Source organism: Ylistrum balloti, unplaced genomic scaffold (genome assembly GCF_031769215.1).
Source record: "Ylistrum balloti isolate Yb309-2 unplaced genomic scaffold, AGI_CSIRO_Ybal_v1 Utg370918, whole genome shotgun sequence".
Classification (NCBI taxonomy): domain Eukaryota; kingdom Metazoa; phylum Mollusca; class Bivalvia; order Pectinida; family Pectinidae; genus Ylistrum; species Ylistrum balloti.
Window position 1 is genome coordinate 98,169 of NW_026782520.1, and position 138,759 is coordinate 236,927.

The window sequence follows — 138,759 nt, forward strand, 5'->3', positions numbered from 1 at the left end:
TAGAAAGAAAAAGCCCGTGCTTACACATAAAAAAATCCGTGCATAGAGTATGTCGGACAAAATTACAAAACAAAGGCTGAAAATAAATATCTAATATTTTTGATAAATAAAAAACTAGGCCTAGTGCATTGCATTCCGGAACTTTATACACGGCATACTATTCTACTTCTTACTATCATTTCAACGTTTCCTATTTTAATGTTAATGTGCACATTTTCAAAATGGAGAAGGCTTCTGGATTACAGACGTCGATCGACAAGTTTTTCAAACAAAATAACGTCTCTTAAGGAAACGAAACGAATTCCCAACCCACAGTCCATATTAGTATACATTTGCTTGACTCTAATTGTGATTAATGTGTTGAGACGGTCCTCCCGTATGATGTTCACATGTTATGATGAATTTAATTTTAATTTTTCAAATTAAAAGGGCTCTTCTTAACACGTATTTTATGGCAGTAAGTAAACGATAGAAAGAAAACAAAGGAAAGATGGATAATGCAGATATATAAGTCTGCAGGAAGTAAAATAAATTATATTGTCAGTAAAATTTCTCACGGGTAATATTTATTGGTGTATTTGTTTATTTATTTAATGCTTATAAATGTTGTCCTCGGTTCAGTTATTTTAAGTGATTTTAAGCACTTTATTACGGTAAGCCTTTACAGGTGTGGTGACGGACGTCCAGAGAATTTTAGAGGTGTTGCGTGCCGGATGTACCCCTCAGGATCCGCATATGGGTCTGAGTAGTAACCACCAGCTGCAACAAGGAGACCCCGCCCCAAATAACACTAGCTGTTAACAGGACGATAAAACGAGGAAAGTATGAAATTACGCTTGTTCTATACAAGCACCCAATATGGATGCGTATATCGCTGATCAGAAGAGATAACGTAATAGAGCCACAGACCCTATTTATAAACGTATTTGGGCCATACGAAATGGTTTCCAATTTGATCCAGATGTCCGGCGTGAGAATCCAGTGCTTTAACAACTGAACCAAAGAAGCGCGCTCTATCACCCGAGTGATGAATACCTTATTTCATACTAGGTTTACTTATGTGCATATGCCAGGAATCTGGAAAAAAGGTAAAGGTAGGATTATATACGGTTAATTTTACTGATATAAAAGTTTTTTACCAGAGACTTTCGTGTACTATCAATGATTATCATATTCGTTATCAACCAAGTTCAGGTATACAACATTCGTCCGTCTCCATATGCACTCGGGTGCGGGGTACACGACCTTTCTGTACTGAATGGATGTTCGCGTTGTTCTCATTAAACGACCTTATTCGATGATTTTCCACTAGACATACATTTTTAATAAGATACAGTACATCCAATAAATAAATTCAACTGCATCATACAGCTGTTTCGTCCATATAGGACTCGTCAGCGATACTACATCATACAGCTGTTTCGTCTATATATGACTCGCCAGCGATGCTACATAATACAGATGTTTCGTCCATATTGGACTCGTCAGCGATGCTACATCATACAGGTGTTTCGTCCATCTAGGACTCGACATCGATGCTACATCATACAGGTGTTTCGTCCATATAGGACTCGTCAGCGATGATACATCATACAGATGTTTCGTCCATATAGGACTGGTCAGTGATGCTACATCATACAGCTGTTTCGTCTATATATGACTCGCCAGCGATGCTACATAATACAGATGTTTCGTCCATATTGGACTCGTCAGCGATGCTACATCATACAGAGGTTTTGTCCATAAAGGACTCGTCAGCGATGCTACATCATACAGATGTTTCGTTCATATAGGACTCGTCAGTGATGCTACATTATACAGATGTTTCGTCCATATAGGACTCGTCAGCGATGCTACATCATACAGCTGTTTCGTCCATATAGGACTCGTCAGTGATGCTACATCATACAGATGTTTCGTCCATATAGGACTCGTCAGTGATGCTACATCATACAGATGTTTCGTCCATATAGGACTCGTCAGTGATGCTACATCATACAGATGTTTCGTCCATATAGGACTCGTCAGTGATGCTACATCATACAAATGTTTCGTCCATATAGGACTCGTCAGTGATGCTACATTATACAGCTGTTTCGTCATTCTAGGACACGTCAGTGATGCTACACCATACAGATGTTTCCTCCATATAGGACTCGTCAGTGATGCTACATCATACAGATGTTTCGTCCATATAGGACTCGTCAGTGATGCTACATCATACAGATGTTTCGTCTATATATGACTCGTCAGTGATACTACACCAAACAGCTGTTTCGTCCTTCTAGGACTAGTCAGTGATGCTACACTATAGAGCTGTTTCGTTCTTCTAGGACTCGTCAGCGATACTACACCATACAGATGTTTCGTCCATATAGGACCCGTCAGCGATGCTACGAGTTTGAATGGTTGAAACCTAGGAGGCGACTGAGAACAATCGAAATCAGTCGACATGTATGTAAAAAACCAGACGTGGATAGCAACTTACCTCTAAACCCAATAAACTTCTCGTGAATTAATATTGAAAAAATACCAAAAGAACGTTAACAATTATTCTGAACTGAACGAAATAAAACCTGTATGTTTACGATTTAATTTTGATTTACCTCCGAAACACAGACAACTTTAATTATGCCATACGATAAGATGAATGTTTTAATAATCTTTTGAAAAGTATCTGAATATACATGAATTTGCTATCTTCCATATATAAGAGTTGTCTTTATCTAACACCTGCATTTCTAAAAAATAAAACAACTCTTCCCGGGAATCCGGAATAGGGTTATAAATAATTATAGAGATTTTATCTAAATGTTTGAAGTCTTGCTTTCTTGCGTTTTTTCCCCTTGTATACGATACACCTCCATTTTAATTACACAATTAAATATATACAAAACATCACCAGACCGAGTTATTGCCAAATTAATGTTACGAGAAATAAAAAAACAACTCAGGTGTTTAACTTGTCTATCGTTTACAATCCATAGCTTCCCATCACAAGACTCAAAAAGTTTAATTTAGAAAAAAACTCACACACATATATAAACATAAAGATGTAAATTTATCACCGTGGAAACATAAAATTTGTGTGCTTAAGCTTACTTTTAATAAATTGTGTTGTAAATTCATTATCAAACATCGTGGATGCTTACTGCCATCTTATACTGATAATCTTCGTCATCGAACCAAAATGAACAAAAAAAAACCCATTAAACTTTGTCGTATTTACCATGTGATAAAATAGCCCCTACTGCATTTTTATAAATATTGATTATATCTTGTTTTTAATAAATAGAAATGTATTGACCATATCCATCTGTTGTCCCCACCTGAATTCGAAATCAAATCCTTTGGACACTCCAAGACCTTTTAGAAACCTGACATATACCTCAAACAGCAAAACCAGTGGGTAAAGTTTTCTATCAAATTAGATGCTAATCAAGATGATTTCTAGTTCCTTATTGTTAAATTTCCATTTCTAGATAACAACAACCTACTTTCCCATCAAACGGTTTTGCATGTCAATGAAGATTCGATATAAAGAGTCTGTTCCGAGTAACTTACAACACAGGAACTATCAAATTTACAAAGAACTTCTATTACTTTTTTCTTTGACCTAGAATTTGCTAAAATTATTCGCACGCTAACACAATCCCATAGTGATAATGTGATAATGTGAGGACACGATTCAAAAAACAAAGGTCGACATACTGAACAGGTACAACGGTGGATTTAATAACCAATATAATCTTGATGTTGACGTAAATCCTTGGAATGCTTTAGTATGTATTGTATTGTATTGCTTCAATGAATAATAGATAAATACTTCGAATTCATAAAACGCTTACCACATCGATAAAAGTTAGCTCTAAAAGACATGTTGGTCATCTTACGTGTTCTGAAATGAAGGGCAGGTAAAACATAATGTGTGTGCATGATTGTCTATTTAAATACTAGCCTGTCTCCATGTTTGCAACACGCAGTTATTATTAGTAACAAACCTACAGTAAGGACATTTCACAAAAGGTCAAGGACAATTAAAACAGTTCGTATCAGTGTAGAAGGGTGACATATTAATGTATTTTTTAAAACTACATGCAAAAACATTTGAGACGGCTGTAATGTATTGTTAATGTGACTAGATATATAATAATGACCGCCGATATGATTGTTTCTTTCTACAGATGTAAAAAAATAAAATACTTACCACAGTGCTTCAATTTGGATGTTTACAATGCGAACTGGCAATAAAATGTTTCTGAAAATTGAAGAACCAAACGTGAAATAAATAAATAAATAAATGAATTAATAAATTAATTAATAAATAAATAAATTAATTAAATTAATAAATCCTTTTGTTTACAGAATAATCAATCCTTACAGCAAAGTGTCATTTATATATATATATATATATATTAGTGTCATTTATATATATATATATATATTAGTGTCATTTATATATATATATATTAGTGTCATTTATATATATATATATATTAGTGTCATTTATATATATATATATTAGTGTCATTTATATATATATATATTAGTGTCATTTATATATATATATATATTAGTGCAAATAGTGCAAAATGTAACGTCTTTCTTCTTTTGTCAAAAATCATTTTTATTTATAATTTACTCGCATCTCGTCAAATCAAGTTTTTTCTATATATATATATATATATTAGCTTATTCATTAACAATGTTAACTTGTTTACAATAAGTTAAAAAAGTAAACACAGATTCACAAAATAGAATTATAACAATTGGAAGAAGATGTTTTAATCGGGATTAATATCTCTAGAATAATATAACCTGATTTAGCCGAACTTCTTTATCTCGAGCTCATTTCACTCGAAAAAAACCCATTGAATTTGAAGTATTTTGTCGGTGCCGTGCAAACTTCACGCCAAACATTCGAACTCACTTAAGTCAAATACTTGGATAACTCGAAGTTCCTCCACGCTCCAGTCGATATCGAGATAACGAGGTTCGACAGTATATGTACTGTGTTACTATCAAAAACATATATAAATATACTTATCCGAATACATTATTCAATTTTCAACATTAACTGATGTGGTTTTAATACTAGTAAAATCATAACAAGACTATCTGTGAAACAATTTATACAAAGGGCAATAACTCTGTAATTAAGAGGTTGCGGGCCCTGAATGTGTTACATTTTACTACTACAACTGCATTTGCCTAACTGTGGTCAAAGTTATGTCCAGGACACGAAAGGACGGACGGAGAGTCGGACGGACGACCAAGGCGGCGACAAAATGCTTCCCTGAAAATTTTCAGGGGGCGAAACATTCTACACTGAACACAACGGTATGAAACATTCTACACTTAACACAACGTATGTATGAAACACGGTATGAAACACTCTACACTGAACACAACGGTATGCGGTAGGAAACATTCTACAATGAACACAACGGTAGGAAACATTCTACACTGAACACAACGGAAGGAAACAATCAACACTGAACACAACGCAACGGAAGGAATTCTCTACACTGAACACAACGGTAGGAAACATTCTACACTGAACACATCGGTAGGAAACAGTCTACACTGAACACAGCGGTAGGAAACATTCTACACTGAACACAACGGTAGGTAACATTCTACACTGAACACAACGGCAGGAAACATTCTAGGAAACATTCTACACTGAACACAACGGTATGAAACATTCTACACTGAACACAACGGTAGGAAACATTCTACACTGAACACAACGGTAGGAAACACTCTACACTGAACACAACGCAACGGTATGAAACATTCTACACTGAACACAACGGTATGAAACATTCTACACTGAACACAACGGTAGGAAACACTCTACACTGGACACAGCGGTATGAAACACTCTACACTGAACACAACGGTAGGAAACATTCTACACTGAACACAACGGTAGGAAACATTCTACACTGGACACAACGGTATGAAACACTCTACACTGAACACAACGGTAGGAAACATTCTACACTGAACACAACGGTAGGAAACATTCTACACTTAACACAACGGTATGAAACACTCTACACTGGACACAGCGGTAGGAAACATTCTACACTGAACACAACGGTATAAATGTACATCTCTCTCTTTCACACTGAACACAACGGTTGAAACAGTGTTTTAAATCTACAACTGAAAACACGACAACGGTAGGAAACATTCTACACTGAACACAACGGTTTGAAACATTCTACACTAACACAACTATTAAAATTACACTGAACACAGCGGTAGGAAACATTTATGAACACATACATTCTACGTAACACAACGGTTTGAAACACTCTACACTGAACACCTGAACACATGAACACAATGTTCTATGAAACATTCTACACTGAACACACAATGGTATGATGTCTACACTGAACACAACGGTAGGAAACATTCTACACTGAACACAACGGTAGGAAACATTCTACACTGAAACACTCTAACACAACTGAACACAAGTGTTTGAACACAACGAAACTTATTGAACACAACACACTATACTGAACACAACGGAAACATTCTACACTAGGAAACATTCTACACTGAACACAACGGTAGGAAACATTCTACACTGAAAAACACAACGGTATGAAACATTCTACACTGAACAAACATTCTACACTGAACACAACGGTAGGAAACATTCTACACGGTGAACACAACTGAACACAACGGTAGGAAACATTCTACACTGAACACAACGGTAGGAAACATTCTACACTGAACACAACGGTAGGAAACATTCTACACTGAACACAACGGTAGGAAACATTCTACACTGAACACAACGGTAGGAAACATTCTACACTGGACACAGCGGTAGGAAACATTCTACACTGGACACAACGGTAGGAAACATTCTACACTGAACACAACGGTAGGAAACATTCTACACTGAACACAACGGTAGGAAACATTCTACACTGAACACAACGGTAGGAAACATTCTACACTGAACACAACGGTAGGAAACATTCTACACTGAACACAACGGTATGAAACATTCTACACTGAACACAACGGTAGGAAACATTCTACACTGAACAAAACGGTAGGAAACATTCTACACCGAACACAACGGTAGGAAACATTCTACACTGATCACAGCGGTGTAGGAAGACAACATTCAATGTTAAGTATGGATATTGTCTTAGCATGTAGTCTGGCTGTAAATTAAACTCCAACTACCAAACAGGTTGATTGTGAACCTTGCTACAAGTTCTATTAAAATAAAAAAAAAACATGTTGATATTTTATTCTGAGATAGAAATGAACTTATGACTCACTTACAGTGTTTCACTTCTTACATAGTTGACGCATCGATAATTGGCGAGGAGGGCGGATCATCGAGAACTGAAAAAAAATATTACTTATTGTTGTGACAACCAATGAAATAAGAGAAAATATCTACATTTTACATACATATAGTATACCGATAAGATATACCTCCGCCAGTAAACGACTCCTATACACATCAGTGATATACGTCCGCCGGTGAACGACTCTCCTGCACGACCTCAGAAATATACGTCACAAGGTGCATAAATTCTTAATAAGGTATGAAATTATATAAAGGTTATAAGTTTATATGTAATCATGTATAAATGGTAGATAGTCATTGACGCAGGTCAGAAACTGATCTCGTATGCTGTGTTATGTCGAATGTACTGTTTATGTTGTATGGACGCAGGTCAGAAACTGATATCGCATGATGTACTGTTTATGTTGTATGGACGCAGGTCAGAAACTGATATCGTATGATGTGTTATGTGTTGTTTATGTTGTATACGTGTTTTTTATTGATAATGTTTGATCTTATCTGTATATTCCTTTAACTTTACAATCATTTTGTCATGTTTTTGTTCTAATGAAAATTAATGCGTTCCTCCAACATTATAATCATACGTTAGAATTTCCCGGACATAACAATGTGTTCTTTTTCTGTAGTGGGATAGCAGTAGTTTTTGAGATAATTCACATACAGGTTCTCTTCATATGATGACTTATATGTTTGAATTTCTGAAATATACACGAAGATTGGTCAAACTAAATACCATATTGAAAAGTAGCTTTCAATCCTATTTTTTTTTATTTTACATTTGCGCTGCACTGCCAATATATTAAAACTAATTAAATTTTGATCACCATTATAAGACTTCGAAGTGAAGCCGGAATGTACATGTCATGTCTCCGCGGCGTCACATGATAAGACAGCAATTAATCATCATTGTTACAGTATTTTTGTATTCCTTTTTTACCCTGTTTTGTTGATTTTCAAAATACGACGCTACTCTTTAAATTTGCTTCCAGTGTGTTTTTCCCCCCCCCCCCCCCCGTTAAATTCTACAATGCAGTATCTTATTTCAAAGAGGAACAATTATGACTTTTCTTGGTCTGTTTTGAAATGAATTTTTCAGACCGATAGTGAATCTGTTTTAAATTTGTTCTAGTATTTTTTAATTATTGAAACTGTAAATATAGACATTAAAGAGGTATCTGTTCTAATTTATACGATTGCAAACTAATGATCATAACAAGCTCATTATCTGATTTAAAAAGTAAAAACGTGTCTGAAAAAATACACGGAAAATAAGACCAAACGTTCCGGAAGGGTAGCCGTCTTCTGCTTCATGGACAAAACTTTGGTTAATCCAAGTTAGCGATACCAAGTTGCCAAAACTAGAACAAGATAAACAACAGACCCACCAGGCATACCAAAAATCGTAAAACGAGTCCAACTTCATATTGTTAAAAAAACCATATCGGAAAAAAATTGATATAAAAGTTTTAAGACACATACCATTTACACACTGATACGAATGTCGAATCAAACTATTACAAATGAACGATTGGTATGTTTTAGTCACAAGGTTTATTTTAGACCAATCAGAAACAAGAACACAGAACTGAGGTGTATAGATATGTTTTCTTTGTGTTGAAGAGATACTCGGTTTTATGTCGTTCTTCTTTTGAAAATCAATGGCCTCCCCCGCAGTTACTTCATATAAGCGGAAAAAATGACAAAAAACCCCTATTAATTAAGGATGTATGAAAGCGAGAGACAGACAGAGAGAGAGAGAGAGAGAGAGAGAGAGAGAGAGAGAGAGAGAGAGAGAGAGAGAGAGAGAGAGAGAGAGAGAGAGAGAGAGAGAGAGAGAGAGAGAGAGAGAGAGAGAGAGAGAGAGAGAGAGAGAGAGAGAGAGAGAGAGAGAGAGAGAGAGAGAGAGAGAGAGAGGGGGGGAGGGGGAGCAACAACGAATTGATATTTTTCTTAACAAAAATGAATATCATTTAATGAAAATGAAAACCACAATTGCTTGGTATAACGTTTTACTGCACAGAACAAATCAAAGTGTACCCCGCTTGTAAATAGAAATGAATAAATTGTAAGTATTTATGATCCAATGAACAACATATTTGTGTTTTGTCTCAATTTATTTCTTAACACTTACCTTTCGAAAAACCACCATAAGTCCAAAGATGCACATCCTCCTCAACTATGTTTTACCATCCTTTGAAGCATTAACGTACACATTTGTCGTACTATTTTCAGCATGGCTGCAGACAAGGAGAAAAACTCAATTCCAAACCTCGACCCCGGCGTTCATGTGAGTGAAATTAACAATGGCGCACACAGACCTGGTATTAGTATGGCTGAGGTCGCAGATTACTACTCAAAGTGGGCTGAACAATACGACAGTGTATGTACCTATGATTTCTAGTCAACATTCCACTAGATGGCATTTATTACCATTATAAACGCAATTTAGATAAATGATAAACAGAATGATGTTCTTGGATGTCAGTATTTACGTTATATGTTTGGCCTGTTGATCTTTAGATTTAACATCTTATTTCAAAATAATTCAGTCTAATCAGGTTAACGTAAAGCTGTGAAATGAACTTCTGTGTAGCTACCTAAACATGCTGTGCAACTCTTTATTAAAAAAATAAAGAACCACCATAAAACCCCCCCAAAAAAACCAAAAAAAAAAAACAAACCCCCCCCCCCCCCCCCCCAAAAAAAAAAAAAAAAAAACCAAAGATAGCTATGGAAACCAATCCGTTGACTATATATTTCTTAGGAGCGAGCGATTTTAAGTTCTTGGAACTTGTGCCCAATCCTCTTGCAATATTTTGGCAATAAAATATGTTTAAACTAATATTTCACGCTTTTGGGTAAAGCCGTGAGATTATTCCGACTGTCGTCGAAAACATTTCACTGTACCCTAATACCGATGAAGAAAGTTTTGATAAAGAAATGGTTATGTAATAAAACCAGGGATCTGATGCTTACATTATCCTCCTTGAGGAAGAATTCATGCCGACAGATTTTTTTTATTCCAGGACATCAAAATGAGGTATCTTGGTCCGTCTTACGCATACAAGGCCTTGGCGGAGGAATTCCCGCTCTCAACAACGGACCGAAAAAACATCAGTATTTTAGACGTCGCGTGTGGAACTGGACTTTTAGGAGAAAAGGTATTTTTTATTGATAAGCCTGATATACGTAACTAGAATATATTTCCATGATCAAATTATTTCCACCAAAATTCAGTCTATAGTCATATCAAACTATTGTTATTTATAGTAGCGAAAAATTCCATACCTGTAAACAGAAAAAAAGTAAAAACATACATTATAACGAAATGATTATCAGAATTACCGTATGTTTAATATGTACATGTATATCGAGAAAAAAATATCGCAATCTCGCTTCCCATTAAACGAAGCGATATTACGATGTCCCGAATCAGCCACCATAATAACGAAATGATTATCAGAATTTCCGTATGTTTAATATGTACATGTATATCGAGAAAAAATACCAAACAGAAAGAAATGCGGGAGGTGCGCCGCTATATCATCCACTCAATTCTACAGTTTTATGAGGACACATTTGCTACAACAGACGAAAGAAAAAAAAAGCATTAAACAACGTGAGGAAAAAATGTTAATAGTTCCAATGAGCAGAGCTAATGCCTTTATAGTTTCTATAAGAAATCGTCAGCTGATAAAAATATGAATCTAATTGTTAAATGACACAAGATATCGCAGCGTTGATTTATAAACATATACTTCTAATTTTTTAGCTTTATGAAGAGGGATTTACCAATTTAGACGGCCTTGACCCTTCTGAGAAGATGTTGGATGTGGCAAGGGCCAAAAATATATATAACACATTATACTGCGAGTTTATGTCTGACGCCAAACTGCCGATAGATAATGGTAAGTGTCGTCCACCACTGGATATTAAAAAGTTTTCTGGCTGAAATAAATTCTATATACACACGTTTACTGCTGTCCTTTCTGGGGTTTGTAAAAAGGAACTCTGTCCGGAGATTTAAGGTGTAACGTTTTGATATCATTCTAATGCAGTTGTTTGTTTATTGTTTGTATTTACTCTACCTAGATCTAAATATGTATTAAAAACGTTATTTACTTGTATGTCTTCTGTAAAGTCTTTGACATCAGAAAAAGAATTTAACCAGCTGTGTGTTCATATTTGATTTCGGTTTTGAGAGATGAAGATTGACGGGGAAGTTTGAGTAAAATCAAGAATGATTCTTATTGAAATCCATTTTTGTAAACTATACTGATTTACCAAAAGCAGACTGATATTTTGGAACATTTAAACTCAGTCTGTACTTAAGAGTTAACGAAAATATTTCTGTACTGACTAACGAAATCACGTTTTACCTATCTTTTCTGTTTGTTTTTCTACTTTTTTGTCTCAAAGTGTATGCAGATACGGCAGCACATAGCCTTGTCCTAATTAGTCGTCCCTGGTCACATCAGACAAATATCAACGATACCACGAGGCGGTGAAAATTATCCGCCATTTTCGAGCTTTTGACTGTTCTCCTAATATCGGTTACACGTCACGTGATCCCATCCCCACCTCTTGCCCCTTTCTTGCATATGGAAACGTGACATTTAGCGGATGTCGCCGAGGAAGCAGAAGACACTTATTCTTCCGGAACACCTGGTCTTAATCTCCCTGTACTTTTCAATGAGATCCTTGTAAATCTTTTCTTTTCTTCATATTCTACCCTGGTTTAAACGAATGGTATATAGGTATTTTTTTTTCTTGATAATTTGTTCTGCCAATGAATTCTTTTTATTTACAGGATTTTTAAATATTCTTTAATCAACTAAACCGATAATTTTTACTCGGTGACATATATCTATTTCTCCTGTTTTTAAACTTTATAGACAGGTACTCCTGCGTCATGGTGTCAGGAGGGATGGGAGAGGGTCACATTCCTTGTGCTGCAGCAGCGGAAATGATTAGGATAGTCAAACCGGGTAATTATCAACAGGCACCAGTATTTGTGTGTACATATGTAATCAACTCTCTATCATCACAATTTTGTAGCATATCTGTTGAAATATTAATAAAAAAAAATCGACGAAACATTTTTGGAGAAAAAGTTATGTGCGGGAAAACTATTAGTCTGCTTCATAAGTTAATTGGTAGGCCGTCTGTAATTTTAAGTCCAAATTTTGTAATGGCTATTTAGGAAAGATTGGATGGGTCATTATCAAATTCCATATGCATGTTCCAATTGGTCCCTAGTTGTGCACTGCCCATATTTCAGTTCGGAAAATCGAAAACCAAGCAGCCATCAGTTAGAGCATGTCATTACTTAAGAAAATCCTTGATGGATAATTTTTAAATTGCTTATGGCGGTTCCACTTGGTCCTTAGTTGTACATTTCCATTTTGTATCCTGATCGGAGACATTCTTAAATTTAGTTGGTCAGTTTTTCGTATGTATTTCTGACATATTATCAATTTATAATAAAGACAACACGATTGTAGACACCAAGACCCTGAACTTGAAATATCTTGTTTTGTTTCCAGGCGGATTCGTCATCATTGCGATGCGGGAAGCGTATTTATCAAATGTCAAGGATTATGATGGAAAACTTGATAACCACTTTCTTAAACTGCAAGATGAAGGGAGATGGAAAATGTGTTCACGAACTGTCGTACCGAAGTACTCGTTTGACAATAATGGAGTGATATATAAATTTCAGGTGTGTTCGAAGTAGAAAAATGCACTTTTCTAAAGCATAGTAGTTATAATCAGATAAGATAATATATATATATATGTATAAGGCTTTCGTATTTACTGTTTTTCCATAAATTGTTTTGCAGATTATTGGCAGACAAATTGCAACTATTTGTGTAATATTTCATTTTCGTTATATAAATAGTGTAAAAACGATTGTTATGTCTTAATTTCAAATTCTCAAAACTATGAAAACAACAAATCATTTCTGCCAACTTCAGAATCTTTCCCGTCGGATTGTGACTCGTCAGCCTCACGAGAGTTGTTTCATTCAAAATCTCTATCAGTCATATTATACAGAATTTACCTGTGTGTCTATCACCACAAAAGTCAAAAGTCCAATACCTTCACAATAATAAAAAAAAAACCTACAAATTTTTCACCTACAGTTTGAAGCAAATTAAAGTTTGTTGTCTAGTGCCCTGGCGTGCATATCGAGAGTGAACTCCGAGTGCGCTAGTGTGCATACTGGAGTGCACTAGCTTGTGCACTGAAGTTAACATCATAGTGCACCAAAGTTCACAAGTTTTTATACGACAAGCAGAATTCGGAATATATCTTGTTCAAAGCAGTATAATGTATATTATTACAGTACATGCATTTCATGTCAGGGACTGTAAGTCTACGGATAAAATGTATTTTCCTGAGCTTGCTTTATTGAAATATACTTTTCTTATAATTCATATTGAACAAATCTGGGTTACAAAAAGGAAAAAACAACCAAAAGAAAGAAAGAAAGAATGGTTGTATAGCTGTTTGCTTACTGCTACATTTAATTACCCCATCCAGAAACGGAAGTGCAATTTTTAAACAAGGTTTTATAAATACATTCAATAGCAGGCCATCCCTTTATGCTACAGTCATAATTTCATCATCGTGTCTCTCTTGGTTATTGCGAAAATAATATTTGAAGATTTTGACATAATTGAATACTGTGGCCTTGGAAATGGGTCAAGGTCATTTATATTACCAAACTTGAAAGCCAATGACCAGAGCTTCTTTATATAAGTTATCATATCAAGGCTCTATACCATGTTGAACTTTAGAAGAAGTTTTTCAAAGTTTTTACCCAAATTCACAATTTCTAACTTTGACTCCTACCCAGAACCGGAAGTTCAGAAAAAGTTGGGTTAATTCATTCATTAGAAATTTGTCACAGCATGCTACCTACAAAATTGCATTACCTTGCGCCTCAAGATTATTGCGAAAATAGTTTTTTTTAAAGATTTTGACATAATTGAAATCTGTGACCTTGAAAGTTGGCCAAGGTCATTTATATTATCAAACTTAATAGCCAATAACCAGAGCCTCCTAAGACTCATCACGTGTCTCTTGAAAATTGAGAAAATGCTATTTGAAGATTTTAACATAATTGACCTCTGTTACCTAAAATTTTGGTCAAGGTCATTTATAGTAACAAACTTGCACTAGACAATGTCCTCAACATCTCAAATATAAAATATCTTGCCTCTAGGCCTTGTAGAATTTGAGAAGAAGTTTGTAATAGTCTATCTCAGAAAATTTCTAATTTAAACTTTGATCCCTACCGAAAACTGGAAGTTGACATTTTATATACCTACATCTTCAGATATGTATCTACAAAGAAGTAATTAGACAATAGACCTATATCTCACTGATTAAGAGATTTGGACTCCACAAATTTTGGAAGAAAAATAAAAAGAATAATAACACAACAAAAGGGATAGGACTTTTCATCAGATGGTGAAAAGACTTAATTATACTTAAGTGTTGTGATAAATTCATTTTTTGAAAATGATTTTCACTGTGTTATTCCTATAAGGCATGAAGTTTTCATCCTGTACATAAAGACATACAACATTTATATAAACATTTAATTAAGTATTAGATGTTCCTGATTATTATTAAAATATTGATTTAGTTAAGTTTTAGTTTTTAAATTGGATATTTGACTTTGTCATCAATTAATTTTAATCAATATTGGAAACAACAAACAGTAGTATCTCCTGTAATTCTAGAACTAGTAAAAGTATTGAGAGTAGTCGACCAGGCTTAATTACAAAATAAAAAGAGAACACAATTTTCAATATCATTCGTAAAAAAGTTTATTTTCTCTCTGATATGAAACATGAAAATGAACCAAGTTTGCAACTTCTCAAAACAACATTCAAACAAACACTTGAAATATCTAGAAATCATCAGAGTTTTTTTTGATCAATCTGTCACTCAATGGCTGGCAAGACACCACATTTCCACGGTAACATAAATATATATATTTATCTATAGCAAAGTATCTTACAAATCAACATGGCAACATAAAATGAATTGCATTCAAACCAAGATGAATCACATCCAGCGTTGGACACCAATTTTTCTACAAACTATCAATTAACAGAGGCAGTGTTCGCGGGTAGTTATTTTCCTAGATCTATCAGGCCGGTAAATTCCACACAAGGCTACTGATACACGAGTCATTCTTCAATACTAAGTAAATACCAGATCATACTTGAAATCATTGAAAAGTGGTCGTCCACTCAAACAGATTCAATCGACCGGAACGTTTCAAATAAAACAATTCAATGGTAGATTAGTAGAGATTTGAAATGTTTGAAACAAGAGGGGTCTTTGTACATTACCATAATACTGCTTGGAATAAAACTCTATATCACTACAGGTCAGTATACAATTACCTTCCTCTATCTGGCAGCCTACATGTTAAACAGCATTTTGATTAAAATGATCTATTTCAAAAAACTTGCATTAAACACTGAAATCTTTAAAACTATCATGTATTCCGATCGGGGAACCTGAAATGATCAAATAAGTCCAGTAAACTCTACAAGCTAAGCAATGTTATGATTTTCAAGTAAGCACTAAGCAAATGCAGTCACAACCAGAATTTAACACAGATAATTGTCCTGTGTAGTCACATCCACACTCACCTAAGTGTCACTCGTCTGGTGTTCCAATCACATGAAATAGATGGTCATCACAAACAAGGTGGATTTCTAATCATGGCCTGAGATAACATGGACATTTCAAATAAACTCTAATTCAAATATGTTCTAGATGATGACACTGAACTGATACAGACAGGTTTTTTTAATGTTAAAGCTGGGTTTTCAGAAAACCTTTAAATGTTGTAAAGTAATCGATGATTTAGATAAGATAAATCCACAAATTAACATTCAAAAAACAAACATGATCAAAACAGAATTATCACTTTTCTGATGATATTATATTTCAAATAATTCACAGAGAAAATGAGCTATTAAACTTTTGCCCTTATTATATTACATTTTCCAACAGTTTGATGACAATCCTACAATTTTAAGAATTTCTGTTTAGTGTAATGGTTACCCAAACATAGCTTTGCTTCAAAGTTGAGAGACTTGATTAAGGGGAGATAATCCAAGGAAGAAGCTACCCTGTGAATGGCTGAGGATAAATTCTCACAAAAAATTTACAGATAAAAAATGTCTTCTTTACAAAACAAACAAAGATTTCTTTTATGCTGTGAAATCGTTTATGAAATTCTTCAAAACTCTTAACACAAAAAATGGAATTAAAATGACACGGTGATAAAACTTACGTATAAAACGAAATGCATGCTTACACATATTAATATTCACAGTCAGTGAAAGGTTATAAATGAGAGTTAAGATATGTGGTTTTATGAAAATGTTTTCATCTGTAACATGTGTAAGTACAAAAAGAAATTAATTTGGCACCAAAGGCATAGCAAAATGGTCATCCTAACAAAATATACATCGGACTCTTTTACAAGTATTCCATGGCAGTTCCCTGCATATTCAGTCAAAATGCGATATCTCTGTTTCGACAATTTATTACAGATGGAAATAATAATTGTACAATACTTTTATTTTTTTCAGATGAAGAGGCGCAAAAAATGTTAATATGATAGGTTGGGACCCTAAAATTTTACGAGATCACACTATTTCAGGTTTTCTATTTTGGTTAATAAGTAATAACACTTGATAGTCTTTATTTCCATTTCTAAAATCTTTCACATCACATTAAGATTTGTTGATCAACTGCTGATAATTATCTTGTTAAATAGCAATGCATACACACTTCAGGACCTGATGATATTCCCAAGAAAAAACTTTTTTTTTTTTTTAATCTCTAGATTAAAATCAAAATCTTATTTCATACTACTGTTCATTCACTCACAATGTTTTGATAAATGAAAATCTGGAGAATGCATTTAATTTTTTTAAATATGATTTTTCACTGATTTCATCTACACTCCTCTGTGTTAGTGGCAAGATCTTCAATTGTATTTCAAGGAAGGAAAAAAGAGAAGAAAACAAAAATAAAATATAAAAAGTAAAACCATGGCCTTGTAATTTGTACAGAATTGTATGATAATAACAACCAGTTTAAAGCATGGTATAGGTATGGCGACAAGCAATAAAAACTGATGTTTTATTTGCATTCAGTAACACTATTTCTCCATTGATCAGCTCAAAGAATTTTCACTTACATAAAACTGGGTTCATTGACCAATGAATGCTCATTAATGAATGCATAGTCAAACTAATACTTTACTCTTAAGATACTCAGTCCAACTCTGACTTTCATCCCAGAACTTATCATTTTTGCTATCCCTTAATATATATACACATATATACAAAATCATAAATATCTTGGTTTATATATATTTGTCTTGTTTGTCTCTCACACACAAAAGGATATATATAACTCACAATCGACTTTCATGACACATACACTCTCCTCATTAACATGCATACATGTTTAACTTCCCAAATCAACCTAAACAAGATTTAATTGCAAATTAGTCTCTTTGCAAAACAAAAACATCATTACAACGACAAATATATTGGAAGGGAGATAACTCTCATTCGCAAGGGAGATAAATCTCACAGAAAAGGCATACAGATTTACTGTATTTGGCAACTGAAAGTGACAAGGATTTCGTTGAGAGTGATATTAGCATTGGACAGTTTTATGTGTTTAAGTGATTGTCCCTGTTGGTACAAACTCTACTCTGTGCTGGTAAGCTCTCACAGCATATTTTTTTTCTTTAATATAGAACTTACTTTTTAAGAAAATTTTGTGTAAAAACATCAGCAAAATGCTGAATTAACAAAAAAATCCCAATCGGTAAATATATTCATAGCAAGACTTAAAGACTGCAGTTTGTCTCGATTTGAGATATTGCCAAACTCCAATCAGGAGAGAAACTTGAAAGAAGTATTCGTCTATTTTGTTTCTCTTTCTGTAAAACATGTCTATCATTTCACAACAAGCACCACCTTCATCGTCGCTAGTTTTTGTAGCCTTAACTCAGGGTCTCGTAGTTGAGATTTGAAAATGTTCAAACGTCAATTTCTACATATCATATTTGTGACCTCTGTTAATCTCAAAAAGGTACATTGAACATAATTAAATAAACATGGCTCCTCTCGAGGACGACAGATTAAGATTCGGTATCAGTAATTATCCAGTTTCCTGTCACCACATGGGGCTCCAAAAGGATAATTATCACACGAAATACCAAATTACCCGATGCAGTCAATCACATGATACAAAATGGACACCGATGTATTTTCAACAATGGCTCTATAAAAAGTACCCTTGCATAGCCTCTCACATTACTTCCAAAAGGGGCTCCAATGGGAGATGTGCTACTGGTCATACCAGGTATCCCTTCAATTCAGCTTACATATTTTTAACAAGGGCTGTGCTTGAAGTCATTGGTCAATCCCTTGATGGCCTCTTTCATATCTATCACAAGGAATAACAAACATATCTATAGATCTTTTTTCTTGATTTCACACAAACTATCCCTCAGATGCTGAAAACCAGTCTCTCACAAGGGACGCCAAAGGGAAAATTATCACTGCTATACCAGGTCTCCTCTCATATCGTCTACTGGTATGTGATTGCGTTGGGCCATGCTGCCCCCTTCACTGGGCCCCTCATATGTGGGGTTGCTTATCACATTTGGATTCACGTATCTCCCCCCTGTTGAACCTGTAATAAAAAAAAGACAGAAATCAATGCCATTTTATAATATTTCTCTACATTTTCAACAGCTGATTACAACCAGTTGTCCATCACTTGATCTGCTGTATCTATTATAGTAATATTGTTGAGGGACTTAATTTTAGTAAAATTAAATCCGCATTTCACATTTCTTCAACGAATAAAAAATCTCAAAAATATTGGTAATACCTTTGTACACAGACACCAGTTCATATAGATAAGTGCTTACTGTAATACCCATGGACTTGCCCAGCCCTTGACAAATGCGGAAAAATATTAGCGAATTAAACAGATTTAGAGTATAACGGAAACTTTAGTGTGGCGCATCACTTACAGGGCGACATAACTGCTGTTACAGAAGTCCATAATGTACAGGCAGTTATACACAGTAAACAGAATTATATTCCTGACTTCTTCAGAATCACTAATTTCCCTGTTATGTCCCACATGTACAGTCAAGAGTCACAACAACACCAAGGGACAAGCCATGCAGCAGGCACATTACTGATAAACCACAGCAAAAATGTGCTGTTTCACAAGTACCTCACATATCTTTCAATGCACATAAAAATGAATTGCCACAAAAACTGACAACGCTTTATTGTGTGGTCACGACGAGAACAATTTGTATCACAAGGGGCCCAGTTCTTGTCTATTCCTACCTGGGGCTGGAGCATATCTAGGTTGTGGTGTATCATCATATAGAGGAGGGGGAAGGTCGTCCACATCATAATTCCTGGCAGGAAGGGGTGGAATTGGGGAGTGACCGTAGTTATTGGCCACGCCCTTACTCGACGATCGGACGGGTGGGGGAGGGGGAGGGGTCGTCCCCAGCCCATTACGACTTGATGATCGACTTGAACGTTGGTCGGAGAAGTCTGTCACACTCTGTAAAGCGGAAAAGCAAAGAGGGGTCAGAAAAGCAGAGGATGATAGTCACACATATCAACAGCAAACATCTAACAGTCTCAAATTCTACACAGATGTTAAATTTAATTTCAACTAAGGCCAAGGACACAGATTTATGCTTTGCTCAAACCTGAGGTAGAAAATGAAACGTTTTAAAAAAGTGTTGACAGGGTTTTCCATAAGAGCCTGTCGCCGGCCAATTTGACGGCTACTTTGATCATTTGGCCGCCTACACCAATCCAGTTCCGTAATAATGTTCCGTACACGACTACACGTACACGGCAGGCCAGCCTCCTACTTTCACTACACAGCCTACTACTAACAAAATTATGGAAAACCCTGTGTTGAGGAGACACTTTGAGATGAATTGTAGCAGTACATTGTGTGTATTTGGTCTTCTGAAATCTTTCAGAAAATATAGCAATGATTAATTTAATACTTCTTCATAATAAATATTGTGTCATCTGAAATACGGATAATAAATTTTTTTTTTTGGTAATTATTTTGAGATAAATAAGAATGTGAACATGGTATTTTCACATTTAAAGAAACAAACTACCAGCCATGATAGATACCATAGTTGTCCTATTCAGCCTTGAAAAAGAATTACAACAGAAGCGAGATGAAGGCAGCAAAACTCAAACCACACAAAAGGCAGAGATTCACTCGGTACATGTAACAGGAAAGCTGGGTTCTTGTATAAAAACAGGGTAGGTACTTTTGGTTGAAAATGACCGACTTATTTGGACGAGGTACTAAATTACCTGTGTCCTGATCAGATATAACAGTATATCTGGGCACTAAGGATTGTAGTTGTAGTACCGTTTCTGGAACACATCGCACACTAGCTATATTTTTTGAACACATCTTTTTGTACATAATTCATACAGATTGTTCCTTTTCTAGGTCAGAATTGCGCACTTCAAGTTAGAGAATGTTTAATATGTATTTTTTGTGTTATTTTTCAAAAATTTACTTTAAAGGATAATTTCAATGTATCTGTTGGAAAGTGTTCCTAGCCTTTGATAATGACAATTAAATCCTGTGGCTTTTAATTACACAACTTTTCGTCAACATCACAATTAGACAAATCATACTGTTAATTAAAACACTGCAACGTTATACAAAAATCATATTCAAACACACAAGTTCTTGCACACAGCTGTCTGAGCACTCTTGAACAAAAAAAAAAAAAACAAAAAAAATTTCTCTCAAGTATAGATAAATTTTCTCACACACTGTCCACGGTAAGGACAATGGGTGAATCATGACATACCTTGGGTCTCGTTTCTGGCCTGCCGTTGTAATCGTGGAAATGAGTCGGAGAATTGCCGTTTTGCAGTGGATTCATATATTCACTGTCAAATGTGCCCTTGCTTCTACTCCGATATGGATCTACAAGTAAATATGACATCAAATATCAGTGACCTTTAAATTTGTACATAACATGGATGTAACTACTAAACTTGATAATTGTGACCTCAAGTTAAACTTTACAAAATAAGCATTCAGTTACACAGACAAGTGTTCTGTAAATAGTTTCATGGACTTAAATGAATGCTAAGGATTAGCTAATTTGGTGTCATTTTGTGACAGCTCAAAGATAAGGTTAATTTTCTAAAAGAAGACACTTAAAGGTCAACAGCATAAAGAAAGCTACATACAACATCAGATTTAGGGTAGGCTCATAGAGAATGTTGTGAAAATTGTTTTTATTGTTTTTACATAGTTATACCTCAGTAAAGCTTGTATTAGTTTTTGTGTTTCCTGCATGTACATGACTTTGGACTGTATAACCTATATATAACCCTATATAAGCTGGTCTTGTCATCCCAAATAGGTTACTTAACGTATAATTGTCGACCCCTACACAACCCTGAAAGGTCTGGTCTCGTCATCCCAAATAGGTCACATAAAGTATAATTGTCGACCCCTACACAACCCTGAAAGGTCTGGTCTTGGCATCCCAAATAGGTCACCTAGAGTATAACTGTCGACCCTACACAACCCTGAAAGGTCTGGTCTCGTTATCCCAAATAGGTTTCAAAGCACATTTTCGTGTGATGGAATGATATGAAATCTTTTGTACCTGTCTGAAACTTTTACCCGTCTGAAACTTCTACCTGTCTGAGACTTCTACCTGTCTGAGACGTCTACCTGTCTGAAACTTCTACCTGTCTGAAACTCCTACCTGCCTGAAACTTTTACCTGTCTGAGACTTCTATCTGTCTGAAACTCCTTATCTATAATCTTACCTTCATACTGCCACTGAGCAGCCTGTCGCTCATCGTCTAAATATGGTCGTGTGTCGGTCAGGAAGGATTTATGAGTATTTCCTAGATTCGGGGAGTCCATTTTGTTTGGAGTGTAAGATCTACTGCTGTATCCAGGAGGAGGTAGGAAAACTCGCTTAATGTCTTCATCCTGTCAATACAAAGACAAATTTCTTACCCAGATGTACAACGCTTTCAAATGATATATATTAAACAAGTTATCATCTAATTGTGACATACATGTAATAATTCCACTTTTAATCTGGTGAATTATCTCCCTTTATCAGATAGCTTTCTCTTTCAGAATGAATCACTTTCTTCTGATACAATAATCTTGCTGTCTCATACAGGTTTACCTTTCCATTATTTTACAACATTTAAGGACTAGTCAAACGGTTTTTACTCCGATTTCATAGATCAACTTCTTTTAGTTCTAATTACTTAAGATATACACAGTAAGGTGTAGTACAAACAGTTACACTGTGTAACACTGACAACAGCGTTTATTTAACTGACAACACAATTATTGGACAATATGTGTATTTGTATGTATATATCTCATAGTGCAAGCATTCCTAACACCGAGGACATTCATTTCATAAAGTTTAGAGTGTAGTTCTGCACCATTGTCAGGGGGACACAGACAACAGTATTGTCATAGCTTTACTACAACAAATTGATAACTATTGGTATAAACCCTGTAAAATCCCATTTCCAAACTTCTTTTTTTTAAATTCTTAACCTGTGCAAAGACAAATAATTCTCAGTCGGACAGATTGATTAATGAAATAGCAAGGATCATTCTAAATGAATTCCACTGCAGTCTCAAGGTAAAAATCTCTTCACGTACAGTGTAAGGAATTATCAAATTTTCGTTTTTGTTTTCAGACAATCTGGTTTTTGAGTTTCTTCAACTGGGAAATATCTTTTAAGCAGAATGTATTGTTCTTTTAGAAATGGCCAGACCAGAGATAGGTGCAATATGCATGTATATCAAGTGCCTAGGTTAAATACCACCGGTCTCGCATCAAACAATTCAATCTGCTGTAACGATATCACAGGGAAAGTTCATCTTAAAATGTTTTAATGTTCAAAACAAGGTTCATTTCAAAATTCAACTAAAAAAGTTCCCCTAAACCAGATAAACTCAAAATTGCTATTACAAAGCTGGTTTCAAATTAAATTTATCAGAAAGACACCCTCAAAGATCATGAGAAATCTATAAGACATCAAATTTAAGTTGAAGATTTATGTAAAGCTATGGAGGTAGTGAATAGTTGCTGTTCACAGTGGGACCTTGTTAGTCTGGACTCCGTCTCATCCAAATCTCGTTTCCTAAACACTGCTGTTCTGGAATTGAGTCAAGTTTTTGTCAGGAATTTCTATTTCTCAAATCAGAATAAATACAATGTATGAATTTTTCAAGGAACCATGTTGTCCTGATAAACAAAGTCCCACTGTTGTGTTCCCTTGCGACCATGCTGGTGAGAAACATGCCAGGAAGTATTACCCCTGAGGAATCCATGGACAGACAACTACATTTGCCGCGGGAAACGGTCCTGACCTTCACCTGTACACAGTTACAGGTGCACTGACTACTGTGCATGCTTTTCCTGTCATGCTGTTAGGGAAAGAAACAAAGTTCACAGAGGTCAACATGCAAAACAATTCAACAAGGACATGCAAATTAAAATGTTTGTCATGCATAGCAGAATCAGACATATTAAGGGATGGTGTTGATAATGGGACAGGGTCAGTCCATGGAAACTTAAAATATAATTTCCAACATTGCACATGGTTAGTCATTTTTTTCTAAATGTAATGTCTTTCAAATTTTTTTTATTTTATTTAAATGAATGTTTTCAATATTTTCTCAAAAATTATTTTCAAAATAATGAGGACCTTGCTATACAAAAGCATAACTAGATTCAATGCCAGGGTAAAATCTATTGAATTGTGCACATTCCGTACAGCAGGTCTCATATTTGATCGAAACAGCCATGTTATTGCGTAATTTTCTTAGACATTTGGGAAACCTTGGTAATGTCAAAACGAGGCAAAGGAATTTCCCAAATCGATAAAAGTTTATTTTTAAAACATTTGTTTAAACTTTACTGATAGGAGCATTTTTACATCTGTTTATCAGTACAATGACAAATCTTTTTGTACACCGCATGCACAGTCCAGGTAAAATTATTCAACACCAAAAAAGATAACCTTGGCAACATTGATAATGCCTTAGCTGAAAAAATAATTCTACTTTTTGATATTCCATTAACATATTAAGTCTTTCTCGCCACCGAGATGCATGCCGATCATACATTAAATACTGAATTAAATCAATGTTAAACCAGAACTTATTGATAGAAAATGTATCCTTTTAGTACAAGAGATCATATCAGAATGATGGACCCTGGTTCTGCTAGACATGACCAAGCTTAACAAACAAAAGAATCAAATAATGAAAATGTAAACAAATTTCAATAAAAAACAACAGTAAAAATATCAAAATGTGACACCTCTAAATTTAAAAAGTTGAACTTTAAGCTTTTTATGTCGAAAGCATGTCAGTGTATGTGAGAATTAGGAAAATTTGGTGTGATACCTAGAAAATGAAATTAAAAATTTAACACATATCTGACATATATACGATACATGTATGTGCACATGGTGATTAACTACACAAAAAAAACCTTCCTGAATAGTATAAGGACATCGCACTGATACCTATATCCCCTTGATGGTAGATCTTATACAGGGTAAAATACAATGAAATAATATCGAGGAAACATCAGTTTATTCAAAGTTTGCTACCCAGATTTAAAGTTATACTTGTTGTAAAACTTAATGGATACCAATTCAAACCTAATGAGTTTGATGCTAATCAAGGGCTCAACTTAATGTTATTTCAGAAGAGTTTCACATTACAACAACACAACCCTGGTAAGCTTTGAGTGCTTCAAAATTAAAGAAACAAAACTGAACACTTTTTAAAATAAATAACATTGAAACTCATAAACATCTGATTAAGCATGGGAAATACAACTGCTGGTGAGATTTATGTACCGTGTCGTCTTGATTACTTGGTCCTGGCATTTCTACGAGTGGTTGTAGCCAAACTGGCTTTGGTCTCACTACCCCTCTACCCTGTTGCCATGGAAACAGGCAGTTTAGAAAAATTTCATACAATTGAACCAATACTTAAACCAATCACCAAAATCCTTCAGATCATTTAACACTGACGAGTGGACGTACCATGTTGACGACTGGACGTACTATGTTGACAAGTGGACGTACTATGTTGACGAGTAGACGTACTACGTCAACAAGTGGATGTATCATGTTGACGAGATGACGTACTACGTCAACAAGTGGACATATCATGTTGACAAATGGATGTACTATGTCAACAAGTGGATGTATCATGTTGACGAGTGGACGTACTACGTCAACAAGTGGACATATCATGTTGACGAATGGACGTACTACGTCAACAAGTGGACGTACCATGTTGACGAGTGGACGTACCATGTTGACGACTGGACGCACCATGTTACTTGATAGAATTTCATTTTTGGGTTTTTATATTATCAGACTTTCTTTCATTTTTCTGTTGATTTCTCAAGATATTTAATAGAATTTATAAACTACCAGAGTTTTTCACAAGACCAGGTCTTCAGTTTTCTAACACAATACAGTCGCTTATTATTCAAGATAACGAACGCGTTTTGCTCAAATATTATACCACTAGAGTACAGCAGAGAACAGGTCAGGTGGGGACAGTTCAGGTTTGTTTACAAATAACTGCCCTGAAAAGCACAAGACTTGAGGAATGATTTTATCTCAATCAGCAATATAGAATACAAGCTAATCCATGAAAACAGAGCAGTGACTTTGAGAAACAAATCCCACCATGAGGAATTAACTGTTACCTTGAATAATGAACGCTGTGCTGTGAAAGGAACACTTAGCCTCTTTGAAATACTCTGTTTATTCACAAATTCTCAGTAAACTTTCTTAAAGTAAAATATTAACAGAAAAACGACCAATCACGGAAATATTGAAAAATGTAAATAAATAGCAGCTAATTCGTTATATTAAACCGACAAATGTAATATCATAATCATTTTACTTATATTCTAAAGACCGTGGGACTGATACCAAATGAGTTCAGTATTGGAGATTTGACTTTGAACCATGAAACGTAATTAGTTGGACAGGGGATCAGGCTTGGTGTCAACATGCATCATAAATGTCTCTACCGTTCTTATCAACAGCATGCATTACCATTACACAGTGCGAGATTCCGAAAAACTAACATCTTTGGTGCCTATTAACTTACTCAGAGTAAATTTACAATGATCGACTTTCACAGTCAAAGTATATCACATTATCACTTTTTGACAAACAGACATGATGATGAATTTGTATATCAACCATTTCTGCTATATAAACAAATAACAATAAAAAAAGACTGAAATTTGTGCAATAATATTTTAGCACAATTATTTAAAAGTGAAAATTAAGATAACCACTAAAAATATCATGTTTACAGTATGTTTCTGTTATAAATTGTTATTTAAATTTCATAACTGTTCTTCAATCGAAAAGTTTGCTAAATAAAAAAATTCTTGATTTCAAATATCTTGATACGTAGCAAACATTTATGTACAGTGTATCATGACATATTCCTTTCAAATAGTATCTAAAAATAGCAATGTGATTTTTTTATTTCTTTATTTTCAGATTTTGATAAAGAATAATTTGAAAGGTAGAAAGGTTAAATAGGGAGTGCAATTTTACAACCAAGGAAAGGGTGTTAATATACCAGGATAAATACGCAGATAGTTCGTGCAAATTTCAACATGATTGAAAGATTTCATAGCATACATATACAAAGAGTTGCTATGGTAACCAGCAATGGTTGCTATGGTAACCAGGGATACCTTCCTTTAGATTAAACATCTTCATAGAACAATAACGAAAATCATAACACAAGATTATCAAAACAGTTACTGTAACTATCGTGGTGTTTCCTTTTTTTCAAAATACAAGACCAATGCGTGCACTTATGGAGGAGATGAGAGTTTACCCATGCATGTTTAAATTTAAACGTCTAATACTATGAATTGGTCACATACCTCAAAATTTTTATAGTCATCAGAGAAATCATCCATATTTTTTTCGTAGGTGCCGTAGCTACGACTATCGTCCGAGGGAGTCATAGGATAGAGGGCAGTTTCCTTGGTAGGGCCATACAACTCTATCGTGTTAGTGTGACTGGTGGTGTCACTGTTATCTACAACAGAAACAAGACACATATATACACATTGAAAACTACAGTATCATCTTTTTTATTAAGCAATAATTCCCATAACTTCAGAATACATATTCAGTTGTAACACCTTTAACAAAGAGTTTCAGATAATCCTACCCACAGTTCCAAACATTATGTACAAACTCTTGTAGACATAGCATTCACTTCTCTTAATGGTCAGTCAGCTGTTGGATAATTTTTGCGAATTTTTGTCTTGTAATTTATTCACTTCAAAGGAGTGAGAGTTGTCCCCCTTGTCTAGCTTCTGACCTTTGTTTCTGCAGTTTAAGGGTTTGGATGTACTGTCTCTGAATTGGGATGGAATAAATACCAAAGCTTTTCATCTGTTAAATCTTGTGGCGGTTGCTGCAGAAGTTATGTTTCCCTTTCTGACAGCTCCTATGTGGCAAGGCAGTCTTGGTTTCCAGATTAACTTTCTTTTCTGGAAAATCTCCCAGTTTTTCCGAGAAAAAATGCTTTTTGACAACTTTAGTTCACGGCAATGTATGTCCAACCGGAGACGTCCCACCTTTTCGTGTAGAAGTTATCAGGAGAAGTCTCTCCCACAGGTTTTTGTGATTGTGCCTGCTTGCTTACGGAAATACATCATCTTCCTGTGTAGACATCTACCACCCCAAACTGAAGAATTATCAGTGGTTTCGATGATTGATGTTTAATTTGATCAAGGTATGTGTTCAGGTGGTTTCCTGTAGCAGTCATTCAACAATCCCAATCTTGCTCAAGCATTTTTTTGAGTTATCACTCAACCTCAGTCAATGCCTTTGTTCATCATGACCCGCTACATGAGATCTTGACTCTTTTTGCCTGTGAAGCAGAGTAAGCAGCTTATTTCTCTCTTTCTGGAAGAATTCTGATGACGAGGCTCAAATTCAACATAGGATCAAACTTCTGTAGTTAGGACTCTGACTATGTCCCAAGCTTCCGTAGTTAGGACCCTGACTATGTCCCAAGCTTCCGTAGTTAGGACTCTGACTATGTCCCAAACTTCCGTAGTTAGGACTCTGACTATGTCCCAAACTTCCGTAGTTAGGACTCTGACTATGTCCCAAGCTTCTGTAGTTAGGCCTCTGACTATGTCCCAAACTTCTGTAGTTAGGACTCTGACTATGTCCCAAGCTTCTGTAGTTAGGACTCTGACTATGTCCCAAACTTCCGTAGTTAGGACTCTGACTATGTCCCAAGCTTCTGTAGTTAGGACTCTGACTATGTCCCAAACTTCTGTAGTTAGGACTCTGACTATGTCCCAAACTTCTGTAGTTAGGACTCTGACTATGTCCCAAACTTCCGTAGTTAGGACTCTTACTAAGTCCCAAGCTTCTGTAGTTAGGACTCTGACTATGTCCCAAGCTTCTGTAGTTAGGACTCTGACTATGTCCCAAACTTCTGTAGTTAGGACTCTAAGTCCTTTGACCCTTCTCAGTAGCCGCTGTTTTCCGGTGGTGATGTCTGCTGCTTTTTGACAGACTAAGCCACATTCCTTTCTTCCTTTGCATTTGTTACACAGCTTTTCCAATTGTTGTATTCAGAGAAATAATTTTATACGAGACTTTGTACAGGAGTATTGAGGAGAGGTAGGCAGGATAGTTTAAAATTCTTTGTTAAGATGATGAGTATATGGTTATGATATTACATAATAAAAATCAGATCTACACGAAAAACAGAAATTTTTGCCTAAATCGAATAGCCTTCTAATATGTTTAATTTCCGTGAGGAGATTGTGACCCCCCCCCCCCAAATCAACAAAATAGACTGTTTTATGACATTGAAAAAATTCATTTTCTTTTGCTTAATGATTTAGTAAAATTGAAAATTTGAATATTTCTTCTGTACAGTAATATCATTTTCAGTCTTTCTCAAGAGACAAACACACATGTGTTAAGTAATATTGTTGTAATAATGAATATCATTTTCTCGTAGAAACAGTGATGACTTACTCTCAAGCCTCTTTTTCCTCCTTCTGACAAAGAAAAGGATGAGTCCAATGTTGAGTGCCAGCAGAAATATGCCAACGACACAGACGACGAGGATGATAATGACGGGTGTGTCATCACTTGTCTGTATGGTTGAAGCTGCCTCTCCACTTAAAGCTGATGCTGTAATACAAAAGATTCCCTGTTAAACAAGTAACCAAACCAACAGCAAGGTTGTTCATTCAATTTGTAAATGTTTGAAAAAAAATATACGGGTTATGAAATCAAGCAAAACATCGCAAGATTAAAATTTAATTAATTTTTTTTTTGCTCTGAAAAGAAATATTCTGGTTTTATGAAATTTAAGAGTTCAAGAATGATTTCAAGTTTCTCTGTTTTTAATCAAACTCGAAGGGAAATGATGAAATAGTGAAACAAAAATGAAATGTGACAAAATGAAATTAATTCCCTTACCAGTGACCATGGAGAATTTTATAACTTTTAAGTATTACAGGCTTTTTAATTCCTACTGGAGTTAGCCAAGGTTATCCAATGCTGGTCTTACTCTGTGCGCTTCAGAATGAATAAACACAGGGTGACAACCAACAGTTTTAAGCAAGGGTGAAACAAACCCAGGGTGAATGTTTTCTTAAGTCTAGTATAATGTATAATGTTAACAGCTTGAAATAAACATCACATCATCTGTAAAGTTATTCCAACATACTATACCATACGGTAAGTTATAACAGGTAGTCCAACTATCTATATTTTACAGGTTTAGTAAAAGTTAGTCATTTGAATAAAGAGCAGAGATATTGTAGAGATATCTATATCTTACAGGCTTAGTAAAAGTTAGTCATTTGAATAAAGAGCAGAGATATTGTAGAGATATCTATATTTTACAGGTTTAGTAAAAGTCATTTGAATAAAGAGCAGAGATATTGTACAAGTGCTTGCACCTTAGAATGATCCAGAAATAAATAGAAGTTCTGAGAAGTGACACAGTAATCAAATAAGAGACATTTCAACAAGGCTGAACTCCATCAGTTTTTCTTAAGTTTTATTTTTCATATGAAGTTCTGGTAATTTTAACATTTACAACAAAGCAAACAGCTTCTTACCTGATGTCTTGACCTCTATCTCCGGAGGTGACCCTTCAGCTGGTCCAAGGTCATTTGAGGTCAACACTGCCACAAGGTAAGATGTGTCTCGCCTTAGACCTGTTAATATTCACAACATCTGACCTATATATTTATAGTGCAAACAGTTCAAAATCAAATTCACTGTTACAGTGACAACCTATATTCATTGTAAAAGTACATTAAATATTATCATTGCTCTGATGATGGTATTTTTTTTTTCACATGGTAACAGTGGCGATGATGTATATTTACATGGTAACAACACACTTAAATATTACTGGTTGCTATGGTGATCACCTTTGATGACGAAAACTGTGGTTACGCGGTTGTCTATGGGAGTTATGTCAATGTGTGTGTATCCCGGCCGATTCTTCTCCTTGTATCTGACCTTGAACCTTTGAGGAAGGCCGCCATTAAAGCCGGGGTTCCAGGAAATGGTCAGCATGTCATGTGTGGCATTTATGAAAGTCAAATCACCAGGCTGATCTGGTCGACCTAAACACAAACCAAAATAGTCATTCCTATCTTATCGGGAATAGAATTCAACCTTCAACCCTTCACACTTTACCTGAATGAAAACTATACTGATTAATCATATGCAGTGGACGTGACAGATTTAGAAAGGATTTTTTTTGAGTCAGTAACATCTCCTGTCTCTGACATCACAAAAAAATCAAACTATCTGTGTTTCCTCAATAAGACTTTAAATTTAATGACGCTCTTGTTTGACTTCACTCACTAAAACAACGCTGTGAATTTATTATCAGTAGAGACCTACAGAGGTGATACTTACTGGTGCCATCCACAGATATATCAAATGTGTCCTGACCCTTCTCATTGGTGGCTGAACACACATATGTGCCATATTCCATTTCCGAGATGTCAGAAATTGTGACGACACTGCGGTACTTGATAGTGTCCACTTTATCCGACTCTATGTGGTATTTACCACTCGACATGTCTCCATCCCTCTGTAACCAATCATAACAGCTATAAAGTATCCATGGAAACTGTACAACCAATCAAAACACAGCTCTCATCTGAACATGGAGTCAGCATACTCAATAATGATAATTATAACCAGGAAAACACTTTACATTGGTGATCAGAATCAGAGACTTAATGGTTTTAAAATCAGCAAATTCCTTGTTCGAATTATTTTGTACAGCCAATTTCAGAGAAAAAGTTTGGAGGATAGAACTAAAAAAACCCAAAAAACCAGTACAGTTTACATTATCTAAATTATACACAAGATCTGTCAATCATGACAGCATGCTACCTTGACCCAGTTGAAGGTGACCTCTGGAGCACCCTCTGCCAGACAGATCAGCTGGACAGTTGACCCGTGGTCGCCTGCGGCCTTTGAGTACTGGGCAGAATCATCAATGATTGGCTGGACTGTGGGATCAAAGGTCAACACACAAGTAAAAAAATTGTACATATAGTGTGATCAGTATTTACCTCCAAAGCCTAGAGAGCCTGTGATGACTAAATTTGGTACCAGATTGGTATACATGTTGTATAAAACCATCACCATCTTACTAACTAGCTCGATCAAGGTTCAAAAACATCACTGCAGATATTTTCTTTGAATCTAAACAATGTTTCAGAGAAATCCCTGAACAAGTGACTTAGAGGGAATATAAAATAATACTTACTTTTTAACTTCCTTTTACTAATTTTCATATTTATTTCACAAATAGGCCCCAGTTAATTTTCCTTGGTAAAATTTTTCTTTATAGATGAATATCTATTAAGACAATTGCTTATTGGCTCTAAAATCAAAGTGTCCTCTGAAAGTCACACAAAGTGCTGATTATCCAGTTCTCTGAATATCAACAGAGAACGGACGAGTTCAGGAACTTCCCCGGGGAGTACGCATGTGAGCTTGATGGTGAGGTGAAATATGATGGTTATAGGTATATGAGTAAACAGCAGTGTAAGCTAGTGTATAAATATAGTACAGAGTTAGTAAGTCTATATCTGGATATGAAACACTACGACTCAGAAATCGCAGGTCCAGAAAATATGCAAGTGAAAATCATATTCTTAGTCAAAGCAGGTGTATGATTGAATAAAATTTAGCTTCAAAGCATCTGTGACCTTTATTTGACCTTCGTAATATTGCATTATTAAAAAATTCAAAGGTCAAGACAATCTTGATACTGTATAACAATAAGCATGAATTTTGATTTATTTTAAAATTTTCTCCTGAAACATAAAATGCCACATACATTTAACAACAAGAATGGCCTCCATCACAGAGGGTTGTCCGATCTGGTTATCAGCCGTGCATGTGAATGTCCCAGTGTCCGTCTTCTCCAACTCATAAACAGTCAGGTGACCTTTGTTGTTCTCAAAAGCTTGTTTTGTTTTGGACATATCAAAATCACTTCGTGACCACGTAATCATGTTGTTGGTGATGGGGTTGGCGTCAGCAATGCATTCGAAGAAGGCTGCTCCACCTATCTCCTCCTCCACAGGGCTGGTGATCGTGGTGATCGAGGCAGCATCTGTGGTAACCATGGTGACATAGGTCACTGACAACGCGGCTCATGATAGCAATATCGTAACTAGATTCCCTACATTACCATTATCATTTGAACCCAGAGTTATTTTTGATGCATATCTAGCTTAATATATCAATAATGAATACATAATGAGATAGAAAATTAGTAAATAAAGAAGCGTTGAAGAAATCTAGCTGACACTACATCTAGGTAATAAGTACCATCACCAAGGAAAATGGATAAAATCTGAAAATATTTATTAAAACTACAAAAATTTTTTTTTAATTTACTGATGAATTATGTGGTGATAATTTTGTTGTCATATTGTTCAGTTATTGTTTAGAAAATGCGAATATGCTGGACAAGACAGAAAGGCAAAAATTTTTTCAAAACAATTTGTATTTTGTTTTCAAAGTGAAATGGTAGTTTTGTTATTCCACTAAAAAAAACAGAGATAAGAAAGGTAGAATTTGTTTATAGAGAGAAAGATCATTTCCCACTTGTTTTTTTTTTTTTTTTTTTTAAATAAAGATATCTGACATTGAAAAAAAAACAAAACAAAAAATTCATAATTGATTAATTATATTACATTTTAAAAAGCGTAAAGTTAAAATTTCGCTGGGCACTGGATAAATATCGAATGTGTTAAAATCTCTAAGATATTAAAAAACTTTAAAATTCGAAATTGAAACACAACAAATACTGTATTCATCATTTTAATTTAGATTAAATTAAGTTTTTGAAATTTTCTGAAATACAAGTGATCACAAGCCATATCTTATAAAGGACACCTGGGTATCAGTCACTTAGTATATCTATTAATAGTAACACACAAAGCCAAACTACTCCAACCATGTTAATATCTTTAGCTTCAAGGTGAAGGTCACACTTCAAAATCACACAAGGTCATGGTTGTTACTATAAATATCTAAGAAAAAAGATCAGTACATTAGGACCAATAACTAAGACATTCCAAAGAAAAAAATCAGTGTCTTAACTGTAATAATACATTTCTTTATCTATTGTTTAAATATTGTTTACCTAAGCTTAATATTATAACATCCACTGCAGTGACTCAAAAAGAAAAAAAAAGGTTTCCTTGGTAACCGTTCGACATATCTAACACATGATAGGTAATCTTCAACTAAATCCTATATAGAGCTTTTTACACACATATGTTTAAAGATTATTTTTTTACCGATATTTAAAAGGATTCTAAGACGTAGCTATTGTATAATATATAATTCATCTCAATGTATTTATTTATGATTAAAAAAAAAATTTCTTGTAAATGTACAGCTGAAATTACAAAGCAAAAAACATTTTCTGATTTGATGTCAGTATACTGTGATATATGTAGTTTTTGCGTGATTTATAAATTTACAAGTAAAATGTGACGTGACAGCACATGCATATAAGATATCAAAGTGCATGTAAACTTAACCTGTATTTCCATGGGAGTTATCTCCCCTCCCACACATTTAAAGCAAAACATGAGTCGGAGTGAGCGGGTTTATAATTGTCAAACAATTGTTCAGGCACTGGGTACTAAGACAGAGCAAATTATTAGATTGGATAAAATACTTAACTAAGGACCCAAAATTCAATAGCGACAAAAATATCTTCAAATTACCAGCACTTAAAGAACTTTTCTTTATACACATTTTTAATATTTAAAAAAAAGTGCTGTAATGCAAACTTCACTATGGCAACTGTAGCTAAATGAAGAACATACAGGTGACCCAGTTCTATAAGATGCTTTATTTAAAATCTGATTACCTATAAATTTTAAGTGATGTATAAAAACACATTCTGTTTTCTAGCTAATATACTTCAAATAATCCCGGTGAAGTGTGACTGGGTATTTCAGTTAATTTTAACCCTAAAAATCATTATGGTACATTCCAAAACACATTCGGAGCAGTCCATTTTTTTTTTTTTGTCTAGTTAGTTTATTCGACACTAGTTATACCTGCTATTACGATATCTCAGGAGATGACACCGTATTTTCATCAGTCAAATTATTCAATAATGGACACTGCCTCCGATAAATGATAAATATATTAAAACAATTAACATAATGATAAAGATAAAACTATTGAAACGAGAGAAAAGTACAACAACAAAGAAATAAATCTGAAGCCACATCACAGGAACTGAGGTATAAAAAAACAATAAGTAGAAATACAAATCTATCTGCTCTAGCTGAAATTTTACAGAAATTTAATGTTTCACAACTGAACCTATGATGAACAGTACAGGTGTACTTACACAGCACGTTTAGCGTGAAGTTGAAATTTGACGCGCCCTCAGCATTGCGAGCTTCAAGACTGTATTGCCCCATATCCCCTCGCTCGACGTTTGTGATCTGGAGCGCCCCATTGTCGAAGGTAAAACTGTTGACATCTCCTGGTACAATAACCTTGATCCCGTCCCTGTAGAACTTGTAGCTGAGGATAGGTGGGTTGGCTGTGGCCGTAAGATTCACTGACCGACTGTCCCCTTCCGTGATCTCAATGGTGGCCGGAGACATTGACAGGTCAAACACTGGGGCAACTGGTGGACAGAAGGAGACAGGTCAATACTGTCTATACCTGGTTGATAATATCCTACACATCCCTCACTCAGGGTTAATACTGTCTATACCTGGTTAATAATATCCTACACACCCCTCACTCAGGGTCAATACTATCTATACCTGGTTAATAATATCCTACACACCCCTCACTCAGGGTTAATACGGTCTATACCTGGTTAATAATATCCTACACACCCCTCACTCAGGGTTAATGCTGTCTAAACCTGGTTAATAATATCCTTTACACCCCTCACTCAGGGTCAATACTGTCTATACCTGGTTAATGATATCCTACACACCCCCCACTCAGGGTCAATACTGTCTATACCTGGTTAATGATATCCTACACACCCCCCACTCAGGGTCAATACTGTCTATACCTGGTTGTTACACAATCAGGGTCAATATCCTCCTACACACCCCTCACTCAGGGTCAATACTGTCTATACCTGGTTGATAATATCCTACACACCCCCCACTCAGGGTCAATACTGTCTATACCTGGTTAATGATATCCTACACACCCCCCACTCAGGGTCAATACTGTCTATACCTGGTTGATAATATCCTACACACCCCCCACTCAGGGTCAATACTGTCTATACACACCTCAGGGTCAATACTGTTGGTTAATATCCTATACACCCCTCAGGGTCAATACTGTCTATACCTGGTTGATAATATCCTACACACCCCCCACTCAGGGTCAATACTGTCTATACCTGGTTAATGATATCCTACACACCCCTCACTCAGGGTCAATACTGTCTATACCTGGTTGATAATATCCTACACACCCCCCACTCAGGGTCAATACTGTCTATACCTTGTTAATAATATCCTACACACCCCTCACTCAGGGTCAATACTGTCTATACCTGGTTAATGATATCCTACACACCCCTCACTCAGGGTCAATACTGTCTATACCTGGTTAATGATATCCTACACACCCCCCACTCAGGGTCAATACTGTCTATACCTGGTTAATGATATCCTACACACCCCTCACTCAGGGTTAATACTGTCTATACCTGGTTAATAATATCCTATACACCCCTCACTCAGGGTCAATATTGTCTATACCTGGTTAATGATATCCTACACACCCCTCACTCAGGGTCAAAACTGTCTATACCTGGTTAATACCCAGCACCATCTGTAGTCTGACGTTTGTAACACCCAACACCATCTATAGTCGGACGTAACAGTGAACACCCAGCACCATCTGTAGTCTGACGTAACAGTGAACACCCAACACCATCTGTAGTCTGATGTAACAGTGTACACCCAACAGCATCTTTAGTCTGACGTAACAGTGAACACCCAACACCATCTGTAGTCTGACGTAACAGTGAACACCCAACACCATCTGTAGTCTGACGTAACAGTGAACACCCAACACCATCTGTAGTCTGACGTAACAGTGAACATCCAACACCATCTGTAGTCTGACGTAACAGTGAACACCCAACACCATCTATAGTCTGACGTAACAGTGAACACCCAACACCATCTATAGTCTGACGTAACAGTGAACACCCAACACCATCTGTAGTCTGACGTAACAGTGAACACCCAACACCATTTGTAGTCTGACGTAACAGTGAACACCCAACACCATCTATAGTCTGACGTAACAGTGAACACCAAACACCATCTATATTATTGTTGACGAGGAATATTTACATGGATGATTTCAACTTTATTTAACTATTGTGTTTGTTTATAACAAGACAGATGCTTGTATCCTTATGTTATCGATTGTTTAGGTAAAAACAAACAAGCCTTTCATTTCTACCAATTATTTTGTATAAATGAGTTTCTGTATCAACAAAACCATATTGTGTCTTTTCTGATGTATGTAAGAGAAGTCTTGTAAAACACTGACCTACATTATCCATTTGTTTAAATTATCTATAATACAACTGTTTAAATTGCATTATCAGTGAAATGTTTTTGAATGGAATGTATTCTTTATCTATCTAAACTGATCCCAATAATTTTATTTCCAAATCCATCATTTCAATCTTCCATTAGACACATAACTGTCTCCTCTCTAGCTATTAACTTCTGATAAGACATATATAGTTTTAGTCTATTGTTCCACACTTATGTATGTTTTTAGTGAAAATAAACACTCTACACTTACACAGTACACTAAGTGTTATTGCATCGTTAACTTTGTCTCCGATCACCAGGTTGGTGGCCTGACAGTGATATTCAGCGCGGTGGTCAGCCGCCGTTGGAGTGATGTCCAGAACATTTGTGGTGGTCATCCCCCCATTGCTGGAGGGAGATTTATTGATGGTCACACCCTGTCGTAAAACATTGTCTCGGACCCACATGATGGCTGCCGGAGGGTTACTGGAGGCGGAGAGACATGTAAGGCGGAGACGTTGACCGGCCTTTGGTTCCGATGGATCAGCTGTCAGTGTCACTTGGGCAGGGGCAACTGTGTGAGGAGGAACAATGATTGTAACAAAAAAAAAAAAAAAATTCCTGATCCGAATTAACTACATGGACAGCTGTCCTTAACCATATCATACATTACTTTCTAGGATAGTGAATGGATCAGAAAAGTCACATGTCATTTTCAAGGACAGTAATTGGAGGAAAGAGAATGTTTGGATGATTCAAGATGAAACCATGTCACAATCATTTTCAATGTTACAAGTCATTTTCTAGACATTGATTGGATGAGAGCAAGTCACATGTCATTTTCTTTCGCAGTGATTGGAGGAAATTAAATCATGTGTCATTTTCTAGGAAAGGGATTGGATGATATATTTTCTATGATAAATATCTTTATGATCTCTCCTATAAGAGTAATAAATATAAAAAGAAATGAATCTGACAGTAAAACAGTATAAAAACTAAAGTGAGATGAAAACATATTGTGTACAAGTACACTCATTCCCATGGTATACAACAAAAACACAAATCTCACACTGTCACTGCTTGCCATTCTATATCATAATTATCAACATACAAGCATCAATTTCAGAACCCTTTGGACTGGTAACTAAGCAACACTTGTCCATATGTCCAGACTCTGATATCTTGTATTTCTAAATTTTTTCCAGCAGTTTTTTTTTATTCTGATTTGAAAGCAAGAAATTAAATAAAAATTTTCCCAAAAAATTAAGTGTTATTTTGTTCTGACAAATAATTTGAAATGAAGAGCATTATAGCATTTTGTTGTTAATAGCACTTTCAATGAGTTCACAGAAGGTCTACATCAGGAAAAACACGCCATGGAATAAACTGCCGATATTTTTGATGAAATTCACTTGACAATGTTCTGATCTTTAGGGACAAACAATAAATGAAGACTTGGTGATATAACAAATTTACTCTATGGCTACAGTTTTTACACATTTATCTCCCATGATGACCTCATTTCTTGAAAGAATTAATATTTTTTTATTTTCATTTTATTTGCAAGAGAGAGAGAGAAAAAGCCAACTTCAATATCGGATTAACAAATTAAAAGAATCGAAGGAAAAAAAAAAAAAAAAGAAAAAGAAAAAAAAATCTTTTTCATTAAGCCAAATTCAATAATGAGTTCAGGACAAATTTCAATAAAAAATGCTTCAAGTTATTAAATTTCATCTCCCCCTCCCCACCTCCTGAAATAATGACGTTTTTGTGGTCCATCAGATTCTTCTCTACTGGTTGAGTACAGAAAACACAGTTAATGTCGAAGGGTTCTGAGTGATGCCACGGCACAATACACAATGTGCTTGTTTGGGGCCTCATGCAGTGTGGAATTATAGAAATATACTTACAATAGACGATCAACTTCTTCAGAACCTGAAGGGGCGTTGGTGTCGCCTCGTTGGATGCAGTACATTTATAGATGGCGTTGTTGTCACCAGGTGCTGCGACTAAAGTAAGTTCTGAACTAACGATACTGCCACGTGTCTTTTCAGTGGAGTCTAACAATTCGTTACCTGTTTAAAAGAAAACTTATTTTTTATTTAAATATTATTATCATCCAAAATCTGACACACAGAATGTTATCAATGTTTTACTAGTCACAAAAGTAAACTGGTTTGACTGTACAAATAAAACCACAAGTAAATTCTATATTAAATTGTTCGAAAAAGAACCAAAAAATCACTTCAAAGTGTCTGTGACATCATCTCTTATTTCAATATACTAAAACAAGAGATCATATGTTAAAACGGATACGCTTCTATTTAGAAGATAATTGAGCTAAATGTGAAGACGAAAATAACAAAGTTAAAAAAGATAAGAAATCTTATTTCAAGTTCTTGTTCCTCCTATGTTTCTTTACAGAGCGTGATACCAAACCGTTAATTGATGGGGTTATCATCCTTGTTCCAGTTACAATCGAGTCAGAGATATCCGTTACTAATGCCTTTAAAAGTACAAATACAACTAACAAGGGAGATAACCAAAATTTGTCCACTGACCTTTGAACCATTTGATTGTAGCCATTGGGTTGCCCCCTGCTGAGCTGCAAGTTAGCCTCTTGACATCACCAGCTTTCACAAAGTCACCTTCTTCATATCCTGAAATCACTGGTGCTCCTGGTGGGTCTGTAGGAACACATCATATGTAACCATGGTGATAATTTTTATCATAATGTATAATATTTTAGGCTGTTATCATGGACAATCACAATTCTAATGTTTAACAGAATATTTACTAACATTGTTCCGAACATCAGTGTATACTTTACAGATCATGACGAGAAACAAATGTTACTGATTATGAAAAATCAACTCTCCTTCATGAAAATTTTGTGATATAAACAAATTTGCTTAAATATCTCAAATAACTAAAGGGATGATTAAGTATTTGTTTACAAAGTTAATCAACGCTTATCTTATGCCATGCAGATTTTGTGAAAACAAGAAGAAAAAGATCATCAGGTTTCAGTATAACTGGTACCTGATGTGACCAATGATTTTTCATGTCAATATGTATCTATTAAAATTGTTAGAAGGTGAAAATTCATGGTTAAGTTACCTAACAAATTTCCCTATAACCTAACAGAGATTTAAATAATTTTGTTTGTTTAAATAACAATAAAGAAGATGAGGTTTTGTCTGGTAATTAATTCAGAGCTTAAACAGAACCATGATAACAATAATTCTGCAGCACATTTCCATCACTATGATCGTTAATCAAAAGCCTATTATTTTTCTAGTTTTTCTCGTATTTTATTGGAGTTTCTATTAAAAAAGATGTTGCTCAATCCTTGCAGACACGTTATGTTCCGTTAAATGGGTATCGTTTTCAAACCGATTTGTACCACGAGACTATGGTATCTGTACAACGATAAGACTTAATTATAGAACCCCATATCTGTCATGTCGAACCATATCCTATTTTACGTTGCTGATAAATCTGATATTCGATCTTTTCATAGCAAATGTTCACAGTTTCCGCACATTATGATTTTGTCAAGATAACTTATGGCTAAAACTATATCAATAATTGTGGAACTGCGAGGACTTAAAAACAAATGATTTCAAACAAAGATTCAACTTGAATGCATGTCGAGTATCAATGCTGACTCAAATGACATAACATGATATAACCAAGACACTGATCAGACAATAAATTATTGAACTTGGTACTTCATGTAAACCAACACACAACCCAGCTGGAAAAACACAATGCCATATACCATGGTTAATATTTCTTTCTAAAGCTTCTCAAGTCCAACTTTGGAGGTAATATGATCACAGATGTGTTTACGACGAGAATAAATCACCAGGATGGGAATGGCTGTATTGCCTATGACTGCAGTCTCTGTGAATTATTACAGAGAATTGTCTCCCTTGGGATCCAATATTTGTAGCATATGTCTTCTAAGGCATAGACTTGTGTGATTTACTAAAATAAATTGATTGTAATTACAGAGCCATTCCTGTGATGTTTCTGAGTACCAAGGAGCTACATCTCCTTCACCATCCCCATCCCCACCCTCATCCCCACCCCCACCCCCACCCACCACCTGCTAAACCATTGCCTTTCAACAGCTAAAATTTCATGGAGCTTTTCTCAAAAACTATCCATTCCCTGGATATTTACTGCTTGAATAGGACATATAAAGTCAACTGATAGTAAAATAAGCTATATTAATTAAATTAGTGGACATTTGAGTTCATGGCAAAAATTCTAACAATAATTCATAATTTTACAAAACTTTTCAACATTTCTCAACCTAAGAATAGGTCAGTGGATTTATCCTGGAACTCATTATCAAACCAGCAGTCCGGGAGAAGAGGTAGTATTGAGACAAAACACAGGGATATTATACCTATAAAGATTTTATTAAAAGTTCCCAACAAATGTTTTAAAACCTAAAATTATCCTAAAAAATTGATGACCAAAAGGGTCCTTCCTGCAGAGTTTCCGCCAAGATGGATAAAACGATGATCCCTGCCCACTTACACAACACACTGAGAGTGACAGTATCGGTAACTGGCTGCGAAGATCCATCATTCATGGCTTGACAGGTGTATACGATTTGGTCCTCCCGATCTGTCAGCGTAACTCTGATTATTGACCTAGTGATGTATCCCCCATCTTCCGATTCCTCTACATGATTTTGTGTCCCTGCTATCTGTCGACCTCTTACCAACCATGTGACAGCAGATGCCGGATTACTATTAGCCGTTTCACAGGTGAGCTCCACTTCTTCACCAGCTGTTGCTAGGCGATTTCCAGATATTGTAACTTTTTGTGGGGGAACTAAAAGAAACAAGCAAATCTATTCAATTAATATCCTCATCCTAAAACTATTTAGACAATATCCTCTTTATATCATCACAAAAATGTTTAAGCAACCAAATCGCTGACTTAGTAATCCTGCTCAAATTTCTTAATTTTATCATGAACAAAATTCTTCAATTGTGTCTGTTGAACAGAATTGTTCATCTAGATCTGCTCACCATAACTGTTGAATTACTGTCTCCTAATTGAAAATTGATGCCCCTTTAATAAAATTGTTTTATTTAATGTCTTTGTAACGAAAAATTGAGGAGAAATATAAATTCTGTGCTGAACAGGAGTGTGACATATTAGCCCTGAAAAGACACGTGTCTGAACCATACTTACAGTATACTACGATTTGAACTTGTGCTGTAAGTGGGTACTCTGTAGCAGCATTTGTCGCCTCACATCTATACACAGCGTTGTTATCTGACGCCCCAACTGTAAATGACAGCTCATTGGTGGAACGATCGTTGGAACTAGAGTAGGAGAAATCAATCTTGACATCATTTTTAAACCAGACGACCTGAGCCAGAGGGTTCCCTCCCCTTGACACACATTCTAGATTCAAAGTATCTCCTCGTTGCACTGTCTGCCCTCGCCTGTACCCCGTGATCTCAGGAATAGATGGCGGGACTGTAAACACATAACCAAACAATTTGTAAAAAGTAGATATATCAAATAACTAAAAATAAAGTATCAGTTTTTAACTTCAAATTGAACATATAATGTAAGTTTTTGACAAAGAGTGAAAATCTCCACAGCGACTTAACTTCATATTCTGGTTGTGACACAATAACACTTAACATGAAGACTCTTGTCCACCTGTCATGCCTTTTAAAATTGGAATCAGAGTTATGAATTTTACACAAATAGTTCCTGTATTTATCATTGATTGAATATTTCTGCTGTAACAAATTCCGATGTATTGATGCTTGCAACAGTGCATTAATTCAAGTTGTGTGGGTAATAAAGTCAGATTTCTTTCGAAACAGGCATACGTCACATTTGTTTGTTCTCATTTCCATTGACTTACACTGGACGTTGACAGTGACACTTGTCTCCAGGAACTGGCCTCGGATGGCCTCATTTGTGCCTTTACACGTGTAGACAGCTCCGTGTTCCTTGACACGAAAGTCAGGGGTTAGTGTCAGAGTGTTGTGGGCATTCTCACGCTTATCATCTGGAATCTGTTCCACGTTGTAATCTACATTCTCTGTCACCACCACCCCGTTCTTGTACCAGGTGATACTTGCTGCGGGACGAGCATTTCGCACCTCGCATGTCAACTGTACAATTGGGTCTGTATGTCGAATGTTAATCATTGAGCCATTGGGATGGCCAATTATTTGTGGCATTTCTGGAGGCACTGCAAAAGCGAAAAAAAATTGTGTTTACAACACTGATTTAACATTAATAGTCAATTTTATTATCCTACACAAACATTTACAGTTAAGTTTGCTCCATATTCTTTCAGCCCCATCCAAACTGATAATAAAGTATTTTGGAATATTTGTTGGGTTATTCTAACTCACAATTCAAAATTGAATTTTTTTACCGACCACTGCATGTATTACATCTTACCTAATATGGTTAAGTGGGCGGAAGCTTGAAGAGCGGGATTCCCCTGTGACGGCAGCACCTGACATTCAAAAGTGGCATCATCCCAAAGTGTAGTGTTGACAATATAAAGGTTGTATCTCTCAGGGGACGTCTGCACGATGGAATAGCGGGGGTAACCTGGTATACTTAGATCAAACCCTACAACATATGAACAAAGGTTAACATGAGTACATTTTACGTAGTGTAAGTGGTGTGAGAACATGTGTGACTGGTGTGAGAACATGTGTGACTGGTGTGAGAACATGTGTGACTGGTGTGAGAACATGTGTGACTGGTGTGAGAACATGTGTAACTGGTGTGAGAACAGGTGTGACTGGTGTGAGAACATGTGTGACTGGTGTGAGAACATGTGTGACTGGTGTGAGAACACGTGTGACTGGTGTGAGAACACGTGTGACTGGTGTGAGAACCTGTGTGACTGGTTTGAGAACATGTGTGACTGGTGTGAGAACCTGTGTGACTGGTGTGAGAACACTGGTGTGAGAACATGTGTGACTGGTGTGAGAACATGTGTGACTGGTGTGAGAACACGTGTGACTGGTGTGAGAACACGTGTGACTGGTGTGAGAACACGTGTGACTGGTGTGAGAACACGTGTGACTGGTGTGAGAACACGTGTAACTGGTGTGAGAACACGTGTGACTGGTGTGAGAACATGTGTGACTGGTGTGAGAACACGTGTGACTGGTGTGAGAACACGTGTGACTGGTGTGAGAACAGGTGTGACTGGTGTGAGAACACATGTGACTGGTGTAAGAACACGTGTGACTGGTGTGAGAACACGTGTGACTGGTGTGAGAATACGTGTGACTGGTGTGAGAACATGTGTGACTGGTGTGAGAACATGTGTGACTGGTGTGAGAACATGTGTGACTGGTGTGAGAACATGTGTGACTGGTGTGAGAACATGTGTGACTGATGTGAGAACATGTGTGACTGGTGTAAGAACTGGTACAATAGGGCTAATAGAATTCCACCAAAAGGAGGAAACCAATGTGGCAGAATTTGAAAGACATAATTGACGTATCATGTACCAGACACAGTGACTCCTTATAAACTGTTTCTATAAAGTATCACAAACAGTTTCTATAAAGTATTACAAACTGTTTCTATAAAGTTTCTATAAAGTATTACAAACTGTTTCTATTACAAACTGTTTCTATAAAGTATTACAAACACTTTTTCTATAAAGTATATTACAAACTAAGTATTATGAAATGTTTCTATAAAGTATTACAAACTGTTTCTATAAAGTATTACAAACTGTTTCTATAAAGTATTACAAACAGTTTCTATAAAGTATTACAAACTAAGTATTATGAAATGTTTCTATAAAGTATTACAAACTGTTTCTATAAAGTATTACAAACTGTTTCTATAAAGTATTGCAAACTGTTTCTATAAAGTATTACAAACTAAGTATTATGAAATGTTTCTATAAAGTATTACAAACTGTTTCTATAAAGTATTACAAACTGTTTCTATAAAGTATTACAAACTGTTTCTATAAAGTATTACAAACAGTTTCTATAAAGTATTACAAACTAAGTATTACAAATGTTTCTATAAAGTATTACAAACTGTTTCTATAAAGTATTACAAACTGTTTCTATAAAGTATTACAAACAGTTTCTATAAAGTATTACAAACTGTTTCTACAAAGTATTATGAAATGTTTCTATAAAGTATTACAAACTGTTTCTATAAAGTATTACAAACTAAGTATTATGAAATGTTTCTATAAAGTATTACAAACTGTTTCTATAAAGTATTACAAACTGTTTCTATAAAGTATTACAAACAGTTTCTATAAAGTATTACAAACTGTTTCTATAAAGTATTACAAACTAAGTATTATGAAATGTTTCTATAAAGTATTACAAACTGTTTCTATAAAGTATTACAAACTAAGTATTATACAAATGTTTCTATAAAGTATTACAAACTGTTTCTATAAAGTATTGCAAACTGTTTCTATAAAGTATTACAAACAGTTTCTATAAAGTATTACAAACAGTTTCTATAAAGTATTACAAACTAAGTATTATGAAATGTTTCTATAAAGTATTACAAACTGTTTCTATAAAGTATTACAAACTGTTTCTATAAAGTATTACAAACAGTTTCTATAAAGTATTACAAACTAAGTATTATGAAATGTTTCTATAAAGTATTACAAACTGTTTCTATAAAGTATTACAAACTGTTTCTATAAAGTATTGCAAACTGTTTCTATAAAGTATTACAAACAGTTTCTATAAAGTATTACAAACAGTTTCTATAAAGTATTACAAACTAAGTATTATGAAATGTTTCTATAAAGTATTACAAACTGTTTCTATAAAGTATTACAAACTGTTTCTATAAAGTATTACAAACAGTTTCTATAAAGTATTACAAACTGTTTCTATAAAGTTTTACAAACTAAGTATTATGAAATGTTTCTATAAAGTATTACAAACAGTTTCTATAAAGTATTACAAACTGTTTCTATAAAGTATTACAAACTGTTTCTATAAAGTATTGAAAACTGTTTCTATAAAGTATTACAAACAGTTTCTATAAAGTATTACAAACAGTTTCTATAAAGTATTACAAACTAAGTATTATGAAATGTTTCTATAAAGTATTACAAACTGTTTCTATAAAGTTTTACAAACTAAGTATTATGAAATGTTTCTATAAAGTATTACAAACAGTTTCTATAAAGTATTACAAACTGTTTCTATAAAGTATTACAAACCATTTCTATAAAGTATCAAAAACTGTTTCTATGAAGTATTATGATATGTAAACTTTCTGTTAATGTGCCAGTTATCCAGGATATTGAAGATGATAAATTCAAACATGTTTCGATCTGTAAACCATGACCATGTATACCAGGGTTATTCTGAATCAGGTGGAAACTTAAACTCTTAAACTCCATAACCCCACGTTACGTTAAACAAACCAAACTAAGACTTAATTTGAAATTGACTCTAAGTATGAAAAGACAGAGAACAGTGGATACATTTTAGGATCAAAACAGAAGAAATCAATGAACCATAATTTTTAAACCAAAATAAAAATCTTGTATCCCACAATGTTATTTTGTACCCTACTGTCCTGCATCACTTGTCTCTCAAATCATATTCTTGGAAAATTTGCTGAAAGTAAGATTTAATGTACCATCAGTGACAATGGTGAAATTTAATCACTGTCAGAAGTATTTTCAGGCAAAAAGTTAAACACATTTGTTTCCCTGTTTTATTATTTTTTATTGATTTGGTCTTAAAAGGACTGCTGTATCATAATTGGTAAAAGCATTATTTTTAAACTAACATCAATCAAAGTGTTTGAAAACAAAGAGAAACATTTTACAAACATAAGATAGGGCGTATTATTTCCTTTCAATCAGGTATTGTTTGAGTATAAAAATCTAGAAATGGATTTCCCTGGACAATTCCATAGCATTATAACATCTATCAGCTTGTCAGATCTGACTTTATCAATGGAGATGGTTGAAACATTGAACAGTTAGTGTGTACATCAAGCCTAAATAAGAAAAAAATAAATCACAACAGTTCACTTTTGGAAATATTGTAACATTAAAAATAGAAAATGACAGATTGACAAGATTTCTAACGAGTACAGAACAGAATCTTTTCCTTTATGTAGTAATTCTGGTTATATAAACAAGCACAGCAGTGTTAGGGACAGAATACCTCAGACAACATCACAAGGTATCTCTCTGATATCTTCGGGAAAAAAATTACGTGTGAGCTAAAAAGAGTTTTACACCATGGTTCCTTGGTATGTTTATAGTGTAAACCAATACAGACCAGTAATTTTACAAAAGGGACCCTGCTTTCTATTATACTGATGGAACTAATGAACCAGTATCTATTTTTCTTATAACCATGTAGTAATCTTCCTATCTTAATCTAGCCCCTCCTTTTCCTTTCTCTATCTATCCCCTGTTTCTGTGACCACCTCTTCTGCTTTCTTTATCTGCCCCCTCTTCTGCCTTCTTTATCTTTCCCTCTTCTGCTTTCTTTATCTGCCCCCTCTTCTGCCTTCTTTATCTGCCCTCCCCCCTTCTGCTTTCTTTATCTGCCCCTCTTCTGCTTTCTTTATCTTCCCCTCTTTTGCTTTCTTTTTCCTCCCCTCTTCTGCTTTCTTTATCTGCCCCCTCTTTTGCTTTCTTTATCTAGTCCCCTCTTCTGCTTTCTTTATCTGCCCCTCATCTGCTTTCTTTATCTGCCCCCTATTTTTCTTTATCTGCCCCCTCTTTTGCTTTCTTTATTTGCCCCCTATTTTTCTTTATCTGCCCCTCTTCTGCTTTATCTGCCCTTCTTCTGTTTTCTTTATCTGCCCCCTCTTCTGCTTTCTTTATCTGCCACTCTTCTGCTTTATCTGCCCTTCTGTTTTCTTTATCTGCCCCTCTTCTGCTTTCTTTATCTGCCCCTCTTCTGCTTTATCTGCCCCTCTTCTGCTTTCTTTATCTGCCCTTCTTCTGTTTTCTTTATCTGCCCCCTCTTCTGCTTTCTTTATCTGCCACTCTTCTGCTTTATCTGCCCTTCTGTTTTCTTTATCTGCCCCCTCTTCTGCTTTCTTTATCTGCTTTCTTTATCTGCCCCTCTTCTGCTTTATCTGCCCCTCTTCTGCTTTCTTTATCTGCCCTTCTTCTGTTTTCTTTATCTGCCCCTCTTCTGCTTTCTTTATCTGCCCCTCTTCTGCTTTCTTTATCTTTCCCTCTTCTTCTTTCCTTATATGCCCCTTCTTCTCCTCCTTTATCTGGCCCCTGTTTTTCCTTAGTTATCTGCCCTTGTTTACCCTTCCTTATCTTATCCTGTCTTCTTCCTTCTCTATACACAACTCTCTGCTTCACTTTTTCTGACCCCCACCTTCTCCCTTATTCAACTACCCCCAATTTTTCCCTACTTTAAACACAGACCAGAAGTTGAAATCTATTCCTTTATTTTCACTTACAGAGAAGAAGTTCTGTACCACGCATGCTGTTTCTATCACTGACCAGACCTGGTCATTATAATGATTACGTAAAGCTTGTAAAACACAGCCAATTTTGTATACATTGATATTTTCAAGGACTTGACTAGCATATACCTTATTGCTGAGAAACTGTCAGCGTATGATCAGAAGTCGTCAATAAGTGCCAAAGCCGTACAAAATTACAGGCAAACGATATAAAAATTGATTTTCTAGTATTACACAGTGTGGCATTCCTAAACGGTGCTAGGATTAACACTCACTCATGTCAGCAAACACAACTTTATGATTCCATGATACGTTGAGCAGATCGTCGTGAGTAATGTCAGAAAATTGTAACACCATGACACCCCTTATCTAAAGAGGAGGCTGCTGGTGGTTACTTTTATTTCCGTTTCTTTGTAATTCTTACCAAATTTAAAATAAGGAGAGAACAGACAAAAATTTTGTGACATACATGAAGGATGCATTCTACACATTTGTTTTCAACCCAACTGATTGAATGAAGTAGTGAATGGAAAAACAGCAGATCCAGTTATATACCATATAAGGACAAAGGTCAGGCATGACCTCTGACCTCTTTGGAGTTCATGAACTCAATGTACCATAACTACTAAGTGTGAATTCAATATCAATTGCAATTCATGCCCTCATGAATCTCTGGAATTCATGACCTCTAGGGTATCACAACACCTGGATGTGAACTCAAGGTCAGCTGCAACTCAATAACTCATACATTTTTTGGAACTCATGACCTCTAAGTACAACAACTTCTCATGACCCATGACCTTATGAACCCTAATCAATATTGGCTCCAGGACTATTTTTAATACATCTATGACTTGCCGTGCTCACAAATGATAGATAGCACTTGAATGTTAATGTATATTATCAGGGTCTTAGCCCAGATTGACCGAAGCTCTGTAATAACTGGAGACAATCGTGACACCATTTAAAGGGCTTTATCTACTAAGTCTTATCACAGTAATTAAACGACACTAATACCATATCTTTACATGAGAAATTGTGACAACGCCCCAGATACTTAAGGGCTCAGTAATCAGACATGTCAGGCATCCACAGAATTCTCAGCCACTAATATATCTTAAAAGATTTTTACTGAAAAAAAAAGTTGGACAAAAAAATTGTAAGGGTTGAAAGTTTCAAGCTTAAAGCATTTCATGAAACTTAATCTTTAAAATTTCAGATAGTATTAATGTAACTACTAGTGTTTTATGTTTTATAATAATTATCATGACCTGAGAAAGCTAATAAACAATAAATTGAATTTCCATAAAAAATACTACAGAAATGAGTGGGCTTATTATCTGGGAGGGAGGTTATGTCCAGATTACTACAGTAAAGCTGACAGTATATAGATGATAGAAATGGCTATGACAGTATCACAACAATAGACACTTCAAACACATAGACAAAATACTCCAAGAAGCCAGCACTAACAACCAGAAGTATCTTCTGGGGGACTCTCCTCACAGTAGACACATTGGGTAAGTGGACTCATCTCACAGAATGATATTACCGTTAAACAGTTTGTAATTAGCCAATATGAAACCCTATAAAACCTGTATGTTGTAGATGTCATTTATTCCTAACGGGAGGTTTTCTTAAGCAGCATTGGATGCGGACTACAAATTACTGAGAGTTGAGCAATACTGAACGAAACTAACACTCTGCAAGGTATTAACAACATCAGGAATATTGAATAGTTCAGATATTAGAAAAATTCCTCCAGCAACACGCTTCTTGTTAGGGTTTATGTAGGGGATAGGGAAACTATACAAAATACTGACAAAATTCCTTCGTTTAGTAAAGGTATACTTAATGACCCTCTTTCTCAGTGTCACTGCCGTAAAAATGGTAGAAAACAAAAACTGAAATAACAAGTCTTGAATACAACGTTTTTTTATTTCTTTATGACAATCATCAAAAATTAATTTCTAAATGGTAATCTTCATGACTTTATCGTTCCAAGGTTATCTTATTTAATTCATTTCCCCAAGGATACTGCTGATGTTTATAAATTGATTTCTACAAGTCAGTGTTTAATGGTCCTGCAAATGTCACATTTTGAAAAAAAAAACTTTTAGAACACACAGTTGTTGCACAATTTAAAATATCCTCTTCAAAGAATACATGAATTTTACTGACAGCCAACCTGTCTTGATCCCCTCATCCTTAATTCCACCCTTTCCTCCCTCTCCTTCCTGTCACCGTGCACTCCCACTCAAATGTGGAGGAATGACTGAAGTTATTGAAAATTATTAATTAAATTTGGCAAGAAGGGTAGTCAGAGATTTGGCAGTATGGAATCATGGTGATTTATAGCACTAGATTCGTGAGTCAAACCACCACACTATAACTGCCATTTCAATATATCTAAAATCCTTATGATATGTAAATTAATTCAAGGTGACTCAACATGACATCACAAGTCCCTAAATGTCGCTGTATTGGCTCAAGTTACATAAGAACTGATGTTGCTGCAGCCAAATTCTACATCAACGGAGAGAATCAGACATTACCACAAGGCCTATGTCTGTTGCTTAATTAGGTCACATTCCTTAGAGTGACTCAAATTCATTAAAAACAGAATAAAGTTTTTTTTTTCTTTCTCAAATTCCATTTTTTTTTTCAATTATACAAAAGGTGAATAAATTGTAATGATATGAATATTCATTAAGATGTTATATTACTCTAAATAACAAAATTCTTGATTAAATCAAGATATTAAATCAAAATATATTAACGCTAATTAAGTTAAAGAGAATTACAATCTAAAATTTGACGAAGTAAGAAATGTACTGACAGAACTATACTACGATGGGCTGAGTGATGAACCATGATAATGAAATTACGGAAAATATCTTGAAAATTGTCTTAGATATCTCCAGCTAAAATCTTTCGCTTCCAAATGATTTTTTTATTAAATCAAAGGTGCTATTTGATGGTATCTAGCGTAGGCGAGTGTGAAGCTGTCCCTCACACAATGAAGAATGTCCCATCGTGCCAGCGCGACTGTCTCCACGTGACATGTGCTGCACGATTTAAATGGAGAAATTCTAGCCGGTTTCTTTGGCAGTCACTGATCTTTCTGATTAACACTTCTAGCTCGGATTCAGTAACAATTCCACCATGTATCGTCATGGCTCGGACCTATCATGATCCCGTACGATTCCAGTGGCCATTTTTCAATCTCACAACAAATTGAATACAAGCTGAAAACAAATGCTACATAGGGACAGGATCCAATAAGAAAGCTCACAGTGACTGTTACACTTGTTGGTTTTCACACTTGAGTGACTCAAGCCATTTTGGGTAACACCAATTTGACAAATGCATGGAATCATTTGATACATTAGTCTGGTGAAGGGAGAGTCATGTGATGGTTTGTGATGCTGTCAGATATTTTGTTGGGTCAATGCGGGGATGCGTATGCCCACGCTATGAACCCTGGACACGATACAGAAGTCATCAGTTTGTTTAGACCTAGAACAACTTAGCGAACATGAAAAATTTAAAAGCATTTGTCTCGTAATGACATTTGGCTTGTATCTGTTTCTATGTGTTCGCTTTGTATAGAGATAGTTTTCACTCAAGGGGCTGTAAGTACAACAGCTATTATGGGGAAAATAAAACACAATAGTTTCCATGACAACAACAACACCAACTGAAGCCATAAAATTACAAACAAAAAAGACTTCAAATTAACAGAAAAAATACACATATCCTAGTTTTTAAAATTAACGTCTTTACATGCAGCTCATGAAATGTAAACTATAACTGACCAATACTTCCAAATCCTTGTAAATTAAAATTATAATTTTCCATAAAAAGAAAAAAAAAAAAAAAAACAGAAGTGACACAACAAGAGCTTGTTAGTTTGTGCCAATCTAACACTACTGAGGTTTGGTAACCTACTGAATTCTAATCAGAATTTAAATACATAGCTGACTGTAATTGAAGAAGAAGACATTTCAGTATCTCTAAACTTGATCTGTAGGAAACAAAAGAAAGTATTCTTAATCCTAAAGATGACTGACAAAAAAAAACTTAGTCATATGTGACCTCTGACCTTTTAACCTTGACTGTTGATTATTGTTTGATATTTAAACCAGTAACACATTACACGTTTGACATTTACACAGCTGATGAGATGTTTATTACGTTTCTTGAGATTTTTCATTTGTGTTAAATGTCATTTTCCTTGACATTTCTCATTTGAAAATATTTTTTTTTGTCATCTTTCTGAATAAACTTCTAAATATTAGGATGTTTAATAGAAAACTCAACACAATTTCAAATCTATGTGTCTATAACGACATTTCTGCCAATACAAAACCACGAAGATTCCGCGTTATTATGACGGCACAAAGTTAATGAGGATTTGATAATACTGAAATTTTAAAGATGAAAACATGATGCTACAAAGGCAATTAGCCAAAATAACAAATTGTAATTATGGGTTCATTATGTCGTTGCGCTGATTGTCTTGTGATGACAACTCGTTATCGAGTATCATCAATATCTCCGTGAAAACTGTTCTGCCATCCACACCAACAGTCTATAAATGTGTACATTAGTAAGTACATTATACGAGAATGCGTTCGTTTGTTGATCTGCTGGATGTCCTGGACGTCATAAGACATATAAAACCTATCTGGTATAGACATACAATCATAAACAGGATCAATGCTCATTTTGTTGTTTATCTACAAAAACATCTGTATCGGATCATTATTATGAAAATAAAAAAAAAAAAAATAAAAAAAAACAATATCAAATTAATAGTACCTATTGTAAGTATCACACCTAAAAATTGTGTCAAGAGTTATTTCCCTTTAAAGTAATATATTACAGATACACTTTTGAGTTAAGGGTATATGCTACCTTACACATTATACCTGTAATTTGTGTTAGACTTAAGGATATAAGCTATCAAACCTATTATACATGCAGTTGTGGTACAGTTATCTCCCTTAAAGTTGTCAAATGTTTATTCTTTTAAAATTTTCTAATGTACCATTAATTATGACCATTTCCCTTTTTGGACATTTTAAATATTTTCGACATACACGATTGAATGATATTGTGGAAACCTGGACATTTTGGAGGTGCCAGGAAAATACTGAATAAAAGAAAAAGGAGAACAGAAAAGGCGATGAGGCACCACTCATCAAAAACATTCTCTCTAATTTCAGCTGATAAGAATTCATTCATAAAATTTTGTTATCTTCCCTCCACAAGGTCTCTCTTTGCTTGATCATCTACCAACCCATATTCTCACATGAGAGGATAGCAAGAGTGGGCTATCATTTTGCCCATTATCTCCTGATGTATGTAGACCCACAAAACAAAAACTTGTTCAAATAAATCACCCCAAATTAGTTTTAATCACTCCCAAAGTACCATCAGAGCTAAGGTTGTCTTCATAAAAATTTTTGTCATAATAAAATCACACAATGTCTTTTAATTTCTTTTCTCTGCTTTGCATCAAACCCTGTAGGAATGCCTGTGTGTTTCTTTTTGTTGTTTTTGGCTCTGTACCAGACATTCAGGGAAATAAAGACAATTAGCACAATCTGTATGCTCAGGAAAGTTCTGTATCTTGGAAAAAAACACCAGCTTTGTAAATGAACATAATGCAACAGGATTTTGTAGATGGAAGAAAAAAGCCGAACCACAGGATCCAAGGGTATTATGGGATGTTACATGGGCCTAACATGAAATCACGCTCTGCAGTAAAAATAGATATAAATAAACAGTAAATATCTGATACTTGAAATGAATACAGTGAGAAAACAGACAATTAAGCCAAGAGGCCGTAGTATATAATGATAGGTATGATATATACAAACTCCCAGGTGTTTTTACGGTAGGATAATATGGAGAAGATGTAATGTACCCTATGTTGAGCGTTGAGTGTACTTAACTCTTGTCTGTAGCCCCAACTCATAAGTGATTACCCTGTACCGCCCTTCAAAAGGAACGACGAAAAAGGTCAGCCAAAAGGGTTTTATTTATTATCATTTCTCCTCGTCAACCAATCAGAGCGTTAATCCATAGACGAGACGACTGAAGCGTGCCAACAACCAACGATAATACATAGTAACTTGACCACACCTTCATATAAAAATCAATACAGTATTCATTAAATGACCATAAAGCACTTATATAATGTTTATATGGCGTTTACATTATTTTCGTGTCTTTTTTAATATTCTATCTCAGAGAATAAAGGAAATTCCATCGTAAGACAAAGTTCTTTAAAACATTCTGGACTACTGAAATGACAGTCAGTGGGAGGAGAACGGAAACTTGTGTCATAAGTTGATATATAGATTATGGAGTACAGCTAAAATACCACTAGATTGTCTATGTATACAGACTGGAGTACAGCTAACATACCATTAGATTGTCTATGTATACAGACTGTGGAGTACAGCTAAAATACCATTAGATTGTCTATGTGATGGTATACAGACTGTGGAGTACAGCTAAAATACCATTAGATTGTCTATGTATACAGACTGTGGAGTACATAGATTGTCTATGTGATGGTATACCACTAGATTGTCTATGTACAGATGAGTATACAGCTAAAATACCACTAGATTGTCTATGTGATGGTATACAGACTGTGGAGTACAGCTAAAATACCACTAGATTGTCTATGTATACAGACTGTGGAGTACAGCTAAAATACCACTAGATTGTCTATGTGATGGTATACAGACTGTGGAGTACAGCTAAAATACCACTAGATTGTCTATGTATACAGACTGTGGAGTACAGCTAAAATACCACTAGATTGTCTATGTGATGGTATATAGACTGTGGAGTACAGCTAAAATACCATTAGATTGTCTATGTATACAGACTGTGGAGTACAGCTAAAATACCACTAGATTGTCTATGTATACAGACTGTGGAGTACAGCTAAAATACCACTAGATTGTCTATGTATACAGACTGTGGAGTACAGCTAAAATACCACTAGATTGTCTATCTGAACACGAAAAAGTTCCAGACATTGAAATACAAGTCCAACCCAGCATCCACAATACACTGTGACCTTGACCTTTGGCAGGGCGTGACATCATATCACATGGGTCTGGCATTACACCCCAGCCAGTGTTATGTCATGACATGTAGGTGCTGATACATCAAATCTCCTAAACTTTGCCAAAATTCCACACATTCACTCTGAACCTCACATGCACATAGTACCATGTTACTGACAGTTCCCACAAACTCTCTTCTTCAAGGTCACATCAAGGTTAATAAAATGGTTTCTTAGATAGTAAGTAACCCTAAACATGTAACTAAAATTAGCTTGTAGCCACTGTGATAAAGAAAATGCTTAAAAAAAAATACACCAGCTACACAGCCAAAATATACCCAAGTTTTACAGCTGTCATTGACATCTATGTTTTTATAAAATAACCAGTTTTCTATAAATCCGGGTTGATGTCTATCTATTTGAGTATAGAAACACACTTTTATTTCTAGACATCACCAGATTGGTAGAGGATAGAGCCAGACTTGGGGACCCAAAACACTAACATTGCCTGTATTCATACAAACAGATTGATTATCTGTCATATGAGGGCAATCTAAGCCTTTTTAACCTAGAAGCTTCTTGAAAAAAAAACTGACATTTTGCTCAATTACGGGTGAATTTTGTCTGCATATAACCTCCATTTAGCTTCTGTTGCTTTCACAATTCTGTCACTTTTACATCGTTAATGGCGGCAAACGTCTGGCTACTGAGTGGACGTGGGTCTTAAGTTAGTATTTGCCTTGTGCACCTGCACTGAGAGGAGAACCTGACAAAATCTCCACAGCATTGAGAGCCTGATGATGAAATCTCCACAGTGAGAGATATCTGACAAAATCTCTACAACACTGATCGCCAGATGATGAAATCTCCACAGTGAGAGATACCTGACAAAATCTCCACAGCACAGAGAGCCAGATGATGAAATCTCCACAGTGAGAGATATCTGACAAAATCTCCACAGCATTGAGAGCCAGATGATGAAATCTCCACTGTGGGAGATATCTGACAAAATCTCCACAGCACAGAGAGCCAGATGATGAAATCTCCACAGTGAGAGATATCTGACAAAATCTCCACAGCACAGAGAGCCAGATGATGAAATCTCCACTGTGGGAGATATCTGACAAAATCTCCACAGCATTGAGAGCCAGATGATGAAATCTACACAGTGACAAAATACCTGACAAAATCTCTGAAGGTAAAAATACCTGACAAAATCTCTATAGAGTGTACCTTGGCCTTTGCCATATAATAAACTTTCATCTCATATGGCGACCTTGAACTTGAAATTGAACATGTCACCAGAAAATGACCCAGTCAGGTAGAATACCATGACCTGAATTGTATGAAGTGACTTACCTAATAAAATGTCGTCCATTGCCCATTGGACCCTTCCCACACGATCAGCAACAGAACAGTTTAGCATGGTGCTACGGCCCTTGACGACACGCGTGTCTGCTGGAGTCTCTAGGAAAGACTGCACTGCAACGACTGTAACAGAAACGTTATAATTTTACAGTAAGATTTGTTTTATAGAAAAGTCCTTGTCCAAACCATTTTCTTATTATAAGCACATATAACTCAACATGTGTTGATGACTGTCTACCAAATTCATCCCAATAAACTGAGCGTCACCAACCCATTTCACCTAACATCTGGCAGTAGCCTTTCAAAATCAAGGTTGACAGGATGCTTTAAGGGGGTCAAAAGACCTTGTCATCAATTCTATCGTTTAGTTATCATAATTGTATGGATTCAGATGATATTCTAGGTGTATATGTTTACACCTGAAGACTACATCAGATCCAACAAGAGGCCCCAGGGGCCTGAATGGTCACAAACAGGAAAAACTGGCATCAATGTATAGTATAGAGAAGAGTAAATGTGAAATGCTATTTGTACAGAGAAAGAAGAGATTTACTGAAGTTGTAACTCATTATTGTAAAACTTTTATGACACAATGGTAACCAAAGTACACTACTGTAAACTTTATCCCCTCCCCAGGGGAAATGTGAGACCCTGGAGCCATGGAATTTACAATTTTGGTAAAGTATCTTAAGACACTTCTATTTATGATAAATATTTGATCCTACCATATTTGGGTATTGAAAAGCTTTTTGAATTTTCAACAATTTGAGTGCCTTTTGGCCCTGCCCCTCAGAGCGCCCCCTGGGGACAACGGGGAATTGCAATAGGTCACCATGAGACTTTGTCTCAGGTGACTGAAAAACTGAATTTGAAATTTACAAATATTGATCAAATGTAAACAATTATATAAGGTGATTCTAACTTTTTCACACTACAAACGAGTTCTGATCTCGCCAATTTCACATTGACCTGACGCAATCAGGTGAGATTGAATGGTAAAATCATTTATAAACAACAGACATAAATGATCTCAAACACATCTACTAATGTACCAGGATACCAACACCAGGGTTCAGACAAGCGCAAGAAGTTGAAGACACTGTTTCTCTTCTCCATTCTTGACATCAACGTCTTTATTTTACAATTAAATTTTTTGAAGTTAACAAAACTTATTCATCATGAAATTAATTGAAACAACTCCTAGTAACTTCTAATGCTCATCATATTCAAAACACATCTAACTTTTTGATCAATAACAAAGTTGACGTCTGAACAAAATCGGATCATCACACAAGTGTTTTTAGATACAGATGTCAAATGGCAAGATTTTACGACGTGACAATCACAAGTTTCCTCAAGTTAGACAACTCTCCATCAAAGAAAAAATACCAAACAAGAAAATCCGAACATTTTTGTAAAATAATTCTGCACAACTTGCAAAATTTCAAAAAGATGTGGTTGGCAGAAAATCCTGAAAATTTTAGAGAGTGACATTTCAGTTGATATGTTACACGACAACTTTACGTCTCACAGCTGCGGTACATCCGACTTGTGTGTCACTGCTCCTATTTTCAAACTTAATTCTCAGTAATGATCATCGAACATTAATGAGAGAACAATTTCCTGGCTATGATCAATGAGATTGCTACACCATCTCACACTAGCCAGTCAGTTGTACTGCTACAATTATCAACCGACAAAATAAACGATGAAATTTGCAAATGCTTTAATATCCTGTGAAATTTTCTTGCTGAGAAAACCACTACTTTTGTGTGAAGAAGTGAACAATTAAAAACACCTGCAGTGTCTATAGGAAGACAGGAACCAAAAAAACCCCCAAAAACCCAAAACAAAACTTGCAATGTTTATTGGAAAAAAATGAACAAGTCCAATACAAGTATTGTCTATGAGGAGTGATATACAGACCTATATATAATATGGTATAGTCTTTAGTTATGCATTATTTTCACAGAAATTGTACGTCTAAACATCTGGAATGACCTGTATTACTAGACCTAGGAACAGGTTATCTCCCTTGGTTACTCCGCACAGAAATGACTACCAATGTAAATCCAATATACTCCTAAATCCATTCTACAAATATTCAACTTATGACCTTCTAGCTTCACCAGGAGGAGGATATGACAAGATGTTTTTGCAAGACAGGTAACTTTCCTCGGGAGGAAAGTATGCATGGTACAGATGCCCTGTTAATAGTCTTCAAAAATAAAATTTCATCTTCAATATCACTAGTTTAAAACTATTCTAAATTCTAAATGCACTTGCTCCCTAAAATAAAATATTGCTGTTTGTAAAAAAAAAAAAAAAAATCTAAAAATAGAACTATGGCCTTGACATAGACCTATGAAGACGGAGAAAAAAAAAATGGTTGTATTTGACATTTGATTAAATTTGCATCAAATCTATAAGGAAACAAGTTTCCTTACAAAGATTTAGAATGTTTCCATCCCCTCCTCCCCTAATATGATGCTGTGAGCTTTATAATAGTACTATAACACTATTTATTTTATGTAAGCAATTACACAAACTGATTTACATCAGGTATACGTCTTTCTGAGTAATTGGTGTTCTTTTGACGATTCCGGAAAATTGTAACTAAATATTTTCAGACATGCAATGAACCTCGAAATAATGTGCAATATTTGTATTAGAAATGTGATTTATATTCAACAGAATATGTGTTTTGAAATGTGGGAAGAATATTTCAATTTTCTGGGTTGTCAGGTCTCGGTGAATACAAGGCCGGACAAGATCAACAAAGCTTGCCAGATTGTACAGTAACAAAACACCAATTTCTTTTTTTTATATCACTTATTTTACATGAAGTGTTGATCTTGTTGCCACTCTGAGCCTACACACACCTGACAGATGTGGCATCTTGCCACTGATACAAATAGCTTTCGTTGTGGCTCTGTGCTTGTTGTAGATACACAATACATTGGTACTACAGTCAGATATAGGTCTGGTTTTACAGAAATGGATTCTGATCTCCTTGTCTATTGTTACAGGAAGGGAACATGCAACAGAGCTGATCTGGAATCAAACCACGGGCCTCTGAACACTTCACCAGCTCCTACTAGAGAGATCTGTGTACACTTCATCACCAGCTCCTACTAGAGAGATCTGTGTACACTTCATCACCAGCTCCTACTAGAGAGATCTGTGTACACTTCATCGCCAGCTCCTACTAACTGAGATACCTGGGTCTAGCTATTCATCCTGTAAAGTCCCTAACCTTACTATCCTGTTATCAGTATAACACACACTGTGTGACTACCCTGTTATCAGTATAACACACACTGTGTGACAACCCTGTTATCAGTATAACACACACTGTGTGACTACCCTGTTATCAGTATAACAAACACTGTGTGACTACCCTGTTATCAGTATAACAAACACTGTGTGACTACCCTGTTATCAGTATAACACACACTGTGTGACTACCCTTTTATCAGTATAACACACACTGTGTGACTATTCTGCTATCAGTATAACAACTTACATAACTACCCTATTATCAATTTAACAAATTCCACTTTGAAAGAAAACAATTTAACAAGATTTTTTCAGCATTTTTTTTTCAAAATAAGTCACAAATGGAGATATAACAAAAGTAGTTAATCTAGCTCAGCAATATTCTCCTAAAGTGAATAGTTTTAGTCTTCTCTATAAAGCTTATCCATAAAAACCTTAAGTAAGATTGTCTATTTGTGTATACAGATAATACCTGTGACTTGTAACACAGCCTTTTAACATTTACTTATATGATTAGCAACAGTCAGAGAAATGTTTGTCATCAATGATGCCCTCAATGATCACTCTCTGGAGTTAGCTTGACTCCATTTTTACATCAACCAAACAGTGAAGAATTGAATTTGGTTTTGCTTATGCCATGAAAATGTCAATTTTACTGCGAAATCTTGCTCTGATTTACATCCTAGTATCACGCGATGTTACCAGACGTCAAAACCTGTAGACGTGATCACATCTTTAAATGGGGGCTTCAATTAATTTTCATTGCCAACCAGCTATACTGGAGCAAACCTCATCTCCCTCAATTTGTCAGGATGAGTATTGAGATTGATTTCCATCACTTCCTGTGTGTAAAAACTACTCTGGATTTTCGGGACTATAACATTATCGTCAATCATTACCCTGAGTAGGTATTACAAATGGTGACTGTAGTCAGAAAAGGAATCTCATACCATCTTCTTTGACCAACCAGAAGTGGAACCTGGTGCTAACTTTTGTGACTAGCTAGAAGTGGGACCTGGTGCTAACTTCTGTGACTAGCTAGAAGTGGAACCTGGTGCTAACTTCAGTGACTAGCTAGAAATGGAATCTGGTGCTAACTTTTGTGACAAGCTAGAGGTGGAATCTGGTGCTAGATTCTGTGACTAGCTAGAAATGGAATCTGGTGCTAACTTCAGTGACTAGCTAGAGGTGGAATCTGGTGCTAGATTCTGTGGCTAGCTGGCAGTGGAACCTGGTGCTAACTTCAATGACTAACTAGAGGTGGAATCTGGTGCTAGCTTTTGTGACTTGCTAGAAATTCAGGTTGGCGCTAGTTTCGGTGATTAGCTAAAAACTGAGAAAACATTCAGCTTCCTGAGCTGTGACAAACTTGAAATGAGAAAAGATTGAACTTTCTGTAAGTAGCACTTATTGGCTAATTTAACTCCAAACCATCCAGAGATCGGAATAATTTTATAAAGGGTGATAAGGTTTCCTGTAATTTTTACCTATATTTCCAACAAGCTGGACAAATACTTTAAGTACAATGTTGTCTAATGCTTTGTTATCTATGTAAATAGCATTAATCAGAATTTATCTCCTTAAGTAGTGCAGATTATAACCTCAAGTTTTTTTTTCTGTGATATTTTCAAAATAGTTTGCAACTAATCACAAACATTGCAAAGACCCTGACCAGTACAGATTTTCAAAGACTAAAATTTAAACATCAATTGCTATCAGTTACCCATGTTAGAGTGCATAAAGTCAAATGACTATGACAAAAAAGATGAACACCTCTGATATATCGTTTTCAAGCCTCTGCAATACCTTGACTTGCTGACATCACTGCTATGTTTGATATAGGAGTGTTTCAGAGCTGGTATTCTACAAAACAAACACCCGCATGTTTTTCATTAAAACTTTACAGAATCCATGTATCAGTTGTTGATTTTTTCCCTATCAACCATTTGCCATCATTCAACTGGCACTTCAGATGACGCAGTTAGAAAGACAAAGACCATTTGTTAAGTTGCACCGAGATCATTTCACTTCTATATTACTGTAATATGAAGTCTTCCTGGGACTTGATTAAATTCTGTTTTCCATTTTTCTCAAAGCGCAGATTTAATTGTGAATTGTACAGCTAGGCATGTCATCAACAATCATATTTCAACTTGTTAAACACGTAAAAAAATCGGTACACTCATAATTTTCTTCAATCAAACCAACCTAACAATCTTAGGAGAGAAGCATGATAGAATTTAAAAGTACAATGTTCACGTCCATTAAACAGAGATGGGCATATTTTACTTTAGATTTGGAACATCAATCTAAAATATTTAAATATCTTACTTGCCCTATGAGCTGCATCTTTTTTAACAGGGTTCAAATTTTACATGGGATCTTATATAAGTGTTGAACAATTTAATAGCTAGGGCACACACTGACCTCCCTAACAGGATACATATAACACAGATTGATGTACCTGTACATTTCTAATAAACACAAACTGACCTCTCTAACAGGACACAGACTGACCTCTCTAATGACACAAACTGACCTCTCAAATATGACACTGACTGCTTCAAAAGACACAGACTGACCTCTCTAATAGGACACAGACTGACCTCTCTAATAGGACATAAACTGACCTCTCTAACAGGACACAGACTGCTTCAAAAGACACAGACTGACCTCTCTAATAGGACACAGACTGACCTCTCTAATAAACACAAACTGACCCCTCTAATATAACACTGACTGCTTCAAAAGACACGGACTGACCTCTCTAACAGGACACAGACTGACCTCTCTAATAAACACAAACTGACCCCTCTAATATAACACTGACTGACCTCTCTAACAGGACACAGACTGACCTCTCTAATAAACACAAACTGACCCCTCTAATATAACACTGACTGCTTCAAAAGACACGGACTGACCTCTCTAACAGGACACAGACTGACCTCTCTAATAGGACACAGACTGACCTCTCTAATAGGACATAAACTGACATCTCTAATAGGACATAAACTGACATCTCTAATATGACACAGACTGACCTCTCAAATATGACACTGACTGCTCCAAAAGACACGGACTGACCTCTCTAACAGGACACAGACTGACCTCTCTAATAAACACAAACTGACCCCTCTAATATAACACTGACTGCTTCAAAAGACTGCTTCAAAGGACACAGACTGACCTCTCTAATAGGACACAGACTGACCTCTCTAATAGGACACAGACTGACCTCTCTAATTGGACACAGACTGACCATTCTAAAAGGACATAGGCTGACCGCTCTAATTGCACATAGGCTGACCTCCCTAATAGACTGACCTCTCTAATTGGACACAGACTGACCATTCTAAAAGGACATAGGCTGACCGCTCTTATTGCACATAGGCTGACCTCCCTAATAGGACATAAACTGACCCCTCTAAAAGGATAGACTAACCTCTCTTATAAAACACAGATTGACCTCTCTAAAAGGATAGAATGACCTCTCTTATACAACACAGATTGACCTCTCTAAAGGGATAGACTGACCTCTCTTATAAAACACAGACTGACCTCTACAATTTGACCCTGTGACGAGTGAAACCATCACACTGGAGGTTCTATAAAGTTCTCATAACCTTGATATGAGTACATGTACATATATATATGCAAATAGAAATGGTGTCTTAGAAAAGAGAAATTAATGGAAGCACTGACGTCTATTTGGATGAAGGCCTGAACTCTGATTAACGATGGAACTACCATCATTATGGAAATCCCAATCCTATCAACCAGTCCAGACGGCAACAAATTCACATCGGAAGTTTTGGCAGATCTGAGCCATATTCTAGTACATTGTGTTAGATGATGGTTCCAAATTTGGCACTACTGAATATTCTGCAGAAGTGAAGACAATTCTTTCTTAACTTTATTCTTCAATGTTTGTTGTCCATTCTAACTACTGAACATACCTCGGAAATATCGCTTCATTAAGGAATTCAATCCGAGAGATCTGAGAGGGATCTTGGCAACTACAATTGCTTAATCTTTATTGTTCTTATTCCTTCTTTCCTCCTCTGTTTTAGCTCTTAATGATCGAAACTTTGCCCATATTTAATCCAAGATGGTCATCTCTCAGCCATTTTGTTTTTCTGATCAGTCTCAAAATAAAACGGGCACAACTAGGAGCCAAGGGGAACCTACATATGAATTATGATAAAGCTTCAAAATTGCTGCCTATCGAACATATTGTTTATCTGATTAGACCCTAAATCAAACGAGCACAACTACGGACCATGGGGGCCCTACCTATAAATTTTGAGAAAGATCCATCGAATACAAACAGCAATAAATTTTTTTTTTTACACACAGACCACGCAGACGAAGGACAATTTAAATTGCCTTCCGTCTGATGATGGTAGGCTAAAAATAGAATAACCATACAGCAAATTTCTGAATAATTCTGATATGAACTTCAATGTAAAAGCAATCTCCATTTTTTTATGTGCTATGACCTCTGACCTTGTGACCTCTACAACCTTGCATATGTTTTAAATCTACAGCAAACATATGATTCATTTGTATTGGTTTCTCATGTGTAAGAAATTTTTACCTTGAGGTTTATTGTATGTTTCTCCTGGTATTTATCACCTTTGACCTTGTACATGTCATGACCTCTACCAACTGTGATGTAACAATCTCTGCTCTTATTGTAATATGTTTGACCTTATGGCCTCTGACCTTGCGACCTTTCTGATTTTAAATGACCTCTGATCTTGAAGTGTGGTGACCTCTACATGAACTTCATCTTTATTTTGATCATGCCGCAAAAGTGATGACTAGTATAACGTCAATATTAACCTACTGTCGGCAGATATTTCAGTAATTTTAACACGAGAGATTCTGTCACTAATCATATTCCAGTTTTCGTAACCCCTATTATACCAACATGACGAGAATCATAATTTATTTACACGGATGTTCTATCACGTTTACATGGAAATTAGAACACAGTTGTGAAGCATCACCATTAAAGTCACCATATTCCAAGGTCAGATCACTCCCAAAGTTGTAAATTGAACCATTTTGTTCTTTAGAGTTTTCATCACGTCTCTAAAAACATCATTCTCAAATCATCTCAGCACATTATAATGACAAAGATGAGTATCTTATAAATTAGGAATTTAATTCGGAGGCTTTGCTGCGTTTGATATTTGGCATGCTTCATAAACTGGGTTACGTTTATGAGTTTGACAAAACCTTTTGTAATTAAAGCTATAAAAATCTTTGTACATGGTAGTAAAGTTTGCCATCAAAATTCTCTAGCTAATACCTAATTGAAATACAAGCCTGCTCACAGCTTACAACAGATTCAGTTTCCAAGGGAAAACACATTTATTAGACTTTGCGATAAAAAAGAATCACAGCTCTTTAAGAAAGAATCTTTAGAAAGACTGAAATAAGAAGCAGTCCACTTTTAAACGATTCAATCTCATTTTTTCTTTTTTTTTTCCCTTTTTAAACATTTCTACTTTTTCAACCTCTTTAAATTCTTTTAAAGCTGCCACTCAGATTTGAATTATAAATGAAACAAGAAATAGGAGATTGATGAAAATTTCAAAATTCAGAAAAAAGCAGATTTATGAATTGATATCTACCCAGCCAATGCCTTAAATCATCACAATTTAAAGAGCATCTTTAAGTGAGTGAATTGCTTTTTTGAAATTATAACTGATAACAGAGAATCTGTTTAATACCACATCAACCAGCATTAAGATCAGGGGAGGGGAACCAAATTTATTCAAAGTCATATAGGGCCGGGGCAATGAACATTCAGCATTTAGATGGACGGGTTTATTGCTCAATAAGTATGGTAACATGCCCTCCTGAAGAGGAAGTTAATATTTCTACAGGTAGAAAATATAGGGTAACTATGGTAGTCTGCACAATATTATATACTTGGAGGTTTTCCAGGTCTGATGAAATGATCTTAGGAGATTTTAGAAAGAAGAGTCCCTTAAGAGTTCAAAGGACTAAGATCTCCACTGATATCGGCTGTGAATTACTGTATAAGCGTTGAAACATCATGCTGATTCTTTGTCTACCTCTGAACTCAAGTTCACAGACTTTTTTTAATTTCATGTCATTTTGATGCTTGTAACAAGTAACCGGGAATAGAAACCAACTCCAAGTCATTTGCAAGTTTGACAGACACAAGCAATTACAAGCTTGTTAAAGACCCACAAACAAAATACACTTTAAGTTTGTAAATACCATATCACAGAACCTATCAATTAAGTGTCTGCTTTGCTATCTTTCCTTTGTTTAAGTATATCACCTTCTGTCAGATGTTCGGGGGTGATAAATTTAGAGTTACCTCCCCTTGCTTTCTGACTGACAGTGTAAGATAAAACAGTTGCCAGAATCCAAAGTTTTTGTTCTGTTTTGGGTTGTACATCAAAGACAGCAATGTCAGATACCAGGCTGTCAGATTGATTGACAGGTGTCATAAAGAAATAAATGTAGACAAATGTAATATAAATAAACAGACCCTGTTACTTCACAAACCAGTGATTGCAAAGACATTCATGTATATCTGATCTTAAACGAGTTTTCATTTCAAATGAGATTTCATGAAATGAGTTGTGGAAGTTTTTATTTGGCGAGTGAAAAATCCAAATTTGAGTTTTGCAAAATTTATCAAAAAAAAAAACAACAAAAAAACCAAACAAACAAATTTATCACACAACAGTCCATGTGTGGTGTGCAAAATCAAACAGAGGCAGCCATTTTGTTTCACCATTATCGTCATTGTCCATTTTCCATCACAAATGATTTCTGACTGGCATAGCCAATGAAAAATGTTTCAGGATATATCATACTAGTGACATACGGGCAGAAATGTTTGAAGGGCAAACTCACTTGACATCTGGCAGATTATAAGATAAATTTTAAATTTGTGACCTTAAATTTTTGGACATGAAATATCAGTAAATGTTTTACATTATTCCTACTTATATAAAAACAATAGTTTTTAATTACTGTATTTTCCGGGTTATTAGCTGAAGAGATATGTAAGTCGTAGACCAGATTTTTTCCCCCCTATTTGATGCACAGATTAGCCATACCGGAATATTCATTGCACCCTTTCTTATGAAGTGGTAACTGCTACATTGACCAAAATTCGTCTATATAACAGACAACATAGGGTAATTTATCAAAGATCGTCAGTGAAACACATTTAATAAAGTTTACAAGTGAATTGTACACAGATAATCCTTTATTCTATTGATGTATTAATAAAATCGTAAAATAGCAAATATCGCACTCATTTGGCTTGGGTGCCTTCAAAGATTGTCTACACACAGATATAGGGCCTGACATTACATACAGCTTACTAAACAATCTCTCCATCGGTGTCTGTACTGTTAAATATTAATGAAGGCCCTTGCATGCTGACAAAATTCTTGTAGTCCCATGTTATTTCTTCTTGTAAGTCAGATGAAGCCATTCATACTGTAAACATGCATGGAGGTTGTTCTAGAATTTGACCTATAACCTGATGACCTATCTATCCCAGGATGCAAAAGCTATTGTGAACTTATGTTATGGCTTCGAGGTAACCAAGTAACCGCAAAAGTCCAGAAGATATAATTGTGATTCATAGTTGAAGTATAATTAATTAAATCCATGAGAATGTTATTTTTATTTCAATTTTCAAATCAGCCCGTATATTAATGCAAATGACAGTTCTAGACGATCTGTTTCAGTCAGAAACACGTGACGGGCAGGTACTCGTAAAAATAAATTCAGTAACGTCTCATACAGATATACTTCCTGCGATTTTTTTCCCCTCCACATTAAGCCCCACCAGTAAATAAGCCCAACTCGCTTGGAAGAAAGTGTGGCTTAAAATCATGGTATTCCTTATTACAGATAGGCCAAATAAGATCTGTAATGACTGGTCTCTACGAGGCTCAGCGTTTAAATTCAATGCTCATGATCCCCTTCAATTCCGAAAAGTTGGCAAGTTTGAGGTTACCAAATTAACTCATACTGAGAGGACTTTCAAATCTATCTAGTCTTGTCAGTATTATAGCTTTGTCCCTGTGGCTTTGGCAGGAACAACAAACTTCTGTGAAGTTATCCTTGGAGACTGAATGTCTGATTACTGAGTAAACTGTAACAGCTTGAAACGGGAGGATAGGGACTAAATGTAAGATATACCAGGCGTACTTTGATCACGCTGGAGTACTGTCTTATGACAAAAACCACTTAAGGTTCCTATACAAACAAATTTGTCTGACTAATTGCCATGGATTTTGATATTGATGTCTCTGAAAATTCAAAAACACACATTTATCAATATTTTACATTCCAATATGACAGTGAAATTGAATTTGAAAAAGAGTTCCTTGAGAATTTTATGATCTGAATGTGACACAGGGCACCAGAATGATACAATATTATGTAAAGTATCGAGATACCGATCTATCACAGTTATACACCGTACGTAATTAACAAAACTGATTTCAAAAGCAGGAGGCCGCCACTTCAATTTTTTTTGTACACAAGACCGGGAAACATCCCAAAGTCTCAGTAAAACAGACAAGTATCTTAACATTTCAATTTTTGTGTATTGTTTTTACATTAAATTTTTATGGCAAAATTCTTGGTTGTATTTAACACTTTTCCTGCAGCATAATATAATTACCACCCATATACCAGGCCAATAAATCATATCATACTGCTGAATTTTACACTTTTATTTCAAATTTACAATATATTTTTCGTGTTACTATGGTTTCATGTCAGGGAATGCTAGATTATATATTTCAAATTGAGAAAAGTTGTATATATACATATAGAATTTCAGAGTGAAAGAGAACTACGTTGTAGCCACAAATAGCAGCAGAGTCACAAGCTAAACTGATCAGCATGTGTAATAAAAAGTGAAATTTCAGACCTGCACACAGAAAGTACACCTCCCCTCCTTTTCAAATGTTTTTTAATCAATCAAGAGTTATCTGCCCTTTGATCCTTTTAAATCAATCAAGAGTTATCTGCTCTTTGATCCTATAAAATCAATCAAGAGTTATCTGCTCTTTGATTCTTATCTAACTGTACAATCAGTCATGATGAATGTGTTTTTGGCAGCAGCCTCAAATCAAATAAATTTCCACAACCTCTTATTCATTATTCCTGCAACTATAAAGAAGCAGAGTCTAGGTTTCCATAGTAACAAATAACTGTAGATAAGGTTGCCTTGTTTCATGTCAGAAATACCAGTTTTTCTGATCTAATGTCTTATCTGACCTAATATTCCTGTCGTCCTTGATGTCAGTAAAGTCAGGTTTATCCTGTATTATCTGACCTAATATTCCTGTCTCCCTTGATGTCAGTAAAGTCAGGTTTATCCTGCCTTATCTGACCTAATATTCCTGTCTCCCTTGATGTCAGTAAAGTCAGGTTTATCCTGTCTTAACTGACATAATATTACAGTATCCCATGAAGACAGTAAAGTCAGGTTTATCCTGCCTTATCTGACCTAATATTCCTGTCTTCCTTGATGTCAGTAAAGTCAGGTTTATCCTGTGTTATCTGACCTAATATTCCTGTCTTCCTTGATGTCAGTAAAGTCAGGTTTATCCTGTCTTATCTGACCTTATATTATTGTCTCCTTAATGTCAGTAAAGTCAGGTTTATCCTGTCTTATCTGACCTAATATTTCTAGTCTCCCTTGATGTCAGTAAAGTCAGGTTTATCCTGTGTTATCTGACCTAATATTCCTGTCTTCCTTGATGTCAGTAAAGTCAGGTTTATCCTGTGTTATCTGACCTAATATTCCTGTCTTCCTTGATGTCAGTAAAGTCAGGTTTATCCTGTGTTATCTGACCTAATATTCCTGTCTTCCTTGATGTCAGTAAAGTCAGGTTTATCCTGTGTTATCTGACCTAATATTCCTGTCTTCCTTGATGTCAGTAAAGTCAGGTTTATCCTGTGTTATCTGACCTAATATTCCTGTCTTCCTTGATGTCAGTAAAGTCAGGTTTATCCTGTCTTATCTGACCTAATATTTCTGTCTCCTTGATGTCAGTAAAGTCAGGTTTATCCTGTCTTATCTGACCTGATATTTCTGTCTCCTTGATGTCAGTAAAGTCAGGTTTATCCTGTCTTATCTGACCTGATATTTCTGTCTCCCTTGATGTCAGTAAAGTCAGGTTTATCCTGTCTATCTGACCTAATATTTCTGTCTCCTTGATGTCAGTAAAGTCAGGTTTATCCTGCCTTATCTGACCTAATATTCCTGTCTCCCTTGATGTCAGTAAAGTCAGGTTTATCCTGTCTTATCTGACCTGATATTCCTGTCTCCCTTGATGTCAGTAAAGTCAGGTTTATCCTGTCTTATCTGACATAATATTCCTGTCTTCCTTGATGTCAGTAAAGTCAGGTTTATCCTGTCTTATCTGACCTGATATTCCTGTCTCCCTTGATGTCAGTAAAGTCAGGTTTATCCTGCCTTATCTGACATAATATTTCTAGTCTCCCTTGATGTCAGTAAAGTCAGGTTTATCCTGTCTTATCTGACCTAAAATTTCTAGTCTCCCTTGATGTCAGTAAAGTCAGGTTTATCCTGTCTTAACTGACATAATATTTCTAGTCTCCCTTGATGTCAGTAAAGTCAGGTTTATCCTGTCTTATCTGACCTGATATTCCTGTCTCCCTTGATGTCAGTAAAGTCAGGTTTATCCTGTCTTATCTGACCTGATATTTCTGTCTCCTTGATGTCAGTAAAGTCAGGTTTATCCTGTCTTAACTGACATAATATTTCTAGTCTCCCTTGATGTCAGTAAAGTCAGGTTTATGCTGTCTTATCTGACATAATATTTCTAGTCTCCCTTGATGTCAGTAAAGTCAGGTTTATCCTGTCTTAACTGACATAATATTCCTGTCGTCCTTGATGTCAGTAAAGTCAGGTTTATCCTGTATTATCTGACATAATATTCCTGTCTCCCTTGATGTCAGTAAAGTCAGGTTTATCCTGTCTTAACTGACATAATATTTCTAGTCTCCCTTGATGTCAGTAAAGTCAGGTTTATCCTGCCTTAACTGACATAATATTTCTAGTCTCCCTTGATGTCAGTAAAGTCAGGTTTATCCTGCCTTATCTGACATAATATTTCTAGTCTCCCTTGATGTCAGTAAAGTCAGGTTTATCCTGCCTTATCTGACCTAATTCCTTCTTCCTTGATGTCAGTAAAGTCAGGTTTATCCTGTCTTAACTGACCTAGTCTCCCTTGATGTCAGTAAAGTCAGGTTTATCCTGTCTTATCTGACCTGATATTCCTGTCTCCCTTGATGTCAGTAAAGTCAGGTTTATCCTGTCTTAACTGACATAATATTTCTAGTCTCCCTTGATGTCAGTAAAGTCAGGTTTATCCTGTCTTAACTGACATAATATTTCTAGTCTCCCTTGATGTCAGTAAAGTCAGGTTTATCCCTTCTTATCTGACATAATATTCCTGTCTTCCTTGATGTCAGTAAAGTCAGGTTTATCCTGTCTTATCTGACCTGATATTCCTGTCGTCCTTGATGTCAGTAAAGTCAGGTTTATCCTGCCTTATCTGACCTAATATTCCTGTCTTCCTTGATGTCAGTAAAGTCAGGTTTATCCTGCCTTATCTGACATAATATTTCTAGTCTCCCTTGATGTCAGTAAAGTCAGGTTTATCCTGCCTTATCTGACCTAATATTTCTAGTCTCCCTTGATGTCAGTAAAGTCAGGTTTATCCTGTCTTAACTGACATAATATTCCTGTCTCCCTTGATGTCAGTAAAGTCAGGTTTATCCTGCCTTATCTGACCTAATATTCCTGTCTCCCTTGATGTCAGTAAAGTCAGGTTTATCCTGCCTTATCTGACCTAATATTCCTGTCTCCCTTGATGTCAGTAAAGTCAGGTTTATCCTGTCTTAACTGACATAATATTTCTAGTCTCCCTTGATGTCAGTAAAGTCAGGTTTATCCTGTCTTAACTGACATAATATTTCTAGTCTCCCTTGATGTCAGTAAAGTCAGGTTTATCCTGTCTTAACTGACATAATATTTCTAGTCTCCCTTGATGTCAGTAAAGTCAGGTTTATCCTGCCTTATCTGACCTAATATTCCTGTCTCCCTTGATGTCAGTAAAGTCAGGTTTATCCTGTCTTAACTGACATAATATTTCTAGTCTCCCTTGATGTCAGTAAAGTCAGGTTTATCCTGTCTTAACTGACATAATATTCCTGTCTCCCTTGATGTCAGTAAAGTCAGGTTTATCCTGTCTTATCTGACATAATATTCCTGTCTTCCTTGATGTCAGTAAAGTCAGGTTTATCCTGTCTTATCTGACCTGATATTTCTGTCTCCTTGATGTCAGTAGTCAGGTTTATCCTGTCTTATCTGACATAATATTTCTAGTCTCCCTTGATGTCAGTAAAGTCAGGTTTATCCTGTGTTATCTGACCTAATATTCCTGTCTTCCTTGATGTCAGTAAAGTCAGGTTTATCCTGTATTATCTGACATAATATTCCTGTCTCCCTTGATGTCAGTAAAGTCATGTTTATCCTGTCTTATCTGACATAATATTTCTAGTCTCCCTTGATGTCAGTAAAGTCAGGTTTATCCTGTCTTAACTGACATAATATTTCTAGTCTCCCTTGATGTCAGTAAAGTCAGGTTTATCCTGTCTTAACTGACATAATATTTCTAGTCTCCCTTGATGTCAGTAAAGTCAGGTTTATCCTGCCTTATCTGACCTAATATTTCTAGTCTCCCTTGATGTCAGTAAAGTCAGGTTTATCCTGCCTTATCTGACCTAATATTCCTGTCTTCCTTGATGTCAGTAAAGTCAGGTTTATCCTGTCTTAACTGACATAATATTCCTGTCTCCCTTGATGTCAGTAAAGTCAGGTTTATCATGTCATATCTGACATAATATTTCTAGTCTCCCTTGATGTCAGTAAAGTCAGGTTGATCCTGTGTTATCTGTTCTAATATTCCTGTCTTCCTTGATGTCAGTAAAGCCAGGTTTATAAAGACGCTGTATTAGACAACCTAATACCCCTTACGTTTATAAAGACGTTGTCTCATCACGCCTGATCAGATTACAAGTAAGAATATTCATTAACATAACATTGAAAATGGTAACGCAGACATTGACCAATTGATGTATGAGAATGTCCATATTGTGGTTATAGAAACATGATGGAGATGAAAAGAATGGAGATTGAAGCCATGTAGCGTTTGATGAGATATATGTGTTTGTACATTAAAAGTGTAACCCACCCTAATAATACTGAAACACTGACATAGACATAAAACTCTAAGGGACACAATGCACTGTTAACCTAGCAAGAAAAAACGACTAGTAAACTGAAATTACTTACACGTATCAACATTGCCTTCGACTTGGCAGCAAATCACTTACAATAAATACCTAGCTACTACTTATCTCAGTACACATGTACTCATAACATTTACAGGCTTCTTAAAAAAAAAAAAATTCAAACTTCATTTTCTTACAATTATTTTCCGTCTAGCTGTATTGAACTTTTCGCTATCTTTTATCGGATAATACAAGTACTTTAAAACATGTTTAGTTATCACATATTGGTTTTAATTTAAGAAGAAAATTTCTTCGGAAATCCTGCATAAAATAAAAGTCAGTGTAACTAGGCTTTCAATGTGTATCACAACAGGGTAATTCTGTTATTTTCCTTTGTCTCTATCACAGTAGTACACTTCAGGGGGATATAAGTCATTTTGGCGAGTTTAAACAGGAACATTTTAGACCCCAAAGTACAAGAAAATTTAAACAAGCAGTATTGATTTAACTTGAATTGAAAGTTACTGAAAAAGTCGTGAAGCGATACAGTGAAGGATATAGCTGGAAAAACACCTCAGCTGCACTTCTGTGTTTATTATTTGCCTCAAAGATGAACCCGGATATCCCTTCCTACATTCAGCATATCACCAACAAGATTTGTACTCATGCCTTCGTCTTACACCATCAGGGAGTGCATAGTATTTGTAATTCAAACTTCTGACATTCAAATCAATGAACATTTAAAGAAGATACTTTTTCCCCCAAAATTGCTGCTTAACATTCTTAACAGCCATAGATTTGTAGACACAGGTCAGGTTGATAATCTTCAAGTGTCAATTTTTTGTATGAAAGTGCTTGTTTATTCTGTTGCAACAATGGAAATTTTTCAAAGACCACTGATTAAGTCTAACAAAGCTTTGAGTAGCTACACAAATATGCCATCATATGGAGGAAAGCATCTGGAAAAGAAACAGGATGGACAGAAGGACGAGCATCACACATGACTTGTCCGCAAATACTGTTCAGAGTCTTTGAAAAGCTTTACTTTTCATTGTAGGCTTAATTTTTTACAAGGAAATAAAAAAAAATTGAAGACTAAACAGAAACTTTTGACTAGCAAAGTGTTTTTTGGGGGGTTGGGGTTGGGAGGGGGTGGGGGGTGGGGGGCAAAATATTGACAAACTCACAAAAACATTATTTGTTGATATAATAAAACACTCTACATAAAGCTGTTATCCTCCAGGATACTTACAGTTGTCTCTCCCTTGTAACCTAAAGTATACATTACCACTGACAAAATACGTATTCTACAGGTTTTATGTGTGGAGCTCTCTAGTAAAGGAGAATATGTCACAATATGTTACATGTCTCTTATATCCTTAAGTATTTATAAAAACCTTTCTTTGTTCCCAATACGTGTAAAAACACTATAGTAAATAAGTGTAATTTAACTTACAGGTGTCGTCTTTACACTGAAGTCACACATCCCTAGTATATCTGTATCAAATTGTAAAACCATTTCCCTAAATTCGTATAAAGAGTCTAATTCAAATACTACTATACATTCCTCAAAGGAATATATTCTCTCTTACATTAAAATGTGAATTTGATTTAAGACTGCTTAAGTCTATTATGTGGGGGGAAGTCCACGGCATCACGTTGCAAATGTCTCGATTCATCTGACGCATACTTCCATAAATTGTTGATAAATTCTCATACAAATCCATAACTTTCTTCCACAATATTTGAAATGTATTCAAACCTTGCGCTATAAATTGCCCATTCGTATTTAGACATTTGTGGAGATATAACTGCTTTGAGAATTAGTATTGTATGAAACATGTTTATATCCTTGTAAGAGTGACTTGACGTAGCTGATGGGTCGAGGAGATTGTCGTTTTAAGAGTCTATTGTAAGGCACGCTCCAACGCTATGGTTGTTACCAAGGATACAAACGCTTATCTCCATTTCCTTATCAATATTCATAAATCTGCTATTTGAAGTAAGTGAAATGAAATAGAATTTAAATGTTTTACCATTAAAATTTTGAAAAGAATTTTAGATGCATCCACTAAATTTTAGATTCCCCCGTTACATGTGAAATGAAAGCAAATTTGTTCTATCAATAAGTTTTGTAAAACATTCAGCCACAAGCAGAACTAGACACCATTAATTTCCCTGCTCGAGAGCTCACCAATTCACCATAAAGCATTAACAATATCGACAGAAAAATTTTTATTCACGAAACAAAACCTGCGGATGGAGTTGTACAATTCAGTGCAGCAAGATACCATTTTAAAACATGTTAATATTGAATCAGTGATAAAATGGAAACACTCAATTCCATATTTCGAAAATATCATATTAACACAGGGTTATATCCTAACAAGTAAGGATATCATATTATCTGATCTATCACAGTAAGTGGGTTCCATTGTAGCTTTCACTAATAGTGTTCTCAATAGCATAATGGTTTTATATTGTCAAATTATTTCTACAAAGGGGGGATAACTCTTGGTTAGAGTGGTAGTCTAGTGTAATTGTTTCAGGGTCAAATTTTGATACATTTTTATACTTTCCTCTAACAGCCAGCGTAGTAACTGATAAGATAACTTGAGTTCTTTGAATTTCCTCAGGGAGTGACAAACGCAGCAGATATGGAATAAACCAGTTAATGGCAGAATGACCCAGCAGCTTAGTTGGTAGAACATCCATTATAATCACATGACAATCACCGAGATATTCTCAGATAGCTTATTGTTTATACAGTGGAACCCGCTTAATATCATGTTCTCTATCGAAGGGGGAAATGTGCTAATAAATGGAATGTGACATTAACAGTTGACATATTTTTTCTGGATGTCTTAACCAGAGGTTCATATTCTGATGCCCCAGACTGATTTATTTTAAACAGAAATTGTTTGAAGACAATAAATTTGTAATTTGATTTGTTTCTCTGAGAAGAACAGTGATTTTCCTTAACTTTTTTCTTGATTACTTCTTTGAAATATCTAAATTGCTGTCATAAATGATCGTAAACGATCATGACATAATTCATGTGTATATCTGCAACTTCAATTAAAAATGTGTTCTGATTATCACAACTCGAGCATAGCCAAAAGAGTGTGAACTGTTCACCTTTGAAACGCCGTTTCATTGGCTGTTAAATTATTAGTTATTTTTAATGGCCAATCAGATGTTGTGAAAGACGGCATAGGGAAAACCCCATTCCAGAACATTTTACTGTCTTCTTACCAGTGCTCACCGTAATTTAAGTAATAAATGGTTTGAAGAAATATTAAAATGTCGAAATGCTGATATCGTGACCAACTGTGTTCCAAATCTTCATTTTATACATACACATTCACCCTGAACGAATCCTCTGAGGAAAATGATTATGATATCATCAAAGACTGTCGGGGCACATGTTATAATTTTCTATGCTCAATTAGGCCTAATCCAACTTCAATTTGTGAAACCTGAATTTCAAATTGGTTATTTTAGCATTTCAAGCTTTGTATCGGAAATGTGTTCTCATTATGGTGACATCTGTAATGACAACATTCACATGCCGCAGGTTGCTGTCCCATAGGTCATTGTAAAAAGAAACAAAACAAACAATTTATCGTAAATTATGGTTCATGGTTGATTATTTTCTTAAATGTCTTTTGCAAAATCAACTTATTTGTTTTGAAATTGATCCTGGTATGAATACTAAAGACTTGTTTTCAAGAAATTTTGGCAGCACGTCGGACAAGTCAGCAAACGTAGCAGCATGGCACGGATTCCAACATTGGTTTCATCCTAACAAGTTCCAAGTGATACAGGTTTAAAAGGCATTTCAACACTAGTTGGATCTTACAGGTAAGCGGGTCAATTTATTGTTTGGGATTCACAAGGCTGACCAGTAGGGAAGTGACCATCACTGTCAATATTTACATTACATGTCCAGGCGTGACGTATGACCCTTCAGTCATTAATCCATAGATCCTGTCCTCACTTACCTGTGATTTCCCTGTGTCTTTTTTTGTGATAGTCGGCAAAATGAAGTGATATTAAGGGTTACCCACATGAAAATAAGTGACATTATCAGATATTGGATTATACAGAATATATAAGAAAAAAAATCAGTGTTTCAAGAAAACATGATATTAACTGGAATGTGATATTAACAGACATGACATTAAGAGGGTTTCACTGTATTCTTCTTTACAGTAGATAATACAACCAGTTATTAATGTGTGCTGCTTCAATGACTATCAGAAATCTGTCACCTTCATTAGACAATGACCACTGTGAAAGGAATTAACACTAACAGTTTACATCATGGAGTCAACAAATATTTTCTGCAGTTCTATAATCCTACATACACTAAGGTGGAAAATTGTGTGAAGAAATGGCAACAAGAATGAAGACTTGTTAAATTTGCAATCTTCCAATGTACATAATGTAATAACAATGAACTATCCGAAGAAAGTTGGTATGCCTACCCTTTGTCAAATAAAAAAAAAAAAAAATGGATTACATAATGTGGGCTAGACTATGGACCCCCTCATCCCTGTTTAGAACAGAGTGACTGGGCATCCTGTCAAGGTTTTCTTTAGTCAGTAGTGGCACTATTACTACCTGACCTATTGATAATCTCTATAACAAAAACCATTAACCCTACCAGAATAGTCATTTTAGATACTTTTTTGTCTTTTCTGTGTCATTCATATGATACAGACGTCAAAACAACTTTCAATGTTCTTCTTTGTGTTTGAATTCAGTGCAGATGTAACTGTGTTTGAAACACAAGCATTGACTTGACTTGGACTGTTACTGCCAGGCGGTTACAATTTTGTGTCTTGACAGGTAAAATCTTGCCAAGCTCAGACTGTAACATTTCCTGTTCTGTTACTTATTTATGGCGAGTTGGAATGATAGCACCATCAGTGTGTTATTTCTTGGTTAACTACTGCCAAAATAGAGCAGTACTAAACAAATATCTTGATCTGCAGGGGTACTGCACTTTAAACTGCAAGTCCCCATGGGAGGCAAACACTGTGAGGATCCTACATTTCTGGGCATCCCAGATACCATTGGTTTGTAACCAGTAATGTGAAGACACAAGTAACACAATTTTACATGAAATATTTACTTCCGAACATTTTGTTCGTGAGTTAATCACATTTGAATTTAGATACATTTTTATTTTCTCAAAATTGAAATTTCATTTCAACAGACACAATAAGATTATATGGCATGGTGACAAATTACAAAAAAAAAAATTTCTATTATTAAATTACTGTGGCAACCAAAAGAAAGATAAAACAGAGAGAGTTTAATGGGTTTTAGGATAAAAATGGTAACGTTTGGAAGACATTGATACATTTAGCTGTGTGACATCTGTTCCTAGATATCTATAATAGTGTTATAACAGTATAATTACTGGAAGCCTTCCGAATTCTGATTAATCACATAAAACTATTATACCTGATAAAACATAACAATGTTTATCAATATCCATTAATGTCGATATTTCCTAGATAATATGTATCTATTAAAACCAAAAGAAAGTATTTTTCACAATTCACACTAATCAGTCCGCAGGGTAATTTTTATTTAGAATTTGAGAATGAGTTATTAAATGTTATTTATTTTACAAAAATTATGGAGCAAGCATAACTCAACTCAATCACTCGTTAACCTGGATGGACACCTTGGGGAGTCTAACTGTGGGAGGAAACTGGAATACCTGGAGGACACCTGTGTGGCCAGGCAGGTGACACTTTTTCCTGTCAAATCATGGACTCCCGATCGACTGGGCGAAAGGCAAATGTGTTGTCACACATTTTGTTTACAATGGACAGAGGACTGATTACACAGGTTCTACTGGAAGATATTATATTCTTCTTCACAATAATGTACAGCTTTTTAAATGTTTAAAGTAACTTGTCTACAACGATTTTTATTGAATATAGTTTATCAATATTGAATGTTTTAGGTAAGTAATGTACATATAGGCAGTTTAAGGTCAAATATGTATATCTACAATACAAGGCTTTGCATCACAATGCTTTGGTACTTCAAGGAGATTCCCTACAACAACATGTGTACAGGTAATCCTTCTCTACAACAACATGTGTACGGGTAATCCTTCTCTACAACAACATGTGTACAGGTAATCCTTCTCTACAACAACATGTGTACAGGTAATCCTTCTCTACAACAACATGTGCACAGGTAATCCTTCTCTACAACAACATGTGTACAGGTAATCCTTCTCTACAACAACATGTGTACAGGTAATCCTTTTCTACAACAACATGTGTACAGGTAATCCTTCTCTACAACAACATGTGTACAGGTAATCCTTCTCTACAACACCTGTGTACAGGTAATCCTTCTCTACAACATGTGTACAGGTAATCCTTCTCTACAACAACATGTGTACAGGTAATCCTTCTCTACAACAACATGTGTACAGGTAATCCTTCTCTACAACAACATGTGTACAGGTAATCCTTCTCTACAACATGTGTACAGGTAATCCTTCTCTACAACATGTGTACAGGTAATCCTTCTCTACAACAACACGTGTACAGGTAATCCTTCTCTACAACAACACCTGTACAGGTAATCCTTCTCTACAACAACATGTGCACAGGTAATCCTTCTCTACAACATGTGTACAGGTAATCCTTCTCTACAACAACATGTGTACAGGTAATCTTTCTCTACAACAACATGTGTACAGGTAATCCTTCTCTACAACAACACGTGTACAGGTAATCCTTCTCTACAACAACACGTGTACAGGTAATCCTTCTCTACAACAACACGTGTACAGGTAATCCTTCTCTACAACAACACGTGTACAGGTAATCCTTCTCTACAACAACATGTGTACAGGTAATCCTTCTCTACAACATGTGTACAGGTAATCCTTCTCTACAACAACATGTGTACAGGTAACCCTTCTCTACAACACCTGTACAGGTAATCCTTCTCTACAACAACATGTGTACAGGTAATCCTTCTCTACAACATGTGCACAGGTAATCCTTCTCTACAACAACATGTGTACAGGTAATCTTTCTCTACAACAACATGTGTACAGGTAATCCTTCTCTACAACAACATGTGTAAAGGTAATCCTTCTCTACAACATGTGTACAGGTAATCCTTCTCTACAACATGTGTACAGGTAATCCTTCTCTACAACAACATGTGTACAGGTAATCCTTCTCTACAACAACATGTGTACAGGTAATCCTTCTCTACAACAACATGTGTACAGGTAATCCTTCTCTACAACATGTGTACAGGTAATCCTTCTCTACAACAACATGTGTACAGGTAATCCTTCTCTACAACAACATGTGTACAGGTAATCCTTCTCTACAACATGTGTACAGGTAATCCTTCTCTACAACAACATGTGTACAGGTACTCCTTCTCTCCATCAACATGTGTTCTTGTAATGCTTATCTTCTAGATCATGTGTACAGGTAATCCTTCTCTACAACAACATGTGTACAGGTAATCCTTCTCTACAACAACATGTGTACAGGTAATCCTTCTCTACAACAACATGTGTACAGGTAATCCTTCTCTACAACATGTGTACAGGTAATCCTTCTCTACAACAACATGTGTACAGGTAATCCTTTCTCTACAACATGTGTACAGGTAATCCTTCTCTACAACATGTGTACAGGTAATCCTTCTCTACAACAACATGTGTACAGGTAATCCTTCTCTACAACAACATGTGTACAGGTAATCCTTCTCTACAACAACATGTGTACAGGCAATCCTTCTCTACAACATGTGTACAGGTAATCCTTCTCTACAACAACATGTGTACAGGTAATCCTTCTCTACAACAACATGTGTACAGGTAATCCTTCTCTACAACATGTGTACAGGTAATCCTTCTCTACAACAACATGTGTACAGGTAATCCTTCTCTACAACATGTGTACAGGTAATCCTTCTCTACAACATGTGTACAGGTAATCCTTCTCTACAACATGTGTACAGGTAATCCTTCTCTACAACAACATGTGTACAGGTAATCCTTCTCTACAACAACACCTGTACAGGTAATCCTTCTCTACAACAACATGTGTACAGGTAATCCTTCTCTACAACAACATGTGTACAGGTAATCCTTCTCTACAACAACATGTGTACAAGTAATCCTTCTCTACAACAACATGTGTACAGGTAATCCTTCTCTACAACATCATGTGTACAGGTAATCCTTCTCTACAACAAGATGTGTACAGGTAATCCTTCTCTACAACAACACGTGTACAGGTAATCCTTCTCTACAACAACATGTGTACAGGTAATCCTTCTCTACAACAACATGTGTACAGGTAATCCTTCTCTACAACATGTGTACAGGTAATCCTTCTCTACAACACCTGTGTACAGGTAATCCTTTTCTACAACAACACCTGTACAGGTAATCCTTCTCTACAACAACATGTGTACAGGTAATCCTTCTCTACAACAACATGTGTACAGGTAATCCTTCTCTACAACAATCTATTTACAGGTTATCCTTCTAAACATCAATATCTGTTCAGGTTTTCTATGGTTGCCTGAATGTGCAGTGTTGATCCTCCCTGACACAGAACTCCTGGTCTATAAATGTTTTAGAGCAGTTTTATATTCTCTAACTGCCAATAAACCTTACCATAATGTACACCAGGAGGAAGAATCTTTATCACAAAATCCTCACATTTTTCTATGCATTGATCTGATTCATCAACACTGCCATCTGATCTCTACTTCACTTTCCCAGAAAACTCCAAATCCCTCCCCCCCCCCCCAAAGCATCCTAAAAATCTGCTTAATCTCCACACACGAGGGGTATACTTCACAAACTCCAAAACCTCCACATACAACCTTAAACACTCCAAAATATTCTCAAAAACTCCTTAATCTCGACAACTGACCTTAAAAAACTCCAAAATCTCCTCACAACAACAATAAAACACCCTTAAACCTTCAAACAACAACCTTTGAAATTCAGAAAACAGATATAGGTGACCTCAAAAACTTTAAAACTTTATATGACTACCTGAAAACCTTCAGATAAGCTATAAAACTCACACAAAGTCCTAAAACCTAAACACATGGCCTCAGAAACTCCAAAACTTCCATACAACATTTTCAAAAACCCTGAAACCTCTACATAATTACTACAGTTATTCCAAAACTTCCATAAAATCTTGCCATAACTCTGATCCATCTTCTTATATTTCTAAAACCCTGACTTCTGTAATGATGAGAAGATTTTCACCCCCGATAATCAGAAACCAACTTCTCCAGCCTTCCTCTCATTAACGGAAACATCTTCCTCTTCTCCAATACATTCAAGCATTTTACTGACCTGGATCTCCAGAGGTCATATACAATTACCCTGGCACGGCATCCTAGATATATCGAGATATATAGATAGCAATTCCTTCATCATTTTCAACAGGTGAGTTGAAAGCATTCACTGCTTAATACGTCAAAATCAGTCGGAATCCTACTTTGAAGAAATGGTGTACTGACACCTTTAAAGTGAGTGGAAATATTTGTATATTAGAAATCTAATCATTATATTAGGGTTGAAGACCATTATTACAGTGATATCCAGCTAGGGATCATTTTATCATTTAAGATCATCACTTTGAGGTTTCAAAAGTGCATATGGTCAGGTGGTGCAGTGGTATCACACTTGTCTTTTGACTAAGTGTTCGGGGTTTGATTCCTTGATCAAATTTGAAAATTTTTTTTTAAAATCATCTGCCCAACATGGTGGGCTTTCTCTCTGTACTGTGATTTCTCCCAACAGTAAGACCCTCCTCCACTTCAAACCAGACTTACAACAGTGATCAACATTAGCCATAAGCCTGTTTCTCAATTGTTGTAAAATAAATCAGCTTTACATAAATATTTTCCTCTAGGTTTCTGACCGTTATACTAACAGAAGGAGTACTATATTGAGGTTTGCGGGTCGATGACCATTACACTAAGAGACTATTAGACAGTCCTGGTGTCCCTTTCACAGTCCATCATTTATCTAAATAAGCAGCATAAGGATTGTACCACAGAGTAAAAACCTCCAACATAAACTACAATCAAGAGAAGCCAATGTTGTTTCATTAAAGCATTGTAGACACCATACAGATCACCAACTCTCACAGCACGGCTAACTCAATCAATTATTCTACAACAAGCACCAGTATCTAACGTTGTGTCCACTTTACACCTCTTGTCTACTAATCTCCCCAGGTTTTAGTCCAATAAGAAAAAGACTTAACAAAGAGTACATGCACCTCCGTTTACAGAGCCAGATCATTAAACTAACTTCCATTAGCAGACAAGATAAAACTTCAAAGCATTTTTGTGTTAAGAGGAAGTCATTTGTAAATAATCTTAAATGAATGAATGCTATGTACGACACAAAGTACATATAGATATAACACACGAGGTTATCTCCCTTGATGTAGATTAACTTCAGACATTTAGCCTAACTCTCCTTTCAGGAAATCAGCATTTTAACGAATACAAAAAATGAACAGCTTAAAACAAGACAGGTTTTATCCTAGATAAGGACAACATGAAATAATTACTAAGAATTAGTACTGATAGCGTTGAAGTTCCTTGATGTGACAAGATGTAGTCAAAGAAAGAGTCGGAGAAACAAAACCCTGGCAACCTGCCAACCAACTTAACCAACTGACCGACTAACCAACTGACCAACCAACAAACCAACTGACCAACCAACCAACCAACTAACCATCCAACCAACCAACTGACCGATCAAGCAACCAACTGACCAACCAACCAACTGACTGACTAACCAACCAACCAACTGACCATCCAACCAACCAACTGACTGACTGACCAACCAACCAACTGACCAACCAACCAACCAACTAACCATCCAACCAACCAACTGACCGATCAAGCAACCAACTGACCAACCAACCAACTGATTGACTGACCAACCCACCAACTGACCATCCAACCAACCAACTGACTGACTGACCAACCAACCAACTGACCAACTGACCATCCAATCAACCAACTGGCCGACCAAGCAACCAACTGACAGACTGACCAACCAACCAACTGTCCAACCAGCCAAAAACCAACTGACAGACTGACCAACTGACCAACCAACTTAACCAACTGATCGACCAACCAACCGACAACCAACTTAACCAACTGACTGACCAACCAACCAACTGACAGACTGACCAACTGACAGACTGACCAACCAACCAACCAACCAACCAACCAACCTACCAACCAACTGACTGACAGACTGACCAACCAACCAACCAACCAAACCAACCAACTTTTTGAATACTTTATAATAAATCAGTGAATTTCAAACCTAAGTTGAAGGTCGTATTAAAACAACAACCTTTGGATATGACCTTGAGTAAAGTTCAACATAAGTTATATTATTACCGAACAGAAATGTCCTACTCAGTGTGGATGTTGACATGGCTAACATTAGTTATTACACAGTCTACAGAAAAGGATGGTAGAAATGATCAAAGACAGCTGATTTATCAGGACTACACTGAAAACGGCAGGGATGATCTTGCCTTCTGTTACAAACCGTTTCAAATTAATAAAAGTAGAATTTCACAAGTTAAGCTAATCTAAAACATCTGAAAATTTGTTTTACACACAAAAATTTGAACTGCTACCTCGACCAAAGAACAAGTGCCAAGAACAACACAATAATGATCAGAATCAGTTTCATCAACTCATTACCAATCAATTATCCATTACAATCATCTGCATGATAGTTGAATGTTCTGTTTCTTTGCATTGAAAATATTGCAGATCTTTTAATTAATGTTTATTAGAAACTTTGAATCTGATTATAGTGGTATTTGTATTCTATACTTAATGAATATCAATGATCAGTGATAAATATGCATGCTAGTCCTGTACTCTTACAGTTTGATGGGGTTTGTAGAATTTCTGAAACCATTTGAATTTTACATTGTGAGACTCATTTTTCCAGCAATAAAATTGAAAAGGAATTACTGAAATAAATTGATCCCAAAATGATAAATTTATTTTTCAGGCTACAACTTCAGTTCTCAATGACCTCTAAATGAACAACATTTTACAAGAATCATACTTGATCTCTGCATATCTGACTGAGATCTCAAAGTAAAACCTGAATTGTTGCTATGATTTGTCTCAGTAATATTGGCATTCAATAATTGGCTTGATTTCCTTAATTGATTAATTTCTGACTACTTTTGATTGTCAGCTCAACACCACAACAAACACACCCAATACTGGAACATTAATTATAAGAAGTCTTAACCAGGTATCTGTAGCGATGAAGACAGCCTGATATTGAATTTTACTAAAAGCTGTGATCTCAAACAGGAATGTGAAGGATGAAAACAAACATTCCATCGGACTGCATCAAGCAAAACTGTCTAATTAAATTGAGAACAAATAATTTCATGTCTTTAGAGCAAAGTCCAACAAACTTGTACAAAAAGAACTGAAAACTGAGGTAGAAGATCTGCAAACAAGACCAAAAAAGCTGATACTAACACGGGCAATAAATCTCCTTAAACCTGGACAGATAAAAAAAATAAGTTGAAGGGAAGCAGAGAGGGAAAGAGAGAAAGGAATGAGAGAAAAAAAGAAGAATGATACTAGACAAGAATGTATGATGGATAATGAACTGACGGTGGTGAAAGTGACCTGGTTATCTTTGTATGTTTGTTGTGTTAGCTAACTGTACAGAATGTGGAGGGGATAACTGACATACCTAAAGGCACAAGAATATGTAAGTGTAAAGTATCTCTGCAGGGAATGTGTAGACAATATATCTTGTATGTGTAGAGATATTACACCAAGTCACATCAAACAGCGCAAAGACACATACAGATAGTCGTTTCCATCAGGAAATCACAAGATAAAATTTTCTGAACATCATCAGTAAGAAGGTTTACCTGACAAAGACAGATGTGTCACGATTATCAAACAGAGTTCACCATGTGGATCTTCCCCTTCTTCAGACACACACCTGACATCACCATGGTGATCCCTTACCTATATATTACCTGTCCCCTCCCCAGATACACACCTGACATCACCATGACGATCCCTTATCTATATATTACCTGTCCCCTCCCCAGACACACACCTGACATCACCATGACGATACCTTATCTATATATTACCTGTCCCCTCCCTAGACACACACCTGATATCACCATGACGATCCCTTACCTATATATTACCTGTCCCGTCCCCAGTCACACACCTGAGATCACCATGGTGATCCTTTACCTATATAGTACCTGTCCCCTCCCCAGACACACACCTGATATCACCATGACGATCCCTTACCTATATATTACCTGTCCCCTCCCCAGACACACACCTGACATCACCATGACGATCTTTACCTATGAGTTACCAGTTCTTTGCAATGACAATACACACACCAAACTTTTAAACATCAAAGTGAAAATCTAAACCTTCAGTGAATAGCAAAATCTCCCATTAAATTTTTATAGTTGTTTGTCAATATTTCCGCCTGAATTTACCTGTAACACTATGTATAGGTTGTGACAGTGACGGATTGAAAATAACTCATACCTTTGTAAATTTTACAGCGAATAATTTTGAGGAAAACACATCAATCACTTAAACCTAAACTACAAAAATCTATCATCAATAACAATTAGCACCTGTTTATTCACCTGTAGTGAGCAGCTAATTGTATGCTTTATCAGCAGGTTTTACCTAGGATTCCTCAGGTAATTATAAGTATGATAAACCTTAACAGTAATTATCTAGTCCAGTTTCTTTTAAACTGTTAGGTTTTCAGTTTTAACAAATCCCGATACTATCAAAAGCTGTACAGATATTTATATCATTTCTATCAGCCTTACAGGTGAATAGAATTCTGTTATACAAATTAATCTATTCAAAGGTAACTCCCAACCTGAACAGGTGAGCAAAGGTAAAATGTCTGATCAATTGAGACTCCTCTCAAAGTTTTACGACGGACAAATTGATAAATAAAATAATCCTATAGAAATTTATTATAGATATACTTATCCATCATGTACGCTTGAATGATTTGTATGTCGTCTGATTTGTATAGCCTTGAGAGTACCATAGAATACCAATACTTGTATTACTGAATAGTCAGTGTACCTAAACTCACCTGTACTCGTTAAGGTCACACGCTTATGTAGAGTACAGGTACAAATTCTAATACCTATCCACTAAAAACGGGTCCAGGGAAGAAATCTTTCACCCTAAAACTTTCGTTTCTAAATAAAAGAATTATTATGCAAATTCCAAAACACTATCGATATTGTGTTTTCAATTTCAAAATTGTATGCATATCTGAAATAGGTATTATGTTTTCATTTCAAAATGTCCCGTTGGTATCGTTTTCAGATTTATTATGGAAATTACATCGATAAGAATTTGAAGACTATTTACCAACGTAATTTCCGCCTAACAGTTAGGCACTCAAGTGTGAAATCAACTACATGCATCAGTGAGTTACAGAACATAGCTGTGGATACATACCTTCCCTGATGCTCCCGGTTAAGAAGATTAGTGGTGCAAGCCACGTTAATCCAATCATGATGAACAATTTTCTTTAGAAGATGGCTAGATTTAATTCCCAAACTTGCTTGTAAACCTTTCCGAAAAGAGCACTAATTCATTGTGTTTCCTTCTGCTCCTGTCGAACACAATTGAGATAGGTATCACTCTTCCATTGTATAAATCTTAAAACAAATTAGATATTTAGAAAAAAAATACACAAAGCCCGACAAAAGATTAAGTCCTCCTTGGAATGAAAACACAAAATTGAAAACGAAAACTGATGAAAATTAAATATCACTAGAGATGAATTGTAATAGGTTTTCTGGCACTGCTACCTTCCACTCAGGAAATGATGACAATTTGTATTGTTTTATAAACATTTATACAGCACAAATAATCTGTTAGCACGAAACAAGAATATTAGAAATCCACACACGTGTTTCATGGAATCCTGTCAGAACGTGATCCATTCCTCCATAATCTAGACCTTAATTTCCTGTCTCACAACAAACTCTACAGAATCCCACTTCTTGTAAAAAAAAAAAAAAAAACCACAACACGAGCACGATAAGAAAAGTATTCTGCAGCCAAAAACTACACACCCTTCCCTTTCACTTGTGATAATGATAGCAGGGGAGAGCTTTCACTGCCCGAGGTACTCCCCGGCATGATTGCAGCGGATCTATTCAAAACAAAAATCCTTCTATTCCGTTCACGATTGCTTCACTTTTCGCTACAATACACAGTGAAAAGCTACCCTAGAAATCAATTGTGTGCCAGTCAATGGTAAAAAGGGGTTATGGACAAACCTCTGTACTGTTTGCCTTCAACCCACATTGGTACGATTAAATCTCTTCACATCTTTTAACAGTGTAACGGTGTCAGTTTTTTTTCTCTCTCTCTTCTATTCCGAGCAAATTAATACAGTCCACGGTCCTAAAGAGTTTTCTAAAGCATCCAAGTTCTATTTAATACACCTCCTGGCTAAGAAATCTGTCCAATGTTTTATGTCCCTCACTGAACCGCCGTTGAACAGACTGGCCTTCCTCTGCTGAAATGTAGCAATACAACACCTACTACATTAGTATTGTTACCATCCAGTCAGGTATTCTACCCTCTCGTATGTGTATATGTCTTCTATCAGGAGAAAGTATTACCAGAAGGCCAGAAATACTTGCGAAGTAATATCAACAGTCTGGATCGTAGGTACTAGGGTACGTACTTCGTACACTCCGCACGCACACACGTGTGTTGCTCCAGCTCACCGATTCCCCTCACTGGCTGTACTTATCTTTTACCTCTGTACCTTTCTACACACAACGTAGCCAACTCCAGTAACAACTCTCCCAGATAAAACAGATTAGTCAGCGTGCCTATCCTATTATAACTAGATAGCCGATTATAACCACTTCCTAAAGTCACTTGAGGTTTATAAATAACAGAAAATTCCAGGTACGAGTTTGACAGAAGTCTTGAGGAATCCCTAGGTTACGACTGACAGCAACACACTGGCTAATGTTTGTCTGAAGGTTCAGCTATATGGCAGTCTAATTGGTTTTATCAATGTATTCCTTCACAAGTTTCTGATGTTCACACAAGTTTGATGCTCTACCACAGGAGTGTACCTCCCTTTATCAATAATGTTCCTCCAGTTTTTTTGGCTGGCGGTGCACAACCACTCAACTGTATCCTTCCAGTATTAATGATTTTGTACAGAAACCCTGGCAGACGGCCTCAACACATTCACCAAACAAGTCACACAAATTAGAGTTTGGCAGTCTACTGGAGTATCACAGAGGACACAGCGACATGTTTTCCCCTGTCAGTGTTCTACAGTGGTGGAGCTTTCTGCGGAGGTACCTCTGTCTTTAGACTCTTGGCTTACTCGCCCCACACTACCGGCCTGAAACAGAAGAAACGAGAACTACATAACAGCCATGTACTAAATATAGCAACAGGACAAGATAAGACAAAAAAATCCACATAACATATGAAATTCAACGAAAAACTGAAAATTATGAATATTTCTAACTTTTTCATCCTTTCCTTATCCTCCAGATTACATATAAATATACATGGGATCTGACAAGCCAAGGAAATACTCTTGCCTGAATTGTTTGTAGGCCAGCTTCCGTACCATCTGTAGGGGGTACACATGAATTACAACATAGCTATTTTTATATATCTGGCATGCTGCGGAGAAGGAGAGCTTATTTGAGTTGTAATTACATTAAAATTCCAACATTGAAAATGTGAAGTGAAGCTCCAAGCCAGGCTCTGACTGAAGACTGAATCAGAAGCATGGATCGTTTGACATGCACTGGTACTTAGTCGGCCAGTTTATGACTCTCTGGTTTGTGTAATGACGAGAAGGTGTATATCAGGACTCATTTAATGAAAGTCTCCCCAGCTTTACAAAACACATTAATAACAATTCTCTATCTGTCATAAGAACAGAAACTTTTCAGTTCAGAAATTCCTGATCATGCACAGAGACAGGAAAAAATAATTGAACACATTTATATGTATTAAACATGTTTAATTTTAAACATTCAGACTTCTGAAAACGTCAAACTAACATTATTTTAATCATTGTGTTACCTTGGTGTTTTTTGTCTGTCAGGTTGGACTGTTTTTTCTATTGATGTTTATAGATAACTTGAGCTGTAAACTTACTAACCATCAGCCCCACTTTGTTTTAACACTGCTGATATTATTGTGTTTACTTTTTTTACATCTCCTTCCGTTATACTTCACATAAAAAAACTCCATTAACTTGCTGACTTTATTGTTTCACAGAAAAGCAATAAATCTTTAAGCCACTTCAATCATCAAAGTGAACCAGCATTATCATATCACACATCTTATATACGTCCTTATCCACATATATCCGTACCATCCTTTTTTTTATTTCTCTAGTCCTTCATGCTAACCTGCTAAGTATAAGCTGATATAGACAATATTTAAGTCATAAATTTTAATATTGAAGGTCAAAATCAGCAACCAGGGCTCTCGATCTGCCAGATTTGGGGCCGATAATTGGACCCATTCCCAATGCAAAATAGTATCTTTTTTTCCCAATTTAGACCCCAAGTTTTCCCAATCCTAAGGAAAACGCCACTATTTTTCCCAATTCGAAGGGACCCGGGCCCCAGTCCCAAAATGGGGTGTGAGAGCCCTGGCATCAGAGACAAATCTTTAAATAGTGGTAACATGTTAAGGATAAGTCAACACTGGCGATATTAAATATATAAATTTTGATACTGAAGGTTAAATTCAGTGTCATCTATATATTTTGACCATTTATATATATATATATATGTATATCATCCCATTAAATGTTATACTTAACAATCTTTACGTTGGAGGTATTTTTTTGATAGTTTGTATGGAATAAGAAACAACGACTATTAAATATGGTATTCTCTTTCATAAGATAAATAATAATAATAATGCTGACTAATATGACCTCTGATTCTCTAAGTATGACCTTGAACTATTCAACTTTATCTACAAACAGGATAATGAAACTTCATTCTTATCATCCTTTATTTATTTTTGGAATGACAGCAAAAGATGATTTGTTTACAAAAACACATGTCCATTACACCCACGACAACATCCTATTTTCAAATCAATCAGGAGATTTCACATCCTATCAGTATCAGCACAAGTTTGATTCCAAACAAGAAAGCTTATTTATAGGGAATCGCGTATCCGTCACCAGGATATTTCCTGTGCATGGTTCTGACACTCATTTCTGTCTGAAGATTCCAACAAAAGAGGTTTCTCTGTGTGCAAGCCGGTTTCTGACGCAGTAGGTTTTGTCAGCAGATTCCAACACGGTAGGTTTTTTTTCTGCCGTTTTTGAGATCGGCATTTGTACATCACAAACTGTCTTTATTGGTATGAATTTATATGTGAACAAGATAGTGTTAAACTCTTGTAGGAGACAAAAACTTGGGTCTTGTTCCTTGTGGAAGCATCACAACAGTCTGTCACTTTCACACTCCTGTAGACATCTATAGACATTTTACATTCTAATTACAATACAAAAAATTATTTGTATTTAGAATTACAAAAATGTAGTTTTACAAAAGTCAAACATTTCCTTAAAACATTATCTTTATTGAAAAATGAAACCCATGATGATTATTTCCTTTGTGACAATTCTTGTAACATTTTCATGTGAGTTATCTCCCCTTAAAGTCATATTAAAAACATTCACAACAAACATGATAATTTCCTTTGCAACCATTCTTGTAACATTTTCCTGTGAGTTATCTCCCTTTAAAGTCATATTAAAAGCATTTACAACAAACATGATTATTTCCTTTGCAACCATTCTTGTAACATTTTCCTGTGAGTTATCTCCCCTTAAAGTTATATTAAAAGCATTTACAACAAACATGATTATTTCCTTTGCAACCATTCTTGTAACATTTTCCTGTGAGTTATCTCCCCTTAAAGTCATATTAAAAGCATTTACAATAAACAAGTTATTTCCTTTGATTTTGCCTTTGAAATATAGACTAGTTTCTAAATGTTTTATGATTTGTCTAAAAACAAATACAGATTCAAAATATATACAACAGATGAAGGTTAGAGTAAAAATGTCATGAAATTGCTTACATGATGCGTGTGGTTATAATAAAGGGTTTTCCAGCAGTGCAGCATCTCTTAAATTTGTTTGGAACATGCCACAGTTTTGTTCAATACTGATGTGTCTTGGACGACAACCTGTGATTTATATGGAAGTTTGTAAGCAATATTTCAGAAATATTTTACATAATTTCAGAATACCCTTCTCCCCAAAACACAAACAACCTGCTATTTTTCTCCCTGAAGAATATATATACCTAAATGTTACAAATTGCTGGGGTATTGATCTACCATCAATTTTGTTAGGTCTAGTGATGTCGGATTTTTAATCCATTGATTTTGATCAATTCTGCAGTAGAGCCCCTTCTAGTGAAACAGGGACAAACTGCAGCCCCCTCTGGTGGCCATTTTACTAGGAGACAAAGAAACACACCAACGACTCTAACTTGCATCATATGTACATCATGTTCCCGAAGTTGCTAATTAGTACAGAGGGAGACAGGCTATAAGAAGACAGACGTGCAGTCAGCTTTTCAATCTAACCCATTATTCAGCCATAAAACAATCACATGGTCACCCTTTTGGTGTGTAATCTTGAATAATTAGTGTTAGCAGCAGGAAGAAGATGGAAAGACTGTAAAAATACAGGCACTCCTAATTCACTCATAGAGGGCGCTCCATCACAATAATCCTTAAAAGGTGAACCACATGTTCACAACTTCTACACATCATCTGAATCGCTGATATCTGCGTGATTCTGCAATATGAATCAACCTCGATACTGACAAACCTCTGTTTCTCTCTGATGTACAGAATGAACATGAACTGTTTTAATGGTGGTTTAATGGTGTTACTCTGGTAATCAAGGACAGGTGAAAACATCCTACATTTCTATAATGAAGGGATTCGATGTTTCCAAACAGTGATTATTCCTTACAGGAGGGCAGGTTTGACATCTGGGGAGAATCCGTTCAATCTCCTGACTATGGCCCTCAGAATCAGAACTACTCTTTCTCTACAAGGACTGGCCTTATACAGAAATGCCTTGTTAGTTTGAATAAAATAACCAACTTAACCAGCATATCAATCCATTCATGAAAGAATGGAAAAAGTTGGATTTTTTTTTCTAACACATTCAATTTGTGTTCAGAATATCCCATTGTTGAAACTTTCATCTTAATTTGATTCAAACTTTATTTTAGCTCCGTTTCTTCATAGATTAAAACACAACTGTAACCCAGATTTACAAACTTTCCTTTCACCCAGATTGAAGCTGACAACCATCTTTACACACCAGTTGCTGCAGACCTCCAGGAGAGTTGCTACCAAGCATGACATAAACAGTGAAATCACTGGAGCGTGACCTGATCAGCTAATCGCTAAACCAGACCTTCCTGACTCATTCTTGACTTTTCTTGAGCACTATTGTTTACAAGCATACATGTTGTACAGTTTGGAATACCAACACCAATCAAAATATTGATTTTTTTTCTTCTAAAGTTTTCAATTTATATCATTCACTTCATTTACATTATTCAGGTCTCAAAATATTATACCTTATAAAACACAATCAGTTCTGACTCAAGATTCTGAAAGGAAATCAATTCTATTCAGCTCCAAGTATCAAGCTATTGAAATACACACCACTCTCTCAGACATTTCATTTTCTTTAATGTTGGCCTTCACGTTTCAAGGTTCTGTGACAATTCAATAGAAGTTTAAAATTCTCAAGAAAAGAAATGATAACTTTGACAGTAGAAATAATTAAATAAATTGATAATTCATAGAAATGACTTAAGAATTCATACCTTCTAAATCTACCACACACTTTTTAGCATAATAATGATATATATATGTAACATATCAGTTGATGAGAAACTCTGTTGTTATAGCCATATGGTACACATCTAATGGAAAGTTCTTTTGTCGTAGCAACATGGTCACATCTGATGATTGGAAAGCTCTGTTGTCATAGCAACATGGTACACATTTGGTAATGGGAAACTCTGTTGTCATAGCAACATGGTCACATCTGATGATAGGAAGCTCTGTTGTCATAGCAACATTGTCACATCTGATGATGGAAAGCTCTGTTGTTGTCATAGCAACATGGTACACATTTGGTAATAGGAAACTCTGTTGTCAAAGCAACATGGTCACATCTGATGATAGAAAGCTCTGTTGTCATAGCAACATTGTCACATCTGGTAATGGGAAACTCTGTTGTCATAGCAACATGGTCAGAGCTGATGATGGGAAGCTCTGTTGTCATAGCAACATGGTCAGAACTGATGATGGGAAGCTCTGTTGTCATAGCAACATGGTACACATTTGGTGATTAGGAGCTCTGTTGTCATAGCTACATTGTGTCTTGTCCTGGGAAAGTTATCTTTTCAGCAAGGTAGCATCATGACAGTAATAAGTGATGAATGTCATCAGAATTAACTGCAGTGACCACTGGAGACTACCATCTCGGGGAACAATGTCAAGTGATTAATGACTATTCAGGCCAAAGTGACTGAAATAACCAGGCTGTCAATGGCACTGAAATTTGAATTACAATTTCCTATTTTGAAGAAATTGAATCCACAAGACTTGATTGAAAAAAATAACATCTGGAAACCTGTGTATTATCACAGTGGGTTGATGATCAATGCCTGTCAACCATACTGAGCACAAATTTCAATGTTTTGGACATCACCGACCTTACTCAAAGTAGGCAGGTAGGCTGATCACAGGACAATTACAGGTGAGGGTTAGAGATGGTGGTAGGGAAAGTGGGGGCTGTCAGCTTGATCGGTTTTCACATGTAGAAAAGAAGCCGAGAACAAGGTGTCCTGAACATTGAGACCCTGCAAGAAGGTTATCAGTGTGACAGGTATATAGATGTAGATGAGGACAAAGTGTCCTGGCTGATCACTGTCACAAACATTCCTAGATCCAGTCATGTTCTAGCCTGCAATACATTGTTACTGTAACCCCTTCAGGTACAACAACGCCAGATCTCCTGTTTATCAGGGATTAAGATGCACCACAAAACCCAGACTGTGATAATAAAACTGCGATAATTTCTCTCACAATATCTCTTAATGTCCCTAAATCTGTCTTCATTTGATGTTGCAAATTATCCTGTAATAGAACCTGACTAAATCTGTGAGATCATGAAGATCAAAATTTTTGAAAAGAAAATCCTGTCAAAACAGACTTTTGAAAAAAGCATTTAAATCAATATAGTTTAGTAATGTGTGGGCTGGAACTTTAAAGTTTGCCCTCACAGAGATAAAAACATAAAGAAGAGTTCAAAGAGGCTAGAAGATGACTGTAAAAATTTAACACAGACATTCTACTCCATAAATTTCCCCTCATTGCCCCTCAAATACAAAATCAACTATGGTTCCCTGCCACCAAAAGAAGAAGCATAGACACCCATTACAAAAGGTAGTGTTATTGTCATCCCACAGAAATCAAACCCATGACCTCCACCTTCCCAGGAAAACGTTACTGTTGAAGAAGACAAAATTAGAACAAGAATAGAAATGAAACATCACGGAACTAAAGCCTATGAGACAAGAATGTCCGCTCTTCCTCTTCTGCATAAACCAGAATCTGACCAGGTATGGAACCTTTATGCTATGATACTATGGGCTAAATTAAAGAACCAAACCTACTGAGAGGTTATAACATATAACAATGATTCCAAATGGTACACGACGTAACATAATACAACAGAGCAGGCAGACCAAGTTAACAATATATGCTCCCTGTTGGGACATTGACAGACAGAGCTTACCAATTTTCCTGGAAAAAAAACTGAAAAAAAACGAAAAAAACTCTGAACAGATCACTACCAGTAAAACTATCAAGAAAGATTTACAACCAATAACGGTGCACAAGAATAGAGTAATATAATGAAACGCTAAAGATAGAACTAGGGTACGAAATGTTTGGCCCCAATAAAGTGGGTACTGACCAGGAAAAGAGAAATGATGTAGACAACAGTAACAATCAAAGGCAAAACATGTGATTAAGAGAATCCCTGAGAGGATTACAAGGTCAGCTCAGGTCGGTAAAGGTTGGATGTGTCTGTGATGGAGCCTGTAGAGAGAGCCATGGGAATGATGTCATAATATAATGGGTAGATTGTAGTCTAGCCCCGCCCTCATCATTCTAAGTGACCCCAACCCCGCCCTAATCAGTCTGTCTGCACAGACATGCTGTTATTACGTGATCATTAACTGGCCAGCGGTCAAGGGAGTGTTGTGGCCAGACTACCATGCTGACCGTTTATTATGGAGTCTACCCACACTTCCTTGTCAGGTTTTACATCTGTCATTGCCTCAATCAGTCAGTCCAGAATCCATATAAGGTACTAAATACATTGGTGGTTTTTAACAGCCGTATAGACCAAATCTATTTATAGTAACATGTACCCCTATACTGTCCTTGTAACTTAATAAGGAGATGATATTTCAGAATCAGATATTTCTATCAGATCAGATTCTTTGATAGAGACTTTTGTCATTTTCTCTCCTGTGACTTCTTTCTTCACCAAACTGTTCATTAGATTGAGGTTTATTATCTTTAATCATTAATGAAAAATTTCAAATGGCTGAATTTTGAAGAACAGGATTTGGTATTTTTTAATGAAACTTTTTATACACGAATGCAAAATTCTCTTGTGTAACCTGCCAGTACAACACTTAAACATGTACAACGTTTGTATAATATCGGTGATTTGGCAAGGTAGCATCTTTCGTGTGATTTATCATTACACGGCATTGTATTGAGCTGTTAAGTTCCAGTTGACCACAAGACCGGAGAATTCAAGTTTATTAGATTTAATTCACTGACCAGTATAAATTTTCATTTGTGTTCGTGATTTCACTGGAGACCCTATAAATGGACAGATAGTAAATCACTCAGGGTAACAATTTCTATCATCTTATAGATCAACCACACACCAACTGCTATTTTCTCAATATCAATTTTATGGCAGCCAAAAAAAAAATTTGTCTGACCAAACAACCCAATGTATAGTGGTAATGTAAGACTAGTATATGTCTATCCTGGCTACCAAGGTGTTACAAGTTGGAGGAAATCTTCTGGATATGTTTGAACCCAGTAATGAACATAACACCACCATGTCTAGGCGAGGTGCTAATTCAATTGTTCTCCCACTTGTACGACAATACTGTCTGTCCAAAATTCCTACAATGACCAGTAGTGAAATCTAAACAAGGCTAGCATCAGGGATCATACATTGTTCAGTGTAAACCAATTACTAACTGCTCCCCTGTCACAAATAAAACACTCATTACCACCAGGGGGCTCTCCAATCAGACTGACTGCTTATACCAACAGTGTATATCTACATTGGACTTGTGTGTGGCTCCTTCAGGGCTCTTCCTTTTGCTAAAGGAGCCACATGTCTCACTGGACCACAGTGATAGTGTGTGAAAGCCCTGCTAATTACCCTAGATACGTATTTAGTGTCACTGTCACACTGCAGGGGATTCCCATCTACATCATTATATACACATTTTCACCTCAACACCTACTTCCTTTTAGATTAGAGGTTTTCCTAAATTATCTCCCTTCTCACTCAATAATCTGTCTGGAACTACTGCTAATTTTGATACATTTCAGCACATCATCCCACGCAGGCTATAAACTGAATATTTCCTTTCGGGGGAAAAAAACATAATGGTCAAATTAACCTGTGTAATCTCACATCCTGTAGAACATAACATATCAGTCACGTTAACCTGTCTAATAAGACACCCTGTAGAACATAACATATCAGTCACATAAACCTGTCTAATAAGACAGAACATAACATATCAGTCACGTTAACCTGTCTAATAAGACACCCTGTGGAACATTACATATCAGTCACGTTAACCTGTCTAATAAGACACCCTGTGGAACATTACATATCAGTCACATAAACCTGTCTAATAAGACACCCTGTGATGAACAACATATTGGTCACGTTAACCTGTCTTAATTGACACCCTGTGATGAACAACATATCGGTCACGTTAACCTCTATAAACTGACACGAGGGACACAACATACTGGTCAGGCTGACATCTATAAACTGACATGAGGGACACAACATACTGGTCAGGCTAACCTCTATAAACTGACATGAGGGACACAACATACTGGTCAGGCTAACCTCTATAAACTGACATGAGGGACACAACATACTGGTCAGGCTAACCTCTATAAACTGACATGAGGGACACAACATACTGGTCAGGCTAACCTCTATAAACTGACATAGAGGACACAACATACTGGTCAGGCTAACCTCTATAAACTGACACGAGGGACACAACATACTGGTCAGGCACCTGTTTAAACCGACATGGGGGACACAACAAAATCTAAGAAACTTGTTAAGTATTTTCCATACTTAGTGAGAAGCTGTGTAAAAATTAAACGTTATTATACATGCTTCAAATATCTCATATATAAATGTAACAAACTAAGATCCAATGTTTGTACCACTTTGTGTTTGCCATTTCCTAGTTTCCAATGCTTTTTCCTGTAAAACACTGACATAAAAACTGAAAGGATCCCTTTCAGAAGATGAAGACTAACATCAGTGAAAGTTAGAGTAAGACATTTGAGATCTTGTTCTTGTCAAAAAAAAAAAAAAAAAACCATATTCCTCTTTCAAGTATTTCAAATATTCCTAACATATACAGAACATTGAATTTTTGGCACTAAAAATTAAAATTCTTGTTAGTCAGAATCAATCCGATTTTATGTTAAACACAGCTTGCTGATGGCCTCCAGAAGAGTATACCAACAGATGTAAAAAGCGTAACATGGTAGAAACATTAGTATATACTTATAACAGCCTGGGAATGTATTACAAGCATTGAATCTGCTACATCATATTATAACTGACTTTTTACAATAATACAATGACATTAACTAAATACCCTTATAAAAATATGCATCTCCTATTAAAGTTGTACCCTTAAGTGTGATGGAGATTTTATAGGTTCCTGAAGATTTAAACTTCCCATCCATCTTTACAAAAGAAGATGAGACTGTGGTGAAAACCACACAGCTCTTGCCACAGAGAAAGTCTTTATCATAAATTCTATGGTAACAGTCCTGTGGGCCGATGTCTGAGAGTGTTAGTACTATAGCTACCTGGGTTACAGGTAGGAATAGTACATATTGAAGAGAAATGAGTGTCTATAGAATAATTACTGTATTTCATCTGTTAAACGTCCTGTTGGTCCATATCTGAGAGTCTGGGAACTGAACCATGTCTACCTGGGTTATGTGTGGGTGTACTGAACAGTTATGAGTGTCTATAGAATATTTGCCTTATTTTATCTGTTAAACGTCCTGTTGGTTAATATTTGAGAGTCTGGGAACTGTATCTCAGGATGGTAGAATACTGTAGAAGCACGGAACTAATTCATGGTACCCAGAAATCAGATACTAACTTTGTCAGCAATAAGAAAAACCGTAAAACCTCTAGAAAATAACAATGGAAATATAGCTATAATGTAAACATTTATAAATCATTACAGGAACACAATTTTATCAAATACGGTAAAAAAAACAATGCAATTCTGCAGTATAAGTCTTTACTAGGTTTAAGTTGGATGTGCTGGATAAGACGTGGGCCCCGAGGGAGCTAAGGCGATGTATTACCTAGTTATACGTCTGTGCAGGGATATAAACCAACACTATACTCAATATCTAGCACCTGATGTTTCTCTCCTTTATAACGATCCTATCTCACACACAATGGTTTCCAATGACTTGTAACCCTTACTGCTCTCATTTTCTTGTCTTTTTTAACACCTTTTTTTATCACTAAACCTACGTGTAACATTATGATCGTCCTTTTCTATAGTTTTTTGTAGTAATAAGCTTTTACTGGATAATTACCACTTATTTAACCCATATCTTCAATGTTGTAATTTTTTAGCCATTTCAACCTCATGCTGTGTATTGACAGTCAAAACCATGACATTTATCCCCTGCAAATTGTCTAATGAACAGAGACATTGAATGCGGATAATTTTGAAACCAAAGCGTTCTTTCCTTTTTTTCTTTTTAAGTTCAAAGCATTTCTTTTTTTTTTAAATTTAATCTCTAAAATTCAGAAGGGAATCACAAACATTATTTTCAGCATGAGATGAGCCACCAACTACACAGTTCACACAGTTCAAACTTTCTTGTAATACAATTCAGTGTACCACCACGTCCTAAAGACAATTACATCCTCTATCAGGCATCTATTAAAACTTACATCTGTTACAATATCAAACCGTTCTGGCAAACAGTCAACTCCTAAGAATACAAACTTTCTTCCGACCATTCATTTACAGATCCAGTAACAGCCCGCCTCTTCTCTACATCAGAGCGTGATATCAACTCGACCCAAAGTTTATAGAGCAATCAGTCATTATGTAGGATCAATCTACCTGGATCCCTCAGCCTGCCAGACACTGAAGCCAAGAAAATCATTTCCTCTTTTTTTCTGTCATTTATCTTGTTTATCGGGCGCTTTACATATGTATTTGGTAGGTACAAGTGTACCAAAGCCTTTTTTAAACATCTGTACCGTATTTTGGCAAAACTTCACAATTTGAAATCCATCTAATATTCCTCCAACAACACAAGGAACTCAGGGTTACCCTGCTAATCCTGTCTGCAACATGAGGACCTCAAGGTTTACCCTGCTAATCCTGTCTACAACATGAGGACCTTGGGGATTACCCTGCTAATCCTGTCTACAACATGAGGACCTCAAGGTTTACCCTGCTAATCCTGTCTACAACACGAGGACCTTAGGGGTTACCCTGTTAATCCTGTCTACAACATGAGGACCTCAGGGGTTACCCTGCTAATCCTGTCTACAACACGAGGACCTCAGGGGTTACCCTGCTAATCCTGTCTACAACACGAGGACCTCAGGGGGTTACCCTGTTAATCCTGTCTACAACACGAGGACCTCAGGGGGTTACCCTGTTAATCCTGTCTACAACATAAGGACCCCTGGGGTTACCCTGCTAATCCTGTCTATAACACGAGGACCTCAGAGATTACCCTGCTAATCTTGTCTACAACATGAGGACCTTGGGGATTACCCTGCTAATCTTGTCTACAACATGAGGACCTTGGGGATTACCCTGCTAATCCTGTCTACAACACGAGGACCTCAGGGGGTTACCCTGTTAATCCTGTCTACAACACGAGGACCTTGGGGATTACCCTGCTAATCCTGTCTACAACACGAGGACCTTGGGGATTACCCTGCTAATCCTGTCTACAACATGAGGACCTCAGGGTTTACCCTGTTAATCCTGTCTGAGAGCAAACTGATTTCATTTTTTTCTTTCTTCCTTCCTTTTTTTCATTTTTTTTTTTTTTTTTTTTAATTTTCAAGTTCATTTACTTATTTTACCTTAAACTACAAATTTTTAAGTTCCAGAACAAAATATTCACCAAGCTCAATTTTAAATGCATATCCTATTCTGGTTAATTAGTATCTTGTCAATATTAACAGTCCTTTTCATGTCAGCACGTTCACAACTTACTAACCAAACTGAAAACAACGGGCTATAACTCTGCATGTATACTGTGTTTTAAGACCCTAATTTTTTATGTGACACGTGTGAAAGTGGGTGAGGCACTACACTGATTTGATAGATAAATTGAATCTCAATATCTCAGCATATTTCTTTTTAGACACTGGAAATTTTATCTTAATCTCGTATCTACAATAACTGCTGTATCTGTGTACATTGCTGCCTGTGAGTCTCGACATCCTTTCTCTTCGTCACTTACATAAACTTTTATATACGTCTTACTTGTCGACTTCCTTCACAATTAAGTAAATACTTTAACTTAGTTTTAAACATGGTTAAACAAGTTTGACACTCATTTTAAAGCGCCACTGTTCCCGATGTTGAGTGAAACACAGCCAGGATGATTTTGAATTAAGAATAAATATTGTTGTTCCTCGGCCTAAAACTTCCAGTCTATCAGTAATTTTGACAGTAGAGTCAAGTTGTCTGTTTTGAAGCAATCCATTGTAACAACAAAATAATTTATTCTCTTTGTTTGAAATTCTACAAATCAGTGTGTTGTTGTTCTTGAGAGTAAAACTGAGGACTTGGAGACAATAAGCTTAGTGTGCTGCGACAAAATTCTTTCTAATGCGAATATCATTCAATGAAATTCAAGTCACTCGATTATAGAAATCAATCTATTCAGTTATCAACTCTGTAAATGATTAAATATTAACAGTTCCAGATTCTAGACCTAAATTGCAATATTTGAGATTTGTTCACTCAAGAAAAGTTTGGCAGCATAATACCTTTAACATTTCCCCTACTCTCCCTATAATACAATAATGAGCCGGTCCACATGAATGGAAAGCGAAGTCTGACTTGATATTTTAGGGATGCCAGGTTACAGTGGTGGTGTAATGACCTGCATGTTTTTATGGTTCTCAGGTTGCAGCAACATGTTCAATAATAAAGTTAAAGACAGGAGACTGGTACAGACCAAACACTTGTCTGATCTAAGTCTCCTGGAGAACAAAGCCAGGTTTTTTTTATACCTAGTTCTACAGAGGCTCTATTATGTGATAGCCTATCTTCTCTCTCTTCCTTCTCCCCTACTCTATTGCCCCCCCTTCATCTTTGTGTGTAGTGATTCCAGACCTATCCCCAGCCCCTACAAAGGGTTCCTGGACACAGAGCTGGTCTTTGTGTATTCACCTTGTTGTGTAACGGCACCAATAGAGGTACACTTTGACTTCTGAGTTATCTAAGGAACAGATTACCATTCATTTCATAAGTAAACCTAAACATGTGTCATCTCCACTTCTCATATCCAATCTCTCAACGCCCACACTTCTAAGTTCTAACAAGGTCTTCACTAATTTCCCTTCCTTCAAGATACCAACACCTACTGAAAGTCTCCCCCACCCCCACACAACCTCTCACTAGTCCCCTGCCCCCAACCTCTCACAAATCACAAAATCCCTCTCCCCGCCTTCATTTTGATTACACAAGTAAACCTTAATACTGATAACATCCCCATGTAACATGTACACGACCAACAATAACAAGTTTGTCACCACAATCACATATCTCTAACACAAGTCCCTGCCCCGAGACTGTTACACCTTCTCTCTAACAAGCCACTACTAAAACCTAGCCCCATTTTACTAAACCTTTCCAGAATTCCAGATATGGTAGCTTTTTACTTTACTTTAACAAACTATTGATGAGGAGAGAGGAGAGAGGGAAACGGGAGAGGGGGAAACGGGAGAGGGGGAAACGGGAGAGGGGAAAGGGGAGAGGGGAAAGGGGAAGAGATGAGGGGGAAAGGGGAAGAGGGAAGAGATGAGGGGGGAAAGGGGGAGAGGGGGAGAGAAGAGGGGGAGAGGAGAGGGGGAAAGGGGAGAGGGGAAAGGGGAAGAGGGAAGAGATGAGGGGGAAAGGGGGAGAGGGGAGACATGAGGGGGAAAGGGGGAGAGGGAAGAGATGAGGGGGCAAAAGGAGGATAGGGGAGACATGAGGGGAAAAGGGGAAGAGGGAAGAGATGAGGGGCAAAGGGGGAGAGGGACGAGATGAGGGAGAAAGGGGAAGAGGAGGAGAGGGGGAGAGGAGGGTTATGAAGGCTATCCTTCTGTATCTGTCAATAACTTTATTAACCAGATTTGAAAGATGTGTAATAAAACAAAATCAGTTTTGCATTTTCAAGACCATGTGGTACATAAATTGGAACAAAGAAAATGATGGATTATTTGCTTCTTTTTCAGAAACAGGAGAAGTGTCCAAAACCTGTTGTAGATCACAACAAAGTGTCAGAATGTCAGCACGTTCCTATTTACTACACTAAAGCTGAAATAAATTGTCAAAGAAATATGGCCGAAATCTCTCACTGTTTCATCATTCACTCTCACACTAGAGGGAGAAAGTGGAAGGGTGGAAGTAATTAGCTGGTCAACTGGTCAAATAAACATTCCAGGGGTCAATCATCTTATTTCTTATTATCCTACAGCTGTTGCACTAAGAATGGTTCACAGTTAATTTAGCCAGCCTTGTCCACTAGAGATGGTCAGTACTTAACCATACACTGAGTCAGTACATTTCTACATCTGCTCTCAGCCCTACATCTAAACATGCCAGATGATTCCTATCTTCTATTGTCACCAGATGCTTCCTCCTCCAACCCTCTCCACCACCACCTCTTAATCATTATTACGATTCCCAATCCTTACCACCACATCTATTTTAATCATCGGACACCCTCTATCTTTTGTAAACAAGTGTTGCCCTCAATTTTTTGTAATCATCATTGCCCCCACCCTCTGTCTTTTGTAAACAAGAAGTGCCCTCAATCTTTTATAATCATCATTGCCCCCACCCTCTATCTTTTGTAAACAAGAAGTGCCCTCAATCATTTGTAATCATCATTGCCCCCACCCTCTGTCTTTTGTAAATAAGAGGTGTTCTCAATCTTTTGTAAACAAGAAGTGCCCTCAATCTTTTGTAAACAAGAAGTGCCCTCAATATTTTGTACTCATCGGGATCCCTCTATCTTTACAAACATTGGTTGTACTTGGAATGTTGCCTTCTGTAATTAAATTCTTTAAAACTATATACACACTATATACATTTCTTACTTTATAAAGAGAAAGATATACTTATCAGAGTAAGACACTTCTCGATGATGACAAGCTAGAAAATAAAACTTTAATTAAAATAGACATGGATTTCCACGGTAGATATATACCTTAATCAAACTAGTTCTGTGTTGAACACCGAGGGAGCTCCAGTCTAGATTCTACCCTGCCAGCATGGCTCATGTACACATGAAGTGAAGCTTTAGTTCTACAGATAATTATCTCCCTACAGACCCAGTTTAAAACCAACTCTTTCTATTTCATCCTCCATACAATGCGAAAGATTATACTGTCAAATCCATTTCTGTTGAAACATGTTCTAACCTAATTTACCTCTAGCATGGGGAACAGAGTTCGTATTTCGTTCTAATCACAATTTTTATGACATCTTAAAATTTAATAAACAATTCCTGACAGTATTGACATTAATCATTCCCAGAATAACAAAAAATGTGACTTTTTTTCGGTTTTTTCTTTCATTCTATATCGCATGCATCACACCCCTGATGGGAAAGTGTTGGAAATAAAATGTTTTACCTTCTGTTTTCTTACCTGTGATTATGAGAACCATTTATCACTTACCTGAGCAGTTTGTGGTAGTCCCTATGTGATGGTGTTCTAACGATCCCCCAAACACAATAAAACACCAGCTATATCCTATACATAGTGAGGCAGCAGAACTGTCTACACTTTAGTAGTGTGATGGTAGATAATGATATGTAAATATATTCATACATTAAGATGTTCCTATATTACACCTCACAATACCTTATGTAAACCTTTACACAATCAACAAAGAAAATTCTCTCCAGTTTACATCCTAATGTCATCCAATGTAAAGTGTGATGATGATACAGAAATTTAGCTCTCCTTTTATCATTTTCTGATTAAATTATCTTTCATTTTTATAGAAAAATTAAAAATAAATGATAATTTGATGTTTTAATGATGAACTACAAGTACTTATATTTCTAATATACGATAAAATTACCTTAAACAGGAAATATCTATCATTATTTGATAACGTTTATTTATATATCTAATATCAAATCCAATCACGAATCAAGTTCATAGAAAGCGAAAATAAAAATTCTTATTTGAAGTCATAATAAAAATTTAAAATGATAAACTAGCAATTATCTTTCTAATATCTGATAAAATTTTCATTTAAAAAAAAAATAAAATATGAAAACATGAAAATACAGATCATGTATAGATAGCTTGAGCATAAAAGAGAAAGCTTACTTATGAATAACTGACTGAATTGTCAACGATTTTTTAATCAAAACATGAAAATTGATCCTGATTCTAACGTGATAACTCAATCAGATATGAAATTTTAAGTGATAACTATTTACCCTTTTTATATTTTACTGAATCATCCATCATCGTCACTTTTATGAAATGGAAACATATTAAAAAATCAAAATTTATCAATAGTTCAACCACACTGTGCTTCTTTTTTGAAATATATAGTAATCGTATTGTTATTAAAAAAATAAACTAATTTTGGATGCTTTTAAAATAGCGATTTGAAAAATCGGGGCATTGTTTACGCAGAAAATTGCCGCTAGAGGGCTCTAACTCTTTTCGATATTTCAGCCAATGAGAAGGCCAGGATCAGTAAATTTTGTCTGAAAGGCCGTCGCAATAGGCTTTGCGTACTGAGTACGTTTAGCCTAAAAAACAAAAAAATGAAATAAAACTGATGTACATTGAATGGATATAAGTATTTTACCATCATATACTCTATCCAGGGACTGAAATTGATACTTGTGAAAACAATTTAGAAGTTTTTGATTCATATAAGCCAATTAAAAAGATCTTAAACAGAATTTCATTAAGTAATGCACTGACAATTATCGTATTTAACATTCCTTTACAATGTCATGTGTATACACGTAATTTGGTTTATTGGTAGAATAGAGACAAATGAAAAAGTAACATAATAAAATTTGAGATTTTTGTACTTAGTACCATCAATTAAGCCAACGCCCCTGGTACAATGATAATTTTTAATGAGATACACTAGTGCATGGTCAGATATGTTAATCTGAAATGTCAGTTCTCCGGATAACATGTAAATTTGGCCGATTAGCTGACAAATTGCTCTGATATAAGCCATGTTTGGAAAGGAGGTTAACTGACTCAGGGACCCTATCACTTATGAGTTAATTGGACCCGACAACCAATATGTTAACAATTAAATTTCTCTGATATTGGATCTATTACAGAATACATACAGCACCTGTCAGCAGGTTCCAAACACACGCCCAGGGTCTGATAAATCAATTACCATATTAGGAGTGTGGAGCTCGATCAATTACTTTGTGATACCATATTAGGAGAGCAGAAATAGTCCCAAGGGATTTGAAAAGTATGTAGAAATACTGGATGGTAAATGAGTTTTCTGGCCCCCAATTAAGGGAGGTAATTACAGCCTGCATGTGCAACACCCTGAGATATGGTCCTTAGTCACATGATAGGGGACATAATGTGCCAAGCTTAACAGGACATACTACAGCCCTGACTGTCCCGTAGACTTGATAAAGTGCTGGGAAATTTAAATTATCTGAAATCATATTCTCTTGGAGATACCGACTGGTAACTTCCTGTTTAAATCTAATACACAGCCTAATATCAGATTAATCATTTTTATTTCTATCAACAATGACAACGTTGCACTATTAATCTAACAATGCCAATTATTTCAAGCATGTTGACAAGACTTTTAACACAAACATACAATAATGATATCTATTGCTCATACAGAATTTCTCTCCCACATTCCCTAGCCTTGCTTAAGTCCCTAAATATGATATTTGGACATTGTACTGAATCATTAACATAACAGGACTTTCCTATAAAGTGTAAAATGTTAATCAAACATCTGAAAGACAAACCCTTTTCAATTATTGTATCTTTTGATACGACCTTTCAGACATTTACATCAGAGAGCATGACCTTGACATTTATAATAGGGTGTATGACCTTGATATTTATAATTGGGTGTATGAATGACCTTGACATTATAATTGGGTGTATGACCTTATAATTGGGTGTATGAATGACCTTGACATTTATAATTGGGTGTATGACCTTGACATTTATAATTGGGTGTGTGATCTTGACATTTATAATTGGGTGTATGACCTTGATATTTATAACTGGGTATATGACCTTGACATTTATAACTGGGTATATGACCTTGATATTTATAACTGGGTGTATGACCTTGACATTTATAATTGGGTGTATGACCTTGACATTCACATCAACAAGTATGATCTTGACTTATTCACTTGGTTCAAAATTTTTCCAAAGAAATTGATTTAAAACCTGAAAACCACATTTCACATCATACTACAATGGTGCGGCAGTTGGAGGACCATATTTTAGAGAGGGATCATGACAACCAGGAGGGAGTTTTACAACCAGCACTACCAGCCACTTGACAACAGCTCATAAACAAAGGCCTTTTAATTACAATGTAGGAGTTGGCACAAATAATTTGCATCGTCTTTTGAATTTAAATCTGAATAACTAGTCAGTAACAAAATGTTTAAACAAACTTTGATAAATGACCTCAAATGTGATGTATTCTGTAAGTAGAGTGATAAGGCAATTTTAAAACTGATAAATACTATTAAAGCGATTTCCATCATTTCAAGTAGCTATTGGTTGAAGTGGCAACCCCTTACCGACAGAAATATATCTTCACATCCTTCAGTTCTTTGCCACATCTAGTCCATATGGCCGACATACATCATCATAATGTTTAACATGTTCATTTATCTACCCTGTCAATTTCCATGTCCCTTCGCAGGGCTCATAAACACGGTGTCCGCCTTAACTTATCGGACACTTCTCTAAATCACTCGGCTAATCTCAAAGATAAGCGACATACTTCTTTTGATTTTTGAGACAGTTCTTTATATTTACTAAGTGCTTCCTGTGAAACAGTGGTCATTTGGAGGGAAATGACCAATCTGGTATCTTATTAATTCTTACAGTCTAACATCAGAAGTTTGGTACAAAACATTTTTATCTTTTAAAAATCCACTTTGTGAGAAAATCCTACTTGTTTCTCGTTCTGTATTTAGAACAATTTAAAATCTTGGTTGGTAAGTACAATTAATAACAAACTAGGCTTTGAATAAAATGACAAAAGTTCAGTTCTCTAATCGCAAGTTCAGTTCTCTAATCGCACCAGAAGAAGTATTGAGTCATCTGTTGAACAAATAACTTTCTTCCAAATCGGAACTCATCCATGCTAAACATCCAGGCCATCAAAATAGTTTTAGAAACAACTAAGTAGAGAAAATGCATTTCAACTCCCTAAAATACAAAAGCATCTAAGTATTCTTGAACCTGACCTATGTATAAAGTTTACATCGGGAAAGACAGCTACAGTGCAATGACAGTTGATGACTTTCTTTAAATAACAACAATTAATCTTTGACATTTGTTTCATTGAACAAATTCTGTAATGAAAGTCTGAAGTGTATACTACAGTGCTGGATTAAGACAGCGGGCAGACAGAAGTAAACACTACGGGTTTCCTATTATACACAAAATTCAGGAATGCGACATGTCATGTCAGTCATACATACTATATAGCAGATAAAGGTCTTGATCAGTTTATCTGAGAGTACACTTAATATTTGGAAGAGGTTTAGTGGAAGAAATTCAGTCAATCACACTTATGAATCCTTATTACTTTTAAGTCTGAAGAAACCAAACAGCGGTCAGTCTAACGGTCAGCCTGATCAACTCACCACGGTTCTGTGCTATTAGAAATGTCTTACCTCAGTTAAATCGTTCGGTAACCCGTACCTCCTTCTTGACAGCCGTTTTCATTATGATGTCAGAGATTAAAATTAACCGCTAATATATCCAGAGAGACCTCAGCCGTCCCTTGATGATACCTGTCTGAACGGTCATTTACCAGCATCCTACACCCAGTGAGTTCCTGTACCTCTGGACAGTACCTTCCTGAGGTGATGGTGTGGATGAAGGAGACTGAGGTTCTAGGACTAGAACAACCCAGAAAGTGACATATTTGATAGTATGACACTTTTCTACTTGTTTACTATAATCCTATGGCACACTTTTAACTATCAGTAAAACACTGTAATCCCTAAAGTGTCCAGTGTACTGAAACAAGTGGTCAGTCAGATCCCCACAGAGGTCAGTGACTAGATAAGAGGTCAATGAGGGGATTACATCAGCTCCGGGGTAATTATATATAAATAGTAAAACCAGCACATTCAGTACATCCTGTCCCTCCCTAACCCCTCACACTCACCAACCACAAACACTACAGCAGCTGAATACTGCATCTATCTGGCATGAAAATCCTTCTTTTTTGTCCAATAAAGTTTATACCAACAAATAATATTACAGTACTGATGTTTTGACCCCCTGGGTTACTGCAGGGTCATTATGATCCTGTAATAAGCCCGTCCCCCAACTTTGTATATGAAGTGATGTGTTGGCCCATAGGTTTATTGTCAGTTATGTAATAAGCCCATCCGTAATTTTGAAATATGAAGTGATGTGTTGCCCTCCCTTCCACCCGGGCTTATTGTCAGTCCTGTAATAAGCCTACCCCCAAACTTTGAGAATGTAGTGATGTGTGCCCCCCCCCCCCGCCCCCCCAAGGCCTTATTGTCCTGTACTAAGCCTTCCCCACCTCCAAAACTTTGAGAATGAAGTGATGTGTTGGCCCTTGGTTAATTGTAGCATAAATCATAGTCTTTCACCAGAAAAAATCCTACAGCTGAACACAACAGTATCCTTTCTTCACTTCTGCCTATACATAAAGATCTCCCCTTCTACACATTATATGTTTATGACACCCTCTCTCTTATTTCAGCCCCCTCCCTTCAGCAACTGTCTACCACTATCAGCACTCATGATCTATAATTAAATCAGGAGAATATATTAAGTCTTGTTTATATGGACACATGTCCACCCATACATCATGGCCTGGTCATCCTGGTCAAGAGTTATTCATACTGGTCAGTTCATTAACATCTACCATGTGTTATCCTTCACACCTCATTAGGATATCTTATCATGTATTAGGGAATTCCCATCTGCACCTGACGACAAGAAACACAACATGGGACCGTGAGAGCCCTGGGACTCACATACAGTGGGGAGCAGATTTTCAGAATTATCACAAAATTTACAGGTAATTGGTTTGGGTTAAAACTCTGGGAATTTCAAGTCTGAATAAGTATATAGGTATCATATTGAATACAGGTTCAAAAGCAATGAATTGTATTTCACTGGAAACTAAAGCAAAATCTTTTTAGACAGGTACTTACTTGAATGGAAATGACCCCTGTACACAGGTACTTAAATGGCAATGACCCCTGTACACAGGTACTTACTAAAATGGAGATGACCCCTATAGACAGGTACTCACTTAAATGGAGATGACCCCTATAGACAGGTACTTACTTAAATGGAGATGACCCCTATAGACAGGTACTTACTTCAATGGAAATGACCCCTGTACACAGGTACTTAAATGGCGATGACCCCTGTACACAGGTACTTACTAAAATGGAGATGACCCCTATAGACAGGTACTCACTTAAATGGAGAAATGACCCCTGTACACCCTATAGACAGGTACTTACTAAAATAAATAGACAGGTACTCACTTAAATGGAGATGACCCCTATAGACAGGTACTTACTTAAATGGAGATGAATAGACAGGTTCTTACTTCAATGGAAATGACCCCTGTACACAGGTACTTAAATGGCGATGACCCCTATAGACAGGTACTTACTAAAATGGAGATGACCCCTATAGACAGGTACTTACTTAAATGGAGATGACCCCTGTACACAGGTACTTAAATGGAGACAACCCCTATAGACAGGTACTTACTTCAATGGAAATGACCCCTGTACACAGGTACTTAAATGGCGATGACCCCTATAGACAGGTACTTACTAAAATGAAGATGACACCTATAGACAGGTACTTACTTAAATGGAGATGACCCCTATAGACAGGTACTTACTTAAATGGAGATGACCCCTATAGACAGGTTCTTACTTCAATGGAAATGACCCCTGTACACAGGTACTTAAATGGCGATGACCCCTATAGACAGGTACTTACTAAAATGGAGATGACCCCTATAGACAGGTACTTACTTAAATGGAGATGACCCCTGTACACAGGTACTTAAATGGAGACAACCCCTATAGACAGGTACTTACTTCAATGGAAATGACCCCTGTACACAGGTACTTAAATGGAGACAACCCCTATAGACAGGTACTTACTTCAATGGAAATGACCCCTGTACACAGGTACTTAAATGGAGATGACCCCAATAGACATGTACTTACTTAAGTGGAGATGGTCTCTATAGACAGGTACTTTTTTCAATGGAGATGACCTCTCTAGTAAGTCTGTATTTAGATGGTCTTTACAGGCAGGTTCTACTGATAAAGCAGTAGCCTTTAAAGCAGGTTTCACTGTACTTTTATTTTCATCTATGCATCAAAAATCATGCCAGCCTCCCATTAACCTTGTTTATTCCTTTTCTGCCATGTCTTTTAACCTCAAATATCACCATCCGCCCTCCCGATCACTATACCTTAACAGATTAAAGGTATATGTTTGGGTGACTCAACATTTTTCATCCCTCAGTTACATTCACCTCCTCAACCTAAACACTCACATACAGGCTAGTATATATATACAAAAACTCCCACAGTGCTACATATCTCCAAGAACTTGGTAAAATCAGCCACATTTAAGTTCCATGATAAGTCCGTATCTTACCTGTTAGGTCGTAAATCCATCCTTTTTATTGCTTTTAAAACAGAAATAAAAAAATTGGGTATTTTTCACATATCCTTTCAATTTAAAAACAGATACCATAATCCCAGTATCTTTCACATCTTCGTACATGTTTTGCCACTAACGACTGACACAATTTTCTCTATCGGCCATCTGTATTGATATCTCTCTTCACTCAGGTGTATCGTAAAGCTAACGAGATATTCCCATCATCACAGGTGCAACAGTACCTGTAGTTTGAATAGTTAATTAACTGCTGGCTACAACAGGCTACAGAGATAATTCCAACATTCAGATATGATCACATGATAACTTCTACCAGTAATCTTCAATAATTGGATCATATTTACCTGTAATCGGAGATTATGGGGTCGTTTGTACCTGTAATCAGTAATAGACAGGTGTAAGATCCCACTAGTCTTACCTGCTGAGATCTACCTACTTATCCTACCTGTTATATTGACCATTAAGATGATGTGGCTCTTTACACACTGTATAACTGAATTAAATTATCAACGAGATTCTTCACTGTGTGGGCCAAGTATGCCATCAAAATAACATTCTCTTTTCAGTCTAACCTACATCTATCTAATCCCTAGCAGCCTTCAAACCCTGCCTTCCATATTACATCAACTAGCCCCCAAACCCTGCCTTCCATATTAGCATATTTTGAAAATGAAACATTACACAAAACCAAACAAAAAATAGCACATAAAAAGATCTTCAGCTAGCAAGAAGTTGAGAAAGATTCCAGAAAAGTCTGTTTCACAATATCCCACATTACAATCACTCTAAAAGTTCATTTCAGCAAATTTCCATGACTTGAATTTCTAAATTTCACTTCAAGAAATAAACTAATGTACATTGTACAGGGTTATGCAAGACACTCAACATTTAAAGAACTAAAAATATTTCAAACAAAAAAATTCACATCCCTGACAAATAATGATGGCAGTGTGTACCGTGTGGTGTTGGATTAGAATTGTCCCACAGTAACAGCAGATTAACAAACACTTGACATATCTATGTAGAATCCTCAACATTTTTGAGTGGCTTCAAACCATCCAAATCACCTCTAAGTCAACAGATATTCTCCAGATCTCACGGGTAACTACCACTTCATCATACCCAGAGAATACGTCCTCAGATATAACACTGAAGATCAAACATACAAAATGTGAACACTGTAATTGATTTAAAGATAGGAAATCGAGGACAATGCACAGAAAAATGGTCGTTAACAATGAGGTATGTACTATATTCAAGTGACAATAAGCTCTTGTGTGGTGATAAGCTGGTCCACATTTATTGTAGTAAAATTATTAACCGTTGCTGTTTCTGTGTCCTTAAATAAGCTCTCTCTTGAATTAATGACCAACTTATTGTTAGCAGAGTATCTTTATAGACAAATAAGCTATTTCACTAACAGAATGAATTGAATTGAGATGTACAGAGATGTAATGACCATATTAGCTAAGCTGAGATGACCTCAGGCCAACATAGAAATTCTGACTCAGAGAGCCAGGAACTTATATCTTATATGAAAGATGCTTCAAATACATACTTGGTGTGGTTTTTTTTTAATTTAAATTAATACAGGATTTTTTTCTAATCAATTCCTTATATGCATGTGAGTTTATTACCAAACTTGAGCTTATTGTCTAGTAAACATCATGTATGGCTAAGCTTAATGCTAGACATGGGCTTATTGTATAGATGGGCTTATTACCAGACATGGGCTTATTATCTGATAAATACAATAAGTATGTATGTATGGCTAATAAGCAGACAAGGGCTTATTGTCTCCTAACTACTGTAAGTATGTTTGGATGGTTTATTACCAGAAAAGGGCTTATTGTCTGATAAATATCAAGAAGTTTTCATGAAGTGAATTCAATATGTATATTTTCTGTCAAGAGCACACGAGAAATCTTTGTCTGTATACAGGTGTAGGATGTGAAAATTCCAGTTAATTTAAGCAGCTCTCTGCATTGTCATTCTAATCAGTACATAACACCATTGTCATTGTCTCTGAGCAGTTAATTACAACTGTAGTTCATACATAACATTATTTGTACTCTGGAGAATGGCAAACACTGTTACAACACTGTGCAGGTAAAAAGTCTAATAATAGCATTAACGCCAACATCAGATTCCATGCACAGCAATTTTTCTGAAAAGTTAATGAAGATTTCCATTCTTGTGATACTTGGAAATGCAACTTTTATAATTAGGTCATGACATTCGAGTGAATTTCCACACCTGCTTAATTAATCCTCAGCACTACTTTTCACCTGTATTCCAGTGCCAAGAGCCTGAGTGAAAAGTTCCCTTACATCTGGATCATCAGAATGTGTTAGTTGTGTCATCAATTTTAAAAGTATGTGTCAAGTCTGGAGTTATGGCCCTTTGATGCAGATATTTTTGGTGTCACTAAAAAATGTCACAGGAAGCCAACATGAAAATAAAAAGGAAAGGTAACTGAGTTTAAACAAAGCTATTAATGTAGAAAATATTAACAGATATGCTGAATGAAATAAGTCCAGGGAGCAAACATATTCCCTCAGACTCAAAAATCTGGGAGTGGGCTTATTGATGGTGAATCAAATTTCATTGGTTGGTAGCTCTATTGATCAGCACTAAAAAATTAGTAGAACAAATTGTAAGGCATTGGACTAAAATGAGATCGATACAGTAATTTATATTTATAGACTTTCTATAGAAAGAAATGTCTATGGATGCCAATTTTACTTCTATTCTTTCATGAAAGTTTTGAAAAATTCCATAAATATTCTCATTTCCCAAACAGTAATAAATAACCAGCCATCCTTTAACAGAGAGGAGATTTTAATGATATATCAGAATTGTTATTTTTCTTCTTTACAGCCTCCTCTCAGGTGAACCTGTCATCAAGTAACCTTATTCTTGTATTCAAGGATTGAGACTATTACATCAGTGATAATCTTCAGTAGAATGGGTAGCTGTCTGCTTCCATCTTTGAGTATTATATACTGACATGGTATTTTTGAGTATTGTATCCTGACATGGTATTTAGAGTATTGTATCCTGACATGATATTTTGAGTATTGTATCCTGACATGGTATTTTTGAGTATTGTATCCTGACACGGTATTTTTGAGTATTGTATCCTGTCACAGTATTTTTGAGTATTGTATCCTGACATGGTATTTTTGAGTATTGTATCCTGACACGGTATTTTGAGTATTGTATCCTGACATGGTATTTTTGAGTATTGTATCCTGTCACAGTATTTTGAGTATTGTATCCTGACATGATATTTTGAGTATTGTATCCTGACATGGTATTTTTGAGTATTGTATCCTGTCACAGTATTTTGAGTATTGTATCCTGACATGATATTTTTGAGTATTGTATCCTGACATGGTATTTTTGAGTATTGTATCCTGACATGGTATTTTTGAGTATTGTATCCTGACATGGTATTTTTGAGTATTGTATCCTGACATGGTATTTTTGAGTATTGTATCCTGACATGGTATTTTTGAGTATTGTATCCTGACATGGTATTTTTGATTATTGTATCCTGTCACCGCATTTTTCAGTGTAGAAGACCGATAAAATTATTCTTATTCCTCCCAGACTTCTTAATCACCATTAACAAAATGCGCTCAAAGAAATCACAGCACATCTGTTGTATTAGTTTTCATCGTTGTCATCTGTGTTTCATTTTTCTTGTCATATTTATTCTCTCCTCTCTTTTTTATTCTTGTCTTCACTCATCTTATATATCTGTTTTTCATTATCCTGTTTTCTCTTCAAACACAATTTTTTCAGACAGTCTACAAAAGCTAGGTCTAAAAATATTCAAGTATAACATTTGATATATGGATAAGTCCAGATAGTACTGGAAATAACATTGGATGTGTGGATAAATCAAGAAAGTACCACATTAAAACATGATAAGTGGGTACCAAGGTGGTAGTGATCGAGTCTACAGTCTGGAGGACATATCAAATGTGACATCCAGATAATTTTCTTGGAGAACAAAGGGTCCAGCCACATGCAGGTTAGGTTAACTGTTTTCCAACATGGGTTTTCATCCAACAAAAAAAAACTACAAAACAAAAAAAACAACAAAAACAAAAATCTTCTTTAGTCACACTCAGATTTTATGGAAAACCAGAGCATTAATATGCATTAGTTTACTGAACATTTTGATGTCGTCGATGAATTTGCGATTTTACATCACATTCATCCATTGTTGTGAATTTCTGTATCATTTACATATATACATTTGAAGGAGTGGTATCATATTAAAAGCTCTCCAGAGCTGAAATGTTCGTTGGGAGATAACAAGGAAAAGAGGAGAAAAAAAAACAGTGCAGAAATATCCAGAGAGTACCTAATATGATAAAAAATGTACGAAAACATTGGATATAAATCCGTCGGAGAAATGGGCTTTAGGGAAAAAATAAAGGCATGGAAGGCAGGTGAATGGGATTAAGCTGCAATATCACAGCCATCTATATATGTCAGTGTGCTGTATAGACAGGTAATATATCAGACAGGTCCCCATCCTGTCACCGATGGCAACAGAGGCGATCATGTGACCAGACTTACAGAGATAGTTACCACTTTGTCAGACACAATGAACGTATTGCAGAAAAAACATTCATAGAACAATTTTTTAGATAATTCGAAAGCTTTTTATTTTCAAAATTGATAAAAATGAGTGGCATTTGCATTGAAATGGCCCCAATAATGCCCTAAAGAGTTAGAACTGCTACCAAACAGCTCGAATGCTTTGAATTCGTGTCTGAAAAAAAGTCTTAAATGCCAAAAATCAAAAGACTAGGCCACATCAAAACGCTATTGTTGACAATTAATGTCAAATTCGATTAGACCAGGATGACAAGAGAAGTGAGCATTGTTACACCATGAATCACCAGATACATCAATACCTAAAAGCTGGTGAAAATTCTCCAATCAGATTTATCTGTGAGACCGGCCCTGCCAAAAACACACGACTCAATGGTGCTAGATAGTACATCCAAAGACAAATGGCTAGGAGTATCAAAGAATTAAACACACTAGATATCATATCTTACTTATACATAGGAAAGGTTTATATCTCAGTGATAAGTATTATTTTACATATATCAATGACTTTCTGCATGCAATGTACAACAACAGTAACTAAACAGCCTTACCCAAGGTTGTAATACAAGTGGGGGTGGGACTTGGGGGCCATAGGTTGGGGGTGGGAGGGGAGGGGAGGGGGTGTTGTCGGTACAAATAATAGGACAAAATACACCAAAATATCATGTAAGTAAACCTTACATCAAAGTAGTAAAAATGCTGGCATGAGGACGGTAATGGCCTGTATGATTCAAAACCTGGTAACCATGATCTGTGTGATAGAAGTGTTACCGAGGGTGGTAAGCATGACATTTGGGGCTTGATGTCATGGTGATGTCATGATCTGTGTGATACAAGTGTTACCATGGGTGGTAACCATGACATTTGGGACAAGATGTCCAGTAACATTCGAGAGGTGGTAACCATAACATGTGGGACAGGATATCATGGTGATGTCATGATCTGTGTGATACAAGTGTTACTGAAGGTGGTAACCATGACATTTGGAGCTTGATGTCATGATCTGTGTGATAGAAGTGTTACCGAGGGTGGTAAGCATGACATTTGGGGCTTGATGTCATGGTGATGTCATGATCTGTGTGATACAAGTGTTACCGTGGGTGGTAACCATGACATTTGAGACAAGATGTCCAGTAACATTCGAGAGGTGGCAACCATGACATGAGGGACAGGATGTCATGGTGATGTCATGATCTGTGTGACACAAGTGCTACTGAAGGTGGTAACCATGACATTTGGGGCTTGATGTCATGGTGATGTCATGATCTGTGTGATACAAGTGTTACTGAAGGTGGTAACCATGACATTTGGGGCTTGATGTCATGGTGATGTCATGATCTGTATGATACAAGTGTTACTGAAGGTGGTAACCATGACATTTGGGACAGGATGTCATGGTGATGTCATGATCTGTGTGATACAAGTGTTACCGAGGGTGGTAACCATGACATTTGGGACAAGATGTCCAGTAACATTCTAGAGGTGGTAACCATGAAATTTGGGGCAGAATGTCATGGTGATGTCATGATCTGTGTGATACAAGTGTTACTGAAGATGGTAACCATGACATTTGGGGCTTGATGTCATTATTACATCACGATATATACAATTTCAGAACTGATAAACATGACAAATTGGACTTTATGTCAAGGTTATGAGGACGGTTATGACCAGTACCATTCCAGAGGTGGACACCACAACATGTGGGACAGGATGATAATGTGGGATACCAACACAAGATTTAAGTCAGTAAAGAGAAGCATGGCTTCATGATGACAGGGAAGGAGAGGAAGAGTAAGTTGTTGGCACTCACCATGGGGACCTGATGCTACAACAGCAGTGTATACAGTAGTATAAGTTGGGCACAGACAGTGCTGTGGGACGGACATTGTGTGCTGTGGTTCTCTTATGAAGACATATATCTGACAAATACCATGCAATCAATGCACTACAGGTTTGTGTGAGGGACTGACAACAGCCGATCTATTTCTATCAATCAGACAGGTCGTGTGTACTCACGCATTCCCTATTCAATATGTTTGTCCTAAAATGGTAGCTGTGCAATCATGTACTGCATCAAAATGGACTCCATGGAGTTTGACAAAATTTGTTGAAAACTCTCAGTTTTGATTGCAATGTGCACTAGATCGGGTGTTTACGATGATTCTCATGTTCGGGAGTAAACTTACATACTCTTTACAAACGATTTATCTTGGATTCCCGTCACAAAATATACCAGTATGATTCTTGTACTGGAAGATATTTGTGGTGATTTATGATCCACTTAAATTCTCGGGAGAGTTTTAAAAGTACATAACAGAGGTTTCCATGGATACCACATTGTCAACATGACATATCATGTGGTGTTAGCAAAATAAACAAAAATAAAAAATATTTAATATAAACAAAATGAATATAGTATTACCATTATGATAATTAATGATCGTGAATTACAATCCAGTTTAACTCCGAATTGTTTGGGGCGTTAAACAATTCCTCAAGAGACTTCCAGTACAGTTATAGCTTTGCAATGAGGACAATCATCATTTTATTAACCTCGAGAATTCTTCATGATATACCAAGAAGTTTCAGGCAACGTGGATCAATATGGGTTCTGTTTGATATGTATACCTCTTGATACATCAACATCATATAAACTGGAGCATGTTTCCAGTTTAACGGGATATTTTTGGACCCAGGAAGAAAAAAAAAAAAAAATATTCATCAGAATCAGTGATGATTTCTGTTCTCTCTATCAAATCAGTGATGATTTCTTTTCTCTATCAAATCAGTGATGATTTCTGTTCTCTATCAAATCAGTGATGATTTCTTTTCTCTATCAAATCAGTGCAGATTTCTTTTTTCTATCAAATCAGTGAAGATTTCTTTTCTCTATCAAATCAGTGATGATTTCTGTTCTCTATCAAATCAGTGAAGATTTCTTTTCTCTATCAAATCAGTGATGATTTCTTTTTTCTATCAAATCAGTGATGATTTCTTTTTTCTATCAAATCAGTGCAGATTTCTTTTCTCTATCAAATCAGTGCAGATTTCTTTTTTCTATCAAATCAGTGCAGATTTCTTTTCTCTATCAAATCAGTGATGATTTCTTTTCTCTGTCAAATCAGTGCAGATTTCTTTTCTCTATCAAATCAGTGATGATTTCTTTTCTCTGTCAAATCAGTGAAGATTTCTTTTCTCTATCAAATCAGTGATGATTTCTTTTCTCTATCAAATCAGTGATGATTTCTTTTCTCTATCAAATCAGTGAAGATTTCTTTTCTCTATCAAATCAGTGAAGATTTCTTTTCTCTATCAAATCAGTGAAGATTTCTTTCCTCTCTATCAAATCAGTGATGATTTCTTTTCTCTCTATCAAATCAGTGAAGATTTCTTTTCTCTATCAAATCAGTGAAGATTTCTTTTCTCTCTATCAAATCAGTGAAGATTTCTTTTCTCTATCAAATCAGTGATGATTTCTGTTCTCTATCAAATCAGTGAAGATTTCTTTTCTCTCTATCAAATCAGTGAAGATTTCTTGTCTCTCTATCAAATCAGTGAAGATTTGTTTTCTCTCTATCAAATCAGTGAAGATTTCTTTTCTCTCTATCAAATCAGTGATGATTTCTTTTCTCTATCAAATCAGTGAAGATTTCTTTTCTCTCTCAAATCAGTGATGATTTCTTTTCTCTATCAAATCAGTGAAGATTTCTTCTCTCTATCAAAACAGTGATGATTTCTTCTCTCTATCAAATCAGTGAAGATTTCTTTTCTCTCTCAAATCAGTGAAGATTTTTTCTCTCTATCAAATCAGTGAAGATTTCCTTTCTCTATCAAATCAGTGAAGATTTTTTCTCTCTATCAAATCAGTGAAGATTTCTTTTCTCTCTCAAATCAGTGAAGACTTTTTCTCTCTTTCAAATCAGTGAAGATTTCTTTTCTCTCTCAAATCAGTGAAGATTTTTTCTCTCTATTAAATCAGTGAAGATTTCTTTCCTCTCTAATTTCTTTTGTAAACTTTTCTGATCATGAACATCTTCAATCAATGTCAATTTTCTTTGAAGGTCTTAAATTTTCAAAGCCTCTAATTTTAAATTTATTCTTTAACATTTTAAAATAAAAATACCTTTTTTTTTCTTTCAAAATTTCAAAAATTATCCATAAAACAATTGTGCATTATCACTTTAAAAGTAAGATTCCTTAGATCTAGAGAAAACCAAATTATTTTTCAGTATATATTAAGAACAACATAAACCAGATGTAGTGTAACTATCTATAAAACAGTTCATGGCTCTCGATACAAAATTTTAATCTTTTCCTGTTATTTTAATCTCTAAAAGCCTTTTAAGCTATTAAAGAATTGTAATTACAAAAATGTCTAACTTTCAGCATGTTCTCCTGTATATATGTACAAAGTGCTTTTCCATTAGTAAAAACCTTGACCTACAAAACGTACTACGTAGGTTTATCAAACAAACTCTAAAAATCAAATTAACGCTTTTTCTCGACCTCTGTGATTTTCAATTTATTTCACGAATTCAGCTTCTGACTGTGAATTTCCGACATTAAGATAAAATTCCATGGGATGCTGACATGTACACAAAGAGAGGTCAAAGTTCGTGATCCAGGAACTGTACGTTGTAGATATTTCTATTTAACTGTTCGGACTTCGTTCATAAATAACCTGCTGCTAGGTGATATTGTATACAGGTACCCAGGATACAACAGACTAGTTTACATAGAGATGTATATGTGAAGGTCTGTTTTATACAGGTGTCAAGATTATACAGGTTTACATAGTAATGTATACAGTAGGACCAAACTGAAGGTCTGGTTTATACAGTGTCCAGATTACACAGGTCTACATAGTAATGTATACAGTAGGACCAAACTGAAAGGTCTGGTTTATACAGGTGTCCAGATTACACAGGTCTACATAGTAATGTATACAGTAGGACCAAACTGAAGGTCTGGTTTATACAGGTGTCCAGATTACACAGGTCTACAAAGTAATGTATACAGTAGGACCAAACTGAAGGTCTGGTTTATACAGGTGTCCAGATTACACAGGTCTACAGAGTAATGTATACAGTAGGACCAAACTGAAGGTCTGGTTTATACAGGTGTTCAGATTACACAGGTCTACATAGTAATGTATACAGTAGGACCAATCTGAAGGTCTGGTTTATACAGTGTCCAGATTACACAGGTCTACATAGTAATGTATACAGTAGGACCAAACTGAAGGTCTGGTTTATATGGGTGTCCAGATTACACAGGTCTACATAGTAATGTATACAGTAGGACCAAACTGAAGGTCTGGTTTATACAGGTGTCCAGATTACAAAGGTCTGGTTTATACAGGTGTCTAGATTACACATAGTAATGTATACAGTAGGACCAATCTGAAGGTCTGGTTTATACAGGTGTCCAGATTACACAGGTCTACATAGTAATGTATACAGTAGGACCAAACTGAAGATCTGGTTTATACAGGTATCCAGATTACACAGGTCTGGTTTATACAGGTGTCCAGATTACACAGGTCTACATAGTAATGTATACAGTGGGACCAAACTGAAGGTCTGGTTTATACAGGTGTCCAGATTACACAGGTCCACATAGTAATGTATCAATACCAATCTGAAGGTCTGGTTTATACAGGTGTCCAGATTACACTGGTCCACATAGTAATGTATCAAGACCAATCTGAAGGTCTGGTTTATACAGGTATCTGAATTACACAGGTCCAGTTTTCATGGTTTTGCAGGTTTGTAGTTAACACAAGTAAATCTTATTTTGCATTGAACATCTAATTAAAACAAAGTGCTTTTGTGTCGAGTTGTTGATTGTAATTGCAATTTATTTTTCTCTCGGAAACAACAAATATAATTTAAAGAAAGTACCAAACCCATCATGCACCACTGTAAAAGGACATCAGAGCTGAACCACGGGGAAAGTGCGAGTGATTCCTAGTTTGTGTGAATTGGTTTTTTCTGTTTTAGATTTACTATCATCCGAAGGTCATGTAGCTTCCCACATGATCAGCTTTAATTCTAATTACCACTGAAATGTACAATGAAAGTTACGTAATTCTTTAACGCTTTGTCCAGAGAAAACTCCATTTACCGAATTTTCTGGATTATAGGCCACACCTGTTTTCCTTGTGAATTTAAATGCGGACCAAAAAAAAAATCGGCAGGAGTAAAAAAAAAAAAAGGAAGCATGCCAGTACACCAGTTACGAGACATTTTACTCCTATAACATAAAACGTTGTTGGTCGGCTATTTTATTATCTGTCATTACTGTACCGACTGCAACTACACGGTGCCTGTCATAAGTTGCTTGCCTTGTAAAAATCTCTAATATTGTTGGAGTAGAGACAGTACTGAGTTTTTGCTAGTACCTGCTTATCACATGCTTGTGACTGAAATAGATCGTCTAAAACCGTCATTTGCAATTGTATACAGGATGATTTGAAGATTGAAATAAAAAATAACATTCTTGTGGATTAAATAAATCATACCCTTCAACATAGACCACGATAACACCTTCTTGACTTTCTGGACATTCGAGGTTACTTTGTAGCTATAGTGGAAGTTTACAATATTTATATGTCAAATTCTAAAAGGTCTGCCATGCTTGTTTACGATTATGAATTGCTTTGTGTAACTTACAAGAAGAAGTAATATGGGGTTATAAGAATTTAGTCAGCATGCAAGGGCCTTCGTTAATATTTAACAGTACAGACACCGATGGAGAGATTGTTTAATAAACTGTATGTAATGTCAGGCCCTATATCTGTGTGAAAGCACCCAAGCTAAATGAGTTCGATATTTGCTTTTTTACATTTTTTGAACTACGTCAATAAAATAAAAGATTATCTGTGTATAACTGATTTGCAAACTTTATTACACGTTTCACTGACGATCTTGATAAATTGCCCTCCATTGTCTGTTATACCAATGAACTTTGGTCAACATGAGAGTTAGCACTTTGTAAGAACTGCCTTCCATTATCTGTTCCCGGTATATCAAAGTCGACAATAATGATTACCACATCACGAGAAATGGATGCAGCTTATATGTGGATCAAATTTTTTTAAAATGGTAAAAATCGACTCTGCGGGTTTTATACTAGTAAGCTTTATACCTCGGAATACACAGTCGCCACTTACAAAGAAAACATTGTGGAGACTTTAAGAAAAAGTGACAATAACCCTAATGGTAATTTCCTGTCTTGATAGCCATTGTAATAAGCCTGATGGCTATTTCACTTTATGATTTAATGTCTAATATTAAAATATCAATTTAATAGCATCTATATATAAATATATCACTGTTCTAGGTATACGCCTCTCTGACTGTTTGACGATACTGGTCTAGAAGATCTAGATGTATTGATGTGCTGATATAGAAGTAGGATCTGGCTTCTGTGGTAATTCTCACCGTTGATCAGCCAGTATGAATGTTTTATAGTCTCGTCTATGTGGGTATCATGCTTTCATATTTCTATACCAATTACACACAGAGGGTTTGCACCAAACAGACCCTGCTCTAATATCCCAACAGAACGTTTCATAGATAACAATTCAAGAAATGCTTTGTAAAATTTACAAGTGCTGAACAAACTTCATTCCTGCTAAGAAACAGATTTGTGAAATTAAGATTTCTGAACATTTTGATCTCAAATTTTTTTCTGACAAATATTTTATTTCACAGGCTAGAGTTTCCTAGTATTATGGGCCAGAATGATGTAGTAGGCATGTTGATATTGCCCTCAATATATTGTTCCTCTCTATGAGACAAATTAATCTACCCTTCTGTGACAATGGATGTTAGGCTGGGAGTGGAGCAGTAATGGGGAAGTCAATGCTATCAAAAGTTTTCTCCTCCCCTTGGAGGAAGAGGAGTAGGAGGAGGAGGTGGTGGAGGATGAGGAGGAGGAGGATGAGGAGGAAGAGGAGGAGGAGGAGGAGGAGGAGGAGGAGGAGGAGGAGGAGGAGGAGGAGGAGGAGGAAGTAGAAGAGGAGGAGGAGGAGGAGGATAATGGACCTGTACTGTTGGTATGCAGACTATGCTAGTGTTGAGTTATATACCAACACTTAATTATCTACAGGTACATACACCTACCGTAATTATCTCAATAACACAAAGGTATGATATACATACTTCTACCGTAACTATCTCAATCACACATAGGTATGATATACTTACTTCTACCGTAGTTATCTCAATCACACAGTGTGATATACTTACTTCTACCATAATTATCTCAATAACACAGTGTGATATACTTACTTCTACCGTAATTATCTCAATCACACAAAGGTATGATATACATACTTCTACCGTAATTATCTCAATAACACAGTGTGATATACATACTTCTACCGTAATTATCTCAATCACACATAGACATGATATATTTACTTCTACCGTAATTAACTAAATCACACATAAGTATAATATACTTACTTCTACCGTAATTATCTCAATCACACACAAGTATAATATACTTACTTCTACCGTAATTATCTCAATCACAGATAAGTATAATATACTTACTTCTACCGTAATTATCTCAATCACACAGTATAATATACTTACTTCTACCGTAATTATCTCAATCACACAGTGTGATATACTTACTCCTACCATAATTATCTCAATCACACAGTGTGATATACTTATTTCTACCGTAATTATCTCAATCACACAGTGTGATATACTTACTTCTACCGTAATTATCTCAATCACACAGTGTGATATACTTACTTCTACCGTAATTATCTCAATCACACAGTGTGATATACTTACTCCTACCATAATTATCTCAATCACACAGTGTGATATACTTATTTCTACCGTAATTATTTCAATCACACAGTGTGATATACTTACTTCTACCGTAATTATCTCAATCACACAGTGTGATATACTTACTTCTACCGTAATTATCTAAATCAGACAGTGTGATATACTTACTTCTACCGTAATTATCTCAATCACACAGTGTGATATACTTACTTCTACCATAATTATCTCAATCACACAGTGTGATATACTTACTTCTACCGTAATTATCTCAATCACACAGTGTGATATACTTACTTCTACCGTAATTATCTCAATCACACAGTGTGATATACTTACTTCTACCATAATTATCTCAATCACACAGTGCGATATACTTACTTCTACCATAATTATCTAAATCAGACATAGCTTTGTTGTATAACTTTGATGTTTATGCAATCTCGATCATATCTTGATACAACATTAACCATTAGAACCATCAGAACCATTAGAACCATTAAGTAGCCTATGTTAGAGAGACATCATTGTTTATCGCATAGTGTAGTCTGCTCTGTCGTATAAATAGATAGCACATGTCCTTTGGGACTTCAGTCTATTTCATCACAACATTACAAGGTCCCAAACAACAAAATCGTTTTGAAAATATTAACTTCATATATAATGTGAAAATCAAATCCCAGATTCTGAAAAATTCGTTAGAATCGACAATACAGCTTATGTAAGAAGTCTTCACAGCAAATATTACCAGAAATTGAATAATACTGACTGTATGTTAGTACAATGTCTAACATATAATTCTATATAGGGAAAAGTAAAATGATAACATGTAGGGAGGACAGATGTTTTCTCATACTGGACCACTTACACATAAATCTCCCAACCTCCTCCACTAAAACTTGGTTAGTTCTCATTTTTGCACAATACATGTCCATTAACCCCCCACACACACACACCTTTTTGCACTGTACATGTCCATTAAACATCACCCCCCCTCCTTTTTTTGCACTGTACATGTCCATTAAACACTCCCCTCCCTCCTTTTTTGCACTGTACATGTCCATTAAACACCCCCCTCCCTCCCTTTTTTGCACTGTACATGTCCATTAAACACCCCCCTCCCTCTCTTTTTTGCACTGTACATGTCCATTAAACACCCTCCTCCCTCCCTTTTTTGCACTGTACATGTCCATTAAACTCCCCCCTCCCTCTCTTTTTTGCACTGTACATGTCCATTAAACACCCCCCCCCCCCTTCCCCACCTCCTTGTCCACTGCTGCATTGGGAATCACATACTAGAAAAGTCAACCAGAACAATATGAAGTAAACAAAACACAAAATCTAACAAAGCTAATGAGATAATGTTGTAATACCTGTATTATCACCTTAATTTACCCATAACCACATCACTATAAAATGATAGCTACAGGATTACGAAGATCATCTCCTAAATATATATATTTAGTTCTTTGAGGAGAAGAACGCCTTCACAGTGGGGATCAAGGAAAGGAAACATGTTTTGGATTTCCCTACAGAAAACCTAGACAAAACTGGTGTTAAACACTAATGGTTCAGATCAGCAGGTACTTTTCACCGCTTCTCAGTAAATGATTAATTGCTGAACAGAATACTCCAGATACCTATCCCAGAATACCAAGCAAACTATATTTAAACGTGAAATCTTTATCTTATCAGATTTTGAAAACCATATACTGATGGAGTTTTTTTCCAGCCACAGATAACTTGTTCCATTTTACTTTTCAATGTAAATGTTCATGTGATTATATGTGAATATACTTATTCTGATTCAAAGCCAAGGGGTGGGCTTATTACAGGACACTGGTATGACATTTGTCTTTTATTCAACTGAACAGGATGAAACGTGGGTGGGCTTATTACAGGACACTGGTGTAACATTTGTCTTTAATTCAACTGAACATGAAAACACGTTGGTGGGCTTATTACAGGATACTGGTGTAACATTTGTTGTTAATTCAAACGAACAGGGAGAAATATGGTTGGGCTTATTACAGGACACTGGTATGACATTTGTCTTTCATTCAACTGAACAGGAAGAAACGTGGGTTGGCTTATTACAGGATACTGGTGTAACATTTGTCTTTAATTCAATTGAAAAGGAAGAAACTTGGGTGGGCTTATTACAGGACACTGGTATGACATTTTTCTTTCATTCAACTGAACAGGAAGAAACGTGGGTTGGCTTATTACCAGGTAAGTGCTTACTGCAGAATACCCACAGTGACTTCTTGTCACTTGAAACTTAAACATAATAAAACTAAAAAAAACGGACTTTTCAAAGCAAAACTAATCATCAAAACCAGCCTATTTGTCTTAACAACTCTACAGCTTTGAAAGAATACAGAATGCTTTCAATTTTGTTTAATTAATATCTGTGGTTTTCGATAACAAAACTGCAACTTGGGCCTGAAACTGTTGTAATAAATAATCCTTGTACATTACTTTCTTTAGTAAACAATTTACCAGCCCAGTAACTCAGTCATGTGCTAATTAAATTTTTATTACTTCAAATTAAAAATGGTTATATTTTAAGCATATAAAAAACCACTTACCTTTTGTTGAGGTCTTGATCTCTGACTCAAAGTTCAATAGTCTCTCTCATCAAATTCTACAAAGACACAAAACAGAGATATCATTTTATTTATGGAAATTAAACAGAAAAAAATCTTTTTCCAAGAGTTTAAATATTCCCTATAATATCACACAGGCCTTTACAGTGAATTTTCGCTATTTTCACCATGTTATTTTATGACATCACAATACAAATTTCCCACATAACAATGATTATGAAGTAGCACAATATTCCTTAAATAACCAACAGCATACCAGCCAGGCTGCTAGTCTGAAAGTTATTTTTCAGTATAATCTCACTGCGTAGAAATCAGATATCCATACTATGTTTTATAATCATACATAGGATCATTATGTTTGTAATTGGCTTTTAGAAACGTACCACTATTTGCTGGTACCCATTTATACAGCTGGATAAACTAAAACAACCTAGATATTCAAATGGTACCAGGACAACAGACAAAGCAAATCTTGCACTACCATGGTGAGATTTGTTTTCTTCTAGAAAAATTCCAGTATTTGTTAGTACCCTCTCATACAGCTATCCAAATTAAAATAACCTGTGTTGTTCAATTTTACGTACAAGGAGAAAGCTGAATCTCTGAGGCGGAAGAGAGAAATTGGCAAGGTTCAGATGAGTGTACAAATAACACACCAAGGATCTATGTATGTTTTTGAGGTGTTTCATGAAATCTTCATGAAATACTTAATAAAGCTTTTATTTCATAACAATAAGATAAGAAATAGGACAGAGTACAGAAACATTTAGGATCGTTAGTTTACACTTGTGAAATCAAGGTCAGTGTGATGTTTTGTCCGCAGATTTTCTGTTGAAGTCTGTGATTGAATTGTATTGATTAATTACAAGAAGACGAGGGAGAGAGAATCTTCTCTAATGATATTTACAAGTGGGGCGTAAGATTAGAACAAACTGGTCAGCCAAGCAGAATAACGATTGATACACGCAGAATCATATACATATATGGTATTGTCTGACAGGCAACATTATACAAACACGGGACTCCGTTCACAGTCGGGAGAGTTGACATTGGCTTATTACAGGACACAACAGGGTAACACATTACTTCAGAAACAGAGTCAGGGGCCGGGATTATTACAGTGTCCAAAGGGGCAATGCATAACTCAAGACACTATGTCAGGGAGTGGGCTTATAACACGGCCCCATACGGAAGCAAACTACAGCAGACAAAGTCAGGGTGTGAACATATTACAGCCCCATAGGGCAACACATTACAGCAAAGTCAGGGTGTGAACATATTACAGCCCCATAGGGCAACACATTACAGCAAAGTCATGGTGTGGACATATTACAGCCCCATAGGGCAACACATTACAGCAGACAAAGTCAGGGTGTGGACATATAACAGCCCCATAGGGCAACACATTACAGCAGACAAAGTCAGGGTGTGGACATATAACAGCCCCATAGGGCAGCACATTACAGCAGACAAAGTCAGGGTGTGGACATATTACAGCCCCATAGGGCAACACATTACAGCAAAGTCATGGTGTGGACATATTACAGCCCCATAGGGCAGCACATTACAGCAGACAAAGTCAGGGTGTGGACATATTACAGCCCAATAGGGCAACACATTACAGCAAAGTCATGGTGTGGACATATTACAGCCCTATAGGGCAACACATTACAGCAAAGTAGGTGTGGATATATTACAGCACCATAGGGCAACACAATACAGCAGACAGGGTCAGGGTGTGGACATATTACAGGACCAAAGATGCAACACATTACAGCAGACAAAGTCAGGGTGTGGACATATAACAGCCCCATAGGGCAACACATTACAGCAGACAAAGTCAGGGTGTGGACATATTACAGCCCCATAGGGCAACACATTACAGCAAAGTCAGGGTGTGGATATATTACAGCCCCATAGATCAACACATTTCAGCAAAGTCATGGTGTGGACATATAACAGCCCCATAGGGCAACACATTACAGCAAAGTCATGGTGTGGACATATTACAGCCCCATAGGGCAGCACATTACAGCAGACAAAGTCAGGGTGTGGACATATTACAGCCCCATAGGGCAACACATTACAGCAAAGTCATGGTGTGGACATATTACAGCCCCATAGGGCAACACATTACAGCAAAGTAGGTGTGGATATATTACAGCACCATAGGGCAACACAATACAGCAGACAGGGTCAGGGTGTGGACATATTACAGGACCAAAGATGCAACACATTACAGCAGACAAAGTCAGGGTGTGGACATATTACAGCCCCATAGGGCAACACATTACAGCAGACAAAGTCAGGGTGTGGACATATTACAGCCCCATAAGGCAACACATTACAGCAAAGTCAGGGTGTGGACATATTACAGCCCCATAGATCAACACATTTCAGCAAAGTCATGGTGTGGACATATAACAGCCCCATAGGGCAACACATTACAGCAGACAAAGTCAGGGTGTGAACATATAACAGCCCCATAGGGCAACACATTACAGCAGACAAAGTCAGGGTGTGGACATATTACAGCCCTATAGGGCAACACATTACAGCAAAGTCAGGGTGTGGACATATCACAGCCCAATAGGGCAACACATTTCAGCAGACAAAGTCAGTTTGTGGACATATTACAGTCCCATAGGGCAACACATTACAGCAAAGTCAGGGTGTGGACATATCACAGCCCAACAGGGCAACACATTACAGCAGACAAAGTCAGGGTGTGGACATATAACAGCCCCATAGGGCAACACATTACAGCAGACAAAGTCAGGGTGTGGACATATTACAGCCCTATAGGGCAACACATTACAGCAAAGTCAGGGTGTGGACATATTACAGCCCAATAGATCAACACATTTCAGCAGACAAAGTCAGTTTGTGGACATATTACAGCCCCATAGGGCAACACATTACAGCAAAGTCATGGTGTGGACATATTACAGCCCCATAGGGCAACACATTACAGCAGACAAAGTCAGGGTGTGGACATATAACAGCCCCATAGGGCAACACATTACAGCAGACAAAGTCAGGGTGTGGACATATAACAGCCCCATAGGGCAGCACATTACAGCAGACAAAGTCAGGGTGTGGACATATTACAGCCCCATAGGGCAACACATTACAGCAAAGTCATGGTGTGGACATATTACAGCCCCATAGGGCACCACATTACAGCAAAGTAGGTGTGGACATATTACAGCACCATAGGGCAACACAATACAGCAGACAGGGTCAGGGTGTGGACATATTACAGGACCAAAGATGCAACACATTACAGCAGACAAAGTCAGGGTGTGGACATATTACAGCCCCATAGGGCAACACATTACACCAAAGTCAGGGTGTGGACATATTACAGCCCCATAGGGCAACACATTACAGCAAAGTCAGGGTGTGGACATATCACAGCCCAACAGGGCAACACATTACAGCAGACAAAGTCAGGGTGTGGACATATAACAGCCCCATAGGGCAACACATTACAGCAGACAAAGTCAGGGTGTGGACATATAACAGCCCCATAGGGCAACACATTACAGCAAAGTCAGGGTGTGGACATATTACAGCCCCATAGATCAACACATTTCAGCAGACAAAGTCAGTTTGTGGACATATTACAGCCCCATAGGGCAACACATTACAGCAAAGTCAAGGTGTGGACATATCACAGCCCAACAGGGCAACACATTACAGCAGACAAAGTCAGGGTGTGGACATATAACAGCCCCATAGGGCAACACATTACAGCAGACAAAGTCAGGGTGTGGACATATAACAGCCCCATAGGGCAACACATTACAGCAAAGTCATGGTGTGGACATATTACAGCCTCATAGGGCAACACATTACAGCAAAGTAGGTGTGGACATATTACAGGACCAAAGAGGCAAGACATCACAGCAGACAAAGAAAGAGTGTGGACATATTACAGCCCCATAGGGCAACACATTACAGCAGACAGGGTCAGGGTGTGGACATATAACAGCCCCATAGGGCAACACATTACAGCAAAGTCAGGCTGTGGACATTAACAGCTCTATAGGGCAGTACATTACAGCAGACAAAGTCAGGGTGTGGACATATTACAGCCCCATAGGGCAGCACATTACAGCAGACAAAGTCAGGGTGTGGACATATAACAGCCCCATAGGGCAACACATTACAGCAAAGTGGACACATTACAGAAGTTATTTTTATCTTCTAGGGAAGTCCTGATGCTTAAGACAATATTATATATGGTACTTTTATATAGAGTTATTTTTATCTTCTGGGGAAGTCCTGATGCTTCAGACAATATTGTATATGGTACTGTGTAATATAGAGTTACTTTTATCTTCTGATAAGAATCTCCAATATCTCCGTTATTCTGATCCTTAAAGACAATAACAAACCTTACGAATGAATCGATGATTGTATTTAATTTCATACAAGAGTACTCAGTTTCTGATAAAATTCTCCCTCAATGTTTGAAATCTGATAAAATTACAATTGTCCTACCCTGCAAACATATAATACAATATTCCTCTGAGAAAATCACTATAACTTTAAGTTTCCTTCCTGCAGACAAATAGACACAATCTACTTGAGAAGTCTTTCCACGATCAAATACAGTAAGACAGATTTTGATTGATAAGTTCTAAAGTATTGATGCTCTGAAGGGGCTTCCTACAGAAGATCAACAAAACAGACAGAATGGTGGTCTAACTACAGAGGGTCAACTACACTGAAAGAAGGGTGGTCTTACTAGAGGGTCAACTACACAGACAGAAGGGTGGTCTTACTACAGAGGGTCAACTACACAGACAGAAGGGTGGTCTTACTACAGAGAGTCAACTACACAGACAGAAGAGAGTCAACTACACAGACAGAAGGGTGGTCTTACTACAGAGAGTCAACTACACAGACAGAAGGGTGGTCTTACTACAGAGGTCAACTTCACAGACAGAAGGGTGGTCTTACTAGAGGGTCAACTACACAGACAGAAGGGTGGTCTTACTACAGAGGGTCAACTACACAGACAGAAGGGTGGTCTTACTAAAGAGAGTCAACTACACAGACAGAAGGGTGGTCTTACTACAGAGAGTCAACTACACAGACAGAAGGGTGGTCTTACTACAGAGGTCAACTTCACAGACAGAAGGGTGGTCTTACTAGAGGGTCAACTACACAGACAGAAGGGTGGTCTTACTACAGAGGGTCAACTACACAGACAGAAGGGTGGTCTTACTACAGAGAGTCAACTACACAGACAGAAGGGTGGTCTTACTACAGAGGGTCAACTACAGACAGAAGGGTGGTCTTACTACAGAGGGTCAAGTACAACAAAGGGTGTCTTTAATTGTAATGACAGAAAAGATGGTCTCTCTGGAATGGCGACACATGGTCTCTCTACAGAGGTACTACTATACTGATCAAACAGGTGTTTTGTTTACTTCAGTGGTAGAGATGGTCTCTCTATAGAGGTACCACTGTACTTATTATATTGATATTTTGTTTACTGCATTGACAGATATGGTCTCTTTAGAGAGGTACTACTGTACTGATCAAATTGATGTTCTGTTTAATTCAGTGGCCGACATGGTCTCTCCAGAGTGTTGTTACAACACAGATGAAATAGCTTTGCTGTTTTATTGCAATAAGAGTCATGATCTTTCTGGAGAAGTTACAGACCCAACAGAGACCTCACAAGACAGATCCAACTCTATATGACCTGAATAAGACAGGGGTCAAAAGTCAGATCTCTCACATGCACAGAACCGTGTCCTTGAAATCCACACCATGTCCCTGAGGACTGTGAGACAGACAGATATAACATGTTGATTTTTTTCGTCTGATGTCCATTTTGTCAAGTCTAACAATCATTCACATATCAGATTTAGGTGCTGGTTGTCTGGAAAGCATGAACCAATTCCAATTCTGTTAAATTTAATAGCCTGCTACACAGTGCAGTTGACCTCAATCAATAAATGCTGTAAATTTTTCAAACGTTTTTGTTTCAAAATTCATGGAAAGCATCATTAATTCACCAACATCAGCAAACCAAATATGAAATGATTCAAATTTCTAACAATTTCATAAAAAAGAAAAAAAAAAAATCAATAAAAATTAGGGTGATAGTCGACATAAATCTAGGTCAACAGCGAGGATTGTCGTGGCACTTAGTTCTGGTACACATTTGCAGTGAAAAATGTTAGATTTGCAAGATGTCATTATGTTAGAACTGGATCAGAATTCAGAATTGTTTCAGAAACTGTGTTTTATAACGCCTTCCAAACGATAGATACAGGAAGGCCAAAGACGGTTCCGACGTAAACCTGTAAAGTTTCTGTTTACTTTAAACACAGAACACCTGTCAGACCTTCTTAGATCACACACCTGTCATTTTTACCTGTATTCTGACAGGAAATTCAATCTGGTCTTCTCTCCCTTTAAAATTGAGGTTTTTTAATGTAAAACCAATTTTCATGATGTAATACTTACCATAACTTTAGTATGCAAATACAGTACCTACACCCATCTTTGTATCCCAACAACAAAAGATTCAAAAGAAAAACAATCCCGCCCTCCCTACGATCCATGAGCCATCACGACAGGAACGCAGAGTGATCTCCCTTCCTCTAATAACCTTTATGGCGTAAACCCCACAGAGGGGCAGCCAGGCAGATAAGGAAGAGGGGAGGATAGGGTGGGACTCCATAAAGTTATGGTAAGTATTACATCATGAAAATTGGTTTTACATTAAAAAACCTCAATTTCATTTCAGTAATAATTACCATAACTTTAGTATGCGAATTCGTCTTACCGTAGTGGTGACTAGAAGCCAGGCAGCCCCTTCAGCACAACCAAAGTAGTAGGGAGGGAGAACAGAGTGCTAAAGTGAAGGAAGGGACCTCTCTGTGAAAGAGCAGGTGTACCCACATGCCGCCGTACGGAAAGACATGGCCCGGGGCTAACGAGGAGGCCCAGCCACTGACTATGCCACCACCAAAGGTCCCAATGATACAGGCCTTCTGAGTGGGAAGCTAGGGATCACAGATAAAAATCTGTTAAGGTATCCCTGCCCTGCCAGAATACTGCAGACATGACCTCCTGAAAGGAGGACTCATTGAGAGAAGGGCCCAGGATGAAGCAAGGGCCCTGACCTCGTGAGACCGCGCTTTCACTCTCGCCCGAGCCAGATCATCAAAATGCTCGTAAGCATACTAAATCACCTGGCAAACCCACCTGGAAACCGACTGGGAGGAGATATCTCGTTGCCCCTGTTTAATGGGCAAAACAGACGGGATCGAGAGCCCCGCCCCCCCCTGGTTTTATCAAGATAAAACCTAAGAGCCCGACAAGGACAAAGCAACCTATCTCGCTCCTCCGAGCTAGTCACAGCCAGGATCCTGATGGGATCGTGCGAGAACCCCGGAACCTGATTCTTCGCTAAAAACAACTCTATTCATAGCAAAGCCTCTGATTAGGGCAGAAAGAGAGGAGGACTAACCGATCTCCTTCCTGCCATAACAAGCAAGAACTCTGGCAATAGCTGTACGATAGCCAGCAATAGTGCCAGGTGGCAGATAGCGGTACCTAAACAGAGAGATTAGGAATTCCGCAATCAAATGCAGAGGCTTCGAATGAATAAGCTTCCTTGCCGACACACCAATCACAGAAGATCATCCAACGTGACTGGTAGACGGCAGAAGAGGAAGCCCTGATTGATTGCTCAATGCAATCGGACACCTCTTGAGAAAAGCCTGCCTTGGCGTGGCTTCCAGAGATAGCCTCAGCGCGTGAAGGTGGAGGATCTCTGGTCAAGAGTGTGTCGTTCTGGGCCACCAGAAACGACAAGAGCTCCTGAAACCAAGCTTGCCTCGGCCACAGAGGGGCTCTCAGAAGTAAGGAGCAGTGATGCTCCCAGAACTTCTGTAGAACCCTGCCCACCAGGTTGAAGGGAGGGAATGCATATGCATACGTCCCTTCCTATTCCAGAGAAAGGGCGTCCACAGCCCACGCCTTACGGTCTGGGACCGGGGAGACGAAGGTTAGCAGCTGGTTGTTCAGGGAAGTGGCAAACAGGTCTATAATAGGTCTGTCCCACGCCTGACAATTCCCCTTGAAAATCAAGGGACACAGCTGCCATTCCGTCAACACCGGCTGGTGGCGCCTGGAGAGTGGCCACCAACACACTCAGCCTGCCAGAAAGATGCTTGACCGCTATGGTCAACTGCATGTCCTGGCAGAGAAGATGGATGTGGATGGAGAGGGCACACAGGACATGAGACCTGGTGGCCCCTGTCTCTCCAGATACGCGACAACTGTTGTCGGTAGCCACACTTTGGACTGCAGGATACCCCTAAAGGACTGCAGAGCCAAATGAACAGTGTCATCTCGAGTACACTGATGTGCTCCGAGAGTTATTCGCCAGACCACTCCCCCATCGAGGAGCTCACACTCCCGTCATGAACGCGTCCATGAACAGGATCATAGAGGGGATAGGCTTGGTCAGAGGTACCCCGTGGAAAACGTTCTCCTGAATGGTCCACCAGCAAGAGAACTCCCTGACCGACTGGGTAAGCGGGATCCAGGCCTCCTGGATGACGGAACCCAGTCAGACAGGAGGAACATCTGGAGAGGTCCAATGTGAATCCTCCCTAGGGGGACCACATATGCCAAGGAGTTGAGATACCCCAGAAAACTGAGGAACCAATGTACCTGGACAAGT

At 36.4% G+C, this 138,759-nt stretch overlaps 2 protein-coding genes across 5 annotated transcripts; one reads left to right on the forward strand and one right to left on the reverse strand.

Annotated features, from left to right (window-relative positions):
- Positions 1-9,590: 9,590 nt before the first annotated feature.
- LOC132559468 (methyltransferase-like protein 27) lies at positions 9,591-13,094 on the forward strand. The gene is made up of 5 exons (XM_060224087.1): positions 9,591-9,737; positions 10,384-10,518; positions 11,130-11,265; positions 12,253-12,345; positions 12,904-13,094. Exons 1-5 carry the CDS (start codon positions 9,591-9,593, stop codon positions 13,092-13,094), a joined length of 702 nt encoding a protein of 233 aa, XP_060080070.1.
- A 2,079-nt stretch (positions 13,095-15,173) lies between these two features.
- LOC132559469 (nephrin-like) lies at positions 15,174-90,649 on the reverse strand. 4 transcript variants are annotated; one of them, XM_060224089.1, is made up of 22 exons: positions 89,658-90,649; positions 88,828-88,984; positions 57,595-57,726; positions 44,127-44,303; positions 43,579-43,911; positions 42,888-43,178; positions 42,222-42,521; positions 40,229-40,354; positions 39,578-39,742; positions 37,939-38,241; positions 35,480-35,764; positions 32,933-33,211; positions 31,978-32,096; positions 31,492-31,669; positions 30,996-31,193; positions 30,678-30,776; positions 29,581-29,739; positions 27,450-27,607; positions 22,291-22,459; positions 21,312-21,430; positions 19,789-20,014; positions 15,174-19,114 (listed from the first exon to the last, which is right to left on the reverse strand). In XM_060224089.1, the coding sequence occupies exons 2-22, from the start codon at positions 88,883-88,885 to the stop codon at positions 18,984-18,986; spliced, it is 4,005 nt and encodes a 1,334-aa protein (XP_060080072.1). In that variant the 5' UTR covers positions 88,886-88,984; positions 89,658-90,649; the 3' UTR covers positions 15,174-18,983. The 4 variants fall into 4 exon arrangements, with proteins under 4 accessions (XP_060080072.1, XP_060080071.1, XP_060080073.1 ...); XM_060224088.1 differs by having other exon boundaries at positions 88,828-90,649; XM_060224090.1 differs by lacking the exon at positions 19,789-20,014 and adding an exon at positions 20,800-20,862 and having other exon boundaries at positions 19,029-19,114; positions 88,828-90,649.
- Positions 90,650-138,759: the final 48,110 nt, after the last annotated feature.

What these genes read in the sequence shown, in the direction of transcription:
- LOC132559468 (XM_060224087.1), top strand. Translation starts at nt 9,591, where the DNA reads ATGGCTGCAGACAAGGAGAAAAACTCAATTCCAAACCTCGACCCCGGC. An exon ending in CTGGACTTTTAGGAGAAAAG is followed by an intron (nt 10,519 to 11,129) that starts GTATTTTTTATT and finishes CTAATTTTTTAG; the next exon opens with CTTTATGAAGAGGGATTTAC. An exon ending in CAAACTGCCGATAGATAATG is followed by an intron (nt 11,266 to 12,252) that starts GTAAGTGTCGTC and finishes TAAACTTTATAG; the next exon opens with ACAGGTACTCCTGCGTCATG.
- LOC132559469 (XM_060224089.1), bottom strand. Translation starts at nt 88,885, where the DNA reads ATGATTGGATTAACGTGGCTTGCACCACTAATCTTCTTAACCGGGAGC. An exon ending in CGCCCACTTAACCATATTAG is followed by an intron (nt 43,912 to 44,126) that starts GTAAGATGTAAT and finishes TCGCTTTTGCAG; the next exon opens with TGCCTCCAGAAATGCCACAA. An exon ending in TATATCTGTGGATGGCACCA is followed by an intron (nt 31,194 to 31,491) that starts GTAAGTATCACC and finishes GTTTGTGTTTAG; the next exon opens with GTCGACCAGATCAGCCTGGT.